The 135,697-nt window shown below is 35.0% G+C and overlaps 6 protein-coding genes and 1 non-coding gene across 7 annotated transcripts; 2 read left to right on the top strand and 5 right to left on the bottom strand.

Annotated features, from left to right (window-relative positions):
* Window positions 1-5,562: 5,562 nt before the first annotated feature.
* On the top strand, window positions 5,563-6,428 carry LOC133301132 (protein JAZ13). Its single transcript, XM_061500742.1, has 3 exons — window positions 5,563-5,638; window positions 5,737-5,818; window positions 6,210-6,428. Exons 1-3 carry the CDS (start codon window positions 5,568-5,570, stop codon window positions 6,426-6,428), a joined length of 372 nt encoding a protein of 123 aa, XP_061356726.1. The 5' UTR covers window positions 5,563-5,567.
* A 7,660-nt stretch (window positions 6,429-14,088) lies between these two features.
* Window positions 14,089-48,472, top strand: LOC133301128 (uncharacterized). The gene is made up of 18 exons (XM_061500738.1): window positions 14,089-14,222; window positions 15,237-15,309; window positions 16,004-16,047; window positions 20,328-20,370; window positions 20,451-20,756; window positions 20,878-20,994; window positions 24,992-25,069; window positions 26,366-26,410; window positions 39,747-39,826; window positions 39,928-39,992; window positions 40,076-40,142; window positions 40,260-40,373; window positions 46,107-46,180; window positions 47,171-47,268; window positions 47,407-47,466; window positions 47,545-47,613; window positions 47,696-47,749; window positions 48,204-48,472. The coding sequence occupies exons 1-18, from the start codon at window positions 14,128-14,130 to the stop codon at window positions 48,270-48,272; spliced, it is 1,551 nt and encodes a 516-aa protein (XP_061356722.1). The 5' UTR covers window positions 14,089-14,127; the 3' UTR covers window positions 48,273-48,472.
* A 10,177-nt stretch (window positions 48,473-58,649) lies between these two features.
* Window positions 58,650-60,533, bottom strand: LOC133301131 (probable protein phosphatase 2C 55). The gene is made up of 2 exons (XM_061500740.1): window positions 60,368-60,533; window positions 58,650-58,906 (listed from the first exon to the last, which is right to left on the bottom strand). Exons 1-2 carry the CDS (start codon window positions 60,531-60,533, stop codon window positions 58,650-58,652), a joined length of 423 nt encoding a protein of 140 aa, XP_061356724.1.
* A 5,254-nt stretch (window positions 60,534-65,787) lies between these two features.
* Window positions 65,788-67,884, bottom strand: LOC133301135 (F-box/kelch-repeat protein At3g23880-like). The gene is made up of 2 exons (XM_061500746.1): window positions 66,669-67,884; window positions 65,788-66,225 (listed from the first exon to the last, which is right to left on the bottom strand). Exon 1 carries the CDS (start codon window positions 67,860-67,862, stop codon window positions 66,699-66,701), a length of 1,164 nt encoding a protein of 387 aa, XP_061356730.1. The 5' UTR covers window positions 67,863-67,884; the 3' UTR covers window positions 65,788-66,225; window positions 66,669-66,698.
* Window positions 67,885-75,079: 7,195 nt separating this feature from the next.
* Window positions 75,080-92,096, bottom strand: LOC133301130 (heat shock 70 kDa protein 17). The gene is made up of 14 exons (XM_061500739.1): window positions 91,219-92,096; window positions 85,417-85,649; window positions 81,769-81,928; window positions 80,788-81,033; window positions 80,539-80,675; window positions 80,068-80,407; window positions 79,763-79,924; window positions 79,123-79,197; window positions 78,945-79,045; window positions 78,778-78,847; window positions 77,002-77,058; window positions 76,839-76,900; window positions 75,766-75,838; window positions 75,080-75,657 (listed from the first exon to the last, which is right to left on the bottom strand). Exons 1-14 carry the CDS (start codon window positions 91,990-91,992, stop codon window positions 75,457-75,459), a joined length of 2,691 nt encoding a protein of 896 aa, XP_061356723.1. The 5' UTR covers window positions 91,993-92,096; the 3' UTR covers window positions 75,080-75,456.
* Window positions 92,097-97,575: 5,479 nt separating this feature from the next.
* LOC133301134 (OVARIAN TUMOR DOMAIN-containing deubiquitinating enzyme 11) lies at window positions 97,576-104,266 on the bottom strand. Its single transcript, XM_061500745.1, has 10 exons — window positions 104,030-104,266; window positions 103,543-103,737; window positions 101,555-101,628; window positions 101,071-101,125; window positions 100,862-100,936; window positions 100,222-100,295; window positions 100,066-100,114; window positions 98,849-98,933; window positions 97,997-98,053; window positions 97,576-97,873 (listed from the first exon to the last, which is right to left on the bottom strand). Exons 2-10 carry the CDS (start codon window positions 103,708-103,710, stop codon window positions 97,830-97,832), a joined length of 681 nt encoding a protein of 226 aa, XP_061356729.1. The 5' UTR covers window positions 103,711-103,737; window positions 104,030-104,266; the 3' UTR covers window positions 97,576-97,829.
* A 25,812-nt stretch (window positions 104,267-130,078) lies between these two features.
* Window positions 130,079-130,150, bottom strand: TRNAC-GCA (transfer RNA cysteine (anticodon GCA)). The gene has a single exon. It is a non-coding gene; the product is annotated as a tRNA-Cys (tRNA).
* Between the last annotated feature and the right edge of the window lie 5,547 nt (window positions 130,151-135,697).

Here is a 135,697-nt window from a genome sequence, read left to right as displayed (position 1 = left end):
AATCCCTTATAAAAGTAGACAATCAGCAATTGCTCCGAAATCTGGTGATGTGGACAGCTTGCACAAAGTATTTTAAACCGCTCCCAGTATTCATGCAAGTTTTCCTCATTTGCTTGTTTTATGCCACTTATCTCCTTTCTGATTGAAGTGGCTCTTGAGGACGGGAAAAACTTCTCCAAAAACAATCTGGCCATGTCATTCTAAGTCTCGATAGATGAAGGCTGAAGGTAGTACAACCAATACTTAGCTCCTCCATCGAGGAAAAAGGAAAGGCTCTCAGTTTGACCTGTTCCTCATCAACTCCTTGTGGTTTCATTGTGTTGCAGACTACATGAAACTCTTTGATTTAAGTTTAAAACTAGTATCAAGATAACGAATGCAAAAGGACTGATAGTTAACATCAGGTGCTGTCAATTGCCTTAAGCTTCTATTATCCATGTTTTTTTTATTGCGACCAAAACTTCCTAAATTATAAAAAAAATAAAAATAAAGAGTTAGGAAAAAAATAAAAATAAAATAAAATAAAATAAAAATAAAAATAAAAATAAAAAAATAAAAGGAAAGAAAGAGCAAAAAGAACCAAAATAAAAATAACAATAAATATAAAATAAAAATGAAAAAAATGAAAAAAAATAAAAAAAAATTAAGAATAAAAGGAAACTAAATCTAACAAAATCTAATCTATCTAATCAAAATCTAACAAAATATAATATAATCTAACAATATCTAAGAAAATCTTAAAAGAATCAAAAGATTAGGAATGATTGAAAATAAAATCTAGTCTAATCTAATCAAAATACTAACAAAATCTAATCTACTGTTAATATTCACTAATTAGAATAAAAATATATATATAGAAACAAAAACAGAAAAAGAAAAATCAAAATGAAAATTGAAGAATTTTTTATTTTTTTTTAGAAACAGAAACGAAAATTAAAGAAGAAGAAGATGATCAAGAATCAGCAAACGATTTAGACCGATGCAATTTCCCCGGCAACGGCGCCAAATTTGACACGAGCTGTCGAACTCGCGCAAATTAAAAATTATTTTTTAATTAGGCTTCAGAAAATTTGCAGTAGAGTGGAAACCCTAAGTCGTCTCTCAAGGAAATTGTTTGGGTAAAAATCGTTTATCAAAACAGAAATTAAAGGGGGGGTTTTTGAATTTTGGTTGAATAATTAAAAAGGCAGAATACGAAATTGGATTTAAAATTCGTAATTAAAAATAACCAACATAAGGTTTGTGTTCCATGGACGTCTTTCCTCGGATAAGAAGATATCAGAATTGTGATTGATTTGTCAATCGAATCAGAATCTTTATTTCCAATTGACAACCCTTCTAAGCGATCGCTTAGCATTTGATCAAAGACGATGCTTCTACTCATACAATCGCAGAGTATCAGCCCGCTTGATTTAAGGTCATAGGGTTAATCAACCTAATCATCAAATCTGATAATTAATCCCTTTCCATAATCGTAATCGCGAACCTCAGATTGAATATCCACGATCGCATGATATCAATCTGAGTTTGGAAGAGAAACGAAACTGATTTAAAATAAACGCAGACCCTCAAGACTAATCCATGGAATCTGTTACCCTTAGGTTGATTAAAAGGTTCTTAGCCTCACATAGCTAAGGTAAACATGATTAAAATAAAAAGAAGAAGAAGAAAAAAATGAAGAACGCGAAGAACGCTTCAGAGAAAATACTTTGATCCTCAATTTCGAAAACTACAAAATGCCTAAAAGTTTCCTACTTTGCCGTCATATACCCCTACCCAAATCGGGTTAAGGTTCAGTTCTGATCGGCCCATCTGTCTAAAATACGAAATAAAATAAATAAAATAAAATAAAACTTGGCTTTGGACCACTGATGTAATTGGGTTTTAATTTAAATTACAAGTCTAAAACTTCAGCAAAACATGTCCGACTTGGCGTAAGATTTCGACCATCTTCCCGTTCGAATTGGGCTTCAGTAGCTGAAATAGAGATTGTAGACCTATCTGTTAGCTGCAAAACTCAACAAGAAAGGAGTCAATCGGACATCTGTAGAGTGAGATATGGTCAAAATACAAAAGTAGTGTAAATCTGAAAAATTATGACGAAAATCAATTAAACCCAATTAAAATCTAGAATTGTGATTTGACCCAAAAGACATTTATTTAATTCAAATAAATCATAAAAATATCAACCAAGAGTAATAAATAAGTGTAACAAAATATGAGTTATCAGTAGACTGATTCGGCGGCGGTTGGGGTTGAGTGTTGCTAGATGTCGCACGAGTGTTTGTCATCGTGGAATGGGAATCTTAATTTATCGTTCCCATAGACGGCGCCAATGTAAGGTCCTAGAAGGCCTTATTGCTATACCGTATGGTATGCGCTCAGAGATACCCTAGAGATAGGTATCTAGATTGGCTTATAGCCAACACTCCAATCACTGCGCACAAGCAATAGGCTTATAGCCAAGACGTGGGGTTGTGTGTTGGCAGCAATAGTAAAGTATGTCAAAAAATGTGTACCTGGGGTCTTCAACCTCTTATTTATATGGGTTACCTATGGTTTGTTTAGATCTCCCAGTTGTAGTAGAATTCAACTTCTTTTCTGTTGGGATATGGGCTCTATCCTGAGCAGCCTTACTGTTTTATATTATTAGGATAATTGGGTAATTATCCTTTAATAGATTCTTGGGTAGGTAGTTAGGATATGGTATTTATCCATAACATTACAAAAAAAAAAAACAGAATAATATTTCTGCCGTTACTGTAGATAAGTTATATGCATTTACTCCCAAAACGACGTCGTTTTAAAATTGAAAATTAAATAATTATAATTATAAAGACTATAATAACCTGAAATAAATTAAAATTACAAAAATGTCATGATTTTCGCTCCAAAACGACGTCGTGTTAGGCTTACTGCAAATAACTTATCTTCAGTAACTGCAAAAAAAGCGAACCCAAAAAAATAAAATAACATAGATCAAGCACAACCCACTTTCTTCAACATGATGGAATAATAAGTCTTGAATTTAGAATTTTGTTATATGATTTTTGGGCTATGATTGAGGAAAGACCCAAGTAGGTATATATGGTAAAGTTGGGGAATCATTGGATCGGTTTGGATGTGATCGATTTTCACCAACAATTTCAAAAACCAATCCAATCCAATAAAATTTTGCGGATTTTTTTTCGATTTTTGGTTTTTTTGATTTTTGATTTTTTGGTTCGATCACCGCTGTTTGAATTAGTTTGGATTGGTTGATGAACATCCCTAGTGTCATGTCCCGAAATAATTCATTGGGTTTGGTTCAATTTCTGTGTAAAAATAAATGCCGCTGACACTGAGGGAAAGTGCATTTTTCGTATTAAATTTCTCTTGGATTGTTTTTAACCGATTGAGAATTTCAGTCAGTGCACATTAATATTGAAATATTCGAAAAACTGCACTCGAATAAAAGTTGTTATTGCATTCATTTATATATTCTAAATGATAATTTAATTTAAAAATTGGACAATGAAAACTTCATTGAATTTATCTCTTTTGCAACTATCTTGTTCTAAAATATTATTACCGGAAATTCTCATCATTATTAAAAGAAAAGGCAAAACAAAGCTTACGTAATAGCGGTGACAATTTTCAACACTATCTATTAACACAACATAAAAAATTCATGTTTGGATGAACCCATTTTCAAATTCATATCATATTCGTATTGGTAAAAATTGATACTTGTGTTGTGTTGTGTTGCATGTCAATCCACAAATACTAAATAGACATATATTAATTTTCTTATAGATTATTCATTACATGATATTGGTGAAAGCAACATTTAACATACAAGTTATTTGTAATTTTATGGTGTCATGTCAACCCGCATAACAAGTTATACACTTTGAGATTTGCAGGTTATTTGTGTTTTATGATGTCATGTCAACCCGCATCACAAATGATACACTTTGAAATTTACAAATTATTCATATCATGTCATGTCATCCCATAAAATAATCAGATAATTTTGTGCTAAATATATTAATATTCATATAAAATTTGTGTCATATCGTATCAACCTAAATTGCCAACCCTATTTCCTAGTAAGAAACAATAGATTTAAAAAACATAGCCTATATGAAACGTCATATTCAAAGGCGGATCTAGGTTGAAGAGAAGGGGGACAAGTGTCCACCCTTAAAATATGATGCAAAAATACAAAAATACCCTTATCTTAAAATTTAAGTTTTCCCAATTTAATTTTGGGGTAGGATATTATAACAACCAATTAAGGTTACTACCAATATTACTACCAATCAATTCTATCGTTAGATCGATTATGTTGATCTAACAGTTATATTTATTTTCATCTTTGTATGGTTATGATTCTCCATATTTAATACTTTATATTTATTTTCACCTTTGTATGGTTATGTAAATATGGGGATCATAACCATACAAAGATAGAAATAAATATAACCGTTAGATCAACATATTCGATATAACGGTGAAATTAATTGGTAGTAACCCTAATTGGTTGTTACGATATCTTACCCCTTTAATTCTCCTTATTCTCTTTTATTTTCCCGTGAGTTTTTTTTCTCTTCCATCTTCATTGTCCAAACCTAACACCAGAGAGCTCTATTCGACACCCATCGTTTGCATCTACATACTGATTCAGCTCCTCTCACACCTCAATCTCTGTTATTGGAAGTTGAAACATTTGTTTCTTCCTCCATTATCGGTCTAGTTGAGTCGCAATCCGTCTAGATATATATCTAAACCAGTCCCAGCCGTCTAGTTGAGTCGCAACCTGTCTAGATATATATCTAAACCAGTCCCAGCCAGCCGACAGCTACTCGCAAATCATGTTTCAGACCAGACCTTATTGAGTGCCCACCCTTCATTAATTTCCTGGATCCGCCACTGGTCATATTTGTCTCGAGTGGTTGGAAATTTTAACACCGGGTTTCACTCTTGGATTTCTTGGTTCCAATCGTACATAAACACATAAAACACTTCTAGTGAAATTATACAAAAGAGAGAAGAAAAATTGGTGTCCTCTAATCATCTGAATTCCATCACGTGAAAGAAGAGGAAACACAACAAAGACATAATCATTAAATGTGGTTACACAAACAAAGCAAAATTTCCATTTTGGGTAATTTCCACTTCATAAGGACAAGCAAAGGTAGCTGCCAACAAATAGAAGCCACGTGAAAATACACATTTGAGTTACTGTGGCATTCATTGATTTTCCATACGCAGGTACGTAACTAATGAGAGCTACAACCTACAGAAAAGTTTTGGGCATGTGTAACTCATTTCACACATGCCCGTTCATTCATGTTTCTTTTATTTATTTATTTTATTTTTTTTTGTTCCTAGCCCCTTTTTTTTTTCTTTCTCCCAACACCTATATATAAGACCCTTGAATCTATGTCTAGTGCATTAATCAACTTCCTGTCTTTTTTTTCTCTGTGTCCTCCTTGCTCGATTCGATTTATTTTTATTTTTTTTTGTCCATTACACATTGAGTGAAAAGGGTGGCATTGATCGAGTTAAAAATTGTCATTATTATGAAGCGAAACTGTTATTTGGTTCTTCGTTTTCATCCCTCATCTGGTTACTCACCACGCCATAATTCAAAGTAAGCAAATTTGGATTTTTTTTTTTTAATATTATTTGTCTTGTTATGATTTCGGTTATTTTCTCTGGAAACAAACGGAATTTTTCTTGCATTTGTAGGAATGAGCTATTGAGCATAAACAAGCAAGTTGTTGCCGTTCTTCACAATAAACGCCACATGTTTGACATTACAGAACTGCAGGTAACATGCATAGTAGTAAATTCTATCTTTGACAATTTCTTCTTCATTTTTTTGTAATAAAACTTTGACAATTTCTAAATCGGGATTTGATAATATATATTTCTTTATCCAAAAAAATAAAATGTATAATTATATATTTCTTCCTTATTTGTTGCATGGAATAGTAGTGTGTGGCAAAGAACTTCTGGACCAATGTTTAATTACATGCTTGACAACAATAATACTTGTAAGATTAGTGTATAAAAGTACCCTTAATCATAGTAATTTTTCTCTAATAATGGTACTTCTATTCAGAATAAAACATATAAATTTAATATATATTTTTTCAAAATAAAATGAAAAATTCTGAAAGAAAAGGGAATAAAGTCAATATGGTTGAAATTATATGCAGGCTAGAGTGATCATATGGTTGGCAAGTCAAGAAATGGAAGAAAAAGATGCTAGCATGGGACCAGCTCCAACACCATCGCTTTTATTACAACCTAAAGCACTATTAGTGCATGCACCGAATGGCATTTCCATAAAGAGATCCCTTCGGAATTTCCTTCAGAGGAGAAAGAAGAGGTCTCAAAGTCACATCGCCATTGCAACTCATAGTAGCACAAATTAGTCAAAATATGAATCAGATTATATATACCCTTCGCGGGACCAACGAAAGTCTATATATGTATGAGTATTTTGTCTTAATACACATTTTTCTATGGCCTAGTGACAAGGTACATTTTTATAAATGAAGGACTAGTCGTCTAGTCCACTACAACACCTTCTAGCTAGTCACATTGCCATATTGCAACTTACGCTAGCACAAATTAGTCAAAAATATGAATCAATTTACACCCTTTGCGGGACCAATGACAATTTATATATGAGTATTTTTTTTATTTTATTTTTGGGTAAGTTATGTGTATTTTCTCTTAATACACATTTTTCTATGGCCTAGTTGGTAAGTCATATTCTTATAAATGAAGGACTCTTGCAGTTCATTATAACACCTTCTTACCTAAGCAATTAGTTCAGATTTGCATTCATTAGCAAAATGTGGACCGGTCACATTTAATACGACATTAATGAAAAGGGGAAAATTGAACAAGTGGCATGAGTTAAGAGCTAAGGCATGTGGGTGATTGACAATTTGTGGTCAAAAATGCACGACACGCGAAAGAAGTAATAAGAAAACGTGAAATTCACAAGACTCTATTTGTATTCACTACCTTCTATAAATAGATATATTTCGTTCATTTTGAAATCAGATAGAAAAAAGAAAAGAGGCAAGAAAGATGAAAGCGTTAGAGAAATTAAATGAATAAATATCCCAAGAATTGTGGGTGTGGAAAATGCGTTGAGGAAATTGTGTATAATCTTTAGTATTCTTTCCCACTATTTCACTCACCACAGCCATTTGACAAGTAGCTAGGGCTAGTGATGTTTTGAAAATTTGATACTTTTAATGGGAATGCAAAAGAGAGTATACCGCTTTGGGAGAAAACACCCTTTACATTATGGGTTGGTCTCGTAAGGCAAATAACATCACTATTATCCATGAGATGTGCGGTGATAATATCAAAATTGTCGTGGGCTTAACTTGATGGAATGACTTTAATGTAATGCGGTTTTACTGCACAAATTATCAATCAGAATTTGATAAAACATGAATGCGATTATTAAAGTATATGTGCAATTTATAATTGAAAAAGTTCATAAGAATGAAACTTCAAGAATATTATATAGCTCGGATAGCTTGAAGAACTATATATTGAGTCTAAACTACGAGTTACGAGCTATGGAAGCAAGGGAAAATGTCATTGGTAACTCTTTCTTGTTTATTATGGGTGAGAAGTGTGATGTTTGAAACCTTTTTGTAACGTTACCAGGACCTCTTAATTATAGACGGGAACATAACCATGTTAGGTAATAGAGTATCATACAACTAAAACGGAGATAAGAGAACAAGAATTTCATAATAATGTTAACCATACCAATTTATCATGTAAGTGCAAGTGAAAGTCTTGGTGCAATTAAAATGATGACTAATTAAATAACCACTAAATTTAACGTTATACCTTTTAATCATTTTCCTATACATCAACGATGTACTTAATTTTATTTTAATTTCACTGGTCATGAGATTAACAAATACGCCAATTGAAGTGACACTCAAGATTTACATGGAAAAATTAATTGGGAAAAAACCACAAACAAGATCAAAGAAGATTTTCACTATGTGAAAAAAATTACAACTTCTCTAAGTATAATGAGAAAACAATATCACTTTCTCTTATATTAGACGAATATGCATCACTCAAAATAAGACTTAAGAGACACTTAATTTCTGTCTCTAAATTGTGGGATTTGGGATGCTTGTAATAGTGAGCAATGGTTTCAATTTATATGAAGAGGAATTACTCAATTCTATGTGCAATCCATTTTTTTGCATAGCAACTAGTGCTATTTGCACAATTGCTTTCCAAAGCTCACTAGAAGTTGCGTTACTTTCACTTACATCAATCTCTCATTGAATGTCACTTTTGGGGACCTATCAAATTATTTCTTTTCTTGCCAATTCCATACTGCTTATGTTTCTAATAGACCATAGGAGGATCAATACTATATAAGTTTATCATCATTTATTGGTTTTATGATAACACTTGCTAGGTTTTATTTGGTATGAATCTTCTACATATCCACACTCCCTTCCTCTACTAATTCTCTGACAAAGTGAAACTAAACTCCTATATGCTTTGTCCTTAAATGGAAGGCTGGATTCCTTGCAATGTGCAAGGCACTCTAACTGTCACAATACACAGTCATTTTTTGTTGTTTGTGCCCAAGTTCTTCCATTAGTTTATAAATCCAAATTGCTTCTGTGCATGCTTAGTAACTGCCACATATTCAACTTTTGTAGTATATAAAGCTACGACGGTCTGTAATTTGGATAACCAGCTTACAGGTCCTCCTGCAAGTGTAAACATATAACTCGTATTAGATTTTCTTTTATCGATATCACCTACAAAGTTTGAATAACATATCCTCTGACAATAAAGTATAATCCTCCATAACATAATACAACATATAAGGTTCCTTTTATGTATCTTAGGATCCTCTTAACAACATTCCAATGCTCTTTACTAGGATTTGTCATGAAATGATTAACCATACCAACAACTTGAGCAATATTTAGTCTCATACAAATCATTTTATATAGCAGGCTTCCCACAGCTGATGCATACGGTACCTGAGACATTTTCATCACCTCTGCTTCATTGCTAGGATACAGAATTGATGATAATTTGTAATTGATAAGAAGTGGGGTATAAATTGGCTTACAATCTTGCATGTTAAAGTGCCACAAGATTTTCTTCAAATAATTCTTTCGTGAAAGCCAAATCTTCCTATCTTTTATGTCTCAATAAATTTGCATCCCTAAAATCTTGTTTACAACCCCAAGTCCTTTATATCTAACTCCCTAACTAGTTGTGCCTTCAATTCTTGGATATGATCTTTGTTGGGGCCTACCACCAATAACTTATCCATATAAAATAGAAGAATAATGTAAACATTATCACCAAACCTCTTATGATATGTACAATGGTATGAACTGAGTCTATTGTATCTGAGACAAACTATGAAGGAATCAAATCTCTTGTACCAACATTTTGGCGCTTGCTTTAGATCGTACAAAGTTTTGGTCAACCTACCAAATGATGGTAGATCAGTTGGCGCATGGGAGCTGAGCAGGTGGGGGGTGAGAGTATGTGTTCAATCTTCCCCAGTACCATCTTTGGGAGGGGTTTAAAGCCTTAATCCTGGATCCGCCCCATAATTGCCCCCTGTGGAGGATACCTGTGGTTTATCCAAAAAAAAAAAGTTTTGGTTAACCTGCAATCATTTTTTCTTTTCCTTTTTCTTCAAAACCTTCTAGTTGGAGTATATATATCTCTTCTTCAATTTCTCAATGAAGAAAAATATTTTTTACATCTAATTGCACAAGATGTAAACTGTATATAGCACACATAGCGAGAACGACTCTAACAGTGGTAAATATTTAAATTTGGAGAGAATATCTCTTTGAAATCAATACCTTCCTTTTGAGCATATCCTTTAACCACCAGCCTTGTAGAATCTTATAGACTCATTTGTTAACAATGGCTTTTTGATCTTTTAGAAGAGCAACAAGCTCCCATGTCTTATTTCTATATAAGGATTCCATTTCTTTTTACATTGCTTCCATCCACAAAGAAGCATCTAGATTACTTATGGCTTCGTGAAAAGTTGATGGTTATCCTTTTTTTGAAAGAAGATAGTATGCATCATGACTTGACATAACAAAGTCTAAGTCTAATTATGGTACTCTTGTTTGGCATATTGATCGTCGAACTTCATATCATCAACCTTATTTAGTTCTTGTTCTTCGTTCTCTAGTTTAGCTTCACATGAATGATCTTCTCCATTATTTTCATCTACCTCAATAGTAGTAATTTCCTTAGAAGTGATTTCATTTTTTTGTTCTCTTTGCAGTTCATTTTCTACAAATAAAATATCTCTGTTGACTACAACCTTGTGGGCAGTGGGATCCCACAGGTGATATCCCTTAACACCGTCAGCATAGCCCAATAATTTACATTTCCTAGATTTCGGATCTAGCTTGGTTTTTTCTTAGGCTTTGCACATCATATATGTAGGACATTCAAACACATGTACGAAGAATAATTTGGTAATTTACCATGCCACATCTCCATTAGAATATTTAACCCAATTGTTGTTGATGCAACCGATTTATCATGTAACAAGTGGTCTTGACTTCTTCTGCCTAGAAAAACTTGGCTAAACATGCAGTTCTCAATATAGCTCTTGTTCTTTCAAGAAGAGTTTTTTTCATCCACTCCGCTATATTATTTTCTTTAAGGGTATGCGTAGTTGTGAATAGCCTTTTAATACCCCTTTCTTGCAAAATGAAAAAATTCACCATCTGTATATTCTCAAGATGAAAAGGAAAGAGATTTAAGATCTCAAGACCTAAAGCTATAACTTTTGTGTAATATGTTTTTGGCTAAAATTGCTAGAATCACTTGGAACTTCCATTCTCTTTCTCTCCTATGTATGTTCGGCCATGGTGATAAGAAAAGAAGGAGAAAGTGGTGTGGGACTCTAAGGAAAGAAAGGTGATCTGTTTATGTAGAGAAATATCTCTAAGTTACTTAACTTTACAACTTTCCAACTTTACACACAAGTTTAATTCCTATTGGTTTCTTTTTCTACACACTCACCTTGTCATCATCTTATACAACATTCTAGAATTCTTCCAAGTCACTTAGCTACCTCACATGAAAGAAAAAACAAAGCTTGCTTACTTGGACAATCAATAGCTTTTGAATATTCAAACTTAGCATTTATTGGTCCATTTGTTCAAGACTAGTCAAACTTAATTCTAATTGGTTGGCCTTCACTTAACCTTGACCTTCTTGAATATAAATCATTCAAGGTTACAAATAACTCACTCATGCATAAAAAATTATGCAAAGAATTCACAAAGTTAAGTTATGTTACTAACTTGACAACTTTGTATCCATCTTTGACTTAAATCAATTTCCATTGGTTTACAATTTTCCTTACCTTGACTCAATTTTAGAAATTAATCTAAACATTGTTTGATCATAATAAGATCACTTTTAACCTATGAAATTAATTCACATTGTTTGACTCAATTTCCTTACTTTCTTTCTCTATCTCCGACTTTTTTTTTGGGGGGGGGGGTGGGGGTTTACTTGTATTTTGATTTTCGTGGCCAGACTTGTTCAATTTTTTGTGAGAACTAAGAGTTTTTTTTTTGGAGGGGGGGACAACTCGAGATGTGGGTTGAGGGTATCGTTTTGTACCATTCAAAATAGTTTTTTGGCCTAAAATGATGATATTTAAACACTTAAATCAGGGGTTTCATGAGGTTTTAGATTAACGAGCTATTACTAGAGGATATTGCCTTTGGTTGGTCTGCATTCTAATGTGATTGGATAATATGTAGGAATTGAAGCAAGAGGATTCTTGTTTGGTCCCTCAATTGCGTTGTGCATTGGTGCAAAGTTTGTTCCTTTACGTTCATATAGAAATTGCTTCTTAACCATAATAAGTTGAAACTTTAAAGTACCAAACTCTAGACAAAACAACAAAATTGATCCCATTCTGTGGAATGGGACAACCCTCATTGAGCGAAAATACCTTCTCCTATTAATGTGTTGTTACATAGCCTAAAGTCAATTGGCTCCAATTTCATGTTTCCTACTTGTTTCTGATATGCATTTAAAACATTCTTAAAAAAAAATCGAGGGCAGCCTCCACACTAAATATGCAGACATGAATTAAATTTTCTAGGTCCGCCACTGCATGTGACATGAAGTCATATGTGATGATCTCAATCGTCTATAGACAAATAAATGGTTATGAAAAATGGATTAAGATAGAAAATGAAGAAAAAAATAATTGTTGATTTGTTTGTAAACAATAAATATCGTCTCACATGATCTTGTGTCATCTAAGATGATCCACTCATATGACAGGAGGAATGAAGTAGCTGCACATGAATGATGGCGCCAAGGGAGATCAAGAAGTACAAGAAAAGCACAAAGCTCCTCATCAAGAAGCTTCCGTTACAGAGCAAGACTGTCGAACGAACAACTTGAATGGATTACCTCTGTTATGGTTGACAACAAGTGCACTTTCAAACTTAACAACAACATAAAATAATCATATGGAGTGACAAGACTAATTTGAAAATAGTTTTATGTATTATTCGATTTAAACATTTATTTTTTATTCAGATTAAGTTCAAAATAAATATTAAATTATACCGAAAGAGATTAATTTAACTTATAAGTAAAGAGAGTTTCTTACAATTTCACCAAAAAAGAGAGAGTTTCTTACAATGTTCTAAAAACTGGATCGACCCGGCCGGGTCGACTAGGAAATCGGTGAACCAATCATATAATCGGTCCGATTTTCATGTTGGATCGGTCATGTCATGGAATCGGTGCAACTCAGTGCGACCCGACCAGGTTTTGTAAAAATCGGTGACCCGACCCAATTCATAAAAAAAACTTGTTTGTTTTCATTAATTGACGCCTTTCTTTTTTTCACTCTCACATACAAATGGTTTATTTTATTTTGAAATATTTGAGTGATCTATTGCTTATTGACTTACGTAGATTATGTACCTACAAGGCTACAACACCAATATTATCTTGGTTATGCAATATACAAAGAATTTTGATTTGATTTATAATTAAAAATATCGTCTACTGAACCTGAAACGTCAATATCACAAGTATTATATGTTTGATTATTTTTTGTTGCACAATGATGTGTAATTTATTGTTTTTCATATTAAAATTTGGAAATGATATCATTTTTTTTACAGTTATTTGAGGATACTTATAGTTTTTAAATGGGTTTAAAGTTTTTACAATAAATGGAGATAAATTATCTACATCACTCCCAAAACGATGTTATTTTGGATTGAAAGATTAAAAAATTATAATGAGAAATACTATTATAACCCTAAAATAAATTATAATAACAAAAGTATCTTGCTTTCTGCCCCAAAATGATGTCGTTGTAGGCTTAATATAGATAACTTATCTACATTGACTGCATAAAAAATGAACCATTTTTTAATATAAATTATAGATTTACATATATTTACCGGGTTATGCAATTGAATCAGTGACCCAATATCTCGACTGGGTCAATAACCAGCGCAAATTTAATAACATTGGTTTCTTACTTTGTAACCAATTTATATATTTGGAGAGTGATATTTTGACTCAAGAGTAAGACTTACACTATAGTTTAAAAAGTCATACTAATTAATTAATTATTAATTACACTATAAAGAATAATCGTTGATATCTGTCCATCAACGATCGAGATAGGGAGTAAGACTTAAAAGTCTTATTCTCGAGTCAAAACAATCCCCTTATATATTTATTTATTGGGACAGGATATTCTTACGCCAGTGTAAGAGTTAGAAATATTACACTCAATCTTGACCATTGATCCACTTGTATCCAAAGGCTCACATAACTAAAAAATTTGAGCCCTTAGATATAAGTGGGATGAGCGGACAAGATTTAGAGTGTAACTCACCGATGTAAAATGATCCTGACCCTTATTTATTTTACTATATTTTATCATACGGAACCGGATTGGTCCTTAATTTATTGGGTCAATTCCAACTAATCCGACCCGAACAAAACCGGGTATTTTTTATTAGGGGAGCTGGATGTTGCTTCTGGGTATTTCGAAGACTGGAAGAAGCAGAGATGGAAGAGGCAGAGGAGAAGCAACGTCGTCGTTTGAAGCTTGAAGAAGCCCTTGAAATCCAATCCCTTAGACGCATCATTAGTGCTTACCTCAAGTATCATTCTTATTCCCTCTTCAATTTTTATGCCGTTTAATAATATTATTCAACTTCTCTTTTTCTCTTCAATTTTGTTACTGAGCATTCAACAATTTATGAAGGTTTTATTTTAGCCATTAAGTTTTGTTTTTTCAATCAAGTATACTAAGATTCAAAAGCAACAAGAAAATGATCAAAAAGTTAGTAATTTTTTTTTTTAAAAGGAAATGGAAGAGTTATTTCACTTCACGATTTTGTTTTTATTCGATTTTTTGATTTTACTTTCGTGTTTTAAGAGAAAAGATTAGTTCACCCATAGTCAGTTTTTTATTTTTTATTTTTTTAATTCGATATATTTTTTCTTTTTGCAGAAAATAAATATTAGTCGATTGAAAGGATTTCACGGCGGAACAATCTGCCCAAGTGTATTTGACACTGACCACATAAAAATTTAGGGTTTAGGGTTTTAATTTACGTAACAACGTTGGTTTTTTTACTTTCTGAATTTTACAACAGAGGGCACGATATATCATTCTACACTTTTATATATTTCGGGTTTCTTCATGGAAATAATGCCTTTATTTTGCACTTTTTCTTTTAACTTTGTTTTATTTGGGTTTTAAAGCATAAGTGAGCTAAGCCACCAAAATAAGTGGGTTGTAGGACACGTTTCAACCCAAAATTTTAAAACATTGAGTTTGTGGATCCTTTTATTTATATGTGTTGCTTAGCTCAGTATTACCCAATGCAGAACTTTATCACTCACTTGATTTTGAACACCTTTTTACTGGAAAATGACAAATGCACATCCAGTCATTAGTATGTCTAGCCTCTAAAAAACTACTGAATTCTTTAGCTGTATTCTTAAATTGTGATGACCATTATATTTTGTTCATTTATGATATTCTAGTCTGATAATACTTGTCCTTTTTTTTTTCTTTCTAACATAATAATTAAAATTCTGTATGTCCCTATCATCTCTTTTGTTGGAAGTAACACTCTACCCTTTTCTTTCACTGACTTCTCATGCAGTTATCCTGATGCTGCAGTAGAGGATGTTAGAAGATATGAGAGATCTTTTAGGAAGCTTCCACCTGCCCATAAGGTGATTTTCTCTTCTGCTTGAGATTCCTGTTGGCAAAACATTGATGCTCAACTGAACAGTTTCTTGTGGATTTATTGTATGCTGTTTCCTATTTTTCGCCCCTATAAGACTTTTTATGAAACTGTGGCACAAATCCAAGGCCTTATAGAATAATGATATTTATTGGTATTACACTGTTATTTCTGACCCATTGCATCTTTCTAAGCTTGAGGAAGACATGTACTCTTTGTCCAATTCAGACTATAAGGTTTAATCTTGTTGAACTTTTATCTGTCACTTTTGATATGGATGCAAAAGAGAAACAATATGTCAAGCACTTTATGGATCTTATCTTGGCTGGGTTGCCACTTGGTCTTCATTCTATCCATATTGGAATATGGCTGGTTGTTGACACCCTGTGGTAAAGAGATGGGTTTAAACCTGCTTTTATACCATATGCAAATGTGGAGAATATGCTTGGAATTGTGTGACTGATTATCAGTCTGCAATTGCATAAATTTATTCTATATACAGGATTTATTAACTCCTAATTTAGCTCCTAAATTAGAGCTCTAATTGACTGTAAGTGTCTGACCGACTAATAAATGTAGTTTCTAACAATTTTTTTTTTTTGTTGCCATCTTATAATTTCTTCTAGCAATTTCTGTTCATTCTTTTGTTCCCTTCTTTACTGCACCTTTTCTTGTGTTTGTAGGCTTTGTTATCCCACTATCCTCTAAAGTTTCAAAGATTACGCTGGTACATTTTAGTTTATCTTTTTCTTTGCTTTATAATCTCTCTTTCTCTCTCTATTCTTGTAAAGGATAAAAAAAAATGCTGAGATGTTCTGAAGTTGATGCTAATGGAACTTTATTTAAGGAACATGAGATGATTTGAACTTGTTGCTGCCTAAGCCTAACTGCTTTCATTGATTAATTTTTATCCCACATAGGAAAAGAACTTCGGGGGATTTAATAATATTTGCTTTTTAAAGGACAAGCTTATGCCAAAGCATGTTTTGAAATTTTAGAAAAATAAAGTTCATACATACACACCCCAATATAAGAAATGTGGATTATTATGTAAATGTCTAGTTCATTGTATTATGTAAATATAGTAATTAGGCAAATTATGTCTTTATATTTATTAAATTCATTATATAAATGTTGAGGCTGTCGTATAGTCGAAACAAACAGTTTTCAGCATAGGCATATCTTGTCTCTATCTCTCTCTTTCTTTCTCTGTCCCTAACCAGGCATGCCCAATCTACCAATTCTGTTTCTGTTCACTCTCCCCCTTCCACACCTTCATCTCCTTCCTCACCTCCATCTATTCCTTCTGTTGACTCCTCAAGGTCTCATCCTGTGCCACTTAACATCAATCCAATGCAAACAAGGTCTAAATCAGGTATCCATAAGTTTAGACTACTACCAATTCTTCTTTTGGCCCATCTAGAACCATATTCAGTTAAACAGGCCTTGGCTGACCCACAATGGTTGTTAGCTTTAAAAGATGAATGAGGCTTTAGTAAACAATTCCACATGGACTGTGGTGCCACTACCTCATCATCAGCAAGCCATTGGCTGCGAGTGGGTATTTTGGGTGAAAGAAAATCCTAATGGGTCTATCAACAAATACAAGACATGGCCAGTGGATATATGGTTTCACCAAAAGCCAGGTTTTGATTTTACAGAAACATTTTCTCCTATAGTGAATCAGTCACTGTTATGACAGTCCTTATTTTGGCACTCACTCACAAGTGGCCTGGACAACAACTTGATGTTAATAATGTATTTCTTAATGGGTTATTGGATGTGGAAGTCTGCATGCAGCAGCCCCCAGATTTTGAGGTGAATGACTAGTCTCTAGTCGGTGAACTTAACAAAACAAGTCCCTAGAGCTTGGTTTGATGGCCTTGCTAATACTCTAATCAGTTTCGATTTCAATTCTTGTAAGTCTGTTTCCTCTCTGTTTATACTCACTGGTTCTCATCTTGTATTCTATGTCCTAGTGTATGTGGATGACTTTAATGTCATTGGAAGCACCTTCCAACTTTTTTCACAGCTCATTACCAAGTTGAATTCAGTTTTTGGACTTAAAACAGCTTGGAAATCTAGATCCTTTCTTGGAAATAAAGATCAAGCATCTTCCCAGTGGTTTTCTGTTGCTGGCTCAGAGAAAATACATAAGGAATTTATTGGCTATAGCCCATATGGCTGATGCTAAAGGCATCTTCACTGCTATGGTTGGTGGCTGTAAACTGACCAAGTTTGGGGTCGATTATGTTCCTGATCCTTCTCTATGCTGATCTATTGTTGAGGCACTACAATATGCCACCATAGCTAATCCTGAAATTAGCTGTCGTGTCGACAAAGTCTGTCAATTCCTCTCTCAGCCACTTGAAGAGCTCTAGAAGGTTGTTAAACTAATAGTGATCTCAAAGGTACCTTACACCATTGTCTTTTGCTACAGGCAGCAAATCTTCACCAGCCACTGTTCCTTCAAGCCTAATGTGATACTGATTAGGCTTCACATCCTATGAGTAGCCATCAAGCTGTGGATCATGCATTTATCTTGGACCTAACTTTATATCTTGGTGGTCAAAGAAATAGTCACTAGTTGCTAGGTCCATTACTGAAGCAGAGTGCAGGAGTCTAGTAAATACAACAGCTTAAATCTTATGGATTCAGACTACGCACACAACTAAAGGTTACAGTTTCCACTCCTCGTATATACTGTGACAATCTCAATACAGTTTCCCTGTCACATAATCCAGTGCTTCATTCTAGAACAAAGCATATGGAATTGGACCTCTTTTTTGTCAGATAGAAGGCGATAATGAAAGTCTCAAGGTTCTCCACATCCCATCACAAGATTAGTATGTAGGGATTCTAAATAAACCTCTATCTACCAGCAGATTTGGTGAACTACGATACAAACTCATAGCTTATGATCAATTTTCATTGATCCATACACCGAGTTTGAGGAGGGGAGATTATGATAGTAGTTACTGTTCTATTGTTAAAGTAGTATTCTGATAGTGTGCCAGTGCAGCTAATGATAGCTGTCAGTCGTTAGAGAAGTAGTTCTTATGATATATTGTAGAATATTCTAGAGCATTAGAATTAGTTTTATTAGCTACTAGCCGTTAAACCCCTTGATTATTGTGTTCTATTTATTGCTCTTTATTTTAGAACTCTTGAGCTACCTGTTGTAATCTTGTATATAAGGAACCCTTTGGGTTTCAATCAATATATGAATGAATACTCAGATTTCACATTTCATTATATGTACTGGTCTCTGCAGAACACAAAATACCAGAGCAAGTCTCTTCCTCACACTTTCTTATGTTTTCTATCAATTTCTCTCTCAGTGCTTGAATACTAGCATATATTAATTACATTTGTTATACAAATATCAAGTACTTGGTGTGTAGTCAAAACATATGGCTTTCAGCATATTATTCTGTTCTCTCTCTTTGAACAGTATATATCATAATTATGATATTATAATCTTTGAATGATTTTTCCTTGGACTCTATGTAGTTGTGAAATATAGTTGTGAAAATATGGCATTTTTTCTTCTAGAAGAAGAGAATCAGAATACTGAGCTAAACAAAGATGTTCCAAGTTCTAACCTTTTAATGAGGGTTGATTGACCATTTTACCCCTCTTTTAAAATTAATTTACCATCTTGTCTATTTTTCTCAAACTATATACCAAATACCAATTTGTTCCTGTTTGACCAAAAATTATTCAAAGAACGAGAATAAATATAAAATAATTAATAATTTTTTTTAAGTTTAAAGAAAAAAATTGAAAAAACACCATAAAAAACAAGGTATAGAATGACAATAAATATATTGGAGAACCAAAATCCTCACCTTAAAATTTGATGTCGTAGATTTTTTTTTTTTTCTTTTCAAAACTCTGTAAAATGAGTTTAGAACATGACATAAAAGAACCTCAGTCCTTCCACACTAAACCTCTAAAAAATTCCAAAATCATACCGGAAACGATTGAAACCATAATCTAGCATAAAACTGCCCAAAATTGCAATACATTGAATTAAAATAAAACAATGTCCGAATATAAAGATGACATCATTTCTGCATTTGCATTCATAAATGATAAAGGAGTCAACTCAAAATAAAATACACAGGATTTGTGCGGAATTCTTAACAATATGGAATAGCAATAGCCTACTAAATACTAGAACAACACTTCAAAGTCTGAATTGATGTCCTGATCTAACAAGCATTTGAATTATTGCTGTCCGAATTTCTCATACATGACAAGATTTATGGGTAAGTCATTTACTCATTGAGTAAATGACTTATTTACTTGAGTAAGTGTGGTCAAACTGTTGTCAACTAGGAGCAGATTGATATATAGCTTGAGAAGAGGGGCAAATTGATATATAGTTTGAACAGAAGAGTAGAGTGATAATTTTTTATTAAAATGAAAGATGGTCAATCAGCCTTTAGTGAGGCATATTTTAGCCTTGGTAGATACGTTGTGTACGCTTTCTCAGAAGTGCTTATTTCTTTCAAATAGGCATTGCTTAATTAGGATTCTTTTACCATGATAATCTTTGATTTCCTCTGTTTTTCTTTATTTGTAAACATGCAAGGTGTCTTAAAAACAATTACAAGTTTAAATACCTTTTGAATAAAATGAGCTAAATTGGAACAAAAAAATGTACATTTTCAGAGGATAAATAGAATTTTAACAAGCACAATTTAAAGTCAAGGGAGAAAATTAGAGAAATTTTTTTATTTTTTGTGTGGTGTCTTACCCTTCTTATTCCTGTGTTCCTAGTGATTTTTTTTTTCATAACATGTTTATAGTGATTTTGTATGCCAGATAATGATTACGGACTTGCAATGATTGTGGATGGACGTCATAGCATGTTCTAGCAGTTAACAATTAATAGCCATATTTTATTTAGTGTTGGAGAGATGGAGTTTGATTTGATATTTAACTCAAAAGTCTCGAATTTCAGAATATTGTGGTTTGTTGTGGTTTCCAATGGTGCAGGTGTATCTCGATGAATTCTCATTTCATATTCGGCATGCTTCAGGTTAGAACCAACTATATACGGGGCTAATTCCTTTTATGTGTTATGGTCATATTTGATATTGGTATAATAAACTTTTGTAGGCATTCGAACCTCCACTTGATATGAGCCAGGACATAGATTTAAGTGAAGATCCACATCCTGAATATGCCCAAAAAAATCGTTTTGTCTCTCAAGGGATTAATGCTTGTTCATGTGAGTCGGCCCCAGTGAGAATAACATGTTTTGTATCTGATCAACACGGTTGTGTGGAAGGTAGCAATGATACATGCAGATCACCAGTACTGGTGCCTCCCAATGAGGTTTCTGAAGCATTCATGACTCAACATGGTTGTGTGGAAGGTAGCAATGATACATGCAGATCACCAGTACTGGTGCATCCCAATGAGGTTTCTGAAGCATTCATGACTCCATGATCCTTTTTTGAACTAGTAGATAAGAATTGCGATGTTTCCTTGGTTCTATCATTGTTTTTTTCATTTAGAAATTTGACTCTGTAGATAACAACAGGAGGTGGATATTGAGAGTCACCATCAGTCAAATACTGGAAGCCATCCTCCAAGCTTGATACATACTAAAGAGACTAGTGAATATGGTGGAAGTGCTATCGCTGTTTCCAATGGCAATGTAATTCCTTCTAATCTGTTTTAATATTGTAAATTTTTCAGTTTTTAGAATTGCTGTCTGAGTGGGTCGTATGTTGGGTCAGTTCCTCGTGGTAAATTGATTTTAATGATATGTCTTGTTGAAAAAAAATTCTTGATACATTTCAGAGTAATTGGATAAAGCTAAAACTTCACTTTACTGTTGGTGTTATCTTCCTGCACTTTGGCACCAAGGCACATTTATTTTTCAAATATAATTTTGGTTATCTGCGTTAAAGCATGTCGTTATATATTGGCACTTTTTCACTTTGGTGCTTCTATTCCCCCCCCCCCTCCCCTATGGGCCTATGGGCTGAAAGGTTAGTTAGTTGTTAGGAAAGTTTCTAGAATATTTTGAGTTAGGATAAAAGGAGTGTGTGTGTAGAGGGATAGGCATGTATTGAGTATTGGTTTAGTGGGGAATTTGGGGATCTCTAGGGAACTTTTGGAGCCTAGGTATGTTGGCTTTGATGGGTAGTTGAGGTGTTTTGGGTTTATTTTTTTGCATGTCTTGTAAGGAGCTTGTCTCCATTTATGTTTTCATCAATTTATAGTAAATAAAATAGGGTTCCGTCAATTTGGTATCAAAGCAGTACAATCTTGGGAGTGCTCTTTGATCCAGATCTATAAACAAAAACACACAATAAAACAAAAAAAAAAACATGGAGGAATCAGTGATTTAGAGCTTATGGAAGATTTGAAAAAAATTGTGAAGGTTTTCGATGAGGCAATAGAGAAGATGGAGAGACAAAGGCTTGAATACAAGAAGACGAAGTCCGAGAGTTTTAAAAAAATTGAAGAAAAACAAAGCAGAAGTAGTAAAGGAGAAAGAAGAAGTGGATGGAGATGAAGTTGCAGAAAGGAAAGAAAAAAAATGCAGAAGATAAAGAAGAAAAAGAAAGGGAAACAGAAGAAAACAATAAGCAGCACTATTCCAATGGCACTGTTGTGGCGGGAAAGATGGAGAAGGTTAGGTAGAAAACAAGGCGCAGAAGAAAACGAAGTTTGTTAAGGTGACGATGCAGAAGCGAAAAAAGATAAAGATGCAGAAGCGAAAGAGGAAGAAGATGCAGAAGAAATCGCACAAGAAGCAAAAGAATAAAAAAACAAAAGAAGATGAAGAAGAATTCTTCATAAAGACAAAACAAAAGCATGTGCCAAAGCGAGAGTTGCTAATGGCTGAGCAGGGAATGACGAAGACCCAACCAGATTCGTTCATGGTGGAAGCTGGAGTCACGATGCTGCTGAAACCAACAAATGAGGAAGATGATGAGGAAGAAACAGTTTTTCCTTTGTCACCCATGGAGGTTTCCGGCACCGTTCTCTGTCAGGTCACCTACGTCTCCGCTGGGACCCATACCCGTTCTTGTGGCTCGGTTCTGCAACAAGTCTGGGCGAGGCCTAGAGTGAGAATGGTGATGGATTCTGGTTTCTTTGGCGAGGGGCATTTGCGGTACTATCAGGAGACGAAAAAGGGATCTGATGTTATAACCACTAATAAAAAGTTGAAATTGCTGAAGAGCTTGTCAAATGGCTTGGCCTTGTTCCCTGAATTAGGGTTGCTGAAAAAAGTCATGGGCTAAGAAAAAACCAAGTCACATGGGAAATTGGACCAATTAAAAATGATACACATGTGTGTAACTTGGTCTATATGCTTTAAGCTGTGAGACCCAGGTGGAGGCTTCTCTCACACTCGATCCTCACCTCTTTCTTCACCTCGAGGACGTGGACGATTTTTGAGGGGGAGTATTGATGGGCTGAAAGGGATGAAAGGTTAGTTAGTTGTTAGGAAAGTTTGTAGAATATTTTGAGAGTTAGGATAAAAGGAGTGTATTTGTATAGATGGATAGGCATGTATTGAGTATTGGTTTAGTGGGGAGTTTGGGGATCTCTAGGGAACTCTTGGAGCCTAGGTATGTTGTCTTTGAGGGGGGGATTGAGGTCTTGTGGATTTTTTTTCTGCATTTAGTCTTGTAAGGAGCTTGTCTCCATTTATGTTTTCATCAATGAATAAAATTGGGTTCCATCACCCCCCCAACCTGGTTCTCTCTCTCTCTCATCTCCATCTTCTGATTCACCCAGAACTGCCTCGCCCATCGGAGCTTGCCTTGCTATGCTAGTCACATTTCCAGAAGGTCCTTAACTCTTTTCAATTGAGCTTTTAGGGGGCGTTTGGTCGAGGAGAAATTTTTTGAATACTAGGGAAATGTAATTGATAGGAAAATGGTTGGAAAGTGAGTTTGGTAGGAAAAAATTTTATCGGGCAAATTAGGTAAGATTTATAAAGTCTATGTTTGGTTTGAGGTAGAATATAGATAGAAAAATAAGTGACAATTACAAAAATGTCCCTGTTTTTAAAAATTTTGGGAAAATAAAAAAATTGTAAATTAGAGAGAAACGTGAAAAAGAAAAAGAAAAATGGATCCAGTGAGGGTAGGAATGGCGGAGTTCTTGCTAACTGATTGAAATTTCAGTAAGTAAAAGTACGAAGTTGAGCAATTCATTTTTTGAAGATATCAATATGTACATGCCATCTTTACAATTGGAGCATGGGCAGGTGCATCACATGGTGGAGTTCTTGCTAGCCTTGCAGCCTGTGGTGTGATGATGAACATTGTTTCCATAGCCTTTGATCTGATGCAGGATTTTAAGAGTGGCTACCTTACCTTGGCTTCACCACGTTCCATGTTTGTGAACCAAATATTTGGCACAATAATGAGCTGTGTGATTTCTCCTTCAACCCACACAAGGAAAATAAGCTTCTGCACTCAAACAAAGACAAGAGGGTATTTTGGTCTGCTTTATTTTGTCATTTTCCAATTTACCCAGCTATCCACAGAAAACCACCACCAACTTCAGATTCTAAACAGTGACAATGGCTGGCTTTCTACTACCAAATGGGGAATGCTATGCAAATAGCATAGATGGGGAACTTCAATGAATCTTTCTACCAAACAATGACTTTCTGGATTGCCAAGTTCATTTGGATGGGGAAATTTTCAGATCTCTTCAACCAAACACCACCTTACAGCACCCTTCGGGACTCTTGGATTTCCCTTTCTGCCTCTGATTCTCTTCTCCAGCACTTGAACCCTTTATCAAAGCCTCCATTCTTGATCAAACCTTGAATAGCTCCTGGGATCTTGGGAGTTCTGATGCCCATTAATAGAACTGGATCAGAATATAGAAAGAAGACAGAATGTTTATTAACAAAAACCTCAATCTCTGGGTTACTTGAAAAGAGAACTGAAATATTATTGCTTTCTCAAGAGAACATGTACAAAAAGGGGTAAAAAAAAGGCTAATAAAGGAAATAAATAATTGCAAATATTCTCAATATGTATAGCAGGATCTGTATCAATGGGATACAAGACCAAAGTTGAGGAATTGAAGATACAAAGATATTGAAGAATAACAAATGAACCAACCCTCCTATACCAGGTATTCGAGAGATCTAAACCGTCTCCTAAATTCCTTTCTCAATCAATAATTGTCCCATCTAACACCTCATCTTCCTTTTTATTTCTTATTACACATGTGACTCCTAATCGTCTACTAAACAGACTTTGGTCGTAGTCCCCATCTCTCCTTCTATTTACACAGGTCTGCTAACATAGACCTTGTCATTGGCAGTGTTTTATGGAATGTTTATTGTTGTTGTTGTTTGTTATCTAAGGAGATGGAGGATAAGAATGCTTTCTTTACATCTTGATTCACCCTTCTTGTATGGCAATTTCTGGGCAAAAATTAATTTATACTTTAGGCAAAAAATAATTTATTCACTTCAGTTTGATTATTATTATACTCCTAACAACCAAATGCTTTAGCAAAATTGTCAATATATGTATTAAGTTCAAACTTTGCATCAATTTTTAGAAGATTTGTAGTTTGTCTTTTTCTAATAGTATTTATCTTTTGTAGATACCAATGAATGTGTTTTTCATGCTTTTTTCAGTACTCTTTTTCCTTCTTTATTTCAGGTCACGGTCACCTCACCACGGCAACAATGGTTGGATCCATCTCTTCAGTTGAATGTTCCTTTAGTTGATGTAGATAAGGTATATTTATGTTCCCAGCATCCGTTCTTTTTAGTTGTTACTTGTTCCAATGCAGGATAGTGGAAGGGTTTGGATGCTAATGGGTACAGGTTTCCTTGGATGAATCAGTGGTACAAACTAGGGGCTGACCATAATTGTCAGTAGCAGTTAGCGGTTAGCGGTCGGTAGCGGCCGACCCCGAAAATGGTATAGCGGTCGGTAGTGGGTAGCGGTATTGCCGCTATGGTGAAGTATTAATTCCACATATATTATACTAACAGGCTAATAGTACACAAATATAAGTGCTCAATCATAAGAAGTCACACAAAATCAAACACATAATTCCACAATCAATGTCAAATACAAGGAACATAAAGGAAGGATCTAAAATTAAACACAAATGAACAATGAAATTGTCAAATAGTTCAATGCAAGAAGTGAACTAATGAAGAAAATCAACATCATGTCCAGATTATCCATCAAATTCCAACAAATCTTCTCCCTTACTTGAACTACTTGTAGAACAGTGTAGCAAGTAGTGGTATTGCCGCTACACTACGCCGCTACCTTCCGCTACCGGCCAGCGTCGTGGTTGTAGCGGCCAGCCGCCACTACGGTAACGGTTTAGTGCTGCTACCGGCCGCTACTGACAACCTAGGGGCTGACAGCACCTGTGAATATATATGGTTTGGGGTTTGATGGGTTTTGATCATATTCAAGGGAGAATGAACAAGAATTTTGATTGGACAAATCCTTGATTTTCCTGAAATGAATCCTGATCTTGGCAGTTGATAAAGTTATAGAAATAGGGCAGATGGTGAGAAAGAAAGGAAACATGGACTTGAGGCCTAGGCTTTGATTGCATCATAGTAGGAGAGTAGCTTGCAGCAATAATGCATAAATCTGATCTTCTATCAAGAGAAAGTATTGTTGCCTTTTAAATTGACCTCTTATTACTTTTTTTACAAGAATTAAGAATAGAATGCAAATCCTACGATGATCAAGACTCTCTGCTACCAGTAAAATAAACCCATTAGGAAAACTTGGACTTTAAAATAAAGCGCATTAACACCTAATTAACATAAATTGAAGCTCACTTACAATCTAAAACCAGAAACGACTAAAGATCTGTCTATTTATGGAGCAACAGTTGTAAATATATCTTTTGCATCTGCAGATCAAAGTATAGTATGATTATTGCCAATTTCCTTATGGATGTTTTGTAGTTTTTAATTTCCTTATTATCAGGTTCTGGTGAAGTGATGATCTTTTACGGTTTTGCTACTTATGTATATTTTATTACGGCTTTTGCCTCAGGTGCGATGCATAATAAGGAACATAGTTAGGGATTGGGCAGCAGAGGTACTGCATGTTTACTTCTTTCTTCTTCTTCTTCTTCTTCTTCTTCTTTTTACTTTTTTTTTTTTTTTTTAAATACTAATTATGGCTATTGTTAGAATAATATCTTAGGTATTTATGTTAGGATATCATGGATATATTGTAGAATTAGTTAGAAACCAAATTATGATTATGTATATTTCAGATTGAATCATTGCACGTAATATTAACATTGATATAGAGATGTGTGGATGGTTAATGTTAAAATATATTAAAAATATCTCAAAATATCTTCATTATATCTTAGAATAGTTCAGAATATCTTAAATGATCTCGTAGGAAGTTTCCTTATTTTTTTTATATTTTATGATTTATTTTCTTATTTAACTAGGTAGAGTCTAATATTAATATAAATATGGATTATTGCTTTCAAGATTATATCACATCATAACACATCAAATCAATACTGATTGCCTATTATTTAGTCTTTATTTTCTTTTTTCCTCCTTCAATACTTAAATCCCTATAATTTCAACATGGTATCAGAGTGGTACCATCCTCCTTGACATGTCCCATCGCTATTTTATTGTTGAGTTTTCTAAAATTTGAAACTCTATTGTAATGATGTCATTTTCTTCTCGTCTTTCTCAACAAGCCCATTGCTCAACGGAAAATATTTCCAAACCTACTATGCCCACTGCACAACGGTCCTTTTCTCCTCCCTACGCCTTAATACTGGCAAGCCAATCCTGCCGAGCCTCCACTAGATCCCATCATAAAAAAAAGTCTCATGTGCCTCAACGTGCACATTCTCTTTTCGACGTGTGTAAGGCATCACGACCTTCCCAACCTCTTACATCTCATCAGCCGTCCCACCCCTTGGAGCCTCAATTTTAATTTTAATTTTTTTGGTATCTAAGTTTTCTTGTGGTTTGAAGCTTTCAAATATTATTTTTTATGAACTTGGAGAAGTTTGTTGTGTGTAATTGTTTGCTAGAACATTTCCGTTGATAATCATTCCAACAAAGTCTCTTCTTCCTTAGCCATTCAATGTTTCAACCAACTTTTGAGGCTCATGATCATTCCAGCCATCTTGCTTAGGTGCCTTTCCAACAATGCTTTCCTCTCTGACAAATCCAGCATCCGCCTTTCTAGCCATGTTTTGTGTAGTCCAAATTATATTATTTGGTTATTTTTAATTTTTAATGCAGTTATTTGTAGCAAGCTTAAAGCTGATTGAACTTTAGCTTGAGGGGTGAGTGTTATAATATTTGAAAAATATCTCATAATATCTTGATTGTTTCTTAAAATAGTTTAATGTATCTTAATGATCTCTTAAGAATAACTTCCTTATTCTTTATATTTTATGATTTATTCTTATTTACTTAGGATTGAGAGTCTAATATTAGTACAAAATGGCATAGTAGTTAAAAGCGGCGCTACCCGCAACGTCTGCGGGTTGCGGTGGTCGACCGCGAGAAATAGCTCCGCACCGCACCGGAAAGGGATCGCGTCTTTAGCGGCAGTAATAGCGGAGGAAATCGCGTCTGTTTCGGCAAAATCGCGGCTAAAATGGAGCTTTCTCTCTCTTCTGCGTTTTTAAATGGAGGTCTCTCTCTCTCTCTTCTGCGTTACAAAGAAGACGGAGACGAGAAGAAACGCATGTGACTTGTCCAAATTGTTTTGAATCTGATATCTATTATAATATTATTTTCCAAGACTTTTACTTTATAAAATGGAGAGCTTTATCTCTCTTCTGAGTTCTGAGTCACATGTAGGAACTGAAAAGTTAATTTGTTTTTTATGAGTAGATATAGTCAAAAGCTGAACCTTTTTGACCGACATATTTTTTATCCTATCAGCTTCTCTACCTTTTTGACCACATATAGCTTCTCTACCTTTTTGACCACGTATTTTTGTATCCCATCATATATATATATATATATATATATATTTATATATTATCTACCTTTTTGACCGACATACTTTAGTATCCTATCATATATATATATATATTATATATATATATATATATCCTATCAGATATTACAACTACAATCATCTTTCCTCTAGCTTTTTGACTGATATTTTTCTTTTTGTATCCTATATATATATATATATATATATATATATCTTCTCAGATATTACAACTACAATCATATTTTTTTGTATCCAATATATATATACTCAGATATTACAACTAATCTTCTCAGATATTTCCGCTATTTCCGCAATCGCAACCCGCTATAACGTTTTTCAGGGTTGGCCGCAACGGGCCGCAATCCGCTTTTAACTAGGCAAATAGAGATTAATGCTTTATATCACATTATAACACATCAACTTAATACTAATTTCATATTTTTGGTCTTTATTTTTGTTGAGATATATAAAACCATTAATGTAGCCTTACCCAACAGCTTAAGCTTTTGGGTTGAATTGGTTCTTTACATGGTACTAGAGCTCTTTTGTTCTGGGGACCCTCGCTTCCGCTTAAAACCTTGTTTTCGCTTTAAAACCTAAGCCCACTGCTTAGGAGTCCTCTTTTCTTTGCCGTGCGTCCTTCCGGCAAGCCATCAAGGGCTGTAAGCCTATTCTGAGTTGCAAAGAACCAATTTAACCCAAAAGCTTAAGCTATTGGGAAATGTTACATTAATGGGTTTATATATCTCAACACGCCCCCTCACATGAGAGCCCATTGGGCTTGAAGGGTGGACAATGCACAGGTCCACCTATCTATGTGAAAGAAATTCCACTAGAAAGAAAGTGGGGGACGAGGCTCTGATACCATGTAAAGAACCAAAGCTATTGGGAAATGTTACATTATGGTTTTATAATATCTCAACATGAGTAATTCCCGAATGCGTCAGCACCTTCGACAGCCACCGGAACCACCGTCCGCCACTGTTTAGGCCGCCGGAGAAGTTTTCCGGCAAGTTTTCAGCCCAGACCACACGTGATCAAGACCGTCTCCTGCCGGTGACCAAGTCTGTGGAAGTCCGACCACCATCGCAGCCGTCACGCGCCGCCCTTCTCCTCTGCGCGTGGTGCTCACCAGCCACCTTCTGTAGGCGCGTGTGCATTGTTCTGGCATCTTTTTCCGGTCGGTCTTGGACAGAGAAGCTCGCCTCCTCCTCCTCTTTCCAGATCTGTGGTTGGTTCTCTGTGGGTCTGACTTTTTGTGCGCACCTCTTCTTGATCGGTGATCAGGTTCGTTCCTATTTACTCGGCTTATACCTTTGTGATTTAATATAATGGCAGCAACTTCTCCTGTTCATTCGGAGGTCAGTTGTCCCTCTCCTCCTGTCAAAAGTTCTCCCAATATCATTTCCACCAATGTTGGGCCCATTACCTCTTCAAAGTTGCAGGGTTCTGTTAATTACAAGAACTGGGCCACCTCTGTTCGAGTTTGGTTCTTTGGACAGGGACATGGGAACCATTTCACGACTAAATCTACTGATGTTCCTAAGGAGGAAAATTCTGATTGGGAAAAGATTGACAACCAGCTTCTGAGTATCCTTTGGCAGTCTATTGATCTAGTCGTCTTGGACATCTTCTATTCTTTTCAAACTTGCACTGAGGTGTGGGAGGAAGCAAAACACCTCTACACTAATGATGTTTAGCAGCTCTATTTCATCATGTCTCAGTTTATGGAACTGAGCAAAACATTTGACATTCAGATGGAGACATATGTTAGCCAAAGTCGATCTTTGATGCAGGCATATTTGGATGTGTTGCCTTACCCTACTGATGCTTCTGCATATTGGAAACAGGTGGAACGTCTCTTTATGGTTGCCACACTTTCTGGTCTCCCCGAAGAATATGATAATGTCCGGGATACTATCTTGACTAGTGGAGATCCTAATCTATCAATGACGTATCAACATCTTCTGAATCTTAATAAGAAATCTGCTCTTGCATCATTAGCTGTTGTTGATTCCACTGCTCTAGTTTCCCGTACTGACTTTCGCGGGAACATTGGAGGTGGACGTGGTCGTGGTAGAGGCCAGGGAGGACGTGGTCAGCGACCTCGTTGTCATTATTGTTAGCAACTTGGTCATTATGAGGAACGTTGCTACACAAAGTATCCTCATCTGCGACCTTCTCATGCTGCTAATATAGCTCAATCGGATACTGCTTCAAATGGTATAGTCTCTCCTCTGAAGACTATGCAGCACTCCAGACCCTTCTCAGAAAGGCCTCTGCTTCAGAAACTGGTAATCCCGTTGCTTGTGTTTCTCATTCTGCATCACTTGGTCCTTGGATATTTGACTCAGGTGCTACTGATCACCTCTGTGGTAATAAGGAACTCTTTTCATCCCTTACATATTCTGATAATTTACCCTCTTTTACTCTTGCTGATGGCACTAAGGCCCCTGTTCATGGGATTGGACAAACCTGTCCAACCTCCTCATTGACCTTGACATCTGTCTATTACATTCCTAACATCCCTTATAATTTAATATCTGTTAGTAAATTGATCAACTCTCTTAACTGTATTGTCACCTTCTCAAACCATTCTGTTTCTGTGCAGGACTCGGGTACGGGGAAGACGATTGGAGTGGTCCGTGAGTCACGGGGTCTGTTCTACTTAGTTGTGTCGAGTCTTTCCGTTGCTTGTTCTCTCACAGAATCTCCACAACTCATCCACAGTCGCCTCGGGCATCCTAGTCTTTCAAAATTACAGAAGATGGTTCCTCTTTTATCCGGTCTTCAGACTATTGTCAGTCATGTCAGCAAGGAAAGCACATACGCTCCTCCTTTGCTAATTGAGTCAATAAACGAGTTGATGCTCCTTTTTCAATTATTCATTCAGATATTTGGGGTCCTAGTCGTAGTGTGTCTGTTTTAGATTTTTGGTATTTTGTTACCTTTATTGATGATTTTTCACGTTGTACTTGGATTTATTTAATGAAAAACCGTTTTGAGTTATTTTCTATTTATCAAAAATTTTCTGCTGAAATTCATACTCCATTTGGTGCTTCTATTCTTGTTTTACGTAGTGATAATGCTAAGGAATATGTTTCTGTGGACTTTTCTAATTTCTTAGCCACACAAGGTACTTTACACCAAACTACTTGTCCTCACACTCCACAACAAAATGGAGTAGCTGAACGTAAGAATAGACATCTCATTGAGACTGCACGGACACTTCTTATTCACATGCATGTTCCTCTTCACTCCTGGGCTGATGCAGTTCTTGCCTCTTGTTTTCTCATCAACTGTATGCCTTCATCTGTGCTTAATAATGACATTCCTTATAACTTATTGCTTCCAGATGTTCCTCTCTATCCTATATCCCCATATGTCTTTGGTTGTACCTGTTTTGTTCATGATCTCACCCCTGGTAAGGACAAGTTAACATCCAAAGCCTTTAAATATATTTTTCTTGGTTATTCTCGTCTTCAAAAGGGTTATTGTTGTTATTCTCCCGATCTTAAGTGTTACTTATTATTCGCCGATGTCACTTTTCTTGATCAACAACCCTTTAATTCTATCCCATTTCAGTTGTCACAGGTTGATCATTTTCTTCCTGTCCCTTTTCTTGACTCGTCTTTGCCAGCTATAGGTGCTTCTATTCCAGATGAGCCACCTATTTCTTCTATACCTGAGGACCGTCCACTTCTCACCTATCAGCGTCGCAAAACTGTGCCTCCTGTCGACTCGACTCTTACTGACTCATCGCCAACTGCTGTTGATTCTTCCCCTCCGGCTCCTTCACCAGAGGCTCTTCCCATTGCTCAAAGAAAAGGTACACGTACTATTCGTAACCCTTATCCTCTTTATACTTTTTTGAGCTATAAGCGTCTTTCTTTACCTCATTACACCTTTGTTTCTTGTTTTTCTTCTATTTCTATTCCTAAAACCACAGGTGAAGCACTTTCCCATCTATGGTGGCGCCAAGCGATGCTTGATGAGATGACTGCCCTTCATTCCAATGGCACATGGGACCTCGTTTCTGCTCCTCCAGAGAAGTCTATAGTTGGTTGTCGCTGGGTTTTTTACTGTGAAAGTTGGACCTGATGGCCATGTTGATCGACTCAAGGCACGCCTAGTTGCAAAGGGTTTTTACTCAAATCTTCGGCCTTGATTATAGCGATACATTCTCTCCGGTCGCTAAGATGGCGTCAGTTCGCCTATTTCTTGCTCTTGCTGCTGTTCGTCACTGGCCACTCCTTCAACTTGACATCAAAAATGCCTTTCTTCATGGTGATTTACAAGAAGTTTATATGGAGCAACCACCTGGTTTTGTTGCTCAGGGGGAGTCTGGGAAGGTGTGTCGTCTTCGCAAATCCTTATATGGTCGCAGTCTCCTCGGGCATGGTTCAGTTGCTTCAGTTCTGCTGTTCAGGCGTTTGGCTTAATTCGCTGTAAAGTTGACCATTTTGTATTTTATAGGATCACATCTCCAGATAAGTGCATCTATTTGTTAGTCTATGTTGATGACATCATCCTCACCGGGAGTGATCAAGCTGGAATCCGTCAGTTAAAACAGTATTTATTCAGTCAATTTCAAATAAAGGACCTCAGGAAGCTGCATTACTTCTTGGGAATCGAGGTAGCACAATCTAGACAGGGCATTTCTATCTGTCAAAGGAAGAATGCCTTGGATATCCTAGAAGAGACTGGTATGTTGGGGTGTAAATCAATTGATACACCCATGGATCCCAATGTCAAGTTATTGCCTGGACAGTGGGAGCCGTTATATGATCCTGGTCATTATCGGAGGCTAATTGGGAAGCTCAATTATCTTACGGTAACTAAGCTAGACATTTCTTTCGCTGTTAGTACGGCTAGTCAGTTCCTTGATTCCCCATGTGATTCTCATTGGGATGCTGCTGTGAGGATCCTCCGATACATCTGTTAGAATATTAGATATGATATGATTAGATTTGATTAGATATGATTGGATTCTGTCTTATCCGTAAATAGTCTGACTGTATTCTGACTATATTAGGATTAGGTTTGGATTAGGTTTGGGCCTTACACTTAAGCCCATTAGGGTCTCTATATATTGTAACTCCTTGACACAGATCAATACACAACGTATTCTTTTACATTAATCTTGGTATCAGAGCTTTTTCGTTCTAGGAACCCTCGCTTCCGCTCAGAAACCTTGTTTTTTGCTTTAAAAACCTAAGCCCACTGCTTAGGAGTCATCTTTCTTGCCGTGCGTCCTTCCGGCAAGCCTTCTAGGGCTGTAAACAGCCTCTGAGTGATTTTTTCAAACGCGTCAGCACCTCCGACGGCCACCGGAACCACCGCCCGCCGTCAGAATCACTGTTCAGGCAACCAGAGACTTTTTCCGGCGACTTTTCCGACCAAACTTCACGCGATCAGGACCCTTTCTTCCCGGCGACCAGGTCTGTGGTGGTCCGGTCAGCAACGCATCTCCCACGCGCCGTCACGCGCCACCTGTCTTCACTGCGCGTGGGCTTCACGCGCCACCTTCTGCCGGCGCGTGAGCACTATTCCGGCGACTTTTTCCGGCCGGTCTTGGACAGAGAAGCTCGCCTTCTCCTCCCCTTTCTGGATCTGTGATTGTTTCTCTGTGGGTCTGACCTTAGACGCGTGGTTCTTCTTGATTGGATATCGTTTGCCTTCGTTTACGGCTTTTATATTTTATCTTTAAATGGCAGCAGCATCTCCTGATCTCTCGGAGGTTAACTCTCCTTCTATTGTTGCAAATATAGCTCAGTCAGACAAAGCATCATTTGGTTCAGGTCCGGACTGTGCTGCACTCCAAACCCCTCTCAGGAAGGCTTCTCCTCAGTCTCAGCCTTATACTGGTAATCCCGTTGCTTGTGTTTCTCATTCTACATCACTTGGCACTTGGATATTTGATTCCGGTGCTACCGATCATCTCTGTGGTAATAAGGAACTCTTTACATCTCTTACTTATTCTAATCATTTACCGTATTTTACCCTTGCGGATGGAACCAAAGCCCCAGTTTGTGGGATTGGACAAGCTCGTCCGACCTCTACCTTGGCCCTGACATCTGTCTATTACATTCCTGGCATCCCTTATAACTTAATTTCTATTAGTAAGTTGATCCACTCCCTCACTTGCACCATTACTTTCTCTAACCATTCTGTTTCTGTGCAGGGTCCGGGTACGGGGAAAATGATTGGAGTGGGTCGTGAGTCACGGGGGCTTTATTATCTGGATGTGCCTCGTCCTTCAGTAGCATGCTCTCTCACAGAATCTCCACAACTTATCCACAGTCGCCTTGGTCATCCAAGTCTTTCAAAGTTGCAGAAAATGGTTCCTTTTTTGTCCGGTCTTCAGTCTTTAGATTGTGTGTCATGTCAACAAGGGAAGCATACACGCTCCTCTTTTGCCAGTCGAGTCAATAAACGAGCTGATGCCCCTTTCTCTCTTGTTCATTCAGATATCTGGGGTCCAAGTCGTACCTTGTCTGTCTTAGGTTTTCGGTATTTCGTTACCTTTATTGATGATTTTTCCCGTTGCACTTGGACCTATTTAATGAAAAATCGTTCTGAGTTATTTTCCATTTATAAAAAGTTTTCTACTGAGATCCATACTCAATTTGGTGTTTCTATTCGTATTCTACGTAGTGATAATGCTAAGGAATATGTTTCTATTGATTTTTCTAAATTCTTGGCCACACAAGGTACTTTACATCAAACTACTTGTCCTCACACTCCACAACAAAATGGGGTGGCTGAACGTAAAAACAGACATCTCATTGAAACTGCCCGTACCCTTCTTATTCATATGCAGGTTCCTCTTCACTTCTGGGAAGATGTTGTACTCATCTCTTGTTTTCTCATCAATCGCATGCCTTCATCTGTGCTCCACAATGACATTCCTCATAATCTATTGCTTCCAGATGTTCCTCTTTATCCTCTAACTCCACATGTCTTTGGTTGTACTTGTTTTGTTCATGATCTCGCTCCTGGTAAGGATAAGTTAACATCCAAAGCCTTTCAGTGTATCTTTCTTGGTTATTCTCGTCTTCAAAAGGGTTATCGTTGTTATTCTCCCGACCTTAAGCGTTACTTAGTTTCCGCTGATGTCACTTTTCTTGATCAACAACCCTTTAATTCTATCCCATCTCAGATGTCACAGGTTGATCATGTACTTCCTGTCCCTTTTCTTGACTTGTCTTTGCCAGCTGCAGGTGCTTCTATTCCAGATGAGCAACCTATTGCTTCTATACCTGAGGACCGTCCACTTCTCACCTATCAGCGTCGCAAAACTGTGCCTCCTGTCGACTCGACTCTTGCTGACTCATCGCCCACTGCTGTTGCTTCTTCCCCTCCGGATCCTTCACCAGAGGCTCTTCCCATTGCTCAAAGAAAAGGTACACGTACTACTCGTAACCCTTATCCTCTTTATACCTTTTTGAGTTATGACCGTCTTTCTTCACCTCATTTCACCTTTGTTTCTAGTCTTTCTTCTATTTCTATTCCTAAGACCACAGGTGAAGCACTTTCTCATCCAGGGTGGCGCCAAGCAATGCTTGATGAGATGACTGCACTTCATTCCAATGGCACTTGGGACCTTGTTTCTGCTCCTCCAGAGAAGTCTATAGTTGGTTGTCGCTGGGTTTTTACTGTGAAAGTTGGACCTGATGGCCATATTGATCGTCTCAAGGCACGTTTAGTTGCCAAGGGTTTTACTCAAATCTTTGGCCTTGATTATAGCGATACATTTTCTCCGGTCGCTAAGATGGCGTCAGTCCGCCTCTTTCTTGCCCTTGCTGCTGTTCGTCACTGGCCACTCCTTCAACTTGACATCAAAAATGCCTTTCTTCATGGTGATTTACAAGAAGAAGTTTACATGGAGCAACCACCTGGTTTTGTTGCTCAGGGGGAGTCTGGAAAGGTGTGTCGTCTTCGGAAATCCTTATATGGTCTCAAGCAGTCTCCTCGAGCATGGTTCAGTCGTTTCAGTTCTGTTGTTCAGGCGTTTGGCTTAATCCGCAGTAAAGTTGATCATTCTGTGTTTTATAGGATTACATCTCCTGATAAGTGTATCTATTTGTTAGTCTATGTTGACGACATCATTCTCACCGGAAGTGATCAAGACGGAATTCGTCAGTTAAAACAACATTTGTTTAGTACATTTCAAACAAAGGACCTTGGGAAGCTGCGTTACTTCTTGGGAATTGAGGTGGCGCAATCAAGACAGGGCATTTCTATCTGTCAAAGGAAATATGCCTTGGATATCCTAGAAGAAACTGGTATGTTGGGGAGTAAACTTGTTGATACACCTATGGATCCTAATGTCAAGTTATTACCCGGACATGGGGAGCCGTTATCTGATCCTGGACGTTATCGGAGGCTAATTGGGAAGCTCAATTATCTTACTGTGACTAGGCCAGATATTTCTTTCGCTGTCAATACGGCCAGTCAGTTCCTTGATTCCCCTTGTGATTCACATTGGGATGCTGCTGTGAGGATCCTCCGATACATCAAAGGAGCACCAGGAAAAGGTTTGTTGTATTCGGATCAGGGAAATACAGAAATTTGTGGTTACTCAGATGCCGATTGGGCAGGATCACCCTCGGACAGACGCTCTACTTCTGGTTATTGTGTCTTCTTCGGAGGAAACTTAATCTCATGGAAAAGCAAGAAACAACCTGTTGTTTCCCGATCTAGTGCAGAAGCTGAGTATCGTGCAATGGCAAATACTACCTGTGAGTTGATCTGGTTAAAGCAGTTGATTCAGGAGCTTCATCTTTGTGAACAGAAACAACCCATGACACTCATCTGTGATAATCAAGCTGCGCTACATATATCCTCTAATCCTGTTTTTCATTAGAGGACCAAACATATAGAGATTGATTGTCACTTCATTCGGGAAAAGATTCAGTCAGGAGAAATCAAGACAGCTTTTGTCAACTCGTCTAATCAACTAGCAGATGTTTTCACTAAAGCTCTTAGAGGTCCTCGGGTTGAATACATTTGTAACAAGCTTGGTGCTCATAATATATACGCACCAGCTTGAGGGGGAGTGTTAGAATATTAGATATGATATGATTAGATTTGATTAGATATGATTGGATTCTGTCTTATCCGTAAATAGTCTGACTGTATTCTGACTGTATTAGGATTAGGTTTGGATTAGGTTTGGGCCTTACACTTAAGCCCATTAGGGTCTCTATATATTGTAACTCCTTGACACAGATCAATACACAACGTATTCTTTTACATTTATCCAAAGGAGCACCGGGAAAAGGTTTGTTGTATTCAGATCAGGGAAATACAAAAATTTGTGGTTATTCAGATGCTGATTGGGCAGGATCACCCTCAGTCAGACACTCTACTTCTGGCTATTGTGTCTTCTTTGGAGGAAACTTAATTTCTTGGAAGAGCAAGAAACAACCTGTTGTTGCTCGGTCTAGTGCAGAAGCTGAGTATCGTGCAATGACAATTACTACATGTGAGTTAATCTGGTTAAAACAGTTGATTCAGGAGCTTCGTCTTTGTGAACAGAAACAACCCATGACACTCATTTGTGATAATCAAGCTGCGCTACATATATCCTCTAATCCTGTATTTCATGAGAGAACCAAACATATAGAGATTGATTGTCACTTCATTTGAGAAAGGATTCAGTCAGGAGAAATCAAGACAGCTTTTGTCAACTCTAATGATCAACTAGCGGATGTCTTCACTAAAGCTCTTAGAGGTCCTCGGGTTGAATTCATTTGTAGCAAGCTTGGTGCTCACAATATATAGGCGGAGTGTTAGATTAGATATGATTAGATTACTTCCTATTTGTAAATATTCCTTTTGATTAGTTCAGGGCTTTTCCCCTTCATTTCCCCCACTTCTTCTTGTCCCTTTCTTTTTTACTTTTATTTATTTTTATATACATATATTGTTATTTTATTTTATCTTATTTTATATTTTTATTTTATTTGTTTATTTTTATTTATTTATTTATTTATTTTTATTTTTAATTTTTTTTTTTATTTTTTTTTTATTTTTTTTTTATTTTTTTTATTTTATTTTATTATTATTATTATTATTTTTTTTTTTTTATTTATTTTTTTTTTTATTTTTTAACTTTTTTTCAACCATTTTGTATCTTTCATGTGGGTTCATCTACCACCGACCCCAATTGATTTGGGATAAAGGTGTTGTTGATGTTGATTAGTTCAGGGCTTCTCACTTAAGCTCATTAGGGTCTTTATATATTGTAACTCTTTGTATCAGATTAATACACAACATATTATTTTCTAGTGGTATTAGAGCCTCGTGTCCCCGGTTCGATCCTCACCGCCCTCCACTTTTTTTCTAGTGGAATTTCTTTCTTCGCACAGGTAGGTGAGCCTGTGCATTGTCCACCCTTCAAGCCCAATGGGCTCTCGTGTAAGGGGGCGTGTTGAGATATATAAAACCATTAATGTAGCTTCACCCAACAACTTAAGCTTTTGGATTGAATTGGTTCTTTACAATTTTCTCTTTTATTCCTTCTCTACCTTGATCCTGATAATTTCAATGGTTACTAACACCCAAAATTCATCCTATAATGGTTACTTTTTTATCTTCAAATTGGCATTAGAGCGGATTTCAACTCGTCTCTCCCAACAAACGTTACACCCACTACGCTTAGAGGCAAATATCCCAAATCTGTTGTGCTCATTGCCCAACTGTCCTCGTTGTAGAATAGGGAATTTTTAATTGCTCGAGGATATCCTAAACACCACCTTCTATTTTTGCATGATTGACAATCTCTAATAATAGGAAACTAGATGCTCTTCGTCAGCAAATTGTGTTCTTTTTGGAGGAAACTTGATCTCGTGAAAAAACAAGAAGCAAATTGTAGTTGGCAGATCAAATGCATAGATTGATTATCGAGCAATGGAACTATGGAACTGCTATTTTTGAGCTCATTCAGTTAAAACAGTTGCTCAAATTATTGAATGTTTGTGAACCACAACCAATGAAACTCGTGTGACAATCAATCCACACTTCATATATCTTCAAATCTTGTCTTTCATGAAAATACTAAGCATATTAAGATTGATTATCACTTTGTTTAGGAGAAACTTTATTCTAGGGAAATTGCAACAGCATTTGTGAACTCCAATGATCAATTAATAGATATTTCATTGAGGCTCTTAGAGCTCCTTGAGTCAACTATATATGTGACAAACTTGACACATGATATATACATATTAGCTTGAGGGGGAGTGCTAGAATATCTACGGTAGTATATTATGTATATGTTGTAAAATAAGTGAGGAACCAAATTAAGATTATGTATATCCGGGATAGAATAATTGTAATTAGTGTTAACATTAATATGAACTTCAAATGTTATCATATGAAAAACTTGATTTGCTACTCACGTTTTTTTTTTTCTGCAATTGCATCTTATTAGGGTAAAAAAGAACGTGATCAGTGCTACAAGCCTATACTTGAAGAGCTTGATATCCTGTTCCCTAATCGCAGTAAAGAGAGGTAGACCTTACTAGTATTGATTCCAGCAGAAAGTTCTCATTTGGGTTGAAGATTGTTTGCACAATTTGTTTTGCACTAAAAGTAAAAAATTTCTCAAACAGTCCACCTGCCTGTTTAGTTCCGGGTGCTGGACTTGGTCGGCTGGCTTTGGAGATTTCATGTTTAGGTATGTTTGCATTACCAGGCATTACATAGGAGTAATGCATAGATATACTTTTATTATAGCTAATACATCATATTATGGTGCAGGATTTATCAGTCAGGGAAATGAATTTTCATACTACATGATGATATGCTCAAGTTTTATTCTTAACCAGTAAGAATAAGGGTTGTCTCTTTCATGTTGATATTGTTAATGTGACAAATAATTACTTGTTAATCTTAATCTTTTCTCTTTTTGTGCTTAATCAATTGACTTGATGGATCATTTAAGTTCCCAAACTGCTGGTGAGTGGACGATATATCCTTGGATTCACAGCAATTGCAATTCACTGTCAGATAGTGACCAACTTCGTCCTGTTTCAGTCCCAGATATTCATCCAGCCAGGTACATACATCGGTTCTTTTAATAAAAGAAAATTTATTGGAAGGAAAGAAGGGATACATAAAGGGAATGATAATGAGTTCCTCCTTAGGAAAGTCAACGAAGAAATAAAACAGCACTGAACGATTAATGTAAAAAAGCTTCTTCTCCCTTTGCAAGTCTCCCAAAGAGACTCCACGAAACTTTTGTCTTTTGAGCACCTTACCGAGGCCAAGAAAACCACCTTTCTCAATCACGCTCAAAGGGAAGATATCTTTCTTTAGAAACTTGAGCATTCCTTTCTATTTAAAGACACCAAATGACAGCAATATTAGCCAGATTATATTTAGGGTTTAGGCAGATTATTTTAAGGATTTGAGTTTATTCTTTTAGGCCCATTAGTTTTTCTAAATATTTCACCTTTCAAGTTGGTACTAAGGATTAGATATTGATGACTTGCGGCCAGCCTACTTCTAAATCTCTAATTTGGCTTCATGATAAGCGTCTAGGGCACCCTTTATTTAGTCTATTTAAGTCTATGTTTCCTTCTTTATTTATGTTTCATTTTGTTGAGTCTTTTCATTATGATGTTTGTGAGTTTGCAAAATATTATTGTGTACCTTTTCCTTATAGTGCAATAAAAAGTATTGAACGTCTTGCTATTATTTATTCTGATATTTGGGGTCCTTTTAAGGTTCCTAATATTTTTTGTGTTAAGTGGTTTGTTTTTTTTATTGATGATTATACTCGGGTAACTGAGATGTTTTTTATAAAAGACAAGGCAGGGGTATCGTACTGTTCATCTAATCTTATCATATGATTGAGACACAATTTGGAAAAAATATCAAACATTTCAGATCGGACAATGGTATAGAGTTTGTCAACCAACGCTTCTCTCAATTTATTAAAGAGAAAGGAATGGTTTATGAACTTACTTATGCGGACACCTCCAACAGAATGGAGTTACTGAGCGAAAGAATCGCCGTTTACTTGAAGTCACCAGAGTATTACTCTTTCAGACATTTGTACCCAACTCTTATTGGGAGAAGCCGTGCTAACTGCAGCCTATCTAATCAACAGCTTACCCTTTTGAGTTCTTGACCATGTAAGTCCTATTCATTCCATTTCTTGACCATGTAAGTCTTATTCATTCCATGATCTTTTTCTTTCCTTCTGCTCCAGTTATGCAGAAGTCTTCAGTCTAGTTTTTTGGTATATTGCCTTCGTCCATATTCATAAATATCGGATTAGATTGGACTCTGAATCCCTTAAATGTATCTTCCTTGGCTATGCTCCCAACAAATAGGGGTACAAATGCTATCATTTTCCAAGTCGTAAGTTTTTTTTATCTCCGTGGATGTCACTTTCCATGAATCTGAATCATTTTTCCCTCATCCTCATCTTGAGGGAAGAACAATTCAGAAGCTTCGTTCATTTATTCCTTTGAGTCTGAGCCTCCCTTATCATTACCCATACCTCATGAGTCAGTCCCTGTTTCCCAGGACGCTCTAGAATCTAATAACAAGCAAGAAGACTTAGTTGATGAGGCAAATAGTTCATTGGTACTTCAAATGAGATGTCCCTTATCAATCGAAAGAAGTTATGGAAGGGTGGGACACCCAAACTACCATATCAAAGGTAGAAGCAGCCCATACTGCCCCACCAGCATACTGTAACTTAATAAAAGGGCTAAACAACTTCATATATACAAGTAATCGAATGAGAAGAAAATTTACAAAACTAAAAGAACTAAACAACCTCATACTGTAACTTAAGCCACTAAAACAGTGATATCATCTTTTTTTTCCTCCCACATGATTACGTCATTTCCTCTGAGAAGCATCTTGAAAAGGGGTTCGATAATCTTTGAACATGGAAAAGAATAGAGCAACATCTTCTATATGCTCAGTCAAATCATTGATTTCCAATATTCCTTCTGTCCACCTCAGAATTTCTTCAATACCATCAACATACAAATTATCAAAAAGGCCATCACTTCCTAACACTAGAATATCCCCTACCTCTACTGAAGTCTGATACTCAATTGGAGAGTCAGGGCGATCACTAATCTCACTATTTTCTATAATATCCCTAACCTGTTTAATTAGAAAATTGCATGTGATTAAGTAATTAATCATGCATTATTGGGTTGAATTAGGTAAAATATCTAATTAAATGAATTAAGGTTACTTTTGAGGTAAAAAGTGCAGTCAGTGAAAATTATGGGGTGAAAATGTGAGTAGGAAAAATTACCCGGAATGTAAAAGTAAAGTTAAAAATATGACTAGAAAAATATTCTATTCACTAGGTAAAGTTTGGTAGTGAATGAAGGTGAGTAGATATATAAGCTTTTACCCAGCTGAAATAACTAACATATGCTAAGTAGCAAAACACAAACCAAATCTCATTCTTCCTTCTTCTTCCTCGTGGGTGCAGCGCTTGAGAGAGAGAGAAAGACATTTGAAGACCAAACCCTAACTTTCCCAATCCTTAACCAAATCAACCTGTTTCAAAGCCAAAACCACTTAGAATCTTCCCCTCATTGTGAATCCTACATTGGTTTTGAGTGGGAATCCTTGTGGGTAGAGATATCTCCTTCCAAAGATTTCGAAAATTTGAGAGGAATTGGAGTTTTGGGGGTGTTTTAAGAGCAAGGGAGCTTGGGGTTCACTTCTATGAGTATTCTATGAATATAGGTGGTAAGTTTTCCTCACTCAAACATGATTTTCATATGTTTTCATGGATGCTAGGTTTTGAGGTGAATAGTGCCACGAGGTGAATAGAACCAATTCAAGAACCGAACTGATTTTTGGAAACTAGTTCAAGAACCGAACCGTTTTATTTATTTATTTCTTTAATTTTTATGTATTTATTTTTTTTCTTTTCAAAATAGGTTCGACCCGAATCGGTTTCAAACCGAACCTAATCGGTTTCAAACCGAATCGTTTAAACCAATTCGGTTCAGTTCTTCAAAAATTCAATTCAATTCGACTCATGCACACTCCTAGTTCCCAAGCTTGATATTATAAATACTGTCAACTTACCCATTTCTCTATGAAAAAGGAAAAGACCTTGTACTCAATACATTATTTTTCATTATGTCTCTTCTAAGAACCTTTTTGCATAGTATAGAAGCTTTATTTCAAGACTTGATTCCTTTTCAATTCCAACATCAGTGCATGAAGCATTAAAAGATGAAAATTGGGTTCAAGCCATACGAGAGAATTTATTGTGGTCCGGGACCACCATTTTTTAGGTGGTCCCTTAGTGTAAATGGAAGGGTAAAATTGGAAAAGAAAAAAAATAACAGGGGTAAAATGGGAAAGAAAAAATTAGTGTTGTGAGAGGGAGCACCAAATCATTAGGTGGCCCTGAAGCATATAAAATATTTCCCAAGCCATACATGTTGAGCCGTGCCTTGGAGAAAAATAAAATATAGGAAATTGTTGACAGGCCAAATGGGAAGAAAGCAATGGGGTATAAATGAGTTTATACATTGAAATATAATTCTGACGTTACTCTTGAGAGTTATAAAGCTAAGGGTTACAAACAGGCCTATGACATTAATTACGAGGAAAAATTTGCTGTGATAGCCAAAATGAACATTGTGAAAGCTCTATTGCCCCTTGCTGCTCACTATAATTGGGGCTTGAATGAATTTGATGTGAAGAATGCATTCCTCAATGGCAAGCCAGGAGAGGACGTTTATATAGAGATCTCACCAGGATTTGATTCCAGAGATGGAGAAAACAAAGTTTGCAAGTTGAAGAAAGCCTTATATGAAGCAATCTTCACATGTTTGGTTTGGACATTATTATCACAGGGGATGATATTGTTGAAAAACGTGTTCTGCAAGAGAAATTAACTAGTGAATTTGAAGCCAAAGATCTTGGGAAGTTTAGATATTTCCTTGGGATTGAGATAGCCCATTCACGTGAAGGTATCTTTATCTATAAGAGAAAGTATATCCTTGATTTTCATAAAGAAGCGGGAAACTTTAAGTGTAAATCTTCTAGTACCCCAATTGAGCAAAATCACAAATCAGGGAAAGAAGATAAGAGTCCTTCAGTTAACAAAGGACAATACCAACGACGGGTAGGAAGATTGATATATTTTGCTCATATTAGACCTGATCTAGCTAATGCGGTTAATATTGTCAGTTAGTTCATGCATAACCCAAGGAGAAACACATGCACGCAATAGATATAATTCTCCAGTACCTTAAGGCCACTCCAGGCAGAGGACTACTATTCCGGAGAGCAAATCTATCCTTGGAAGTATGTATTGATGTCAATTATGCTGGGTTCGTCATGGAACATCGGTCAACCTCCATCTATTGTATGTTCCTATATTAAAACCTAGTAACATGGAGAAGTAAAAAACAGTATGTGGTTGTCAGATCAAGTGCTAAGACGTAATTTCAAGCCATGGCCCAAGACATTTGTGAATTGCAAAAGATTATTCTAGAGGATTTAGGCCAATTAGTTTTTCCATAAATATTTGTAACCCTGTACATGATTTCTCAAGTTAATAATATATCAATTTTCATCTTTTGAAGTTATACTGATGTTGATTATGCTAGGTTCGTGATGGATCGACAGTAAATTATTCCCTTTATTAGTCAGATTATGTTTAGGATTTAGGCGGATTATTTTAGGATTTGAGTTTATTCTTTTAGGCCCATTAGTGTTCTGGCCGATCCAATTGGCTAGCCCAATAACACTGGCCCAATACCAGAGGGCCTATACTACCTCTGCTGCACCACACCCAATAACATCAGTGCTGCCATACCAGCACCCCTTTGGCGGACTTCCCAACGTAAGACATCAAAATGTCTTACTTGGGATATCCTCCCCTCCCATTTGTCTGCATAGACTCCAAAATGTCCCCCTTTTTATGCCTTCCTCTTCACAGCAGCCGCTGTAGTGCTGACAGTGGCTGCAAAGCGCCTTGCCCAAGCAAGGCATACTGCTATGGCTCTTCCCCCATAATAGTTGACTTGGCTCATTTCCCCGCTGGGATAGAGCCCAACCCTAACTATAAATACTCCCTCATTCTCCACCATGCACACACACAATATCACTACTTGTATGAGTTGTTACTCTGTCAACTTGAAAAGCTATTGTAGCCATTCATCACCACCCCCTATTGTTACACACTACACCTGGGATCTCATAGCATAGTCTTGGTCCATACTATTGCTATCTAGGACCCCCCTTAGAACGATTCTCACACCCTTTTGGGGTTACATACGTGGCTCTTCGCCACACTAACAGTTCAATTAGTTTTTCTATAAATATTATAACCATCTACATGTTTTCTCAAGTGAATAATATTCCAGTTTTTCACCTTTCATGTAATACTGTTACATTCTCCTCTGCGATTATATTCTTCCCGTCGTATGAAATTTCTTATGCTTAAAATATATCCTTCTACATATTGATTAACTTGGACAGATACAAACTTCGCTTTAGTCCGACTAGCTACCCCAGTTAAACATTTTTTGCTAGTGAGGAATTGGAAATGAGTCAAATGACTACGCTATAATAATGTTCAATAGTTGCTGTTGGTTAAGTTATTTGATTATCTTGTTCCTTTATTAGGCTCAAAAGCAATACCTATTCCAATAATGTGTTCCCATACTCAGATACAAAAAATGGAGACATGAGCATCTTGTAAAAATATAAATATCAGTGTATTTTTTTGTATGATATATCTTGTAATAATAACATTGTTGGTTACAATGTACTGGAGCAGTGCAGGAATTACTGAAGGCTTTTCCATGTGTGGAGGTGACTTTGTTGAAGTCTACAGTGATACAAGCCAAGTAGGTAGGAGAAATTATCTACAACTATATTTGTTTCTGATTTGTGATATTATAGCAGTGGCTTTTACAGTAAACTTGAAGTAAGTGTTCTGGTTCTAATACCTTACGTGTTAGCTTTATGCTTTGTTGATTCTTCATGTTAAATTAAGCAAAACAGGGCCGTTGCAACATTTGAATTAAGGACACTTGCTTTGCAACCATAATTAGAAAAATGAGCTTCTATAGATGCTTGAGCTTGTAGATTCAATGAGTTGATGACTCCTAATAAAAAAAAAAATCTACTTTTAACCTATAGTAGTACTTTTGTAATATATAATTGGATGGTTGCCACTTTTTAATGTATACATCTTGAGTTAACCTCTACTGCATCATGTATTTGCAGAATATGGATTAAATTTTCATGTTGCTTTTATGTAATTCTAATATATTGTCCTAGGAAAATAAAATAAAACTATTTATAGCTGCCTTTAAAATTTCCATATGGAACTTGTTGGTAATATAAATATTATCTCGATTTGTTAACATCTAGATTCATTTATAGGCTAAGGGTATCTAGTATCTTTGTAATCATTGTTTTTTATCTATATAATTTAGTTTCTTCTGTGTAGTCCAACACACTTATTTCACTAAATATCTCTCGTTTCCTCTTTCTTTAAAATCTTAATTAACAATTTTTTATTTTTTATTTTTGGATTTTGCTAAAATGGTTCAAATTTGAACCCTGTCAGCTAGGGTTTGAACAGAGGCTGATAGCTACATAGTTCCGTGGTCAATTGTTAGACATTAAGTTTTTAAATACAACAGAGGGAACATGGCACATGGATCACCCCTCTGTTGTATGGATATACTAGCAAAATGTTATTTTATCTTGCATGAATTGAACTTGACATTCTAATTCCAACTCTACACATCTATATCTAATTATCTATAATAAATGCGATATTACACCCCATCCCTATTTTAATTTCTAATGGAGCTTAGAATGGCCATGCAGGTGCATGGGATGTCGTTGTGACTTGTTTCTTTATCGATACTGCTCACAATATTGTTGAGTATATTGAAATAATTTCACAAATTTTGAAAGATGGGGGAGTAAGTTCCTGAATCCGAAATTCCAAATAGATATCGTGTTTCTCTCTTCTTTCTTACGCTTCAATGTTTACTCTTTGCTTGTTGACAGTCTCATTTCAATATTTTCCTTCATACTTGGTGACATTGACACCATGACAGGTTTGGATAAATTTTGGCCCTCTACTTTATCACTTTGCAGATATGTATGGACAAGGAGACGTAAGACACTCTTCTTTACACATAAATATTTTGTCACATGCTTGGTGTGTTTTATCTCACACTAAAATTTGTCTATAGGAAATGTCCATCGAATTGAGTTTGGAAGATGTTAAAAAGATTGCATTGCATTATGGATTTGAATTTGAGGTAATCTCATCTGACTTGGATTATGCCCCTTCTATTTATGCAATGACTAATCATATTTACATTATCTTGTCATGGAGTTCAGAAAGAAAGGACCATTGAGACAACCTACACCACAAATCCTAGATCAATGATGCAAGTAAGCTTCTAACTGCACACAAGTGTTCCTCCACCTCCACCCTGCTCCTTTTTCTTTTCTTTCCTTATGCATCTACAGTCTAGCTAATCCTGTTAAATCCCTAGCATACATGTGTTATTTGTTTTTATTTGGTTGTTTCAATTTTGAAATTCCAAACTGCTTTGTCAAAATATGGCTATTTATATTGGTTATTCTGCATACTAATGTGTGTATATATATTTGGGTCTTATAAAAATTGATAAAACCAATGAAGTTTCATTCAGTAGTTACATATTAATGATGCTCAATTAGGGTCAACAACATGTTCCATTTGGGTGATGCTCAATTAGGACCAACAAAATTTGATTGTGTGGACATTCTTGCAATCCATTGGAATCATAGAAAATCATTAACACTGAATCTAATGAAAGCATTTGTTTGAATTTGCTAAACTCGTTATGATCCCTCTTTGCAGAATCGTTACTTTGCTGCATTTTGGACAATGAGAAAAAAGTCTGCAGCAGTGCCGCAGCAAGTGCCCTGAGAATGGGGGATACGATTATTGTGATATAAATTATAAACTATTTCCTTTTTACTTGTCAGGCTTTGTATTTTTATTTTCTGGAGTGTAGAATATTCTTGTATTAATTAAATCATGACAATTGGTTATCATTGAAAAGTTGAATTTGATGCATTTGGTTAAATTATGCAACATTGTGAATATTTCTTACAATGAGATGCATGTCAAATAATGTATGCATTCTTAGATACATGTCCCTTTCCTTGCAATGGCACAAGCAGGAGTTTAATTATCTAACAGATGCCCTTGTAATTGTTATTTTATGTATTTTTTTTTGTATTTTTTTGTTTTGAAAGCAAAACTAGGGTTTTCTTTTCCTAAATTCGTTTGATAAGCGTGGAAGCTTCCAGTAAATATCACAATTATAATAAGGCTTATATTTGCTAGAACATATAAAACAAGATTATTTTAACAATCTGTTCGATTTGTTTTAATTTTTTTTTAATACTATCACCTAATCCGAATAAACCCATCAATAAACAATTTGATAAAAGAAGTTTCTCAACCTACTTTGATTCAATTTGATTAAATTTAATTAGTTTAGTTTTTTATTTTTACTTAAAATCAATTCAAATCAAGATTAATCATATTTCAAATGTTTTTATATCTTTCTTTTTTCTGATATAATACGCGCTAAGGTTTGAACTAGGGGTGAAATTGGGCTGGGCCGACTTATAGGGGCCTACGGCTCGGTTTACGTCAGGCCATACCTGATCTAGTATATTTTGTAAAATAGACAAGGTTTGGGTATTAAAAATGCTTGTTTAATAAAAAGGCCGTAGGTAAAGAAAGTCTGGCCTATAAGCCTACAGTATAATAGCTTTAGCCTAATTAATTAGTAAATTAAATGCGATTAGATAATTAAGCATGTATTATTGAGTAAAATTAAGTATAGGACCTAATTAAGTGAATTGGGGTCAATTTTGAGGTAAAAAGTGTACTCAGTGAAAATTAAGGGATATAAATGGGTGTAGGCAAAAGCACTCAAAATATAAAAATGAAAGTGGAAATATTCTTAGAAAAATATTCTCGACCTTTGGGTAAAGTTTGGTGGTGAATGGAGTTGAATAGATAGATGAGTTAATACCCACTTGACTCCACTTAACTTATGTTAAGTGACTAGCAACCAAAAAGAAACCCATTTCCCTTCCCAAACCCGTCGAGTTCCAGAGAAAAGAGAAAGGAAGAGAGAATAGAGAGGGAAAGACTCCATTGATGACCCAATAACCTAGCTTCCTCATTTGGTGTCCAAATCAACTAATTCGAAAACCTAAACCACTTCAAATCTTCCTCCCATCCTTAATCCAAGCTTGGTTTCTTGTGGGAAGCATTGTGGAGTGGGATTCTCCTTGCTTTTGGGGCGAAAATTTGGGGTTTTGAGGAGATTGAAAGTGATTCTTTCCATGGGAGCTTAGGAGGTCAAAATCCCTTGGTTGTACACCCAATTTTGGTAAGATTCTTCTCCTTGAACTCTATTTTCATGAATTTAGGTTTTGATGAATAGTGTTTTAGGGTTTTATGATAATGTGAGTAGATTGGCTATGTTCTAAGAAGAATGAGGCTTAGTGTATGTTGTGAAAAATGCTTAAGTTTGGACTTTCTTGCATTAGAAATCAATAGTGTGGTTTGGTTGAATATTGATGGTGTCCATATTATGTCTAGGATTAAGGCATTTGGACCAACCTTGAGTGACCAACCATTGGAGCAAGCTATGGAGCTTGATTAGCTCATTGGAATAGGTAAGCTCATGCTAATTGATAGTGTAGAGTTGTTGTGGTATTGATGGATATACAAATATTCATTTGATGGCGTGATTGATGTTGTGACACCTTGGTGTAGGTGTGTACTTTACAAGTTATAGTTTGAAATCAAAGTTGACTGGTTGTAGAACTTGTTGGTGGAGAACAAAGGTTGAACTGAAGCTTTGAGGTAAGCCTTCGGACCTTGGGTGTAAATCCCTTTACTGTTCCACCAAGCCCTGAATGGGTAGTGGTTGTTGATAGTGTATGTAAATACAATAAAATAGTTTAATGCTTGTTTATACGTATGTGTATGTTTTTGGTGTGGCATAGGATGGTGTTTCCCTATGTTGGTATGTTGCATGACGATGCGTAATTCATACTTGGTAGTTTAGCTGGCCAATAGGACTATTTGCATCTGAGTATCCTTAGGACAGCTTGAGAGCTCGAGGGATTTCTCCTGGAGATGTTTGTTACACACTGCATGGATATGTATTTATTGCATTATTATTGTTACTGCTATTACACTGATATTGAACTATGGGGTGGAGAGATGCTCCAAGGACCCCTGGTTTACTTTGGTATATTCGTATATCTCACCCCGTGTTGTGGGGACCCCTTTCAGGAAAGGATGCTGCAAGAGCCTCTGGTGGCAAGTGGCCATATATGAATTAGTAGATGCATGAAGATGTTGCATTCTTTTGGGTTATACATGACATGTAGTAGTACCATGTATATGAATTACATTTGAAAGCTAATTGCTATATGTATGTCATGTTTTATTTGGATGGACTTAGCCTATGCTCATCTCCTTTGGTATCTCTTTTGTTGATGGGAGCCAAGGAGTTGATCATAGTGTTTTGTAGCTAAGTCCCATGATTTGTAATTAGGACATGTTGCAATGATGTAATGTTGTAATTATTGGATATGTATATTTATGATGAAAGGGTATGCATGCTTCTCTTAGTGTATGAGTGCCTAGAAAGAACTAGGAATCATTTATTGAAATGATTATATGTTGTCAATTAGGTGAAAGAAGATCTTTAGGTTGAAAATCCATGTAAAAATAAAGATATCATGTCTTGTTGTCAAATTTTCATATCCTATATGATAGATTGGGATCCTTGGGTCTTAATGGAAGTTGTAGATATTTTTCTTAGCTTTCCAACGAGACCAAAATTGAGTCAATCAGACAAGTAACAACTCTAGTTAGAGGTAAAATACTAAGGCTTGGTGTAATCTTCAGAACCTTGGCGCACTTGGCGCCGTGGTTGGTGCAAACCGCGCCAAGACACAGTGGGAAAACACCAGCTAGCGCACTTGGCTCAAACCTTGGCGCACATCACGCCATTTTGCTCGAAAGCTTCTGTTTCTTGGCGCAAATCGCGCCATAGTTATGGAAAGCTTCTGTTTCCTGGCGCAAATCGCGCCGAGACCTGTAGGTTCAACACTCGTTTTGTAGAAAATTCATAACTTGGGCTACGGTGCTCCGATTTGAGTGCGGTTTGAACTTACGCGTAGATAACGAAGAGATCTATAACATAGTATGAGATGAGAACTATAAAGTAAGTATAGAAATTCCAATTTAATAAAAAGTGAAGAGAGTCTAGTATTGAACTCGAACAAAATAATGATATGATGTTAAGTTTAGTTTGGATTATTCCGCAAAGTATAAGGTTATGGTCACGCAATTGGTTATTTCAAGTTCGGCGTTGTTAAAAAGGAAAAACAAGTAAGTTTTAAAAAGGAAAACAAAAACCAAAAAAATTATCCGAGTTTTTAATTGAACCAATGTGATTGTAACTGCGCTTAATATCATAAAGCAATGTTAACAAACCGTTTCTAGAACGGGGTGTTACATACAGGCCGGCTTATATTATACTATTTATTTTAAATAAAATAAAATAGAATAAGTATGCCTTAAAGAAAAAATAAAAGATATAAATTTAATCAATTGTAATTATTTATAACTTAATTATATTCGATTATATTTTAATAGAAATCTAACTTTATTTCTCATGTAGGAAGAACTAACATCTTAGCATGTTAGATTGTATATATGAATATATTAAAAAGTTTTTAGGAGAGGTTATACTTATTACAAGCATCATGATGTGTTTGTTGGATTCATGTGACTATTTTAATTTACATAGTATGGATTCGTTTGTTGGGTCTGATGAAATATATGTTATTTAGTTTGAGCATTTTGCTTTTGAAAGTGACTTAAATGCAGATTGTATGAGTTTTGTTGTGATTCATGATTCTGTTTGGACGTTGAAATTATGATTTTCGATTTAGCAACAGAATTTGAGTATTTTGTAAAGTTGATTCATGATTCTATTTGAAAGTTAAAAATTAACAGGCTAACGGGCAAGGCCAGACCATTTTTTTTTTTTTTTTATATAAATGGGTCAAGCCAGTCTAACTGTTAGACTCGTACTAGGCTTGGGCCAGGTCAAATTGAAAATTTTTGGCGTAGGCTTGGCCTTTTCGGGGCAAAGCTTGGCCCAATCTAGCCATCTTTCACCCCTAGTTTGAACCTATAAATTCATACAGATTATCCAAATCCCTTATTATTAGACTAATCCTAGTAACTTTGTTTTTAACTCATTTTGATAATTTGTATTGGGAGGAAAAAATTAAAGAAAAGAACGAGATCCTTGCACATGATTTACTAAAAATGTTAAAACTTAATTTGATGTTAGGTTTGTTTTCCTTTATATTTTTTGGAGTTCTTTAATCATATAATTCATGATGATATATTTAAGTAATCTTAACAAAAACTATAAATATAAATAATTTAATTTTTATCCATATTTTTTTATATAAATTTAATATTATTTTTCGTGTTTCGAATTCAGAATATAACGAAGAACATTGTTGTAAATAATCATTTATTACCTTTATTTTTCAATTGCAAGAAACATCTAGTTTAGAACTTTTCTAAAACCACAACCGTCATATTCAAAAAAGGTGGCTTAAGTGTAACTGAGTTTAGTCAATAAGAGATCTATGTAATATTAGGAGTTCAAGCGCACAAAAAATTTGTGGCATATTATAATTTAAATAGCCATGTCAAAGATAAAATTCAAGGAGTGATAGTTGAATGGATGCATAATCTAAATTCAATATTCCATCTAATTTCATTTCAGGTGACTCTTCGGCCCATTACACCAAATGATGTACTATATAACGTTGCATCCTTGCTACAAAAGTATGTTAAACCCAAAGCCCTAGCAAGCCCATAAATGCACTCCCATTCCTATTTATCTTGTATCAATAAATCCATGTATAAAAAACAAGTTTGCAAATTGTGAAAGTTTATAGCTATGGATTATGGATCTATATGATTCTATCTCATGGTCATAGATTATGCAGGTAAATATAATGTTGACGAAGGAATAAAAAATGTTAGCTAGTTCTGCTGAAGCTTTAATTTATTAATCCGTTGCACCATCTTTGCCATAGGCAATAAATGTAACTTTTAGGGATATTGTGAAACTATGATAGAAACCTTATCAAACTAGATTAGTACGTTGAAAAACTTAAACCGACGATATGTTAGATTTATTCATATCACGACTTGATTAGTTTCAACTCTTTCATCCTATTTCTTTTACTAACTCCTATGTGATTAAGATCAACAATATCTCCACAACTCCAAGTCAAAATGAGTAACATCGCATTAGCATACAAAATTTAGGAATTTATTTTTTTATTTTTTAGAAAAAGGCACCTAAAATAAGGAGGGTCTCTACCTGAAAACTATGTAAAAGGGGTAAAAAACAAACAAACGGAAAATATAACAAGGGAAAAAATTTCTTTATCACAACCCCAAACAACGTTATTTTGGTATTTAGAATAAAAAATACAAAAATTGAATACAGTGATTTAGGAAATTGCCATGATTTCTGTGTTGGAAATCTAGCTGCATTGTGTAGTGATTTACGGACAGACTATGACAAAGGTAGAGTTTTACGGAGAGACTAGATATTACTATTCACAAGCCATGATCCACCAATCAAGTTTGGATGGAGATTCATTCTTTTGTCTTTTTAATGCAAATTCTGGTTTGTTTGTGTTGGGTTTAATATGCTATTTTCACTTAAGCCCAATAACTTTAGTGAGAGTGAGCCCAAAGTCTAATTTTAACCAATAAAGCTTAGGGCTAGTTTTGGATTGGGCAGAGTATATAAACTCTCTTTCTTCCTAGTGCCGCCTAGGGTTACAGACATCAGAAACATAAAGAGGCAGACATTCATCATCTGAACGGTTGCCCACACGACTCCCTGATCCCCTTGAGTCATAGCCTGGAAGATCAACCGTAGAGCGGATTTTGCTACCGTTCGTGGTGCGTTGCTGCAGATCGTGAGGCTTGAGAAGGTGAACTGAACGTGAGGAATCATCACGCTCGCTTCTTCACCCCAGGTAATCAAAGCGGTGTTCTTCACTCCTCATCGCATCAGTACGATGCGTTTTTCTGATGATATATCTTCAATTGGTATCAGAGCCGGATTGTGATGGGAATTTAGATCAGCTTTGATTTATTTTTTTTATATTTTTTTATGTGATTTATGAAAATATGGCACCTTTATTCTGTATCTGTTATTTATATTCATGTTGATTCTTTATAGTTCTTTTCCATAAAAGTTTAAATTTTAATCGGTAAAAATGTTTTAATCTATGGTTAGGGTCTCTCGTGTATTTCTCGATTTGTAACAAGGAGGCATCCTATATGATTAGGTTTCCTCCTTGCTGTTTTTATTTATTTTCAGAATTTCTATGTATTTTTCCAATATTTTGTAAAAGTTCAAGATCGAGAAACCACGAGGAAGATGCGCAGCCAGCACTGTCAGATACTTTTCGAGGACTTCCCCTGGAGTTTCGGCCTGAGTTGACTTCGGGTGACGGCGCGGCAGACCTGACGGCTAGGGTTCCTCTTTTGCGTCCTAGGGTTTTTTGCCAAAGGATTGGGTCTTTGGGCTTTTAGGCCCATGGAAACTCTAAAGGGGCTTAAGACAGATACTATGGGCTAGGCGAAAGTTGAATTCCAAAGTTGTAATATTTTATTTTTACTTTTATTTTTTTAAATTAGGAAGGCCGTGGATTAAAGTAATTAGGATTTATTATTTAATGCTTTTATTGATTGGTATGAATTATATGTGCAATTAACATGATATTTGCGATAACATGTCATATAGGATAGGAAGGTTCCATATTGTTGCATGATCACATGACATACGTGCATATTTACTATTATGTCGTTACCGACTAGTATGATAGTTTATGCGCGTTGTTTTTTATTTTAAATATTCCGGTAAAATAAAATTATGATTATCATGATTTTAGAAACAAAATCTAGATTAATGGTTATGTTGATTTCGAAAATTCATTTAATTATTATGATTTTGGTAAAATCTAGAATAATCAAATTGATTATTTTTGGAGTTTAAAATCAAGACAAATGAGTAAGAAAATTTCCTAAGAGAATTCTTTTATTTTGCGAGTAATTTGTGGGTCTACTAAAATGGTCATGTGTTAAACACACGCTGCATACCATAATCATGTATCATGATTGTGTGAAGCACATGCTGCCTATCATGACCGAATTTTAGGACCTTAATGATTTCAAAATTCAGATAAGCTAAGTGATCCACGTTCATCGGCGTTCTTACTTACATAGTTTTTGAAATCAAACAAAAGATACTCTCAATTAAATAATTCTTGGAAATTGGAAAATAATGCTTATGTTGAATAGAAGGAGATTTAAATTAAGAAATTAATTTAACCTTCAAGCGCAATATAGGACCATTAATAAAATAATCATGTGAAGTCTCATCGAATAAGCATGATTGGATTTTATTAGATTGGACCTAAATAATTATGGGAGGAGATTTAAATTAAGAAATTAATTTAACCTCCAGGAGCATTGTGGGCCTATCAATAAAATAATCATGTGAGGCCCCAACGGATAAGCATGATTGGATTTTATTGGGTCTTAATAATTTCAAAATTTTAATAAAATATTGTATGGCCCATCGTCGATAATACTAAGTTATTAAAGATAATTTTGAAATTAAACAATGAATTCGACAGGGCTTATGAAAATTCTCAAATAAAAATGTTGAATGGGTGAAGGTTTTAAAAATTAAATAATTAATTTCAAAACCTGCGGTCTCCATTTGTGGGTTTATTAGTGAAATGGTTATCGCTAAAGCCCCACCAGATAAGGATAATCAGATTTCACTAGATTAAATCTTAATAATTTCAAAATTTTAGTAAAGTATTGTACGGCCATCGTCGGCAATGCTTAGACACTAAGGATAATTTTGAAATTAAACAATGGTTAATTACATTCAACTTTGGTAAAATTGCTAACCCTCCCATCGAGGCTCTGGCAATGGCACTGAAGGCCCAAATAACAATTTTGGTTTTTACAAGTGACTTGCCCATCGTAAGCCTTGTAAAGATAAATTGAAGGATTGTTAACAATAAACAAGAGTAGTCATGAGAATCTACTTGTACTTCGTTTGTTTATTGCATTATTTGTTTGTAATTGTGTGCTTTGTATGTTTTTTTTTTTTTTTTTTTCAGAAAATGACTTCCTTCAATCCTATAGCCATGATTTTGAGACAAAAACCTCTAGATGGAACTAAATTTGAAGAATGGAATATAATTTTTTATATTGTCCTAAAAACATGAAAGCTAAAATTTGTCATGACAGTACAAGGGCCATAACAACCTGCAGAGGATGCGTCTAAGGATGCAATATTCAGATTGGAAAAGGACAAATATGGTAGTTCACTATTATGTTATTGTCGATCTTTCCAAACACTTGCATAAGCAATTGTACATGGTTAAGAGTGGAGTAAAGATGCTTCGGACTCTTAATGACATGTTTGCTGTGTCTAGCAACTCTGCTAGACAGAATGCAGTCAACGCAGTTTGTTTGTTTGTGTTGGGTTTAATATACTCTTTTCACTTAAGCCCAATAGCTTTAGTGAGAGTGAACCCAAAGTCCAATTTTAACCCATGAAGCTTACGGTTAGTTTTGGATTGGGCAGAGTATATAAACTCTTTTTCTTCCTAGTGCCACCTAGGGTTACAGACATCAGAAACACAAAGAGGCAGACGTTCATCATCTGAACGGTTGCCCACACGACTCCCTGATCCCCTTGAGTCATAGCCTGAAAGATCAACCATAGAGCGAATTTTGCTACCGTTCATGGTGCGTTGCTGCAGATCGTGAGGCTTGAGAAGGTGAACTGAACGTGAGGAATCGTCACGCTCGCTTCGTCACCCCAGGTAATCAAAGCGGTGTTCTTCACTCCTCATCGCATCAGTACGATGCGCTTTTCTAATGATATACCTTCAGTTTGAACAAAAAGGTTAACAGATTTGTGATTCCAAAATTGAATTTACACTTGATATATAGTAGTCTTAATTAAAGGCAATTTATGTTTTACTATAACTGTGTAACTCAATTTCAATTGTAAAGTTTAGGCCTTTGAACTATTCTTTGTAGAGTTCCTTTTTTTTTTGTAAGTTTGTATAGTTCCTTTTGATAGGTACGAGCTATTCTGGTGATTGGTTTGTCTTTAGTCATAGATATTAGGAATTCAAAGGAGATTTGTTGAAAGCCGAGTGTGAGAAAAAGGTTCTTTTTTTATCATTTTCTTTAAAGAAAACAGTAAAGGAGCATAGAAAATAGCAGAGTGATTTGGTTTCTTCTTGTGCTTAATTGAGGCAAGCTTCCGGGCTTTAAATTCTATCTTTGCTTGTTTTCTCTTCATTGCTTGCATGAATTGTTACTAATAGTGTTCTGTTGGTATTAGTTGAGTATTTAAACATTCATATTGTAATTGTATTATAGAGAAAATTATTTTTTGGGAGGCTTGTAAAGGAACCACTTAGACCAGATATTTTAACTCCTCATAAGTTGCAATAGATGTACAAATCATATGTATATAGCAATTAATACCATTAATTAACTCTTGTCAATCTAAGCAAACACAACATCCATTCTTGAGATGACATCCTATTCTTATTTCCTAAAGCAACTTCTAGAACACAACATAATGGTTGGCATTAGTTTTGCATTTTCTTTTTACTATTTGGTGATATTAAGGATCAGTGATTGCCCAAGAGTTGTAACTTAAGTGGCACCAAGTCTTTTTTAGGACTACTTGTTCCCACTTCCAGGCTACTTTATTTTCATTTTAGCCCACACTACCCCTCCCCACGCCAGATCTTAGAACTTCTTTATAACAAAAAAAGAGAGTAATTGCCTCCATTCTCTTTTAGTCTGAATCATTCAATAAAAACCGCATCAGATGGAAATATGTATAGATGTAAAACACAATCTCGTTACCAATTGTAACACCAGATGTGAAAATCTATATTAATCGCAGGCATGAAAAGCACAATTTAGCTACCAATGAGAAGGAAGTATATACATCAATCAAAGGACTAAACAACTTCATATATACAAGTAATCGAATGAGAAGGAAATTTACAAAACTCAAAGAACTAAACAACCTCATACAGTAATTTGAGCCACTAAAACAGTGATATCTTCTTTTTTTCCTCCCAGGTGATTACGTCATTCCCTCTGAGAAGCATCTTGAAAAGGAGTTCGACAATCTTTGGACATGGAAAACAATAGAGCAACATCTGATATATGCTTAGTCAAATCATTGATTTCCAATACTCCTTCTGTCCACCTTAGAATTTCTTCAATACCATCAGCATACAAATTATCAAAAAGGCCATCACTTCCTAACACTAGAATATCCCCTGCCTCTATCGAAGTTTGATACTCAATTGGAGAGTCAGGGCGATCACTAATCTCACTATTTTCTATAATATCCCTAACCCGTTTAATTAGAAAATTGCATGTGAGTAAGTAATTAATCATGCATTATTGGGTTGAATTAGGTAAAATATCTAATTAAATGAATTAAGGTCACTTTTGAGGTAAAAAATGCAGTTAGTGAAAATTATGGGGTAAAAATGTGTGTAGGAAAAATTACCCGAAATGTAAAAGTAAAGTTAAAAATGTGACTGGCAAAATATTCTAATTCATTAGGTAAAGTTTGGTAGTGAGTGGAGGTGAGTTGATATATAAACTTTTACCCAATTGAAATAACTAATATATGCTAAATAGCAAAACACAAACCAAATCTCATTCTTCCTCGTGGGTGCAGCGCTTGAGAGAGAGAAGAGACATTTGAAGACCAAACCCTAACTTTTCCAATCTTTAACCAAATCAACCCTCATTGTGAATCCTACCTTGGTTTTGAGTGGGAAGCCTTGTGGGTAGAGATATCTCCTTCCAAAGATTTCAAAAATTTGAGAGGAATTGGTATTTTGGGGGTGTTTCAAATATGCGCTTACTCCAAAGAAAAAGGGGAAGTCCCCTGTTGGAGAGCGTTGTAACGCGCTAATGAGCGTTCAAACGCGCAAAAATTGCAAAGAATACCTGTAGTGGGCATTAAAATGCGCTATAGGGCGTTACAACGCGCTAGTGTTAATTCCTTTGAGTCCCGAGCCTTTTAACACGCTATTGAACGTTGAAACGTGCTACCAGAATGAAAAATGAGTTCGATGAGCGCGTCGTAATGCTCTGGAGAGCGTTAACACGCTGTACCCGAAATCAACACAAACATGGTTTAATAAAAACTGCATAAGTTGAGCTACAGTGCTCCAAATTAAGTGAGGTTTGGACCTATGTGAAGCTAACACATAGGGCTATAACCCTATAAAATATTAGAACTATTGGTTGAGTATATCAATACCATTTTACGATTGAAGTTGATGCTGCAACTCTGAAAGTTCGATTTCATCAGCTATCTTGCGAGTTGAATAACTCTGGCTATCCTTAACTCAATGATTAATGTTATACCTTTCTAGAAAGCCCTGGAGGTCTAGTTTCACATACTCAAGTATTAGAGTTAATATTTATGTTGATGTTGATGTATGAAAACCCTATAAATATGTTTGTTAAAGAACTTTATGATATTAAGGTTAGGGTTTAGGGTTTAAGAATCTGGTTATTCCGCAACGTCACACAGTTATACTTATCTCATTGGTTATTTTAAATACGATATTGCTTAAAAGGGAAAGGTTTTAAAAAGAAAAATTTTATCCGTGTTTTAATTGAACTAATGTGATTGTAATTGCGCTTAATATCATAAAGTAATGATAATAAACTGATTCTAGAATGGGGTGTTACATTCCCCAACCGAAACAGTGTGTTGAAAGAGTGCTATTGAATGGGTGATTGAAAGAAAAGGCAATTATTTCTAAACAGTATTAAACCACTATCACCCACATTAACTCCATCTGACACCCCTTCCTTCAGAGTAACAATAGATGCAGCAGACGACCCTTTTGCTTTGGTATTCAAGAAAGCATCATTCAACACTTTTCTTGGATCAACAAAGCCCTTTGATTGAAGCTGAATAGCATTCATAGCCTCTGTCATGAGCTTTCTGGCATATTCACCAGCATTGATTCCTTTCTTGGCCCATCCACCCATCAACCACACCCATGGTTTGTTGTTCCTCACAAATGAAGAATGCATCATCTCCCATTGGTTTCTCTGGGTTATCCTTTGGATAGTAGAATTTTCCAGCAACCATCTTCATCACATTCAACCATTTCTTTGGCTTTTCTCCAACACCAATGTATTTATCACGAAGACGCTTCTTGATAATCATCGTTGAAAGTTTCAAATTTCAAAGAAAAGAAAAGAAAAGATGGTGCATAGACAGAAAGAAAGAAAGAAATGACAGGGAATTAGGTTGTGTGTGGGTTGGGTTTGATAAAAGAGATATGTAGTTTGTGTTATAACAAGTGTGTTTGATTCAAACAGCCCTAACTGACTCAACGGCTATAACCTTCTCGCTTTTTTTTATATGTTACATGACAAATGAATAATGTTATGTTAAGAAAAAGACAAGATAAATTTATTGAATAATGTGTCCTCTCACTTTTTTAATATTATATAATTTGTCTTTTTCGTAACATAATAACTATTCATTTGTCATGTAACATGACAAATGCATTTACCTTATTATTAATATGTTATGTTTACATTTTCTTTCTATTTATAATTGAGTTTATGTTTAAATCAAAATCTTTTAAGAGTTCTTTTTTTTAGTAGCTATGGGAATTGAATTCCTAGTACTTATTTTAAAAATACATTTTGTAATGAAAAAAATTGTAAAATACTGATATTGTAAAAATAAATGCTCACTCTCTAAACGTACATCCCTAGTACTTATTTTGACTTTGTTTAGACTACATGACCCAATGAATTTTTCTCTCACCAATTATGATGTCCAACCAAAATCTGCTAATCATTAATTTTAATGTGATTAAATAGTTTGAGAGATAACATGAAGCATCCTGTGATAGCTACTTATTTCATGAGAAATTTGATAAAAGAGAAACCAAGATATCCTAATTAGCCACCGTCTTTTCTCTACATGTTATTGTCCGTATGTTTGTTTACAGTGAAAAGCAATGGGTGAAAATGTCAGAGTGAGTGGGGTAAAGGATGTGCAAGCAATGTGGGACTCCTATAGGATATTTGAATTAGTTATCTTTTGGACAACAAAAAATGCAATTGGCTAGACCTTTTATTGTAATAGTAACTATGCGCTTTGTGTATTCTTGAGGGATTCCCTAAGGTATAGGTGTTAGGTTTTAATTTGAGATTTCTTCCACGAATGAATATTAAATTCCCTAATAGCGTAAATCAAAATTATATATATAGGAAAAGACCCATTTAAAAACTTTTTTTTACAAATTACACTAAGTATGACCGGTCATACATTCTTGATTGAAGTATGACTGGTCATACTTAGTCTAATTTGTAAGAGTTTATAAACAAAAAGTTGATACATATAACATTCATATATATATATATATATATATATAGAGGGAGGGCAGGGTATTCTTACACCGTGTAAGAGTTAGAAGTCTTACACTCAATCTTGACCATTGATCCACTTGTATCCAATGGCTCACATTATTAAAATATTTGAGCCCTTAAATATAAGTGAGATCAACGGACAAGATTAGAAGTGTAACTTACGCTGGTGAAAAATAATCTTGAAGAAGAAGCTTGAACTATGAAATTTTCTTAAAAAATCAGTATTTACTCCATACACCTAATTTATCATTTACTCTAAATCCATTTATGATGAAGGCATCATAACTTTTATTGTTTTATTAATTATATCTATGCTTCAGCACATTTTTTTGTTGTTGCTTATGTTACTTCTTCCTAAGTATAATAAATGTGGAAGGAAAAAAAGTGATTTTTTCATATAAGTTTATGTAAAGACTTACGATGATACTAGCATAGATTTTTATTGACAAAGATTTGATTTATATATCATTGTAATATTTTTGTCATTATGTTGACGATTAGCCATCGTTAATTCGTCGTAGTATCTATTCTAGTCCTTATAACTGTATCCGTTGCTGCAAGCTTTCACCACAGCCATGTATGCCTCCTATCCTAAGTCCTTCTTCTTCTTCTTTAAAAATATTCCAATCGGTTCATCGCTTCGCAACTAGTCTGATTCGGGGCAGGTCCCGGTATTAATGCTTTAAACCCTTCCCAAAAATGACATTGGGAGTAGATTGTCAAAAAGGGGGCCACAGCCCTAGGGCTAGCCTATTCAGCCCTATCAAAGTCCCATTAATTTTTCAGCCCTCTTTGTGGTAGGGTCATCTTAGCCTTAACCCATAAGGCCTGGAAATTTTACTTTCCTATTATAATGTGTATTTTATTATAATACCCTTTATTTATTATTTTAAACCCTAAAATAATATTTTGGAATTCTAGAAAATAATTCTATCTCAAGAAATGTATTTTTTCTATATAATATAATAATAACAATATAAGAATTAAAAGGCTAAAATGTTGAATAACATGTACTAACTTAGAAACATACTTCAATTAACTTACCTAAAACACCACCAAATCTATTTTGAGACAAAATTTGTGTTTCAAATATTGTACGCATGGATGAAGTCAATGTACAAACAGAAGCTTAATATTTGTTTGTGGCAAGCCAAACTTTGTAGCTGACTACCCCTTCATGTTCATCATAAGGCAGGGAAAAGAGACTTTCCTATTATACATGGGAGCAGAGTCTCCCCTCTCTTCGATTCTTGATGTTAATGAAGTTATTAATGATGATTAATATATTGTAATAATATTTTGTTGCTTTCTGAACTATACTTATATTTTTAATATCAATGGCATTGTACATGATCGGGTAATTATAAAGTCATGGATTTTAAAAGTTAGATTCTATAGCTTGAAGAATTTAGTGACAGCTCAAGATTTAACATTACAAGTTTCAACCCATAATTTCCTCACACATGCCCACATAACATTAATTTTCTTTTGTAGTCTATCATTTTATTTTATTTTTTAGTAAGCTCAGTCTTTTATTTATAAGATTTTTTTTCCCTGCAAAAAGGGTTCAAAAACCAAACCTAAAAAAATATGAACCATATTTTGTAACAGTTGAAGTTGGTGAAGGTTATAAAATTTGAATACGATTAGAAGTTTTATAAAGTATGCTTTCATGCTATTAGAATGATAAAAATTGATAGGAAGCAGTGTAACTTAGTCATTTCATACCAAGCAAGTCATGTGATTTGTACCTAGAACTTCTCATCCTATTATTTTCATCTACTCAAATAAACATAATAAGCATTTATGCATGCAAGACAATACCAATTAAAAAAGAAGTAAGGCTTAAGTAACAGACGAACAACACATTGAGCATGTAAAGATGAAAACTAAGCATGTAAAGACCACAAGCCGAAATATCAGATCAGATGATAAGACCTAAGGCTAGACTAACAGAGAAAATTATAAGTAAAACAACATGCCAGAATTATCATTCAGATGCACCGAAACAGGGCATTCAATAATAAAACCACTTTCCCCAAACAAAAGCATCAGAGAGTACAACCATCAATAGTTGAGAAGTACATCACGGAAAATATAAACCCAAATAGTCCATGCTGTTGCCCATATATGGCATCAACAACTGACCACTCCACTGTTCCATATGCAATAAAAAATTACATATGTTCTGCTGAAGCTTTAATTTATTCACCCGTTACACCATTCTTACCATAGGCAATCAAAGTATCTTAAGGGATATCATGAAACTATGACAGAAACCTTATCAAACTAGATCGGTATGATGGACAATTTGAACCATTACCGTGCAAGATCAAGTCATCTCACAACTTCATTTGTTTCAAACCTTTCACCTCATCTGTTCTATCAGTTCCTAGATGATTAAGATCAGTAATCTGTCCACAACTTCAAGTCAAAACAAGCAACAACACATTAACTCACAAAAATCGGAATTTTTTTTGTCATTTTGAAGAAAAGGCACCTAAATTACAGTAAAACACGGAGGGTCTGAACCTGAAAACCAGATAAAAGAGGGTAAGAAAAACAAACAGCAACCATAATAACAAGCCATTAAACCAAAACAAATCAATAAAAAATAATTCAAGTAAAGTTACAAACCAACTTAAACCCGAGCTAGATGCAACTTGTAATTTGTTCAAAATGTATCTTGACTTTTCGAAAATGTATCCATAGTAAATATAATTCTACACTGCTAAATACTGAAAAACCCATTGGACAAGATTTACGTCTAACCATCCTTGTCACTTGGGAAATGAAAGTGGACTTATTGATTGACACCTGAAATTGCTCTGTCATTGCCACTGCATCTGAAAGTGCTGGAGCAGCTCTCTTTGGTCGGAATATAATTAAATAGAAAATATTTGATAATATATACATTATAGGCTAGTACAAAATGGGTAAGAATGACCAAAATGGGTAAGATGCGGTGTAAATGACCAAGCAAGTGTGAAGTGACTTTTAACAGTTTCATCCTTTTATTTTTCATCTACTCAAACAAACATAAGAAGCATTAACACATGCACGATAAAAACAATTAATAATAAAACAACATATTAAGCATGTAAACACCAAAACCGAACTATCATATCAGACCAGCAGAATTAAGGCTAGAGTAATAGAAATTGTAAATTAAAAAACATGCTAAAATTATCATTCATAGGCACAGAAACAGGGCATTCAATAACAAAGCATTTTCCCCAAACAAAAAATGTTTTTAACCATATATGGCAACAACAACTGACCACTCCACTATCCCGTATGCAATAATACAGTGTATGACGCTATATCTTTCAAAAAACAGAGCACTTATGTTTGATGCACTTGGCATCACTCACTCAAATCAAACAGCACAAATAAATGTTGGCACAATAGCAGAGCAGGTGAGCTCCTACGGAGACCAAAAAAATCCTAATTTCCTATCACAATAATCCCAGCAAAGCACAGCACAGACAAGTTCAGAATTCAGACTTCTGCAACCTAAACGAATGCACCTTAGGCTTCACCAGAAAATCAACCCAATCTTCACTATACACACTATTGAAGTACAATAACTAATCAATAATACAGTGGACATGATTTTCCACTCAAATAAAAGAAAACAGAACAAAAAAGCACATTTCGGCATGTTTTAAGCAAAAGTTGAATGAACCCTGAAGTAGCTATATCAGAACACGCAAAACAATTCGGGAAGGATATAACAATCATCACTTTGCAAGCAACATAAACAAACCCACCTAATTGATGACAGAAATAAACCCAGTCCAAAAAGCTCCATATCAGCATACTCTTAATTTATCAATAATCCAAAGGCTAAAAATTAAAATAAAAAATAAAGTAACAGATAAATCATTACAAGCCATTAAAGAAAAATAAATCAGTCAAAAGAAATTTCAAGTTACAAACCAACTTAATCCTGAGCTAGACTCAACTTGTAATTTATTCAAAATGTATCTTGACATTTTGAAAAAATGTATCTATAGTAAATATAACTCTGCACTGCTAAATACTGAAAACCCCATTGGACTAGATTCATGTCTAACAATCCTTGTCACTCGGAATGAAAGTGGACTTATTGATTGACACCTGAAATAGCTTTATGTCATTGCCACTGCATATGAAAGTGCTGGAGCAGCTCTATTTGGTCCTTCGGAATTATATCTCACCAATCTTGAACAACAACCAAATACGTTGAGGCATTCTGCAAGCACATCCAAATTACATAATCCAAAATTAAAATCATCAATAACATCAGAAATTTATACCCCCCCTAATTCTTTGTCCAACCAAACAGAACTAACTGCACCATATGCATGAAGGTGTAAATGATGCAAATAATATCACTTGAGTGTGACGACATTGTAGAATCTCACTGGAAATCCTAATTTTTTTTACATCAAACATCAGTTGTTTTTTCTTATGAATTTTTCCACTCAAATTGCCTTGTCTTTGATTATTCTTGCAATTTCATGAATATTTTTTATTTTATTCTATTGAAAACGAAAATAATATTAGCTAGGAAGGAGAGAGTACAAAATAGGTTAAGGTATCAATTTTAATGTATCATTCATATAACTTTTTAATTTACATAATGCAAGATGAAAAATAATAAAATGGTAAAAAAGATTGGTGAACATTACATACCCTAAAATTCTTCTTGTTTATTACTGTTGGTCATGTTTCCCCAAAGTCACTAGGGAATGATTGTAGACTCTCCGTATAAATAGCACACCGTAGTGGACGTTCTTTGTGTAACCACTGCATAATTCTGGAGATCTCAAGCAACTCTCCTTTGTCATCAAGTTTCAATAATTTTCCTCTATCATCTGATCCAACGATTCCAGCACGTATGCTAAAGCATATGTGGTAATACGAGCCGCAAGGAATGTGCTCAATGTAGCAATTAATATTAGATGAAACAATGGACTTGGTCCAAGATAACTGCACTTTGTACTCTTTCATCACCCAGCAAACACCACGTGAGCAAGCCAGACCGAGACATCCTTCTATTACCATGAAATGCCAAATTTCATATTTCCGGGGAAAATCAGGTGGCAAAAGAATCTCTGATAAACTCCTTTTTATCAAATCAAAAGCAATAATCACATCCTTTGTAAAATCACCTTTAGAGAAAACAACCCAATGAAGAGCCTCGTTCAAGAGGAACCCAGATCTGACTGTGACTCTTGTCCCATTATCGAAATATGGAAAATTAATACCCTTAACTTTGTTCCATGAATTGGTTTTCAAGGAGAAAAACTCCATGTGAGTTTTAAACTTTGTGGAAGATTCCATAGCAATAACTACCAAGTAGTCATCAGTTGATGGGTCATACCCAAAACCATATAAAAATTTGTGACCAGGGGAGCATGATATTGTTTTTCGGGCACCTGTTGATGGATTCCATAAAATGAGATCATCATCCTCCTTACGATACTTTAAAAGTATAATCCCTCGGCAAGAACCCAATATTTCAAGATAATTTGAACTAACCGAAGGAATTAACGATGACTGTGGACGAGGGAGGTATACTCGAGCAGAATCATCGTGAAGTGGTGCATCTATTCCTATGGATTCTAAAGGACCATCAGGATATGTCTTAACAAGAAGAAGTCGGTGGGTGGGTGCAGCGGCCATGTCATAATGTGATTTTGCAAATTGGGGATTGGAAATGAGAGCGAGCCATGACTTACACACACATTTGAAACGCAAAAGAGATCTCACCGGCAACCTTTGCAGAATTTCTTCGATCAACTCGTCAGGGAGTGTGTGAGTGCGAGTGAATGAATCAGATCTCAACGGCAGCTTCATCTTCTTCGTTTTCTTCAATGTCTCCATCTTAATTCTTCAATGTCTCAACAGAAGAAGAGGAGAGAAAGAGAACACAATCAGAATGAATAATTATAAGATTTGGCTTTTTAAAAAGACAATGAGGGTTAGGCGGTGTTAATGGGCCGGGGTTCACTGTTAAAAGGTTAAATCTGTGTTTACATGTTATCAAATATAATTATCAGCATGTGATCTATCTTATTTATAAAAAATAAAAATTTAATTTAGTTTGTTAGTCTGTTTAAAAAAATAAGACAACTAAAATTTATTCAAATAAATATATGATCAAAAACACTAATAACTTCACAAAGGTTCATAAATTTAATGTATATTCAAAAAACATAATATAGAACAAAAACATTCAAAAAAAATTATTTAACCAATAAAATAAGGTGAAATGGGTTGAGGAGAAAGAGAGAGTTGTTATGAATAGTATACAAAATATAAAATAAAATAAAAAATTAGTATACTAGGCCAGCCTAAAAGGCTTTGACGCCGAACTTTTGAATTAGAACCTGAGGCCTTTTTATTAAACGAGCTTTTATACAAGTTCAAGTCTGGTTCTAACAATCAATTTTAGACATGTAAACCAAAGCCTTCATGAGCCGAGCCTAAAGCCCCTAGTTTGTTTAGCACCCCTAATTAGGGGGTTTAATATCGGAGAAATTCGATTGTTTCCACGAATCAAAAAGTTATTTCTCAATAATATTATCAAAAACTTATTTAATTGGCCAAATATTTTCGTAAATATTTTCTTAGTTATGTGTTTTTAGTTGATTTCCGAGAATATGTATTGATTTTATAAAATTTAACATTCGATGAATTTTTAAGAAAAATATTCTAATTTATCACAAAAAAAAATTAATATACTTATTTATGTCTTATAAATTATATAAGAAAATTTCCATCATGATGAGAATCTAAAAACACAACCCACTAGTGATATTATTTTATGAGATTTTTATTCACAATTTTAACTATTAGGAATCTTATTTTTTTCAAAAAGATTTTAATCCTTATACCAAATATTGGGTAACTAAGATTTCTAATATGAATTTCCTGTAAATCTAAAATTTATTTCTTTACCAAATAACTGCATGGAATCACTCAAATCTCAAATCTCAAGGGTGTAGTGGATTAAGATTTTTAAAGGATTTTGTGAGAAAAAATCTTATATATTTAAAAAGACTATTTAGAATTGGAGAGATTTTAAAGACTTTTTTAAAAGACTTTTCTTACCATCAAGATTTCATAAAGATTGGATTTTAAAGGAAGTTAATAGAATTTATAAGATTTGAAAGGACAATATAGATTTATAAGATTTTAAAAAATTATATGAATTTTTAACAAACATTCAAAATTACAAGAGTCAATAGATAAAAAGGGAAGGTTATACTTACAACCTATTTTTATTTACAATCTTTTACAACAATATTTTAACCGTTGATTTCCATCAATCAACGGTTACCAAATTCAAAATACAGTGAGCCAAATTTAAATTTTAAATTAGTTAGTTTTCAGTAAGCCAAATTTAAAGTTTATGTTCGAGACACATTTAAACTATAAATATTAAAAAATACGATTTCAAGGGTGTTATGACTCAAACAATAACTAACTAATTTAAATTTTAAATTTGAAATGGTTTGAGTCAAATTTATATGAAATATTTTAGTTCAGAAATATTAATTGAAAAAAATGTAGAGAAGGAAAAGGGTGTGGAATATCTAAAAAAGAAGAAGCTGAAGTGTTGAATTAAATGTTAGTAAAAATTCAAATTTTAAATTGTAAAAATAAGGACCAAATGTTTTAATCAAATTTATTACTTTTATACATTTAAATCGTAGGTTGGGTTCTTTCGAGTAATTAAAAAGAAAAAAATTGGAAAAATGTAAATTTTTGAATTACACTGAATCAAGGTTAATATAAATCCAGACTAAATTTTAAAAATAAGAACCAAAAGTTTGAATCAAATTGAAACTTTTTTAGATTTTAATTGTAGGTTGGGATGTTTTGATTAGTACGAAATTTGTTTTTTGTTTTTTGGAAAACAAAAGTAAATTCTTGAATTCCACCGAATCAGGTTAATAAAAATTCAGATTTTGATGCCATAGATAAACAGATTAGGATTTAATTGCAAAAAACAGCATTGACGAATATATCAATAAACATCACATAACATTTTGATTTTGTTGAACTCAACATAGCAAAACATCACAAAATGATTAGAATATTAATAAATGTCAGTTAAAAAACGATTTCAACATTTAAAAATATAACTCCAACAAAAAAACGTCAATTCAACATTTTGTTGTAATAAACATCCTGTCTCCAAGACACAAAATACCACTCTTCAGTCATAGTAGCCCAATCTACGGGGTATTCTCATCTGCTTCTGCATCAAATCTATTTAAAAAAAAAAGAAAGAAAAAATTTAATTATCAGCATTTTCACTATGTGTAAGCAAATGACATGGTTTGCACATGATATTACGAAAAGCAAAAGAATAAATATGCCACATGATTCAATTATAAATATAAATTAGAAAATACGTAACTCTTTTTCAAGCTTAATTTTTTTGGCTGTCCGCACAACTGAAAAATTAAATTCTCCAACAATGGAATCATGAGAATTGATCACCGGTGTCAACATCGTCAGAGAGATATCACCAACGTCAGCACTATCACAAGTCTGACTCTCAACATCCTATTTATTATTTCGTAAAAAAAAAAAAAGGTACGTCAAGTATCGACTTTTCATAACATCAATCTAAATTCAAATAATGGGATACCGCAACCTTTTCTGGTTCTGACGATACAATTTCATTTTCGCGTGCTTTATCGAAATTTGCTTCATCCTGTGATATACAACAACCAACAACAGCCAACAAAATGAATAAGAATAATGGATACCCGACAGAAATAGAGAAGCAACATACATTTGGATCGATAAGAGACTTAATGGATGCTGAGATTATGTCTTCGCTGATACAAATTTTAGAAACTTGATATTTGGGCTCACTGTATGAGTTGAAATCCTTTTGCTTCACATTTAGCTTGAACAACATCAACATCTCATTCAGAAATTTAACTCTACTGGAAATTGATCCAAATCCGCACCCTACAGAAAAAAAAAAAAAAAAGGATGATCAATTAACAACTACAGCGCAAACAGAGTGCACTCTACGTCAAAATATACATTTTTCACTATTTCATAGCAATGATAATACAAACCCTCTTGAAATGCAGCTCATGCAATTCACCAGAACTCATTCCCAACAAAGACACACAGTCGCGATCAAACAGAAGAAATGATGCAGAATCTGTGTTATCCACAACTCTTACCTGAACACTAAATCTATCGTTTTGCAAAATTGTATATCAGAAAAAAAAAATATTAAGCATACAAATTAAAGACAAATTAAAAACCAAGAACAATATATTACCTCGGATAATAATCCTCCCAATGTTTTTGGCAGTTCTTACCGTACCACTTCTCAAAATCCTCACAAACGAAAAATGGACATTTTTTGCAAGACATGTACCACCAGTTGTGTTTTCTCTCAATAGATTTTATAGTCACATACGTGATGCACGTCGTAACTTTAAATATAGCCATCGCAGGTAAACAGGAAACATCATTCATACAGACTTGATATAATTCTAGAAAAGCTAAAAAACAGAAATTCGATATTTACCTCACCCACAAAGCTTCACATCACTGATAGACTTTTTTTCAGTCTCCTTCAGAAAATCATTTTTGTAAGAATAGGAGGACTGAGTAGACAACTGAGTCATCCTCAGACTACTTTCCACACCATCAGCCGAAAGACTATAAAGAAAAAATTCATAACACCATAAATGATCAACCGAATAAATTGTCAAATGAGTTCAAGAATAACAAACACACCATTTTTTGAACTCAACGATCTCTGGAATCTTCGAATCCATGACAATCCTCGTTGTATATTTTGTATTTTTTAACCCAACCTTACCTATCGAGTTGAGTATATCAAATAAAAACCGAAAAGCCAAAAATAAAATAACGTGAATAAAAACAAAATACAGAAGCATCATACTGATAACGTCTCGTTTGGAAAAAACATACCCCTAAAACATTTTATCCTACCCAGCTGGACTATCATGACGTTATGAGGAGTGTCGCTGTTTGCCAAAAAAGATTGCACCTCATCCACATAATGCTCCCACAAAGTGCACTCCAGCTTGTTACCCCTACATATGAGTTGCAGCAAGAAAAATGGTAATACACAAAAAATATAAGCTAACAGAGCTTGGCAAAATTATTTTATTTAAATCTACAATTTTAAATACTTCAGGTTGTCAAGCTCAAACACAACCATTTTTGTCTTCCTACCAGACACCGCACGATCACAAACTTCCCCAATTCCTGATATTAAACCAATGACGTCTAAAAAAAAAAAAGGCAGCAAAGAGTCCGTAAAAAAAATGCAAAAATTAAAAAATGAAAAACAGTTAGGAAATATAGATTACCCACTAAATAAGGAGAGTCAGATGTTTCTTTCTCAATGATGTCATAATCAACAAAATCAAATTCACTCGCAGAAATATTAGAATCAACAATTGATTTAAGATCAGTCCTCAAGTTGAAAGACAAAAGATATTGATGCTTGGTCGGCCTGAACACATCGCTATTGAATCCAACTCAAATTTTTTTTATAAAATAGCACTCTCCTTCATGGATTTTCTTCCGCACCGGCAAAGAACCTTTGACGGTGGCGTGGATCCTACCACCCTACAAAAGAACGCAGCCAACTCACATCAATAACGTTAATTAAAATGATTAGAACAAAGATGGAAGATTTAAAAAACGCAAAGATAGAAGATTTAAAAAACGCAGACAACTACCTATTCATCCAATAAAACCATTTCAGCATTGTCGTCAAAATCTCTGCGTTGAAAGTTAGGAACTTTCCAAGCACGAACCACCTTCACCTTAATCCTCCAGTCCTCTTTAGCAGGATTGACATCCTTCAGAAAATCATATTTTGAAAACATAATTTTGGTAAGACGAAAAAAGAGAGAAGGAAGAAGCTATTTCGTTGAGGAAGCAACGCGCAAACAACTGATATTTGGCAGCAGCAAAAAAAGAAAAAAATTAGAAGCAACAAAATCGTCTCGCGTTCGCATAGAATACAGAGACGCAGATAAAATAAAGTGATTACACATATACGCTAATAACGTGTTGTGAAATTAATAAGAACTAAAAGAAGATTATAGAGATAAGAGAAATAGGGGAACGAATTCTTGTTCTATATTATAGTAGTTTTTTTTGGTAGATGAGGAGGGCAAAAGCCCAGAACAAAAAAAATAACATTACTTTTTTTTTGGTAGATGAGGAGGGCAAAAGCCCAGAACAAACAAAATAAAAAAATAAAAAACATTAAGACATAGCCTTAGCTACCAACTCTAGATACAGACACAATACTCCTCCTGATATCTACTTCCAGAAGGTCCTTCATCTCCTCGGGGGGATCTTTAAGCTCAATTATATTACCCTGTTGAGGGTATTGCAAACCCTTTTTAACAAGCCAATCTGCCGGTTGGTTAGCTTCCCTTCTGATGTGTTTGATAGAGATGTCTGGGTGCTCATTGAGGAGCTTCCTAATCTTCCAGGTTAGTTGAGAGTAGTTATCGTTGGACATCGCAACAAAGGTAACTGCTTCCGTTGAGTCTGTTTCAATTATCACATTCTTCAGATTTAGACTTCTCACAAGTCTAATTCCTTGGAAGATAGCTCATAACTCTGCTTCAATGATATTGCATTGACCCACAAAGTAGGCAAATCCACCCATCCATTTTCCTGAAATATCACGAGCAAGCCCACCACAAGCACCAAGGGAGTTATGTCTGCTCACTGCACCATCCACATTAATTTTAAAGTTCCCCACCTCAGGATTGGTCCATTCCCTCTTCTGATTAACTAATGGATTATTATTGCTTATATCTAAGTTCCGATCCATCGCACACCTGATATTAGCAATGTATCCTACAGATACATTTGTGGGGCATATCAGGGTGTATAAACTCGCTATTGTGCACATCTGCATTTCTCCATTTCCACAAGTACCAGCAAGATACATAGAAAATGTCTTTCCACTCAAAACCCCAATCAACTTTCCAACTTCCACTAATGTTGGCTTTAATCCACTCTTCGTTAGGTATAGACGGGAAACTTAAGGGGATTCTGCCTTTGAACCAAATATTCCAAAGTTTCCTAGCATGTATGCAGTCTCTAAGGACATGGATGATTGTCTTAAGCTCACCAGGGCAAGCCAAACAATCATGAGGTCAACTACCCCATTTGGACGTCCTATTACAAACTGGAATTCTATTTAGGATAGCCAGCTACGTGAATATTAAGATTCTCTTGAGGCCCTTTCCAATTCCACAGAGAGGACCAGATTGCTGAACTTTGATGTGTGTCACCGCTTATACACGATGCTTACATGATGCCTTATACGTGCTTTATTTATAGGCTCAAAAAACATGAAAGACATAATAACTATAATTATTTCTTTAAGAGTCATAATATCTTCAATGGTCATAACGTCTTTTAACGGTCATAATAGTTATATAACGGATTGGACAGCCAACACACTTGGGAACATATTTTCTCTTTACAAATCTTAGTGTACTCAATAACAAATTTAGAATACCTTTATTATTATTATTTTTTCCTGGTGTTTAGAAGATGAAATGAAATTTAGAACACTCAGAATTTCATTCAAAATCTACATTTTATTTTTAAATTCAAAATTAAATAATATGAATTCAAAAATATCGAGCTAAATTTTTTATACTCGTTCACATTAAAATAGATAAAACGAACAGATTATAATCCAGCGCATAATAATTTCTCAATAAAGAGTACTTTTAAACATAAAATAAAAAAGCATAATTTAAACATCTCTTAAAAAAAGTGTATAATTTACTCATTTTTTAACCGAGAAAAAGTGAACCAAAAGAACAAATCAATGTACTATACCATAGAACTAATCAATAATCCCTATTTTTTAAAACAAAAATTAAATCTACTAAATTTTTTCATTAATACATTATTTGTATTTCACAGGTGCTAATAAAGTTTTTAATAAAATCATGCAAATGTGGCATTATTAGGAAACTTAATTTAAAATAAAAAGGATAAATCACGTCTGCTGCTTATTAAAAAAAATAAAAAATTCGTCTAGAATTATACGGGAGCTCACTTGAGCAAAATTTCTATAAGGTGTTGATTTGAGCAAATTTCTTAGTCTTACAGAGTTTTTTTTTTTTTTCCTGGCACATTATGTGGTTCAGCAAATATAATACTTCATATAGCAGTAAATTACAACTTACCCCCCTTAAATAGCAAAGGGAAATTAATTATCAACTATAGTACTAACCATCTAACCTCAAAATTTCAGCATCATCCAGTAAATAAATATTCCCTCAACTCTATCTCTCTCTTACTCGCCGAAAACTGACACTACCTCCTTTTTATCTATGCATTATCAATCTACTCCTCTAATTATAAATCTTGCAGGTTGATGATTAAAACTGGACCTACATGCATTCCCAGATGATCATAACTCATCGTGAAGTTGCTCATCAACCGTTTCATCCCTTGGACCTTCAGAATTGTCAGCGGAATGATCACTTGAAGAGGAATCATCAGATGATGTCGAATTGGAATTATCCGTGTTCTGTTCACTGCTCTCAGTTTCGTTCTTTATAGGCTTCTGAATCTTAGGCTTGGGCTTTTGAATTCTATTAATACTGGCAACCTGTAAATGTACATAAAAAACCTCAACAATAGAGCCACTGCTTTCATGGACCAGTAAAATCTCATGCCAATACACTTTCTTGATCTAGAAAAGTAGAAGAGACGGTACCTTATTTTGCAGATCTAACACCTTTAAATAAACTTCTTCAGATGTAAATGCTGGCTTACTGAATCCAGATGTACTTCAAAACAATAAAGAATAAGAAATTAATAACCAATTACATTAAAACTATTACGTGCACACTGCAATTTCCTCAATGACCAAACACAAATCCGTAGTCAGGAATATGGGAAAACGAATGCTTTACAAATCTAGACTAGTCCATTTTTCATAAATATTCCGAAGCATATACAAAAAAGTACAATATAGTCTCAAAGAAAGCAAAATAAATTACTAATCTCTAGGAAATAGTCTAAAACTTTGAAGCTATTAATGAATGATTCAATTGACCCATTGCTCAACATGAAATCATTTACATAGTCCTTACAGAGAGCACGGGGATAAAGGCTCACCCTCGAATGAACAATCTGAGGAAAACTTTTACCTAGAAAATAAGTATAAAACAGACAAGGAAACCTTGCACAGAACAGTCCCTAATGCGTAAAACAAGAGGAACCTAGGCTACCTCATAATATGCTGCATTACATGCACGTACAGTAGCCAGAAGAGACTTTTATATGACAAAAAACCTTAAAATCTAACATATACTTTTTCATTATACAGCCTATTTTCATTTATCATATTTTGTGCTATATATAAATTGACCCAAATCATAGTCCATTTAGTCTTTCTTCCTTAGAAGGGTAATAGAAGACGAAAGGAAACCACTTCCAAAAATAACTTCTTTCACTTAGATCAATATCATTAAGGTAGAAATTAATCATGCAAAATTATTTTTAAACAAAGAAAAATACACCAGATTATAATTAAAAATGTATTTGTTGCACCAGTTGCAGCAAAGCACGTATAAAGTATCATAGATTAGAAATAAAGATGCATAACTCAGTATTAGAATTCTAAGAGGACCTCAACAAAAATAATAAATGTTTATACAAGCTTCCACTCGTTAAGATGCTTCTTTTCACTCTTGCAAAGTCCACGCATAATATTCAAATGACCAATGTAAAAAATAAAAAACAAATAACTACAAGAACAACTAAATTACCATGACAGGAACTTACTTCTTTTGCTCAACCTCTTTCTCATCCAGCCAATTCTTTAACTTTTCGGCATCATTTATAACCTTGCAAGTTAGCAACCCAAAAAGAACAAAATGAATTTTCCTAATGTAACCCATCAATTTTAATGGATTCAAGATTATTCAAATCAAGTTAAATCAAATACCTCATCTACTCGTTCTTTTGGAAGCCAAGACTTGTTTGCTTTCCACTCTTGTATAATCTACAGATGTCAGCAAAAGATACATATATAAATGCTTCAAGTTACTTTACAAAATAGCTAGCTGAGTTTGAAAAGAAAATTTTGCAAATCAAAGTATACTCTTCAGATATCTCCCAGAGTATAGCCAATCAATTTGCATTGTACATACATTTGGTTTGCTTAACTTCAACATAATGCGCTTTTCTACAAAAAATCACTGCATATCATATTGATTATATGATTTTATGAAGTGTATTTTTTTGTGTATGATTTTATAGGAACAGGCACATGAGTGCTGACATGATGAAAACTGGATAAACAACAGAATGGATGTAGCCAGTTATATCAAATTAATTATAAATTCTCCGTCCAATAACGTGATAAGAACCTTGAGATGCACCACCCCAAAAGCTAGCTCAAACAGTAGAAGTACCCAAGGCCTTACAAATCCCACATTAGTTGCCCATACAACCAATGTGGAACTCCAAGTCCCATACCTTGCAAATGGGTACTAACATAACGGCATAGGATTACCAATCTCTGAATTCTTTCAAATGACAGATGCCGAATTAACACCAAAGAGATAATGCAGACACAATCTTCTCATTCTATCATATTACAATTCCTATCGGGTCAGCATACAAACTGACTGCACATCATATGTTCATAAGATTCTCTCTAATATTCATCTAAAAGTATGTGCCTTTATAGGATTTGCTACTAGAAAATAAAAAATAAAAAAACGTGTTAGAATATCAAAGAGTATCTTAAAATATCTTTATAATATCTTTAGAATACCTTAGAAGATATTTAGAATATATTGCAGAATCAATTTGTTATCTAATTGAGGAAGCAATCTTAAGAGTTGTTTCCTGATTTCATTATGTTTCCTTATTTAATTAGGTTAACAATCTTACTGTATTAGCAAGCTTCGGCTTGTATTAGTAATACTAGTACTTAACCTGGTCATTAGTAGAGCATTAGGTTAGTGTTTGGGATCACATCATAACACACCATATAAATCTAATAGAGCATTATTTTGATATTCATCTTCTCTCCTTTCCTTCTTCCTTATCTAAAACCCCAATAATTTTAATAGAATGACATACACACTGGGGAAAAATAGGTATGATATATATAAGAAGTCAGAGCAGGTTGGGCCATGAACAGGGTGGACAAAGTGAAGCTAGGGTTCCTGAGACTTGGGAGGAAAAAAAGAGCAAGGTGTGGAGAGAGACAGTAAAAACATCTACCAAACCTTATCCTACTATTCGAGCTGGCTACCTAAGTACATATAACAATCCACACTATTGGGCTCTATCACAAACTAAATATCAGTAAAACCATTTCGAACAATGTCTACATAGAGATAGGGGAAAAAGTAAATAAAAAGGATGATACAACGGAAAAAAAGGTGGTTGGAGAGGAATATGCTGATGGTGCTATGCACATTGGCACGTAAGAAATCCTCCTTCACAATGACAAGAGAAAAGAAATAGAAACAGCAACTGCAACAAAAACAACAACAAACTACCCCTGAATCAAACAAGTTCATAGAGAACACAATAGCAACAACTACAACAACCAAGACTTATCCCACTATTTGTAACCTAGCTACATGGATCAATTGAAGATAATTGGACTCTATAAAAAAAAAAAAAAAATCAGTTTCAAAAAGAACACAAACAAAGAAAATAAAAGGTGGCAAAGCACATTACATCAGAAGGTTGTTCATGGTACCTGTTTCAGCTCATCGATGTATTTGTGGGCATATTCAACTGCTGCTGGTCGAGCTGTAAGCTCTTTTAACCTGAAACAGATGTTAACCCATTTAGAAAAACTTTACCACACTACAAAGGCATACATAGTAAAATTAATAGAGCTATACTATAACTGAAAATATAGACCTAAAGAAAATTGGATCTCCAACAGTTTTTAACTGATCCAGACGCTCTTGAAACTCTGTAGCATTGGCATCTTCACCATCTGTATACAACCAATCTTGTACCTGACAGAATGCAACAAGCTTGAGTCAAAATTCATATCAAAACATTTCTTTTCGTCGCCCAAGGAAAAGGTTGAAACCTGATCAAGCTTCTCAACGAAGGACTGGCGTTCCTCACTGGTAGAAACTTTTTCAAATTCCTCCAGAGTTTCAATCTGATAAAACATGGGAAGCATTAAGAACAAGTTGAAAAATAAATAGTTAAATTAGTCCATTTTTAACATTCTGAAAAAAAAATACCAATAGGCTTGAAGTTTGTGCAGTATGTAAATCAATATAATATGACTAGGAGCATCATTCCCAAATCCCACCCTCTCCTCCAAGAGAAATACACGGCAAGCAACAAAAAGTACTCCAAGTAGATGCAGATGATGATGAATGAAAGGAAAAGATTAAAAATGAAGATCAATGGATTGGGCATTCATAAGTTAATTTGGCTAGAGACTAGGTTACTTTGGGTTTTAAAAAATGTTTCTCCTCATTATTTCATTTCTTAATTCTCTTTTGATGGATTTTTTCTTAAAAATAATAATCAAGACCAGGAGTTCATGTCCTTCAGTATAAACTTAAACAAAGTCAACTAATTAAAGGCCAACCTTTAAATGAATCTCTGAAAGAAAATTGGAAATCTTAAAGGATAAAGCATTACCCATCATATAAGAGATGAAATGAAGGCCTTCAAGATAAAAGAAAACCATAAGCATATTGCTTTCTACCAACCTTTTCTTTAGTAGTATATATATATCCTTCTAAATTATTTTTTAACTCGGCAGTTCTTTTTCTTTCTGCATCTTTTTTGTCTAGTGCTTGTAATTTTCTTTTAGCTTCATCAAGAATGTCTTTAGATAGAGACATCCCAGGTCCCGTTATCTTCTCAACAATCTGCCACCAGTAAAAAGCAAAAAAGAAAAAAGGAAGACGCAAGAAGAAAAGAGTATATTAGAAGATCAAGTTTCAACTTTTCGCGTGAAAATCACTAGCCAGTTTAAATGACTACAAAGTAAGGGTAATCAGTTAGCTTTCACCTTTAATGGCACCCTAAAGGTCCTCTTTTTCAGTTTTCTCTCTGTAGCAGGTTCTGCAGCAGCTTGCTCCTCTGCACTAATATTGGACGTCTTACTAATCCCACCACTATCAGTTTGCACACTTTCATTGCTTTCCTCGGAACTATTCCTAGCACCAGATTCATCTGATGTGTTTGATGAAATAGTTGAATTCTCTACGGTCAAATTCTTCCTAGGAACTTCCACCCACTCTGTAATTTCAATAACAGCATCTGCCCGATCCAAGGAAAGAATTCCACTTCTACTAAGAGAGAAATGTATGTTTGCCTTGATGGGGGATGACAGATTTCGAGATGAGTATCTAGAAGAACATTGCAGAAACAAAAATAGGGAGCATCAGTGTTTCTAAAGATTTTGCATGAAAAACAATTCCTTAGGGAGCCTAAATCAGCAATTGCGTCAATAAAAGGTCAGGAAGTTTCTTATCCTTACTTCTCATTTGCATCGGTCAAACCAGATATTTGGTATTGAGCAATTTCTGGAGAGGTAACACCAGTTGGCAAATGATGTTCACTTTCATAAGCTAGTGAAACTTCAAAATCTTTATTATGATTAATAGATCTGAACATCTGTCAAGTAAACAATACTACAATTGATAAGAAAAATTGGAGAATAAAATTGATCAATTCACTCTTTTTATAATATGCAGTCACATTAAGCATGAACCATCAACTGATTTACCTTACTCGGGAGTTTCTTCATTCGTGGTACAAGTAACTGCTTAGAGCTTTCATCTTTCAAAAGATCAGGACCGTTCAACTCAACCACAAAACCATATAAGGAACCATCAATCATTCCTAGTTTGCGGTTCAATTTGATTCCATCACTTAAATTCGCAGCGTGCAGAGCTGCACCAAGAACAATTGCTTCATCAGCATCAAGGTGCCTATCAAGTTCTTTTCTCCCAAGGAACTCTTGAAGCTTAGCCTGTGAAAATATGAAGCAGAATAACAATAAGTAAGTTTACATTAATGCTGAACTGCTGAGTAAAGTCCTTCATCTGTAAAACTAGAGAGCAAACACTGTAGTAAACAATACACAGGTAAAAAGAGAAAGTGTTGCAATTTCATTTGACAATAAATAGATAATGATATATGGAAAACAAATGTTGACTGTAGAGACAATACTATAAAGAATGGAGCTCAACATTGTACAAATATCTGCAGTTCTATTCTGATACAATCAACTTAACAGAATGCAATTATATGGAATAACCTCTCTGTATATTAATACTTCTCAGTAATCAATGGAACTTAAAAGCAGAAAAAACATCACATGGTTCTCCATAGTACTGCTATGGATCAGTGTTTACAGGAATGAAATAACAAAAGCAAGTAAAAGAGCCTTTGAGATGCTCTGAAATCTCCTAAGGAATTAACCATACAATGACCCCTTGGTAAGTATCCTTCTTTTCCCTGCCTTCCTAATAATACTCACTCACTGTAACTAACTTGCAACGCGTATACCTTCATTCTCTTCTAACAAACTCGTTGACTCAGCACTAACCAACTGATTGGGTTTTTGCCAACGTTTCCTGCCCTTATCCCTCACATAAACTTTGTTCAATTGGGCTTTACGTAATTGGGACCTATCATACTCCCACCCCTCCCTATGAGCACTTTGCCAAAAGAATGGTCATAAAAGGAAAAAGATTATTCAAACCTGTAATTTTGGCACTCTGGTAGCACCTCCAATCAATTCCACTGCATATATTTGTTCCATTGACAGGCCTGAATGCTCAAGTACCTCTTTCACAGGTATAAGAGACTTTTCCCAAATATCTTCACAGAGCTCTTCAAATTTCTCACGGGTTATTGTGCTCCTGTAAGAAAATAAGACTTATTCAGGACCATTGAGCATTAGCTGTAGTTAAAATATATCATAATTTGATAATCAAATAAAAATTTATTTTCCTTGTCATTGTTTGCATTTTTATTTGCAGGTTACTGTGCATCCATTTCACTTGACAAGCTTGATCATATAAGGGAATTTCATTCTTCCAATGTATTTCTATTAGATAAGTAGTAGCTTACTTTCTGTGATGTAGTAGCAATTAGCAGTCTACTGATTTATTGTACACATGCATGTATCAGATCTTTTCTTCCTTTCTGTTATAGCTTAGTTAGCTTTCTGTTTGTTTGTTAGATCTGACTCATCTGCTGAGTCAGCATCCTCACACTCTATATAATGATAGAGTGTAGCTTTGTGTGAGTTCAGTTTTTCATAATACAGATTCAGATCCAAAATATCTTCTCTCTCTCTCTCTCTCTCTTCTTGCATATATGGCTTCTCTCAAGAACTCGAATAATTTCTCAGACTTTCCCTTTTCAGATTTGCTAATCATTTGAAAACAGCAACTTCCTTTAGATTGATCTTTAACAATAGATTTAAGAAGATACTAATCTAACTATTAAATAATACGCAGCATTGTCTTTAAGGGTATATGCAACTCCCTCAACCAAGCTGAACATAAATATTGCCAAATTTTAAGCATTGTTTTTTATGAAATTGTTTTTTAATAATTAAGAAAGACCAGCCCATACTTTTTAGTCATGACTAGTAAAGAAACTCCACACTCAATCTTTTACAAGTGAGTGGCATCTCCTTGATATCAGTGGAACCTGAGCCAGGACCAGGTTTGATTTAAATGTAAATTCACGTCTGTGGTTATAGTTTTTATTATTTTCTCAGTAAGGGAATAGAATTTCCTACAAAGAAAACAAAAAAAAAAGTATCCTTTACACACTATCATTAAACTTTATGCAACTTACTTCTGCCAAAACCCATACAACTAATCAAAGAAATAGCCCCAAGCTCTGATTAGTGACAACACAACCAAGACGGATCAGACAAACCATAAAACCTACTTCAAATATAGCACAGAGGTAGAAAATGCAAAAGCAAATGTGCATGTGATTCTATGAAAGAATAATAAATCACACAAATATCACAAGACACAGCTTTGCTTCGTCTGACAAATTGCAACATATTATTAGTATTGATCCTATTGTGTACCACTATGCAAATGAAAATTGAAACCCTGCAAGGGAGCTTGTAGACTAGCAAAGAATCTTTTCAAGGAGGGATTTCTCTCTATCAAGAGAATAGGTGAAAATGGGACTTGAAAACAAACAATAATTCAAATTTACCATCCTCATTAGAAGAAAAATGGATAGGATCAATCAAAAGAAGGCCACATACGATTCAGAAGTTTTGATAATCGCGCTTCCTTAAAAAATGAAAGTTCCAAGGTAAGTTCAAACCTTGAGTATGGTAAAAAACTTAAATAGTTAGGACTGATGGAGAGAAAAATGATGATGGACACAAGAAAAAGCCTCTGCAAAGGGAAATATCACCCATCTAGAGAAGCTCCCAAAAATCAAAGACACAAAACATTATCCACTGTTCCATAGAATTAGTAGTACAAAAGATAAGAGATAAGAGACACAAACTTTTAACTTTTGTTCTTAAGGAGCATCTAGGGATTTTTGCATTATGAGGAGAGAGAGAGACAGAGAGAGAGAGAGAGACCAGCGTTAGGTGCAGTTGTTGCTGTTCTTATCTACTCATTCAGAGAGAGTACATAAGAGTCGTTTGGGCATATCTATCTCCAAACATGACATCTTCATGTTCCTAAGGAACAAGAGAAGATCATGACAATTCACCCTAAATGCCATTCTTTTCCAGCCAGAATCATGACAATTCAAGAAATTCTTGTGGATACATAGAGCACACCTTAGTTGGGAACCAATAGCAACAAGCAATTAAATCAAATGCCATCACTAAACATAAGTTCTTTGGGAGGATTTAAAAGTCTAAGACATCTCAGAGCCGTATACTTCTATATGGTGTTTAGTGCAGGTCAATGGATCTTATTGCTTCACCTTTCAGCCGTCACATATTTTTGGGGACAGATTTGTGTTTTGGGCTTCAATGTCAGTCATACATATCCTTGTTTATTTGGCCGGATGTCTACTTTTGGCTGTTTAAGGACAGCTTATCCTCCCTCAAAGTATTGCTTTTCTTTCTAATAAAGTCTTATTCTAACAAATGAAAATAAAAAAAAAAAATTACATTTAAATGAGTTTTTGAACTCCTGACTGAAGTTTTTTAGTTCATTGCATTCATAACATGATTATTCTGTTTTGTTAGAAATAATGTGGCATTTCCATTACGAAATTGAATTATACCTTCAATTGTTGAATGTCACTTATTAAAGCCCTTAAATAGTGTCGTACTTCATTAATTCAAGTCCTTCAGCATCCGTACGTAAGAACAACCTTAAGATGTCATCAATATTCAATACTTTCCTTAAATAGCAATCCCCCTAGTCTACCATCTTTATAAGATATATAAACTACAGTACGACAGTAATGCAAAATCAGAGATAATATATAAATTGTATAAATTAAAGTCATTACAACACGTAGAAACAAAAAAGGGAAGTGCCAAATATTGGATAGAGTGTGGTAATAAAAATTAAAACCGTATAGAAATCACTGGTAAAGTCACGGATTCGAATTCAGGAAATAACCTTTTTGCAAATATGCAAAGCTGGGCCTGTATGTAAGGATTGTCATCATCCCACCCTCGATAGTTGGGGTTTAATGGGAAGTGGTTAAATATTTATTCTAGACTAATAATAATATTTTTATTTTATAGAAGTAGAAGGTAGTCTATAATACAAAAAATGGTAAGCTGTCATCATTCCTCATATATGGATTGCCAAGACTAACCAAACTTTGAAGATGCAACATCACAAAATAAGGCCCCTATGCTTGTTTAAAGCAAACTAACATTATGAATAATATAACAGGCATTTATAGGTGCAATATTTTTGAGTGATTTTTCCTACTTTTTGTTGAGCAGCTGGTAAAAGATATTATTCTGGGTATTCCAAATATCACTTTGAAAAGACAAAACCGAACCCCCAGGAACAAAATAAATGCTAGAAAAATATAGGATATGTTAAATGTGGAGAATAGTTTTCAAATGAAAATAAGTTCCAACAAATATTCTCAATTAAATTTGTTTATCCAAAACAGCTCTTTTAGATTAAATGTTTTTCATATCAGTCTTCATAACAATGTGGTATAAAGCTTGGTTGTTGGCTTTCTTGCTGTTCTTGTTCATAATAGTGTATTAATAAGCAAAATAGTATATTACAGTAAACTATACAATAAGGTCGCACTATGAACTACAAAGTAAGAACTACCAACTTTTATATAGAACTATAGAGGTTAATAAACATAAATTCATTGAAATCAGGAATACTGACGCAGCAGATGAGTATGTTTGAAATTCACATACCTGAAGTCCACATCACCATGAAGCGATTCAACTGAAATGGGAGCTGCTGTGTTTGCACTGAGAATTTCTTTTGTTCGTTTAACTTGTTTCTTCAGTTTAGCCATAGCTTTGGGAAATCTCCTCACATCTATTCCATCACCAACTTGTGCATTGAACTCATTAGCAAAATACTCCACCAATCGCAATTCCATATTCTGACCACCTAACTCTGGGTTCCAACGTACGTCCTTAACCTACATGGATAATGAGCTAAGTGAGCAAGTTAAGAGGACTAAGATATGCAAAAATAAAAATGATAAAAGAACTATGTAAAGAAGGAACTTAATTGAGTTTAACATTAGCAGATACTACCATTAATAATTTGAAAGTAAAGGTTGTATTCAATTCGCTCATTTCATTACAAAAAAAAGAAAGAAAAATAAAGGTGGCAAATCCCGATGCACAAGGCTTCCCGACTTGAGAAAATGGGATGAGAGTCAATTGTATGCAGCCATACCCTTGTACTTTTGCAAAAAGTGTATTTCCCGTACTCGAACCCATGACCTTCCCATCCCAAATAGCAACCTTATCGCTGCTCCAAAGTTCACCCTCTATTACAGAGGAAGAAAGCCGTGATTTTTCCGTCACAAAGGAGCAACTTTACCACTACTTTAGCCCTCCCTCCTTTCACTTATTTCACTAAAAATATTGAAAATCAAGCATTTTATGTTTCAGGTTTTCTTGCCATTGTTAAATATTATTGTGAGGAAGCTTGGCAGATTTGGAGTAAGCTGTTTGGAGATTGCTGGACGGTGGATACACTTGAAAGAAAAGGGTATTTGAAATATTATTGAATTGTGTATTAATCTGACACAAAGAGGTCTCTATTTATAGAGACTAAAAAACCTAATTCTTGACCTAATGGGCTTGGCCCAATACAACAAATACTAATAATAATAAAAGACCTAATATTTACAACACTCCCCCTCAAGCTGAGGAATAGATATTTATCATTTCCAGCTTGCTAGTAAGTTCTTGAAATTTGTCTGAAGGAAGTCCCTTTGTCAATAGATCAGCTAATTGACGCCTAGTGGGAATGTATGGAGTGGTAATCAACCCGCTATCAAGTTTCTCTTGGATGAAATGGCGGTCGACCTCAATATGTTTAGTCCGATCATGTTGAACTGGATTAGGAGCTATACAAATAGCGGACTTATTATCACATAGCAGCTTCATAGGTCCCTCACATTTTATTTTGAGATCACAAGTACAATTTTCAGCCACAGTAACTCACAAATGCCTTGAGCCATAGCTCGAAATTCAGCTTTTGCACTTGATCTGGCAACCACATCTTGTTTCTTACTTCTCCATGTCACCAAGTTACCGCAAAGAAACATGCAATAACCAGTGGTAGAACGACGGTCAGTCACGGATCCAGCATAATCAGCATCAGTGTAGACTTCTAAAGAGAGATTACCATCACGTCGGAATAACAATCCTTTACCAGGAGTAGCTTTAAGATACTGAAGAATTCTCTCTACTGCCTGCATGTGTTTCTCCTTTGGATCGTGCATAAACTAACTGACAACACTAACAGCATAAGCTAGGTCTGGCCTAGTATGAGCCAGATATATCAATTTTCCAACTAGCCGTTGATATTGTCCTTTATCAACTGGAGGACTCTCCTCTTCAAAGCCTATCTTGTGATTCTGCTCAATAGGAGTATTAGAGGGTTTACACCCGAGCTTCCTTGCTTCTTTGAGAAGATCCAAAACATATTTCCTCTGACTGATAAAAATTCCTTTGCTTGAATGAGCTACTTCTATCCCTAGGAAATATCTCAATTTCCCAAGGTCTTTGACTTCGAACTCAGAGGCAAGTCGTGTCTGCAGAATCTGTCTCTCCACAAAATCATCACCTGTGATAATAATATCATCAACATATACAAGGAGCACAGTAAGCTTCCCATTTTGGGAGTACTTGAAGAAAAGAGTGTGATCTCCTTGACACTGTCTATATCCTAAGGTCATCATAACCTTAGTAAACCTTCCAAACCAAGCACGAGGTGACTGTTTCAATCCATACAAGGCCTTTTTTAATCGACAAACTTTATTTTCCCCCTTCACAGAATCAAAACCAGGCGGGATTTCCACGTAGACTTCTTCTTCTAACTCACCATTGAGGAAAGCATTTTTCACATCAAATTGATTTATATCCCAATTGTAATGGGCAGCAAGGGACAACAAGATTCTCACTGTATTCATCTTTGCAACTGAAGCAAAGGTTTCTTCATAATCAATGCCATAGGTTTGAGTGTAACCTTTGGCGACTAATCGAGCCTTGTATCTCTCAAGAGTGCCATCAGAATTATATTTCAGGGCATAAACTCATCTGCACCCTACTGCTTTATTTCCGTTGGGTCTATCAATAACCTCCCATGTTTTATTTTTCTCCAACGCATTCATCTCCTCTTGCATGGCTTGAGCCCAATTCCCATCTTTCAAAGCTTCATGTACTGATTTTGGGATTGAAGTAGAATCTAGTGCTAAAACAAAGCTTTTGTGCTGCACAGAAAGATTAGCAGAGGAAACAAAATGGGAGATAGGGTATTGAATACAAGAGGGACAGGAAGAACAAGTTTTCTTGGAACAAGATCTTTTTCCTTTTCTTAAAGCAATAGGTAAATCATCAGAAGCAGTAGTAATGGGTAAGTCATCAGAAGTATTAACATCATGATCAGAAATATGAGATTCAGGACTTACCAGTGGTTCAGACGATTGAGGTTGCTGTTGAGGCAATGTGGGTTGTTCAGACGATTCACGTGTTACAATCTTCCGTATCTCTGGTGTACTTGATGTATCAGTCATAGGAGGATCAGTCACAGGAGGATCAGACATAGACACATTAGGAACAGGAACAAGAGGAAGAGACACTGACACAGGTGAAGGAGTAGACACTGAAGATTCAAAGAAGGAAGGTGATGAGTCTTCTGGTGAATTATTCTCCCCCTGAAGATGAGGACCTTGGAAAAAGGACTCAGATTCCTGAAATGTAACATCCATAGAAACAAAAAATTTCCGACTTCCAGGATGATAGCACTTGTAGCCCTTCTTATCAGGAGCATATCCAAGGAAGACACATTTAAGAGCCCTAGGATCTAACTTACTGCGATGCTGTTTATGAATATGAACAAAGACAACACACCCAAACACTCGAGGAGGAAGACTTTGCAAAGTTGGAACAGAAGGAAAAAAAGAAGTCATGGAGTGAATAGAACTTACATGATCGAGAACCCGAGTGGGTAGACGATTGATCAAGAACGCTGCAGTAAGAATGGCATCTCCCCAATAGCATTTGGGTACATATGTTTGAAACAGTAAGGCACGAGCAACTTCAAGAAGGTGACGATTTTTCCTTTCAGCAACCCCATTTTGTTGAGGGGTGTCTACACAAGTAAGTTCATGAATCATACCTTGATTTTGTATAAATTGGGAAAAAGAGTGATTGACATATTCAGTACCATTATCTGTCCTTAGTCTTTTGATTTTTTTATAAAATTGAGTCTCAATCATTTTATAAAATTGAAAGAACAGTTGTGGTACCTCAGACTTTTCACGCATTAAGTAAACCCAAGTTACACGAGTGCAATCATCAATAAAAGAAACAAACCATTTATTTCCAGAAGAATGAGGGACCTTAGAAGGACCCCAAACATCAGAATGAATAAGATCAAAAGGTTCAACACTCTTAGTAATACTAGAAGGAAGAGACACACGATGATGCTTAGCAAATTCACAAACATCACAATGAAAAGACTCAACAGACTTAGACAAAAACAATGACGGAAATAAAGATTTGAGTAAACTAAATGGAGGATGACCCAAACGCTTATGATGCAGCCAAATTAAAGAATCAACAGTTGATTGACCATGAGACATGAAGGTGTGATCTGTTACTTTATTTGCGGGAGATTGTGACACCAGATAGTACAGCCCACCTTGCTCTTTAGCACTACCAATCGTCTTCCCCGTGGCGAGATCCTGAAAAACACAATGGGTAGGGAAGAAGGTTACAGTACAATTCAAATCTTTTGTAATTTTGTGAATAGAAAGAAGATTTGTGGAGAGTTTAGGAACATGAAGAACATCCTTAAGATGTAAGGACTGCTGTAAGTTTATGTGAGCCATCAGCTATGGATATTGTATGAGTTCCAATGGTAGGATGATAAGAAATAAAGGAGTCAGCACAACAAGTCATATGATCAGTAGCACCAGAATCAACAACCCAAGAATGTTTAAAATCATTACATGAAGAAATGAAAGAATGAGTTTTGGAGCTCATACCAGTCATAGCCAAAGCACTAGTATCAGATGGCTTACTCAGATAATCAAGAATGGTTTGGAGTCGTTCCAACTCATCTGGACGAAATGCAGATTGGGTCTCATTAGGTGCAGGGGTTATTTCAGAAGAAGTAAGATGCGCTTGACCACGCATCCTTGCCATCTTTTCTAAGACAGTTTGCTTTCCATAAAGGCGAAAGCATAAATCCTTGATATGACCTGTTCTTTTACAATAAGAACACCATCATCGATCATCTCTCTTAGGTCTAGAAGAGGTACCATCATAAAATTTTGAAAAAGAACTCCTTTGAGAAGAGGCCATACTGCACATAAAATGGTCAAAGAAAAGCTCCAAGAAGCCAAAAAATCACAAATAAATACCAAACGATGTCCGATCAAAGAGAGGAGCACAAATCCAGAAAGAGGATGAAGGGACGATCAAGATCGCGGTGGTCCGATCCGGAAAAATGGTCTCACGCGCCGCCACGCGCCGGTGAGACTGGCTGCGCGTGGGCTTCACTCGCGGTTGAAGGGGCGGCGCGTGCGGTGGCCGTCCGGTCTGAAATTTCTGGAGCAACGTCGTCCGGTGAGCGCGATTCTTTCTGGGTCTGTTTGGAGTTGAAAAACCACCGGGAAAGGGTCCAATCGTGATGAACAGATGCTGTCTTGTGATGAAGAATAATGGAGACGATGAACAGTAACAGAGATCCAGTATAACAGAGATCTTCTCGGTCCAATAAGTCCTCGGAAAAAATCCGGTGGCGGCTGATGGCAGCGAGAGACAAAAAGAATAAAAGGTTCTTGTTCTAAAGACAATAGGCGCGGAAGCAGAGCCCTCAGGATCGAGAGCTCTGATACCAACTTCAAAGAAAAGGGTATTTGAAATATTATTGAATTGTGTATTAATCTGATACAAAGAGGTCTCTGTTTATAGAGACTAAAAAACCTAATTCTTGACCTAATGGGCTTGGCTCAATACAACAAATACTAATAATAATAAAAGACCTAATATTTACAACAGATACTGCCAAATTTTGCTCAAGTACTATGTATTTAGCACGATTATAATTTCAGAATTTTTAGCCATAAAGTTCTTCCTCCTCGCCTTTTATGATGTATTTTCTCTTTTCTTCCTTTCCTCTGTTGTTTATTTTAGCCAGGATTCCTGGTCCCTCTATTTTGTACTTATTCCTTCCCTAACATATTCCTCTTTATATATATAAAAGTCTAGATTCAACGTTACAATTCGAAATTCAAATTAAAACTGCATAAATTAATATTTTTAACTTTCATTCAAATATTAGTGTATGCTTATTTGCTCATGGCCAGTTTTAATTACTAAATCAGGAAAGGACATAAAAACTGCAACTACTAATACCATATATATGAATACCAACCAATATCCTGTTCCAGTGTTGTAAACTATCAACAAGGCAATGTGAAACAAGATGAAACAAAACATATCATATCAAGTAACACTTACCTGAAACTGGTTCACTGACACTGTCTTTCCATACTCTTTACCTTTGTAGGCAGAGAAATACACAAGCGCAGCATAGGTACTGCTTGAACCCATGTCATAGAATATCACATGCCTTGACTCGTTTGAAAAGTCTTTGTCAATCCCATACTGCAACGCAGCACCAGAATGCTCATTTATCAATGAAAGAACATTAATCCCTGCCAACTGTGCTGCCTGCACCAATCCTCTTCGTTCAGCTTGCCCGAAATATGGCGGCACCGTTATCACTGCGTCTTTGATCGGAACCTTCGAATGGAACTCTGCTAAACTCACTGCGTGACTCAAAATCATAGCCACCAATTCCTCGGGCGAGTACTCGGCGCCGTTGTCATCCACAACAAAACTCGCCGCACCTCGCGAATCCTCCTTCACTTCGAAAGGCAAGTACATTGAATCCAAAAACCTCTTCGCAAAGTCGTAGGGTTTCCCTATCAATTCCCTCGCTTGTGAATACACTTTCTGAGGATACCGAGCAACCAGACCCGCGGCTTCTTCGCCGAGGAGCCGATCGCCGTCGTGGAACGACACCAGCGCCGGAGATTTCCGCTTCGACATCTCGTTGATCGCGACCGAAATCGGAATCTGACCGGGTTTTAGGTTCACCACCGCCACCTTGAGCGACTCGGACCCTAGATCTACGCTGAAGACCGCAGATTGCGAGGGAGAAAAGAGGAACACGAGAGACGACAGAATTATCGCCACCTTCGGGAGCAGCGACGCCATTCTTGATCGCATTGAAGTTCAAAACTTGAAAATTTGCTGTTTGGTCGCCGAGAAAATGATGGAAAATGTGTACGGGCACGCACAGGTGAGTGGTGACTGAGCGTGTTGATGTTCCGGCAAGTCGTGGTGGTTTTAATAGTAATATTAGTTCGAGTGTTTTCGTTTTTACTTTTTAGTAATGCTTTTGCGTGTGGAGTGACCGAGTGAGAGAGAGTTTAACCAGTGAGAAGACGACACGTGGCTGAAATGACACGTGGAGGAATATGAGATGGTGTGTGATGTTGTTCGTCGACTGTTCTGGAAAGTGGAAACTCATGCTGAAGGGGTCGGCTGACTAGCAAATTCTATGAATGACATTTTAAAAAAAAAAAAAAAAAAATCTATGAATGACCTGTTAGTATCAGAATACGGCTTTTCAATCAATATATACCACATTTAAAAAGAAAAAGGTGAATTATTCCTTCCTAAAGTATTTTTCAATTGAGAACAGTGCAAAATAATTTAATCTAATTGAATTGAATCGAATCGAATCAAATTGTATTATATTTTTTTAACCAATTTTTGTAAACCGAATTGATTTCATAAATAAGTCTGAATTTGAACCAAAAGATTTGGTTTGGAAAATTAGGAGAAACAAATTGATTTGTTTTAACTCAAACCGGTTCAGAATTTGTTTGAAACTAGTTCCAAACTGATTTGCATACTCAAATTGGCTTTGAACTGATTCAGTTGTAAATCGGTCGAATCAATTATGAAACATTCAAAAATATTTATAAAATGCAGATAAGTTATCTGCAAGTAAGTTCAATACGACATTGTTTTGAGGCGAAAATTATAATACTTTTATATAATTTTAATTTATTTCAGGATTATAATAGTCTTTATATTTATAATTTTTTAAGATTTCAATACCAAAACGATGTCGTTTTGGAAATAAATGCAGATAACTTATCTGCATTAACTGCAGAATCCCATTTATAAATTATAAATTGTTTTGAACCATGAATCCATTTAAACGGGTTCTGAACTAATTAGGAGAAAAAAATAGTTCAAACAAAATAAAAATATTCAAAATTATGTGATTATATTGTTTTGGAATTGAGAAAATTAATAAAGGATATTTTAATACATTTTTTTGTTATATAAATTTTGTCAAAACACCTTTCATTAATTTTTTAAACTCTCAAATGACATAATTTGTAAATTGCTAGAGATAATTTATCTCCTATAATGGAAAAACGATAAACCCCTTGTAAATACATTAAAAACCTTTCCAACACATAAATTAAAGGACTAGTGCATTACCAAAAAAAAAACAAAAAAATAGACTAGTGCAGACTACAATCGTGATTGTCTTGTTTGTATTATAATTTGCAAACTTACCCGATGTATTGAATTAGAATTTTAAAATATTTTTTAAGATAAAAAGTTTTATAGATTTTCAAAGATTATTCAAAATTAGAGGTACTTTAAAAAAATTAAAAAAAAATTTGCGATTAAGATTTTATAAAATTGGATTTGTAAGAATTTTAATATAATTTATAAGATTTGTAAGGACAATATGAATTTATAAGATATTAAAAAATCATATAAATTTTTAACAAATATTTAAAATTATGAGAGTCGATAAATCTAAATAACAAAGAAATACAATGATATTAATAAAAAAAGTAACACCTAATATAATTTTCTCAATCAATAAAATTCATGATAAAATTTCATTTGAAATTTTTTGCAATTGATTTTATAAACATTGGGGGATTTTGTTATACGTGATAAGAGTTTTCTAATCATATATCATATATATGTTTTCATTGAGTATTTCAAGAAAATTTTGAATCTGAATTTCTCGATTTTATCACATGAAAGTTTAGAAAATTTCTCAAATTATTTTTAATTGATGCATTGAAACTTTAAATTGCTTTGAGATTTTTGAAAAATAAGTTTTTAGTAATCTATTGACATAAAAATTGTTTGAAATCGTTTTATATAGCGAAGAAATTTCATTCATGAATGTATTGTTATGAAACATAAGGTTCATATTATGAAAGATTTAATCTCTCTTTAAATCGATCTTATTTAATTGGAGTAAAATGAAAATTGATTTGGAGATTTTTGTTCTCATGTAGTTTTTCTATTGTTTTATGTTGTTTTTAATACAAAAAATCACATATTTTTGTGTCAAGAAAAATTGCAACTAATAGCTTGAAAAATCATTTTTTAAACTTTCAAACACGCTCAAAAATCATTTTTGAGATGGATTAGATTAAAATTTTGTTGGGTTCAGTGTTGTAAAAGTCGGGTCGACCCGGGATCCGATGAACCGGTCATCAAACCGATTCAGGTCAAGCATTGAACCGTTCATGCATTGATCCGGTCAAAACCCGGGCAAACTCGGACAAAACCGGCCAAACCCGGTGACCTGGTCTAGTCATGCATTTAAAAAAAAAAAACAAAACAAAACAAAATTGTTTTATCTTGTAAGAAAAAAATGTAGAACTCATTTTAAAAACTTTTTGTTATTTTATTTGCTAGTATACTCTTCTACAATGACATCAAATTTCAGCTTCCAATACTGAAGTAATTTGCTGAATAATAAATTAAGAGAATGTGACATGTGTCATTTTAATGTAGTTGAATTGAGAAATATGAGTTCAATGTTTATGGAGATTATGAGTTGCAATTTAAATTGACATAGTAATAGCGTGCATTATTATTTATTTATGCTTCATGTTTTTGAGCATATTTAGTGAATTTTTTTAATTCATTTTAGATATGGAGAGTATAATTTAATTTACATATTCATATTTATATATATTTTTATATATTTATATATATTCAGATCAACCAGTCTAATCGGTGACCCACCGGTCAAACCAGTAACCCAGCGACCCAGTACCCCTACCGGGTCGATGCCCGGGTTGAGTTTAATAACACTGGTTTTTAGCATATTTTATGATGAAAATTGCTCAAAAATCTATTATTTTTGAGCTTTGACGAAACTCCCATTGTGAAACCCAGTTTTGAGCGGTTCGACCCGCCAAAGAAAGAAATTTTAAGAAATCCTAGAGGTTAGAGTGAGATTGTGAGAGATGCATCCTATTTATATTTCTCACTAAAAAGTCTCACGAAATTCACACCAATAGAAAATTCATTAAAATCGTCAAATTTTTGAATACCACAAGATTATTTTTCCTTTGTTTAAAATCCTAATTGAATACCAACGAATTTTGGATAGACTCTAAGGGGGTGTATTGGATTAAGATTTTAAAAAACTTTTTTAAGATAAAAAATCTTATAGATTTTAAAAGACTGTTTAGATTCGGAGGGACTCTAAAGACTTTTTTTACAATCAAGATTTCATAAGATTGGATTTTAAAGGATTTTAATAAAAGTTATAAGATTTAACAGGACAATTTGGATTTAAAAGATTTTAAAAAACTATATGAATTTTTAACAAACATTCAAAATTACAAGAGTCAATAAAAAAATAACAAAGCAATGCAATGAAATTAATAAAAAAAGTAAAACCTAATATAATTTTCTTAATCAGTAAAACATAATATAATTTTTAACAAACATTCAAAATTCCTAAGAAGTTGTTCACATATCTAAAGTTATACTAGTCCTCCATGCATTAACACTACAATAGAGAAATCTCAAGAAATCCTAGGGGTTAGGGTGAGATTGTGAGAGAAACATCCTATTATATATATATAACTTTTTTTGTTTATAAACTCTTACAACCAAATCTTAATCGTTGATTTCCGATACTCAATAAATTATAACAGTCTAATTGTCAAAAATCAACGATTAACATTTAATTGTAAGAGTTTGTAAGTAAAATTTTTTGTAAATATAGTCTTTCCTTTTTTCATATTGTAGAAGATAATACACATAAAAATATATGGAACGCATGTTTTAAACCCTTTAAATATAGATAAAAACTGGTAAAATAAGTTAGTGGACTTTTGATATAATCCCAAGCGATTGAAGGGAAAAAGATCAAAATAGTGCGAGTAATGTGTCTAAACTTCTAAGTGGGTGTTTGGTTGAGGAAAAAATGTCTGAATACTAGGGAAATATGATTACTAGGGATATGGTGGGAAAGTAAGTTTGGTAGGGAAATGTAAAAAAAAATTATTTGGTTGGAAAAAATTTACCGAAAAAATTAGATAAAATTTATAAGTTTATATTGGTTGAAGGTAAAATATTGATGGGAAAATGAATTACAATTACCAAAACAACCCTTATAAATATTTTGAATGTGAATTGTTGCTTTATGTTACAAGGGTACCATCGTTAGCAAGTTGTTGCTTTTTGTGGCATTTAGCCGGATAAGTTGAAAAACCACATCCGAAGTGGTAAAGTGGGGGGAGTCTTTTTGTTGCAATTTTACATGCAAATATGGATGGATGGGGAAATTACTTTTGTAGGAAAATATTATAATCAGTTGAACCAAACATGGTATAACTAGATCCCCAAACTCAAATGCTTATCTATCTCTTAAGATATCTCCAACCAAACACTACCTAAGAGAAATTTGATATTAACCACATTAATTTATAAAAACTAATACGCTCAACATTTATAATTAATGGCAAATTTTTTCGTTCTATCCCAAAATTTATAATGGATGCCTGGACTTTTGCATTAGGAGGAACTAGCAAAATTTCTAATTGACGAATTTGGAATGCAAGAAAAATCACACTTTAGAAGAGAAGACGTTACTGAGTGTGGGTCTTACAAAGTTACTCAATACGGGTCTTCCAAACTGCGTATTAGATACAAGACAAGCGTGCAAAAACAACATAAAAATGATGGGCTTGCAACTTCTTGCATGAGAAATTTAATCTTTCGTATTGAGAGAGAAATGAGTGAAACCTATCTTAAAAAAAAAAATAGAAAATAAAAAAGTTGCTGATACGAACATCAAAATGAGAGTAATAGGAGAAGAAACTTCTCATACAACATGAAATTTTTGTTTTCCCGAAATTGATATCATATGCCATTTGTTAGGGCTCTCAATATGCACTGATCCAAACCATTATAAAAGAATCATATTTTTTTGAACCGATTTAAGAACTAAACCATTTTCTTCATACCAGTTCATGAACCAAATTCTTTTTTCAAAACCAGTTTGATTCTCAAAGCGAATCACATTACCAATTCGTTCGGTTCAGTTCCAGCTAAAAATCAAACCATACCCACTTCTAACAATGTGAAAAAATCAAATGAACTAAATATCACATTTTTCTGAACTAATTCAAGAACAAAATCATTTTCTTCAAACCGATTTAAGAACCGAAATACTTTTTAAAACCAATTCAGTTTTTTCGAACCAAACCACATTTCCGTTTCGGTTCAGTATAGAAAACATAGCAACCGAACTGAACCATATATACCCTTAGTGGTTGTCTTCCATACACTGTCTATATAAGTATGAAAAGAAAAAAAAAAGTACTTACTCAAACAACACCCATTGCAAAAGTTTAAAACATGGGGAAATTGATTATAGTTCCTCTTTGGTTAGGTCAACCCCCCACCCAAGAAAAACAAAAAGAAAAGAGAAACAAATTTTACATTCTACTTGGCAGAAAACCAGAGCTGTACAATGAGAGTTTAGATAAATTCACTGGGAGTTTAGCTAAACATAAATTATGTTATCTATATCTGTACAAGGATGCTAATTGCTTAATATTGTGCATAAACTGTTGTTTGCTCCTGAAGGGGACAGGGACTAGTGACTGACTTGAGCTCATAATGTAAAACGACAATAAGTTGGTAAAAGAAACTTTTTACCCATTATAAAGTCAGTTCTTCGTATGATTTCATAATCTGCAATCTGCCTAGAAGAGCCAATACTTTTTTCTCGGTACTCTAGAAGGAACATCTGTAAATTCATTGAATGAATAAAAGATAAGCTTATTTTTTATAGCACTATATATTGAAGCAATAAAAAGAAGATAGAGGTCGCAAGAAGAAAAATTCATTTGAAAGTTATCAGGTACATCACCTCCGCTTGAGTACAATGAGTTATAGTGCACTTCACTCCAAAAGCTTAGCCATAGCTCTACAATTCAAAAGAGAATCATAATCACATAATAACTCAAAAAGAAATATAAAGCTGGAGAAGTTAGCAATACACTGAAAGCTAAGGATGAAACTTTTTTATTGTGTTTTGACTTATATGACAATCATTAAGGAACCAATTCATCGAATAGCTAAGCTATTTGAAAGTACAAGAATGATTTTAATTTAAGATCTCTAAAAGCCTTTTGAGATAAACGCCAATATTAATTTAATCATTATGAGAATAATAGAAATGGTGAGGACTGCCTTACCACTTTATCAAATTGGCTTTGGTAAAATGTAACTTGAACTAATAGGAGAATGTTGAAGAATGGTTTTAATTTAGATCTTACAATAATAATTCAAAGTTACAGCACCATTATTTAATGGAATCATTCACATTAATTTTTTTATTTTCCTTTTCAATTTTGCTGTTGACCCTTTTGTCAAGATGGAAAATTCGTTGCCGACCATTTTCACTAATTGCGAAACCTCTCCTTCACAGGCAACATAATCATTAACAACCTTAAGGCTCCCAATATAGCAGCTAAAAACGACTGCAGTGTGCACTTTTATAGTAGTCAACCTCAATGGAATTCATTGCGCACTACTAACTAACAGAATAATTTACTAAGAGAATTTTCATTCTGTCTCCAGGGAGAAAGAAAATGTTATATTAGTCAACAGACTCTTAAACATTGACATTAAAATATAGACAACGGAAGTGCCAAAGGAGAATTTCAAATAAGGACAAACAAAACAAACTGTTAAACAAAGCAACATTAATAATACTTGCCTCTAGTGGGACTTTTGTCAGTTGGAAGGATCTCAATATAGCAAGTGTCTCTGAAAGAGGTGACTAAACAAATTTTGGCGTCAAACTGAAGAAAAAGAGTAGTCAGAAATCAACATTAACAATAAACAGAGAGGAAATCTAAGCATGGAAACGTTAAATAAATAAATATAGAAATTAAAGATAGCAGAATAGAAAGTAAACACAAAATGAGCACCCTAAAAAAAATTAATCAGAGAAAAAGTGGAAAATTACAAGCAGCAAGGAAGATAAGATATTGTTACTATCCATGAGGAGAACCCAACCCAATGGACAAGCATTATTGAGTGGGGGAGCATGATGGTTTAAGTACCACATTGAGCTTTCTAATTTACTCCTCAAGCATGCAACATGACAGTGCCACCCCTTTAAGAATTAACACCCAAGGCGACTTCACACTATCAACAATGACCTAGTGGTAGTCCTTTCTCTTTCGGTGGCTTCACTCATCTAACAGTATTTGGTAGAATAACCCTGTGAGGATACTACACCTTAATCCAGCCTATAAATAGTCCTCTCCATTGCTCAACTCTCAATGAAAGCTTATGAGGAGAACCTAAACCAAAAGACTAGCCTTATTGGGAGGGAGAGCCTCATGGCTTAAATACCACACTGAGCTTCCTCGTGTACTCAAGCAATCTCCTCAACCTTGGTTTGGATGATATAGCTTTGTTGTCTTACAGTTTGGTATGACTCAGGATCACATAAGCAATCCATACTATAGAACTGTGTCCAAAATAGGATCACAGATTTTCTATAAGCATCCATTGAGAACACACAAACATTTATATTAAATGACATCCAACACAAAATTCATACTAACTGATGTCAAGACTGTTCTTACATTACTTATTTTTTCTAATTAAATGTATATATACAAAGATGAAAGAGAAAAGAACTACACCATCCTCAGGTCATTTGGATTATTTTTTATTTTTTTATTATAATAAGAAAACAGGGAAAATCCTTTAATACAAATGCCCTAATATTTCCCACTTTAAACAATGAATGGCGAATAGGCTGATAGCATATATGTAAGTATATAATGGTTCAGTGTCCTCTTATTTGCACAACATAGTCCTTAGAGTGACAACAAATAAGTAAAAAGGAAGAAAAAAAAAAGGATGAAAATTGTAAAAATTTTAGATAAAGCAGAGATTTATAGAATTTATATGACATACGCGGTCTGCAGCTGCTTGTAGAGTAACATGATCTCCCCACTCCCCTGATCTATTGGCAGACAACATGCAAATATTGAATTAGTGTTTACTCTCAGCACTACATGCTCTCTAATTTTGTAGAAATCAAAGCAAAATTGATCAGCAGTGATATCTAACTTTTTCATCTTCTTCAGGTAGCTTTTGTACTTCATTGGTACATGACCTTCGTATAACTTTTTGTGATGCTTTAGCTGGGAAAAACCAAAGAAGCCAACAAAGAAAAGATAAATATGAATATAAATATTAGTTAAGAAACAGGCTTTAACTTCTTTCACTCAGAAAACAGAATTCAGAATACTATTACAACAATGTCCAATGGCCAATACACACAAATAACATGAACATCAATATCAATATCAACACCACCTTTACCCCAAACTAGTTGGGGTTTGCAGTCCATGAACCTAAATAACAAGCAAGAAAAGATTGAGGAAAAAGAAGAGAAAGACAAATAAATAATAATAATAATAACAAATTAGTAAATACTAAAATAAAAATAAGAGAGAAAAATAAACAAGAGAATAAATAAATAAGAGGGAAAATAAGCAGGAGGAAAAAAGGTAAATTAGGGAGGAAGATAAACACATATTTCCCATAAATAAATATAGGGAACAAGGACTAAATAAATAAATAAATAAATATACACAAAAAACATGAAGTAAAGTAAAGAAAAGGGCGAGGATCATACAATTTCAATGAAATATTTCAAAATAGCCAAAGAAGTAAATGCACTAGAAGGGCTCTATAGCAATCACACCTGCTTGATAACCTGCCTCCTTACATGCTTGTGGTAATCAGGATTGCGGAACAACTGATCTGCTAAAGCTCGAAACTGTCCAGTAAGATTTCACATATATTAGACAGACTATATCAAAGGAAAAGGAATATATAACAAAAATATCAAATAACAGGGAAAATGTAAGCTGGCATATAAGGGTTTTTTTTTCTCAACAAAAAGGGAAAAACCTGGCAATTCCCATCACCCTCCATCTGTAGTTCTGCCAAACCATATGTAGCTAACCTGTAGAAAATTGCGGAGCATAATTATTAAGTAAAACAAAATACCTCATGCATAAAAAGCAAATAAATATTTTGGTTCACATCAACTATGATCCCTCCCATGCTTCTAAACTGTCATGACTGACATAATTACAACTTTCTATAGCACAAAATTCTCAGTCAAGTTATAACTTGATTTTACATTAGGCTTCCAATTTTAAAAAATGTGAACAGAAATGAAAGAACCTCATGGAAATTCAAAACAAAAGAGGTATGCTAAAAATCTCAAAAATTATTATTTGTCACCCTCCTTTTCATTTCAATATGTGAAGTCTACAAACAGGGTAATATTAAATTTTATTCAAAAGGCAGACAAAAATGTAAAAATAAAACAGTTAATTGGTGTAGTAATAAAACAAAAATAACTGTCTATCAAGCTAGTGTATGCAACCTTTCGGACAGCCTCTCATGGTCTAGTGTTGCATCATTGACATCAGGAATCTCTCCATTAATACGGGGAGTGTGCTGCGAACATATTAAATTAGTATTCTCATCCCAATGCAGTTAACAATATACAAATAGCAGGGAAAACAGAACAAAGGATTGGTTAGAGTAGTTAGCAATGAAAATTTGTATAGGTAGAGTGATTACATGAAAATTTTGAAACTTGAAAGCCTGAGAGGTATAATTAATGCATTTATAGTACAAGTATTTTAGGACATTAGCTGGGAACACCCAAATGAAAATTGATATATAAAGCTTTGGCGACTGTGATGGGTTTTTTAAGTTTAAAGTTTCAGTACGTTTTCTATTGAATAAAAGAGCTCCCTAATTCTTCATTACAAAACAATAGGTTTTGAGATGCCTAAGCAATTAGGAGAAGTCCAGTATTTAAACTGTATATGTGGGACTCCCTTCAACGCAGTTCTCATAATAAAGGACATCGTTTCAATTTCATTTTTGAGTTTGGTCATGGGTTAGAACAATTAAGTTGCAGCATTCTATCTTTAACCATTATTCTAATGTATGCTTCTGACACGAATCTTGGGAGAACCTCATCCCAAAAGCTAGCTCCTGAGGTAGGAAAGCCAAAGCCATATAAACCCCATACCAAAACCTTATGTTTCTAATGTAGGACTCAAAGTCCCATACCTTAAAGTAGGATAGTAACGGCTTCATAAATATTTTCCACAGAAAAACCAACCATTGCATACCCTGAAGTTAAATTTTAGTTAGGCAAACTGGCAAACCCTGCTTAGAAAAAAAAAATTCTGGAGAAGTTGAACAAATTAGAAGTTTCAAAAATTTGAAATTTTCCTTGGATGAGGGGATGCAGTGATTCGAAATGGAGTTGGAGAATGACAATAGCAGTACTTTAGTAGGTGCAAGGGGAAAGGAAAATAAGGGGTTATAAAACTTATAATTATGTAAGAGTTGCTTGTTCTTGATGATGAAGACTTTAAAGGAATTATTGTTAAGGGTTTTGTTAATGTGTACCCTTAGGGCACATGTTATGGATTAAAAATAGCATCTATTACTCATCCTAATTACTTAAAGAAAAAACTAATTACTGCTTTTTGTATTTTCAATATATTAAATAATTGCGCTTTTCATTTGATAGTTTCTATTTTTGATTCCTTGATATGTGCCCTTAGGGCTTATTTGTTAATACTTCATCATTCGTTTTATGGGTTTCGGAAGAATGGAAGAAGGGAATCATTTCATCTACAATTGTAGCAATTTAATGCATCTTGAACCATTTCCTCACTACTGGGCAGCATTGGAATTGTCTTTTCAACTTTTTAAGGAGCTCATTCTTTGGTGATTTTAGGAGGGTTCCTCAGAAGGGATCAAGAGAGAAGTGAACCTTTTTATCTTTCCATTTTCTTCTTCCACGCTAACTTCAAGAAAGGTTTCTAATTCTCCATCTTGTACTTGCACTATATCTTCTAATATAACATATTCTTAACAACAGAATAGGAACAAGGGTTTTAGAAGGTTGACTAGTACACTAAACAAAAATAGTTGAAAGGTGAAGTTACAGATCCAAAATACAAGGGCTTCACCTTATTTACTTATTCTACAAAAGTACAGTTAGGAGCATCTCCAATTCCAGGAGTGAAGATTGAGTTTAGTATTCCTTCAAGTAGTTTCTAAAGTGGTATTCAGTTCATGGCATGTTTTGCAACCGATGAGTAACTCTCGCATGTTAAGGGTCACAAAGTTAGTTTGTTTCTAGCATTTGCTTATAGACCAAACCCCAACCAGAACACAATTCATGTCTCCTTCCTAGCATGGTTCATGTTAACATTTGGTTTGTGTTGTTAAAGCATCTATTATCTTCTAAATTTGATAAGGCTTTGTTTATTAGTTTTTTTTTTTTTTTTTTAATTTATATTTTCATGATTAAGAAAACAAACATGAAAGCATGATTCATACCGGAATTGAATCCAAATGGGAAAGTCGTTTCCCAAGCATGTTGTTTGAATTGTGATTTTCCTCTTCTGCTAATATGTTTGCAATAGTTTGATCATCCTCTGTATCCTGAATGCTGCTGTTCAAACTTGAACTAGAGCTCCCACTTGCATTTCTCATGATCTCATTCATTTTTTCACAACCCAACTAATAAGTAACCTAGAAATCAAGAAAAATAAAATAAAATAAAAATTGAATAATAAATAAATGGTTTATAATATAATTCACTGCACGCACACAAGAAAAAAAGAAAGAGAATAAATTAATTTTGATAAAGAACCCAAGTATTCAGATGTTCATCTAATTATGTAACAATTTCTTCACGAAGTTAAGCCCAAATCAGCCCAAAATCTCAATTATTGAAAATAAATAAAATAAGAGTAAAATTGAAAGTTGAAGAAAAACACAAAAAAATTCCTGTGGAGCCAAGCCAAAGCAAATCAAAGCATACCTATGGATACAGAAAACTTGAGTTGCTTTGAAATAATCACGTGCTTCTCAGATAAGATAAGCTCTATGGTTAAACAATTACTTTGGTTCCTTAGAATATAATGGTAGATACCAAACCAAACCGAGAAAAGTAATAATTAATGGGAGAGGAATCGAAGTTCGAACTTAGAAGAGAAGAAATGTTGAATAGAAGAAGTAAAGAAAAGTAGGCGTAGGAGGGAAACGGTTCGTTTTGGGAAAGTTTCAGAGTGTTGGAAAAGAAAAGCCAACACGGTTGCGTTATTATTATGATATGCTCTAGCCATCGGGTCTATTTGACCAGTGTTGCGTCATGTTTTGTCAACAGAAACAAGGCATACAAATTTAGAGAACAAATACAGTGAATTGTTTTTTTATCAGTGACATGATGTAAGTGTTGTTTACAACTCTTATATCAAAAGAGAGAGAAAGTGAAATGATGAAAGATAAAAAAAAATGTGGACTCCAACCGCTTTAATGTGTGTGTAGGAAGTGAAGTTATATTATGTTAAATGATAAACATAAAACCCTTTTTTTTATACATCGCGAAGTTGAACGTATAAAATAGGGTTTGTTTTTTCTGATGTTACTTTAGATAATTTTATATAATATTTATCAAAATGACTTCGTTTTGAGACGAAAATCATAGTATTTTTATAATTTTAATTTATTTCAGAATTATAATAGTTTTTATCACTCTAATTTTTTAATTTTTCAATCTCAAAACGACGTCGTTTCGATGAACATTAGATAAAGTTATCTAAAGTAACATCGGAAACTTTTTTTCTTATAATATATTATATAACTATCCACATCCTTCGTCACAATATATTATATAACTATCCACACCCAAAATTATTACGTCAATCATAGTGGCTTAAATATAATGAATTATCCACATTTCGACGTGAGTTCAAACCTTTAATTAATGTGAGAATTTTATTGATAACTGATATGTAATTTTTTTCCAAATTTTTTTAAAAAAATTGAAAAATCATCTTAATGACATACCGATGTCTTACCACCTCACTTAAAAAACAGAGACGACAATTCGGACTTGCCTTGATCAATTATTTAAAAAAACATTTTAATTATAAACTTATTTCTAGATACTTAAATATCACAAAAGGAGCATCTATATCTTCATTTTTATAATAAGTATATTGAACAAGTGTCAAGTGTAATATAAAATTATGATGCGAGAACTTATTTGTTTGTTAAAATGAAGACTATTGTGAATGAAAAATGAGAATGGGAAAAACGTGAATAAGAAAACAAAATGTAACCAGTTCATTCTCAATTTCTAGAATCTCTATCATCACCACTTCAAAAGAAAATGATATCCTAAGAATAAAATCGTTTTGAACTTTTCTTCAACAACTTAATATATTTCACAAATTAACTGGAAGAAAGAAACACGTTCGCTTTTGAAAACACTTACATAAATTATTACTTTGTATCTATTTTAGTTATTCTGCAAAAAGAAAAATAAAAGTATCTTTTAGCTACAAAGTCAAGGATGAGTTTATAAAACTCGATGAAAAAGAACGTATACTTTAAATTTGGGCCGAAAATGCTATAGACGCATTGGATAAAAAACATAACTTTTGTATGGAATGGGCTTAGAGTGCAGCCGAACTTAGCCTCCAAAGGATAACCCAACTCAATAGAGATCCTCACCTGAGCAATACCTCATTGCAATGTTAATCCAGCAGAGGAAATCAATCCTAGCCAAAAACCGGAAAAAGAGTTCATATGATTACTCAGTTTCTGATTTTTCCTTGAGGTAGTGTTTGGTTGGGGAGATGTTAAAATTTTGGTGGGTAAGTGCATGTGGAAATCTGACTCAACCACGTTTGGTTGAAGCTTTTTGGAAAATTTCCCTAGCAAACAGGTTTCCCCAGCAATGCAAGAAGAAGTGCAAAAATTGGATATTGACACTGTTGAAGAATCCATTTCAACAGGTGGTATTGGTTGAGCGTATCGGATAAGTGAAAATGGTTGAAAATGGCATGACAAATATACCCCCTCTTTCTTAACCACACGTTGAAAATGGCACGTCAGCACTGAACTGGTTTGGTTCATCAGAAATGTTAAAGAACCCAAAGGCAAAATCACCATTGGAGGAAACCCAACAGTTATTGTCAACCACAAAAAGTTTGGAACCCAAAGGTATTAGAGCTGTCCCAACAGGAATGTTCAACTTGAATGGATCAAATCTCACGACCCAAATCGAAATTTTCTTCCTTTTTTATTTAGTTGAAACTTTTCATAGAACCAAACAACTTAGTTGAAAAGGGACTGGATTTAAAAGAGAAGAGAGTGAGTTGAACAGTGAGGAATGAACAACACAATTGTTAAGTGGATGATTGGTTGGGAAAGGACGTGAAGTTGAAGAGTATGAGTAACTAAAAGGTTTGGGTGGAAGTGAGTGAAAATGGGGTTGCTTTGAGGATGCTGCAAGTAGCAATTCAAAGAAGAAAGCGAGTGAAAATGTCTAATTTTATAAAAAGGGTAATTTCGTCTTTTGCATTTTTTTTCCCATCACAATTTTATTTTCAACCAAACACACATCAGGATTTTTAACCCAATTTTCTTAGTAATATTTTGCGCTACCAAACAACTTTTTTTAAACTTTCCTACCAAACTAACTTTCCAACGTCTTTCCTAGTAAAGACAAAATTACCCACTTTAAAAAAATTTCTCCTCAACCAAACACTACCTGATTAGCTAAGTGGATCGACTAAGCAGCAATTTTCATTTCTACGTTCAAGCAACACACTAAACAATAACGTGAAGTTTGTCAAAATTACCAATCAGCTTTTGAGGAACAATCAGAGCATGAGGACATGGTTCTTTGACAGCAAAACCAAGCACAAAAGGCTTAATGAATCTATTTTAACATGCTGAGATAGTTCACACAGCATGCTTTAGGTACCAAAAAAAAATATATGGACTTTGTCATAAGTTTCAATCTACCATAACTTCTAAATTAATAAACATTACAACCCATCATTAAAGTTAAAACCCAAACGCTTCTAAATAATAAACATTACAACCCTTCATAAAAGTTAAAACTCAAACGCACGCGCTTTTACTATATACTCACATGCTTGAGTTTGTGTTGTAATAGAATATCATATAATTAAAATAGAGTTAAGAGAAAATAAGAACCTATAGAGGACTTTTTGACCCTTTTGCTCCTAATTAAATAATTAATTACCAATTTGCCCCTCCCCAGAACTTTCCACCATCATGCCCTCATTTAGTCGATTAAGTTGCACTTTTAATCGACTAAATGGGCTAAACTCAGAAATCATGAATCGCGAATTTTAGTCGACTAAAAACTCACCTTAATCGACTACATTGTTTGCACTTTTAGTCGACTAAGCACATTATTTAGTCGACTAAATGTCGCAGATCAGGTTTTTTAAAAACCCCCCATTTCGCAAAGGGGGTTATTTTCAAACCCTAATCGACTAAATCGCTCAATTCCGTCCCCTCTCTCCAACCAAGTCTGAATCTCAACCCTTGAAGGTGCGATTGAAGCTTCCTTGGTTCACACTTGCGAAATCGACATTTAGGTAACGTATTCTGACTTGCATTTGGTTTTAAGTTTAGTTTTTTTTTGTTTTCTCCATGCATTTGATTTCTGTTTGCGGTTTTGTGGATTTAGGTTAGGGGTAGGGTGCTAAGTTTGTTGTGAGAGTGAGGGTTAGGGTTGATGTGGTGCCTTAGGCTTAGGGTTAGGGTTATGGTAGTGGTAGTGGTAGGGTTAGGGTTTATGTTGCTGTTTTATTTGGGTTGTAGTGTTAGGGCAAGGAATGGGTTTTTGTGATGTGTTAGGGTTAGGGTTAGGGTTAGGGTTTCTGTTTTAGGGTTAGGGTTTTTGTTTTCTGTTTTATTTTAAGATTAGGTTTTGTTTTTTATATTGAATTTTAAATTTTTTGATATTGTTATTGTTCATTGATTTTTGTTTCCACTTGCATTGTAGGTACAGTTGTTCCATGGCTAGCCGTAGAAGATCGTCTAGCACTGGAAATGAGAGGCGACAGAAGCTACGACAAGACCGTCTGTCTTCGTCAAGGCCACAAGAGGAAGACCCCGCTGCTGTCGACCTCCCATTTGGATACTTGTTCGAGAATGACCCGGTGGTTCATGAATCTTTTGTCCGTGACTTTGTTAACCGACCGATTTGTGGGGCCAAATCACTTGATACAACCTTTTTTGAATAAGAAGGTTTTAACATTGTGAGGTGGTTGGAGGAATCACATCTTAGGACCTTGGCTGAACTGTCGTGTTCATATTCTGAGCTGCATGTACGGGCCTTCTACCATAACCTCAGTTACCATCAGGGTGAGCTGAGGTCTAGGGTCTGCGGGGTGGAGATCATCATGACGGCTCCGGTATGGTTGGAGTTACTGGGGTATGACTTTGATTCTGCGCAGACTGTGGAATATGACGCAGACAGCGGGACCATACTTCCAGGATATACACGCGGTGATGCCGTGCAGGAGCAGAGAAGAGCCCGTGGGCAACACATTGCCTATACGGTGGGGTTGCTTACTGTGGAGTCCCGCATACTACACTATGTCATCACCCACATTCTGTTTCCGCGAGCGTTCAATCATTCCAGGGTGTTGGAGCATGACATTCCCATCATGTGGGCTATACGACATGGTACTTCGGTGAACTGGAGGCACTACATCTGTTGGATGATGTATAAGGCCAAACACAAGGGTGCACTTCCATTTGCTTGTCTTGTTCAGAGGATATTGGAGCATTTTGATGTTCCCATGGGTAATGTGACCTTGAAGAAGACCACAGGGTATAATCATAAGTTTGGAAAATGTCTACTGGAGCAGTGCAAGATGACAAAGAACCCCCAAACAGGAGTGTGGCAGTTCACAGGTGCGGCTGATGTTAAGGTTCCTGATGTTGCTCCAGTTGTAGACATGGTTGAGCCCGAGGTGGAGGATGATGATGACGATGATGATGAGGGTGACCAGCAGGAGATAGCTGAGCCCGAGGGTGGGTTTTCAATACGTGATGTCATGAAGGGCATAAACGCCACGCTGAAGAAAATAGGAAAAATGGCGCTGAAACACAAAAAATGGAGGAAGAGTCACGTGCAGAAGGGAAATGAAAGATTTAGACATATACAGGGACGGTTCAAGGGTGTTGAAGATAGGCTTGCTCGTCTAGAGCTTGGACGAGGACAACAGATTGAGGATGTTGCAGGGCAGGGGGCTGATGTGTCAGATGAGGATGAAGAGGAGACGGCGTCCGAGGAGGATGAGGATTAGATTTAGGGTTTATGTTTCTATTTTACGTTTGTAGTGTATGTTGTTATGTAATTGACTTCGGTCTTCCTATTTGACATTTGTAGTTTATGTGATATTATGGTTATGAAATGAACTATTTGATGTTCCCATCATGTTGTGAACCGTTTACGTAATTATTGTTGTTTTCTTGTTTACCAAATGAAGGAACAAATATCTTTTACCTTCTTGTTTTCATTTTGTGTCTAATCACAGTCCAACGGGTCTAAAATGTCCAATGAAATTCAGAACAGATGCTCATAACAGAGTTAAATGAAGAACACAAGTTTCGGATACCCTAACCCAAGATTTATGCAATACATGTACATTCGTGGTTTATACCCTGTACAATACTATTTTGTACCTGAAAGTGTGTTCCCCAAGTCATTATATGCGTGTACATTGATATTCGATCGGTTCCGTGCCAAAAAAATGCGTGCAAAACAGAATGGGGTGTCAAAACCAGTTATTTAGTCGAGCAACCTGTACTGGTTTAGTCGACTAAACTTTGTAATCGACTAAACCAGTACAGGTTGCTCGACTAAATAACTGTTTTTCACACCCCATTCTGGTTTGCACGCATTTTTTTGGCACGGGACCGATCGAATATCAATGTACACGCATATAATGACTCGGGGAACACACTTTCAGGTACAAAATAGTATTGAACAGGATTCGTATGCGATTGGGTACGTATTACCCCAAACCGTTTGTTTACGCTCCCCGAAACTTGGTGATTTAATTTTTTGGTAATATTAGTATTAGTTATGAGTTTCAATCTATGAATATGGACCAATGTTAGATAATGGACTTAGAAATGAAATGTCAAATTACATAATGAGTTATACAGTAACACAAAGTAACATCAAAATTCATAACAGAATTACATGAACTCTTACAAAAGACCTTAAATACATGCACAACATTGGTTTAGGTAGGATTAATCCTCATAGGACATGTACGTTTATTGTGACCAATTTGCTTGCAGGTGCTGCATCCCTAAACTTAGTGTTGAAGTTGCTTCCAATGTGACGAAGACAGAACACGTGATACGCAAATGGAGGCTTCCAACCGGCATGATCCTTCACAACCCTGATGATGCTGGGGTGACGATCGGATATTAGACATATACCATGCCTACGTGTGACATGGAAACGCATCTGGCTAAGAAACCACAACCAATCATCCAATCTCTCACCCGGTGGAACAATGGCAAACGCAATAGGCAGAATGAATCCATCACCATCCTGTGACGTAGCAATCAAGAGGGTACCTTTGTATTTCCTGTACAGTGTGTGCCATCAATTTGGATTATGGGTTTACAATATTTGAATGCCTCAATGCACTGGTGAAAAGTCCAAAATACCCTGCGAAAGACAGCCTTATCGGTGTAGACACGTCGTTCGTCACAACACTGATCCGTATCAATCTTGAACACAGAACCAGGATTTATCTGTGTCATGTAGGTCAGCCAACCAGGTAAGATGGCATATGATTTTTCCCAGTCCCCAAACAACTTCACAATTGCCTTCATTTTAGCCTTCCAAGCCTTCCTATAAGATATGTTGTATCCATACAAACTTGGTACCCTCTCCTGAATAAGAACTGGTTTCGTGGATGGATCTTCTTTTAACATACCTATACAAAATTCGAAGTCAACACAATCAATAAATATACCGAAAAAATTAAACCATAAACAAAAATTCTGTAATACATACTTATAATGGCTGCACAGATTACATCAGAATCCAGCTGTCTATGGTCCCGAGTAAGGCCTTGGTTTAGGCAAGTGTGTTTTTTACCCCACTTACTAACAACCCAACTATTTCCATTCTTGGGCAACATAGCCCGCACGTACCAGGGACAACCATCATTATGGTGTCGACACTTCATCACAAATCTATGGTCATCACTTTTTGCCACCACAGCAGTACGATGAGACTTCATACAATATAATTTGACTGCATGTTGCATTTCAGATTTAGTTCGAAACTCCTGGTACAAATATAATGGATCCCCTAAATGCCAGCCACCGTGGATGTCATCGTCGCCATACAGTATCTCCGTCTCATCATTAGGGTGAGCCCAATTAATGAACGAATAGTGTGGGCTGTCGTTCCAAAATGGCTCAATCTCAGAACCTACGTCCAAATTTAAACTTATCCGTCAGTACGAAAGAAAACACAAATATATATATATATATATATATGCAAAATTAAAACTTTAATTTACAATCTTACCACTGCTAACAGGGTCAACACGGAGAGGTGGCATAACCTGGGAACTCAAGTTTCCTGAACTAGTATCAGCGTCAAAATTCCCCTCTACGTCCGTATCTGAGGTGTCACCCAACGGAATAACACTCTCGGGTTCACCATCGTCTTCACTGTCGATATCCTCGTCATGCTCATCCTCATCCTCGTCTATTTCCCTCAGTGGTATCTGACTTAAGACAGGTGCAGGTGCAGATAAACCGACCACTCTGTCTTCTTGACTTTGACTTCTTCCATGCACAGGTGCAGATGAAGATTGACCACAGTTTATTTCAACATATATCTCAATAAAGTTTTGAAATTTTCGGTCCACAATTGCATCTATGACACAGTCCACATCTTCATCGTCACATATATCATTACCAATGTAGAATATAGCATCCTTACCAACTATAGACTCTACCCTGGCGATCATCCGTTGAACGCCATGGCTGCCGTGTAGCCCCAATTTTTGGTGAATCCTCCCCTTCAGCTCATTGTACGTAGTACCCCGTTTGATTTTCAACATTTTCGTTTTTCCTTCAAATTGAACACCGTTGGGGCCTTCATAATGCTTTCCATCATAGTAAATCATGGTAACATACATGTTTGGACTTGAGCTCATCTTTCACACGAATTTTGGGGGTAGGAATCGGATTTTAGGGTTTTGGGTTCGGATTTGGGGGAAAAAATTGAGAAATAAAGGACAATGACAATGATTTCACAATTACTATGCCTTAGAGGTGGTGTGATGAAATGAAAGGGTGATTGGAAGGTTCACAACTGGTAAAAAAGAGAAAGAGACCAAAGGAGGAGTTTTACATTCGAATATAATGAAAATGAGACCAAGAGAAGTCTGGATATAGGGTTTTCCGCGACATTTAGTCGACTAAATAATGTGCTTAGCCGACTAAAAGTGCAAACAATGTAGTCGATTAAGGTGAGCTTTTAGTCGACTAAAATTCGCGATTCATGATTTCTGAGTTTAGCCCATTTAGTCGATTAAAAGTGCAACTTAATCGACTAAATGAGGGCAGGATGGTGGATAGTTCTGGGGGAGGGGCAAATTGGTTATTAATTATTTAATTAGGGGAAAAAGGATCAAAAAGCCACCTATAGAGTATTAACCCTTTTCTTTTCTTTTTTGGGTACAATAAAGGGGCCCAATATTTGTACTAAAAAAAAAGGGCCCAATAAAGCAAAAGAAAAACAGCACAAAAAAGAAAAACAAATCAATCAGGAGCCTTATTACTACTACTGGAAGCACCCTTTTGATAAAAGATGATAAGGCGAAGCAGATCAGCAGCCGGAGAAGGGCAGCAATGAGAACCCTAAGGGCAGGAGAGAGCTTTCTTAGCTAACCAATTAGCACAACTGTTACCATCACGCTTCACATGAAAAAACTCAATATTTCAATCTTTGTCCATCCAAGCTCGAATCCTAACTACAAGGGGTAGTTCTCGAGCGTCTTTACCAATATTGGTAAGCAAGTTAATAGCAAGAGCAGAGTCACTCTCAATAATAATCTTTTTGGTATTCAGCTTCCAAGCAAACTCACGGCCTCTGAAGATAGCCCATAATTCAGCTTGGAGAGGAGAACTAAAGCCAAAAATGACTGGAAACCACTAATCCAAACACCATCAGAATCTCGACAGATCCCCCCACAAGTAGCTTTTCCCTCATTGACAGTTCCATCCACATTAATCTTGAGCCAATCAAGAGGAAGCCGAACGCAAAAAGAGCAGGAAGAGATACATGTACTGCTGGCCAAAGAATATCTAATGGAATCTTTTCCTTCACACGATTTAAATCAACAAGGAAATTCGCATTCACTTGGCTGCTATCACTTGATCGTTGGAAATTGTCCTCATGAATTTTTTTGTTGCTTCAAAGCCACAAGAACCAGCAGGTAACAAAGAATAAATTCCTCCAATCAGCCAACCTATCATCAAAATAATTAAGGTTTCTTTTAACCAGGAACTCAGATCCTGCTCAGAGAAGAAAAATGGGGGTAGGGGTTGAAAAGAGTTTTCCAAACCCCGCAGCTCGAGGGTAATCTCTTAATGCATGAAAGATTGTTTGCACCTTGTCCACACTTAAATGGAATTTGTCAGCACCATTACCCCACACAGCAAACCTGTTTTTAGTTAGAGCGCAATCGTGTGACATTTTCCAAATCTGAAATTTAATTTTTTGAGGACCCTTCCAATTCCAAATTTTGCTCCAAGGGAAAATAAGAGAAAGATCATTAAACTCCATAATTCTGGAATAAGCATGTTTGACCAAAGAAGATGAGGGGTTTTTATCCAACCAAGAGAGGCGGTCCCTACCAGCTACAACCGTAGGAGGAGGGATGGTAGTGATTCTTTTCATCACTGATTGGTCACAAAATTTTCCAAAACTTTTTTGAAATTGCAACAATGGTGCCACCATAAGAGCATTTGACAACATACGTTTATTTGACTTTTTGACCTGTTTACCCTTTTTAAAATAAAAATTAACAGGTCCATATTTGACTGTTGACTGGATGATGTATCCATGTAATTGATTACATGAGCTCAAGTTTACTATACAACTTCGGAAGACCATAACTTTTGGCTCGAGAGTCTGAATCAAATGATTTTTTTATTCAACATAACTTTTTGAGATCTACGTACTGAAAAATTTTCAGAGGATTATTTGTTAGTGTAGGAAAGTAAATATTTAAATAATATCATTCACAAAAAATAAAAATTTACCAAACAGGACATGAAGAAGCATTTTTGACCAAATTCCCTCCGAAAATTTGCCAATGCGTAGCTCTCGAAAAGTTACGTGGGATTAAAAAAAACACTTAATTGGAACACTCGAGTCAAAAGTTATGCTTTTCCGAAGTTTTAATATAAAATATCCCGAATTCAAAAAAAAATTGGAAAATTTTGTGACCAAATCCTTTTCAATGAGATGTCATTGCGTATATCTTGAAAAGTTACAGGGAATCAAAAAACAATTACCTAATTTGGACATCCGAGTCAAAAGTTATGGCTTTATGAAATTTTACAGTCAAATTGTTGACTTTTTTGTGCCAAATGTCAACACTAGGTCGCGCCCAAACAAGGCATATTAAGGTGTTGGGTCGCGCCTAATTTGGGAGCAACTAGCCATGCCTAGAAAAGGCGTGTTCATGCAGTGGTGGCGCCTTATTTAGGCGTGAATGGTCATGCCCATTTTTGGCGTGACTAAGTGCAATAGATCCATAAATTGGTTCTAAACTGTTATCTATTTGTAATAAGTTATTAAAATAGTAATGTTTTAATTTTTTTTGTCATACTTCTCTATATAAACTCCACCTCATTTATACACCGACTTGAATGTCAGAGTCGTTGCACGTGCACATCGCCTTTTACTCCCTTGAACCATGATAGTTATTGCTGCTCACATGCATCTCAAGAATGGTCCTAGACAATCTAATGCCCAAGCAAACCTTCCCATGTTACACCACTAGAAAGCTATGAGGGCCCAAATAATAATTCAAATTAGCTTCCTATGATCGCAAATTCTCATAAGCTCAATAATATATTGTATCCTGCTCTACATTGCTCCAAACCATCTTGCCCATTGATAAACTCGTAGTTTATCATATTTTAAAAGGCTAAAATCACTCTTAAATCTAGTCTAAAGCATGAAAAGTGAGGTTGTTTGGCTAAAAAGCATTAACCTTTTTCTTCGGACTTTTGTGCATAATCTTTGCTTATTTTGTAGGTAAAATTGAGTTGAATTGAAGCAAAAATTGATCTATAAGGACATGGAGTGAGCAAAAGAGGACCAATAGATGTATTAAGTGTACTTGGAAGGCGAAAACGAGCAAAGACAAGCAAAATCATTATGGTCCAGTGCGTTATAGCGCATTCCAGCTTACTAAAATGCAAAAATTAAGGAGTTTGGTTCTGTTGGAGCACGCTATAGTACCATTCAAGCGGGCTATTACCTGTTTCTGCTACTACCTGAGTGCGTTATAGCGTAATGTTGCCCATTTTTGCTTCATTCCTACGGGTTCCAAAGGCACCATAGCGAACTACCCACGTAATATGACGCGCTTTTTACACCCTGTAGCGCCTATTTACAACCCAGTTAAGGTCCATTACGTTATTTTCATCCAAAACAAGGTTTCCTTTATCTATTTAAGCTATTCTTCAAACGATTTATCGAGTTCTTGACATATATTGACATCGGAGGCACCTTGGACATCAGGGAAGCGTGTTTGCTCGAATTTTCATGCTTTTGAGAGTTAGAGACAAGATCATGCTGGAATGTAAAGATTTATTGCATCATCACATCAATAGAGTTTGGAGAAGCTTTTACATCTTCTTGTGCTCTCATTTTTACCATGTCTGGCTAGTTTTCTTTGTAAATTATGGTTAGATGGAATCCAATTGAATCTTTATGTTTCTGAGTTAATCTTCATGCAATCTTTCTTTTTATATATTAAATGATTTTATCTTTTCTTCATGTTTTCTATGAGTTCTTGATCTAATAGATTGATTTAGGATTTGTGCTTGGCAATAGAGATGTTGGTACGTGAATCAGGTTTGGTAAATTCATCATTAATTTGTATGAATCAAGGGATATACATACTAATTGTGCAATCTTGTGATTCTTGAATTTGATGCTTATTTTCTTTGAAGAATAACCAGGGAACTATGATTCTTTAAATAGAGTAAAGAATTAAGATATCAAGAAATTAAGTCTTAATTAATTTCGGGGAATCATTTGGCGATATAAAAAATATGTTTAATTAATATTTTTAATTCAAAACTTAAAGGGAGATTGGGCGAATTGAATCTCTAATTGCATTTTCTTGATTGTTAAGAATTTTTATTACTATTTTCTTGCTTTGCTTTCAAATAAGTTTTTATTCAACTCTCTTGATCGAATTGTCCAATTTAAGCGAAATAGTGAATTAGTGCTTGAAATCTAATCCTCGTGAGAACAATACTCTTACTATTCATTTTATTACTTGTACGATCAGTGCAGTTGTCGAGTCCTAACACCCGTTAGTATGAGTCGGAAGACATTCCCATTTTAAATTTTTTTATCCCAACACATAGTTAACTAATTCAAAACGTAGGGTAATATTTAAGCATAAGAAAAGATGGTTTGACATGTAGATCAAAATGTTTGGAGGGAAAAAGAAGAAGGAGAAAATATACACCAAAATGAAGATTTGTTCCTAAACTGCTAGACAAATCCACCCTTACATATAAAATAAAATTGAAGACCTTTTTTCTAATAGTGGAGATACTTTTAAATTTATTTTTTCGATCTAACATTCACCTATATCAATCTCCATTTCTTGACATGAAAATCGGCGATACATAGACAGACCCATATATATTCTACTAAGAGCTGAAATAAATGCTACGCGACAAAAATGGAGGATGGGATTTGGTTGCAGAAATGGACGGTCTGAATCATAAAGGACACGCGTTTCAATTCAAAACAAGAGTCACCATAACTCGTAATCATCACCATTTTGTTCAGAACATAAGCCAAGGGATATTTAATTGGCAATTTAAATTCATGTTTGGGTTCTATTATAATATTTGATGAGAAATATTACTCTCATTTTACTTGAGATAATTATTTTATGTTTTCTCACTACAGAAATTGCACCCTTTTTTTTATTGTTTTTTAATGATAGACCTCACTTGAATTCTGTTTGTAGCATAAGAGAACTAGTCTCATGTAACATGAGAATAATATTTTCCATATTTGATCATCCACTCGGTGTGCCGTCCTATGTTTTTTCCTTTACCTTCTAAGTAACATCGTTTCCTCTGCTAAACCTTGATATCTTCGCTTTCATATATTTATATATTTAGGTATAATTTTCATCCTCCAATTTCAACCTATCTTCACTTTCTTCGAGGCGTAACATACCCTTCTTTTTCTCAGTTTCAATTGTTTGGTTAGTGCTCTCTTGAGGGAAGAGTACCATTATTCGAAGATGAGTTCAGTTCAGCCTACAGGTATAGTTCACGTGTCCATGCTCCAGACTCAACATGTCATGTTTAACAACAACTAGCTCTTCCGAGTTTATTCATATTTAGCTGAAATTAACAAAGATTTTTCTTCTAGGATTACTTTTTACTTTAGCACAAACAGGGCAGTATTGGTTAAAAAAAAATGATAATATAATTCTGGCTAATCTTATAACAATCAATGAACCGGTGTTTTTATTTTAATTTTTTTAATCAACCTATGCAAGATTGAGATTTAGGTCTTCTGTTTGCATAGCTAAATGGCTGCTAGCGATTTGAGTTTCTTAAAAGGAATGGGAAATTTATGAATTTGAAATATTTATTGTTCTTGATGCACCTTATAAATTTAAGAGAAAGTTTGGCGGGGTTGGCAAAATATGAAGAGAATTGAAGTGTCTATGGTATTGAGATTTTCAATTTCTTATTTCTAGTAAATTGAAGTACCTGGCCTAAAAGATGTAGAATTTTTTATCTTGTGTATGGCCTTGGTGTATAACTCAGATAGCTATCTACTACATAGCATTCCATAATTAGAAGAATTTCGGGGCATCAGGGTCAATTATATTGAGACCCCAATTCCTTTTGCTATTTGAAAATTTTTAATCCCATTGTGCAAATTATTATATTAATATGATGCTTCAAATTCTTTAAATATAGCATATCCTCCACCTTCAACTGCACCTGCTCCTTATGCTGCTTCCCCACCAGCTGGTTATCCCACCAAAGAGACTCCACAATACCCTCAAAATCTTTCATTGGAAACTAAGTCCAAAGGTGAAGGGTTCTGGAAGGGATGGTAATGAATTACTCCTCTTACTCTATGACATGTAATTGATCTTTCTCTCACTTGGTACAATCTAATCATTTCTTTGTCATTCCTTTCATGCAGTTGTGCTGCATTGTGTTGCTGCTGTGTCTTGGATGCATGCTGTTTCTAAAAGATTGTATATATATAGAATCTTCTTATTTCTATTTTGTTTTTATTATAGCTTGAATAAATTAAGGACCCTTTGACTACATCCTTGATTACCTAGGTTTTAGTTGGAGGATTCCTTCTTGTTTTCTTTCTGCTAAATTGAATTTTATGTATTTAAATTTGTTCAATGTACTACGTTTTTATCTTTATCTTTTAAGAAAGTTGCCAAATTATGCGTATAGTCCTAATTAATGGACAAAAAATTGTATAATCCGATACATTATTTTTCATGGGGCATTTCCTGCACAGGCTTTGTTATTGTTATGCGAATTAGGCAAGATTTTGTCATGGCAGACGCTTCTCAGACAAAGCACTTTCTCATTATATATCACTTGTGGTCGCATGAGGAGTGTAAACACCCAATTTTATCTTAAATATTAAAAATATAAAAGAACAAATAAAAATAATAAATTGTGAACTCCTTTTTTTTAAATATTATTATTATTTCTCTTTTATAAAAGAAAGAAAAAACAAAAAAAGAGAGAGAAAAAAACAAAGGAAAGAAAAGGTCCGTTGGCAAAATAAACCCAACCCAAATCCAAATCTACTTAATCTAAAGGGGCGTTAACCCAACTCAGCATCTTTGCTTTTGTTAAAATAAAAAACATAGCCTTTCATTCTTTCATTCTTTTCATCCTTTCCAAGTCACGTTTTACTAATAAATCTTTGATATTACTGTTCTGTCAAAGATTATTCCACTAATAAAAATATTATATGTCAGTTAAAATTTTATTTTTTTTGTCAAATTTTTTCTCTTTCTTCTAATGTGTAATGTTCTATATTACATGTCAGTTAAAATTTTATTTTTTTTGTCAAATTTTTTCTCTTTCTTCTGATGTGTAATGTTATCATTGATGAAATGCACTGAATCTTGGTGCAATATTACTACTAAAGATTTATTCACGTTTTACAACAGTGGTCTCATCCTTTCCAAGCGGCAAATGCCTCACACTTCTCCAAGCACACGCAGGTGCTTTCATTCACTAAGGAGCCGCACTGCAAACTTGCCATCTTCAGTCACCGCCTCAACACAACAACTTGGCCATTTGAACCAAACCCTTATATGAAGAAACCTCAAGATCTCTCCCTATAAATTCCAAGGAGGTTCCCAATAAAAAAATAAAGAAAAGGAGAGGGAGATTTTCTCAGATACAGGGATCTATTTTCTGAAAGAATAAAGATGAAAGAATAATGATGAGAGGAAAGAAAGTAAAAAAGAAAGAACCCATCTCTTACTGTTCTTGTTTATGAGGTTCATTAAGTCTTCTGCTTTTATGTTTATCTGCTACTTGTCTTCATATAATTTATTTGCTTCTATTTCATTATATTCATGCTATTTTTCTTTCGGGAGAATGTTTGTCATTTTAAATGACATAAAATTATGTCATTTTAAGGAAGATACCAGAAAATTTGAATTTTAAATTAAAAAAAGCTATTCACTTTCTCTCTTCCATAATTTCTGTTTTTCTGTGTCTATCTCTAGAAACGAAAAATTTTGGCACCAATATTTCCAACAAAAATTCCTCTCATGGGGCAAGACTTGATGCTGGCAAAGATAAGGGGAAAAAAGCCTTCTACCCGAACCGTAATAGAGGACCAAATGTGCTGAGCATTACTACTAATAAGGAGAATTTAGCCAACTCTCCTTCAAGTTCAGGCATGAAGGATTCGAATGCAAAAACCCCTATTGCAGGCAACAAGGGAAACAACACTTTGGAGCTAGATGCCACTCCCAGTAAAGGTGTGATGAGCTTTTCAGCAGTAGCCTCTACTCCAACCAAAAAAGGATCTCGATCAGGAAAATCCCCTGTGAAGATACTAACTAAGAAATCCTCCACCTGCCCATCCCTGTCGAAGAGCAAGGATAAAACCTTGCAAGCTCATGCTGATCCAATTCCAGGAGATAGCAAAGACACACAAGAACCTACCCAGAATCAGATTCTTAATTTTTCAGAATCTAAGGAAGCTGAAGTTCACCTTGTTAGTGATAGTGTTGCTGGTAACACCATTGCTACAAAAGATATAGTTGATCCTAACAGCAATCTTCCAATAGGAGATACTATGATCTGTGACCCCCTCACGCTTGATCCTGATCCTCCTGACTCTATAATGAAGGAGGTCCCAAGAATTACGGAGGTTCAGACGCGTATGGATGTTGATGTCTCCTCTCCCATAGGCCTGCTCGAATCCATCAACATTTTATCAGGTCAAAGTTTGACAGAAGAGAGTAATGAAGTTCTGAAACTGGGTGAGGAACTGAATGACCAAAGTGGCAAGAACTTCTCAATCTTGCAAAACCCCAACAATTCTCAATGAATGTACTAACTTGGAACTGTAGGGGTGCTGCAAAAAAACCCTTTAAAAGTACCTTTAACCGATTTCGCAAGAAGTACAAGGTTGGTGTGACTGCTATCTTAGAGCCTAGAGTTAGTGGTAGCAAGGCTAAGGAAATTATCCGAAAACTGGGGTATTCTAGCTTTCTGATTTCTGAAGCTAATGGTTTTGCTGGAGGTATTTGGGTCTTGTGGGACTCAAATGTTATAAATATTACCCTTTTAGCAAAGCATGAGCAGTTTATCCACTGTTGGGTGGAAATGCCTGATAAGAAGCCTTTTTGCTGGACGGCTGTGTATGCTAATCCTCATGAGAACAAACGTTCCCTTCTATGGGAGGAGCTGAAACACATAGGGAGGTCAATGAATGACCCTTGGCTTATCTCTGGTGATTTTAATGAGATCTCATCAGCTGCTGAGAAGAGAGGGGGTGGTCCGGTGGATGTTAACCGTTGTAATCGCTTTGCTAATGTTCTCAGTGGTTGTGGGGTTGTGGATCTTGGAGGTGGTGGTAACAGTTTCACATGGAAAGGGGCTAAATTCCTTCACTTAGACCGTATCTATAAAAGGCTTGATAGAGCTGTTGTCAATGACTTGTGGAAAGCTACCTTTGGGGATTCAGACACTATTACCCTTCCCAGACTCTTCTCTGATCATTGTCCCATTCTGGTTAGGCTGGAACATGAGGACAAGTGCTGGAGAGATAGGCCTTTCAGATTCCTAGCTACTTGGCAAAAAGATCCTAGATTCGGCTCTTTCATTAAGGATAACTGGAAATCATCCTCTTGCCTAATTGATAGCCTGGATTCTTTAATTCCCCTTCTAAAAGAATGGAACAAGAGTGTATTTGGTTTTACTCATCATAGGAAGAACAGAGTGATAGCCCGGATTGAAGGTATTCAGAAGCATCTTAGCAATCAAAGTGGTTCTCATTTGGAAGTTCTGGAGCTCAAGTTGAAGAATGAATTAGAAGAGATCCTGAATCAGGAGGAACAAATTTGGTACCAGAAATCTAGGGGTGAGTGGATTAGAGATGGTGACAGAAACACTAGATTCTATCATACCCAGACTCTAATAAGAAGAAACAGGAACAAAATTGTCAAACTCAAGAATGATACTGGTCACTGGATTAATGATGAGGAGGAGTTGATTGCTTTGGCTAGAAATTTCTTTGTAAATCTCTTTAAGGAAAATTTAAGAGACAGAGTTTGGTTTCAGACAAATAACTCTTGGCCGGAGTTGTTGGAAAATCAAGCTGAATTACTATCCTTAAATATTTCGCCTGATGAGGTGAAGCGGGCCTTTTTCCAAATGCCCCCTTTAAAAGCTCCAGGACCGGATGGCTATCCTGCTGTTTTCTTTCATAAAAATTGGGAGCTTCTAAAAACCCAAATTTCCAATAGCATGGAATTTTATCTGCATAACCCAGCTTGTATCAAAGAAATCAACCACACTCTCATTGCTCTAATTCCAAAAGTGGACAGACCGTGTTTGATGAAACAGTTTAGACCAATTGCTCTTTGTAATTCAGTCTACAAGGGTCTTAGTAAAATTCTGGCCAACAAACTGAAGCCTCTCCTTGGGAACCTGATCTCTCCTAATCAGGTTAGCTTTGTACCCAAGAGACACATACAAGATAACATCATCATTGCTCAGGAGTTGGTGCACTCAATGCACAGAATGAAGGGTAGGAAATGTTTTTTTTCAATTAAGATTGATCTAGAAAAAGCATACAGCAAGCTCAGCTGGGAGTTTATTAGGATGGTTCTTTGTGACCTGAACTTTCCTGAAGATTTAGTTGAAGCAATTATGGGTTGTGTTACTAGTCCATACCTAGAAGTCCTTTGGAATGGTGCCAGGACCCCAGGTTTTCACTCTCAGAGAGGAATTAGACAAGGGGACCCTATTTCTCCATACATCTTTGTTCTCTGTTTGGAGAAGCTTACTCACCTCATCATGGATGAAGTTGAGAAGAAAAATTGGCAGCCAATTAAATCCGGTAGGACTGGTCCTTCTATTTCCCACCTTAGGTTTGCTGATGATATTATTCTTTTTGCAGAAGCTTCTCTAAATCAGTTAAATTCTATCCTTGACTGCCTAGAGAAATTCTCAAAAATGTCTGGTCAATGTGTGAGCATTGACAAATCTTGTATTTACTTCTCCAAGAGTACTCCTGAGGCTTTGGCAGAAGAGATAACTTCTATCAGTGGTTTCAAAAAGGTCAACAATCTTGGGCGTTATTTGGGCTCACTCATGAGACATGGAAGATTAAAAAGGGACCACTATGCAGATGTCATAGCCAGAGTTCAGAATAGACTGCATGGGTGGAAATCCAAATGTCTGTCCCTTGCTGGAAGAATCACTCTAGCCCAAAGTGTCATCTCAGCTTCCCTAGCTTACATATGCAGAATAATATGCTTCCTGCCCATGTGTGTCAGGACATAGAAAAACTCCAACGTAATTTCATTTGGGGGGATTCAGACTCTAATCGTAAAGCCCACTATGTTGCGTGGTATCAGTTGTGTCTCCCTAAACAAAATGGAGGCCTCGGTATTATCAACCTTAGGGTTCAAAATGAAGCTTTTTTGCAAAAAATAGCTTGGCATCTGACTGTTAACCAGAATAGTCTCTGGGGTCGAGTTCTTATTGGCAAGTATGGAAGGAACACTGACTTGTGTCACAGTTTTGTTGCTAAAAGTAGTGATTCCTCTTTTTGGAAAAACATTTGCAAAGCTCGGACAAAGATGACTCAATTCTTAGAATGGGAGATTGGTAATGGTAGCTCAACTTTCTTTTGGACTGACATCTGGGGAGGTTGGGAAAATAGCCTACTCAACCTAGCTACCATCAAACCTTCCCTTTCTGATCTGGACCTCAAAGTGAGGGATATTGTGGAGCCAATTACTGAAGACTGGAATTGGAATTATGTCTCTACTTATCTTGATGATGCAATCTTGTCTAGACTGGAAAAAATTGCCCCCCTGTGGAGAGTAGTGATGCAGATTGCCTTATTTGGAGGAATTGTAGTCTTGGCAAGTCAATTGTTAAAAATGCTTACTGCCACCTTACTGAGAATTTTGCCAATGGTGATAAATTTTGGACCTCATTCTGGCAGTGGAAAGGTCTTTACAGAATTGTGGTTTTTCTCTGGATGGCTTATCTAAATAAGCTTCCTGTTAGAGATATTACTTGTCATTGGAGTGAGGGAGAACAATTTTGCCCTTCCTGCCATTGCTTCCCCGAAACCATCATGCACACACTTAGGGACTGCTGTTTTGCAAGGAAAGTTTGGCAAAAATGGTATGCTGGAGCTATTCCTCTCAATTTCTTCTCCTTGAATGGTGAGGCTTGGTTCAAGTTTAATATCCTGAACCCCATCTCTAGTCCTTTTTGGAGCTCTTGGAAAGATGCTGGTTCTTGTGGAAGTGGAGGAACTCTAATATCCATGATGAGAAATCGGTAATTCCCCAAGATCCCAATTACCATATCCTGTTGTATCTGATGAACATGAAGAAATGCAGGAACTAATCTCCTTTCATCAGTACCTGTCATCAGCCTGATCCCCCTTCTTTGTCAGGGCAGGAGCCTCATCACTTTGGTCATAGTTTGTTTGTAGATGGAGCATTTAATTCAAACAGCAAGAAAGGGGCATGTGGAGGTCTGATTGTGTCGTCAACAGGTGAATGGATGGGGGGCTTTGCTATTAATATGGAAGCTGGTACAGCCTTAGAAGCAGAATTGTGGGGCCTACTCCATGGAATTAATCTTGCCTTAAAGTTGAAATGCAGCGACCTATGGGTAGGTTGTGACTCAAAGGAAGCGCTCCAATGCTTAGAGACAGACTCCCCTCACTGTGGATACTACTCTCTCCTCAACCGTATCAAAAATGCTGGCTCCTCCTTAGAAAGATTTCACCCAATCTTCATCCCTAGAGAGCTTAATGCAAGTGCAGATGGTTTAGCCAAGTTTGGCTTTTCCCTGAAAACTGAAGAGCAGATGTTCTTCTCTTGTCCTCCTCCTTTTATTTCTTCTGTTTGGAATGTTTCAAGAACCAAGTTACTGATGGAGCATGCTGTTATTGACATGCACCATCTCTATCTGTAGTTTGTTTTTGCTTTGGGTTTTGCCCTCCCTTTTATCAAAAAATAAAATAAAATAACATAATTTATATCATTTAAAATGACAAACAGAGAACCTTCTTCTTTTGTTATTAAATTTATCCATTAGGTAAGCTTAAAAAGTTTTCCTTTCATTCGCTCTACTTTCTTGATATTTTGCATGTTTGCACTGATGCTTTTAGGTGTTTGCTTACATTGAATAAAATAATGATAAACACAAAATGGGTTGCATTTCGCTGCACTTGTCTTTATATATTTGAATTGTAATCCCCATGTTAACAGAAGTTGGTATAGCTGATAAAGATAGTACGAAAGGTTCAACCAATTAATCTGCATATGAAATCATGATGCTATCTTGACTTGTGGATCTATTTCATATTTTTTTTTATTAAAAGTAGACGGACTCAACTTCATTTTCTATTGGGCATGGAATATCGTTACCCATTTGATTCAATGATAGATCATGTTGTTCCCTATTAAGGGCTAGATCGAAAAGTTTAAAACCTTTTTTACTTCTTGTTAAAAAACTTAGACCTACATGATTACTTGATGCTAAAATTAGATATTGGACGATTAGAAGAAACCCAAGTGTATAAACTCTCTTGAGGTTAGAAAGATAAAGTAACTAATAGTTATAAATTAATATAGAAAGTGGGGAGTTAAAAATTAAAATTAAAACATTTTAGTTAGCTTAATATTTCGCCTATTATTAATTGCTTCATTATTATTTTATGTAATTTACTCTTTGCATATAAAATGTGATTAAATATTTTTAAAGTTATATATAAGACAAAAATTGTATTTTTTTTCTCTTAACTATAAAAGAGCTAATTTAGCTGTGACAGCTTGTTAACTCTTATACCTTTATTTTGGATCATTTCGGTTGAGAGTCCGATGATTTGAAATTTTAAATCTAGTGAAATTAATTGTTCAAAAAAAATAATAATTCCTCTTTTATATACATACAAAAATCATAACACAATAAAAGATTAACTGAGTTGAGATAGCTTGTTAATCCTACATCTTGCTTGGATCATTTGGGTTGGGGAAACCTGATAATCCGAGAACTTTGAATATAATCAAATGATTTTTTCAAAAATCAAAATAAATGAACACACAAATATTTTCTTTAAGAACGACGTAGCTTTGAATTCCTCACTGTACTGGAGGATACGTCGAAACGGAACTCTTTTCGTCAAGCTAAAATAAAATTTAATTTATTTTCTGTAATAAAAGGTTAGCTAAGTTGAGACAACTTGTTAATCCAACAATTATCATTTCAGATTATTTTAGTTGTGACAACTTGGTGATCTGAAACTTCTAAATTTAAATCAAAATAATTAGTACACAAACAAAAAAGAACGACGTGGCTTTGAATTCCTCAGGTGCCTGAGAATACGTCGGAGCGAAACTCTTTTCGTCAAGCTAAAATAAAATTTTAATATTTTAGTCTTCATTCTTCTTAAATAATCATATTTATTGTAAGGGATAAAACAAATATTTTTAAAAGCTATTCGCACAATTAATTTAAGGTAATCATTTTTAAACGGATGTGTCTGGGGTGCAGTGTGATTAAGTTTCCACCCTTCCTTGCGCATAATTAGACTCCCGAACCTTTGATCTAAAATTTTAAAAGACCAGTTTGCAATAAGAAGTTTTTCAATTTTTTCAAAGTAAATAAAATTGGTGACGACTCCATTTGTTTTAATTTTTTAATTTCGGGTCGTTAGAAGGAACTTAGCCAATATTCTCTTATACGGCTGTAAGTGTACAAGTATGAAAATTATCCTCCATTTTTTTAAGTCAAGCATATACTCAAATAAAAGAATACAACTCAACAAATAAGCACATTAAAGCATACAAAATGTAGAGTATAAAATTTTACAACATGAATTAAATAGAGTACGTACCATGCAAAATCTAAATTATGGTATACAATTTTTCAAAATATCAACTAGAAAAATAAATAAAATATGTAACAAATATTTCAAAATTTTACATATAAGAGGAATTCACGTAGTGAAAAATATCAGAATTCTTTGGGAGAGTAAATCGCAGTGAAAGAAACAGATAAAACTATTTTATCATTGTGCAAAAGGATTTTCAATGACAAGGTCTTACAAAATGTGGTCACATTAATCTAGCCCAAGAATTAGTTCCCTGTAAGTGAGTTATATTACAAATTAAATTTAGTAGCATTATAACTGTATTTAATGATTTGGAAGCATAGCTCTTCCTCTATAACTCTCACTATCTCTTATGTTAGCTACCCATGGAGCAAGCAGAAATTTTGGACTATATGCAAAAGTTATATGAGTGCATAGGGATCTATAACAAAACCTATGATCATATATGGGATCTATCCATCTATATGTCAGCTACCTATGATCATAACGGGACAACAACTAAACTGATACATTTTTCGAAATAAATGACCCAAATGCCACATTTTGAAAAAAAATAGTCAAAATACTGCGTTTTAAGATTCATTATCAATCTTAGCGGATCCAATTTGCCACGTGTTATCTGGATAAAAATCCATTGTCAAAAATAGTGAGTCCATAACCCACTATTTCTAATAGTAGGTCCTTGTACAGATGACACATGGCAAAATAGTACCCTCAACTGCATAAAAAGGCATCGTCTGTTTGCCACGTGTCAGACAAATAGTGACTCACTATATAAAAAGCAGGTCTCTAGACTCACTATTTTTTATAATAGATTCATGTCCAGGCGACACATGACAAACCGAATCCGCTAGGACTAACAACCGATCATAAAACATGACATTTGAGTAATTTATTTCAGAAAAATGTAACAATTGGATCTTTTTCCCTATCATAACCTATTATCACAAGACAAGCAAAAATAGCACATTAAAGAAACAAAATAATAATAATATAGAAGTAGTATTTAATTGGACAAACAAAAGGGCCTATGATCATAACGGGCCTATAAGTGCATAGGGATCTATAACAAAACCTATGATCATATATGGGATCTATCCATCTATATGTCAGCTACCTATGATCGTAACAGGGACAACAACTAAACTGATACATTTTTCGAAATAAATGACCCAAATGCCACATTTTGAAAAAAAAAAATAGTCAAAATATTGCGTTTTAAGATCCATTATCAATCTTAGCGGATCCAATTTGTCACGTGTTACTTGGATAAAAATCCATTGTCAGAAATAGTGAGTCCATAACCCATTATTTATAATAGTAGGTCCTTGTACAGACGACACATGGCAAAATAGTACCCTCAACTACATAAAAAGGCATCGTCTGTTTGCCACATGTCAGGCAAGCAGTGACTCACTATAAAAAATTAGGTCTCTAGACTTCACTATTTTTTACAATAGATTCATGTCCAGGCAACACATGACAAACCGAATCCGCTAGGACTAACAACGGGTCATAAAACGTGGAATTTGAGTAATTTATTTCAGAAAAATGTAACAATTAGATCTTTTTCCCTATCATAACCTATTATCATAAGACAAGCAAAAATAGCACATTAAAGAAACAAAATAATAATAATATAGAAGTAGTATCTGATTGGACAAACAAAAGGGCCTAATCGGATTCGAACCGATGACCTTTTGATTTGCAGTCAACTGCCCTACCATTGATATAGGCCCGTTGCTTTTGTTTGTTATTATTTCATATATAAGGTTTACTACATGAAATGCAATTTCTCCCTAGAAACTCTTTCGTAACAGCTGTGGCCTATCGGTTTGAAATTTACCAACCGCAAATCTGAGAATGAATTTTATCCCCCCAAACAGCAACAAAAATGACGAAAAATAAAATCAATAGGTACAAAGGAAAAAGAAAATGTAAAGTTGGCTACACAAAGTGAATAGGACCAAATTATGCTGCTGCTTTCCGAGCAAGTCCAGTCATTGCCAATTTCTTGCTTACCCTCCACGAGTCTTGTAAATTGTCCGTAAGAAGGTTACTCCACTTGGCCCATGCTATAATATAATTAACTAATAGCAGTATAGATTCATTGCAACGAAAAAGTCCGTTACGTGCTCCCTAATCCCATAAATCAATGTTTTCTAATGTACGGATCCATATAGCTTTTAAGTTCATCCATATCCAAACTTAAATACCAAACAACCAACCAATTATGTTTTGTCCATTCTTTTGGCCTTTGGTTGAGATTTTAGATTCCAAACCGCACCTTGAGTGATGAATCTGTGACCATGCGGTCTTTGAATTCACACAACTTAGTATGGCCGTGTTTTGACCAATGTTATAAAATTCCAGCCAGTCAATGACACCGCCGGGGTACCGAATTAATGGATAACTTATTCAACCGCTTAAACTGAATAAATATATATAAATTCATATTTTACACTAAAAATTAAAAAAAGTTATAAAATAAACTTTCATAAAAAATAATGAAATAAATTATATTTACTATTATCTTTTATTATTATCTCTTGGTACCAATTTTGTTATCGTTAGATTGAATTTAAATCAACGACTCTCATTTGATATTATTTTGCAATCACTGATTTGATTTTGATTCACTGATAACAAAATTGGTAATAAGAGGTAGTAAGAAAAAATGATGGTAAATATAACCTTTAGAAAAAATAATAATATTAAATAAAAATAACTTAACCCCGAAAAACTAGATGGGAAAAAACAGAAAATAAAAGAAGCCCAATCTATCGTCACCCCTGTCCCTATTTAGCAGGTACAAAACAATAATATTACAGGTTAGGCGTAGGAAATGGTTTTGTCGTGTATCGGAGGAAGAAAAGCAAAAAGCGAAGGAATATTGAATCGCTAAGGAAGTTAATGAGTTTCCTGTCAGACATAATAATGTCATCTTCAACTGATAATTAATACTAAACCTTTAATATAGCTAGAAACAAAGGTGAGTTGTAGGAAAAAGTTGTTATGTATTTGTGGAAGAAAAACAAAAATGGCACTTTAAGAAAACAAGAAACAAAATAAAATATGAGAGTAGTATTCAACGGACCAACCAAAAGGGCCTAATCGGATTCGAACCGATGACCTTTTGATTTGCAGTCAACTGCCCTACCATTGGGCTATAGGCCCGTTGCTTTATCTTTGCAATTATTTCATATAAGTCTATCACGTGAAATACGGCCTATAGTCTTGAAATTCCCAAAAACAAAAAACACCAACATAACGACGAAAAATGAAACCAATAGGTACAAAGGAAAAAAAACAATGTGTAAAATTGACTACACAAAGTGAATAGGACCAAAGAATGCTACTTGTTTTAGACTAACTCCAGTCATTGATGCCTACCTTCCACGACTTAAAGGGTACTACACATGGCACAGGTTACAATGTAAATAACTCATAGTACTGTTCATTGAAACGAAAAAGTCAGCTACGCGCTCTCTCTCCTTTTGTGCTCGGTTTAAACCGAGTTCTTTGTGGTTAAAAGACAAGCTCCAAACCAACAAGCTAATCGTGAAACCAGCTACGCGCTTTCTAATCCCGTATATCAAATCATCAATGTTTTCTTATGTACGGAACCATATAGCTTTTAAGTTCATCCATATCCAAAATTAAATACCAACAAACACCCAATGATGTTTTGACTATTCTTCTGGGCCTTTGGTTGAGATTTTGGATTACCAAACGACACCTTGATTGATGAATATTTGACAAGTATAGCCCATTCTTATTGTCTCACCCCACAACTCATCATCACAATTCTCTTTAAATACAATTGAATTCACAACTTGAATTGTTTGTGTAATGGGTTTAGGTCCGATTCCCAAAGAGGGATGTAGTATGTTGATATAGCAGTGATCTAGTGAGGCAGAGGTATGAACCTAAGTTCCACATAAAAGTCATTATGAGAGGGTCTCAAGGTTGAGAATCCGGGCGGAAGTGTTAAGGGCAATATTCTGGCATGATAACAGCAAGGAGAGTGAGTGTACCAAGGTGCCTCTTCAATGGAGAAACAGAATATTTATAGGTGGGAGAAGATTCCTGTAATAGAATCAAGAAAAGAAAGAGTCTTAACCATTTCTGCCCTACTGAGCCCCAGTAGATGTGAGGCAAGCAACCTCACCTGATGCTGGAGGTACTTGTGTAGAGAAGTGAGATTAGGTGTGATGAGGGAACATTCGTCTCACTATAAGGGTTCAGGGTCCTAAACCCTCTAATGGGCCTTAGTGGCCAGCCTAATGCACTAGGCTAGTGTGTGTGGCCAGTCTAGAACAAAACCCAACATGAGAAACTTTATTTTGTCCCCCAAAATATCCAGCAAAACAAAATTAAGCACGCAAACGTATTTGAACTGCCAATTGCAACCAAGGTAGTCAAAATCAAGATCCTACCTAGGATACAAAATTAACCTTTAAACTACTACTAACACTACCACTAGCCAAACTTGAAGAGATATTCGATGCAGCAAAACAGATTAACAGAGAATATCAAAGTAGCACCAGACCAGAGAAGTAGAAAGGAGAAGAAAAGTACAATATGTCAATCTCTTTTTTATTTCAATACAGTTGAGAGTTGAGAGAGTAACGGAAGCCGCATTTACCATTACTACATCAAGTTAGCACTCAGCTGGTTTATTAGAAGAAATAATTGCTGTCCCCAATTGATATCAATTAATATGCTGAATCTCACCTTCATGTAGTGTAAAGTCTAGAATTTGAGTGTACAGCAAAAACGTTGAAAGTTTAAAGGTTTCACAGAAGAGTGCTGTGACTTTGGATTTTGAGATGGAAAGGTAAATGATGAGATTGCAGGTGAAGTTCTAAAGTTGAAGTTAAAGAAATACCATGACCAACATCTAAACACTAGTAAGAATAATTTAGCAGCAATATCATTAGGCTATTGGTTTAAAAGGAGATAATGACAACCATATGAAACGTGAGAGTTGAGACATTAGACTATTGGGGGTATAAGTGCAAGCAAGTGTAAGGAAGAAGGGAAACTCATACCTGCTTGCAGGTTGTCTACAACTATTATGGGTTAAAAATGTAAAATAAAGAAGTCTTTCATTTCAACCACTTCTACTTCAACTTCCAAGAAAAAACATGTTCAACCATCTCTCTCACTGTCCCACATCCAAAAGAAGTGATAATTAGTTCAAAAAAAAGTGATAACAGTTAAGTTGAAGAGTTTTGATAAATCCCAAAGCTCATCAATTGATGGGGCAAGGCAGGACAAGACAAGATATTTTAGTTCCACTCTCATGAGTGATGTGTGTATCAACTTCAACTTCAATATTAACATAACCTTTATCCCAAACTAGCTAGGATCAAGCAATCCATTAACCCATATAAAAGCAAAAATAGATTTAAGGAAAAACAAACAATAAATATAAAGAAATAATATATATAAAAATTAAAATGAATAGGTAAACGAAACAAATTACCGTGAGTACTACAATGTCTTCCTTCCTTGTACTCCTCAACAATGTGCGAGACAGCAAGCTTATGCTTTGTGTAGAGCTAATAAGAATGTCCAAATCAATAATACAGAAGCATGCCATGGAAAACAAAGATTATAAAATACGAATATAACAGACAATAGACGCATATTCAAGACAAATTTATCCTCGAGCACAACTATATTAAGGACAATTCTACAATTACTGATTGTGCCAGTAATAGATCAAGCAACCCAAAATACTACTTGACACTTATTTCTCAGAAAAAAAACAAAACACCACCAAGGTCACATTTTAAGCTGCACACTTATGCTGCTCACTATTACATCAAGATATATCTTCTCCATAAGTTAACTATGAAGGTTTTGAATCCAAACAAATAAAATGAAATAAAGAAAATAAAAACATATGAAAGGTTAAATTGGATATTATGATAGGTTTCCTGTGACAACAACCAACAAGAAAGAAAGAATAAATCAAAGAGATGCAACTTATGGTACCTTTTTTCACACTTGAGCCGATTATTGTTGAAATCAATTACTTAAGACGCGCCTCTTAGTTTGGCACCTTGTACAATAAAATTGAAAGTAAAAACCTCGCAGCGAAAACAGAAGATTTGCGCATGCATCAAGTGTATGACCAAAGACTTTTATCAGAATGCGTCCAAAATAACCATAACCCCAAATTTTACGTGTGTGTATAAGCAGACAACGGAAAATAGTCCTCTCTCTTTTCTAACATCACTTCGTGAGAGATCTAAATCGTTCATTCACAAATCAACCGTCACAAAAAATGGCTGAGTCTGAGATCTTTGAAGTGATGTTAAAAATGAGAGGATCCATTCTCACGAAAAGGAATCAAGCATTTTACAACATTCAAAGCCTAGAATTGCAAAACTGCATTCATTTGGAGACAAAACAACTGTAGCCTCTCTCAATCTCACTGCTTCTCATCTTTCAAATCCCTCACCAATGACTATACATTTAGCTTGGGCCTTGGAGAAGGTAACGGGAAATTTATTTTAAAAGTTTTTTTTTTTTTTTTTTTTTTTTTTTTGTCACTAAAAGAATTCTTAAATGTAAGACTATTTTTTCTCACTTTTTTTTTTTTTGAAAAAGCTTTATCATTTTAAAATAAATAATTTTATGTTATTTGGTATATATTTATTAGTTTTTTACATTATTTTTTTCCACTATATATTCTCTTTTTCTCTCATCCTAATTTTATTTTTGTATGGGAGAGAAAATATAAAAAGCCAAAAATATAGGAAAAAATATTTTTGTTTTTGTTGCAAAAAAAATTCTCTATCACACTCACAAAAATGTAAATAAGTCCTATTATAAAGAGAACAAAGAGAAAAGATTAGTATAACCCATTTACTTTTATGTGAGTGTAGTGGAAAAAAAATTTCTGCAGACAAAACAGAAACATTAAACCCATAAATATATACCAAATCAATCAATCAAATTTTGTCAAAACAAGCTTTGATAACAAGAAATTTCAGTTTCTAATTTTCTTTGACAATGTTAGAATAATATCTTAATGGTGCAACTTTGCAAGGTGCTATGAACTTAAAAGTCTACTTGCACCATGCTTTTATACGACTACATCTCGATATAAAGTACACTGTTCACACCAAAAATGTATGGGTATTGTCGGCGCGCGGATCACCTAGAAGAGACCTCTACATGATTGCACTTGCGTAAACGCACGAGTCCAAGAATAAAGGAAAATATTGAGTCCCAAGTTATCGTCCCAAGGAGAAAGTATCACTATGTTGAATTTCTAAACTGTATAAAGTCTAAACAAATTGCAAGTATAAAAGAAGGGTTTGGTGTTTGTCCTTTAAAATGACATAAGTTATGTCATTTTAGGAGAGAGATAGACACAGAAAAACGAAAATCATGAGAGAGAGAAAGTTGATGGTTTTTTTATTTTAAAATTCAAATTTTCTGTGTCTGTATCTCTCTTAAAATGACATAACTTTCTGTCATTTAAAATGACAAACATTTTTCCCATAAAAGAATGGATACGAAAAGAATATAAACTATCGAAAGTTACTGGTATATATTGTTGGCACGCGGATCACCTAGAAGAGACCTCTAGATGATTGCACTTGTGTAAACGCACGCGTCCAAGAATAAAGGAAAATATTGAGTCCCAGGTTATCATCCCAAGGAGAAAGTATCGCTATGTTGAATTTCTGAACTGTATGAAGTCTAAACAAATTGCAAGTATAAAAAAATGGATACGAAAAGAATATAAACTATCGAAAGTTACTCGTAACTTGCTCTCACAGCGGTGTTCTTACTATGGCAGAAAGCTCAAAACCATTTCATTATTTTCTCGCATTGTTATGTATTTCAGTCAATCCTTTGGTAGGAGGAACGACAAATCATTGGAACCAAATATCAAGTGGAAATTGTATCGAGCAATAATCTAAATATTGCAAAAATGAAAATATGTTTCTTTTCAAGTTCTCTTCTTTTCGAAACTCGAGAATGTCAATAGAATACTGACAGGTAGAATAAACGAGAAAGATCAAAAACTAAAATAGAAATGGATTTATTGTTTCATTATTGATCAACTATAATCCTGGCTCAGAAACTCATTTAACAGAATTGTTCAGATCACTTTTCATTGCCAAAGCTGATTCCTCAAGCACTTGGGCTAAATGAATGGTATACGAAATCTCGCGTTCCCTTGCGATTTCGTTCCCAAATTGATTTGTACCGAACCTATGCAGGAACTTGGGTGGTTCTTTATGACTAAGGCAACCAGTAAATGTGCTTCTGCACCTTCCCCTCCCAACTGATGTTCTGCGGTCCAAAATCTCTTCCTTTCGAAAGTTTGTTTATCAGATTATCTTAATTTCCATTGAAATCAGAAACAAGTTACAATTACAACAACCAATAACTACAACAGTTCATCCATTCCAAAAAGAGAATTAGCTCATGTCAATAGAGATGGCCGAAAAGCAAGAAAGAGTTCTAGTAACGAGAACTTCCATTATAGATTACTAGAAATCAAGATGAAGATCAATTACAGAAAAGATCAAACTGAAATACTAAAACATCGTAATTCTATACTGTTGAGCATAAATTGATTGAAAAAGCAAAAAATGGAGAAGGGAAATTGGAGAAGACTATGGTACACGAGGAAGGGGAGAGGAGGGGAAAAGCTCTCTTCTAGACTCTTCCTCTTTGCTTTTTATAGCG

The sequence above is a fragment of the Gastrolobium bilobum genome, unplaced genomic scaffold, assembly GCF_033153095.1.
Source record: "Gastrolobium bilobum isolate Gb01-03AN ecotype WA unplaced genomic scaffold, APGP_CSIRO_Gbil_v1 utg27278, whole genome shotgun sequence".
NCBI lineage: Eukaryota > Viridiplantae > Streptophyta > Magnoliopsida > Fabales > Fabaceae > Gastrolobium > Gastrolobium bilobum.
Note: the sequence above shows the minus strand (reverse complement) of the source record. Positions and strands in the feature narration are given on the sequence as shown.

Excerpts from the sequence above, each read along its gene's own strand:
- LOC133301135 (XM_061500746.1), bottom strand. The coding sequence starts at position 67,862 with ATGGAGACATTGAAGAAAACGAAGAAGATGAAGCTGCCGTTGAGATCT.
- LOC133301128 (XM_061500738.1), top strand. The coding sequence starts at position 14,128 with ATGGAAGAGGCAGAGGAGAAGCAACGTCGTCGTTTGAAGCTTGAAGAA. Across the intron at positions 25,070-26,365 it reads CTTTAGTTGATGTAGATAAG|GTGCGATGCATAATAAGGAA; the intron begins GTATATTTATGT and ends CTTTTGCCTCAG. Across the intron at positions 47,269-47,406 it reads AAATTTTGAAAGATGGGGGA|GTTTGGATAAATTTTGGCCC; the intron begins GTAAGTTCCTGA and ends ACACCATGACAG.
- LOC133301132 (XM_061500742.1), top strand. The coding sequence starts at position 5,568 with ATGAAGCGAAACTGTTATTTGGTTCTTCGTTTTCATCCCTCATCTGGT. Across the intron at positions 5,639-5,736 it reads TCACCACGCCATAATTCAAA|GAATGAGCTATTGAGCATAA; the intron begins GTAAGCAAATTT and ends TTGCATTTGTAG. Across the intron at positions 5,819-6,209 it reads TTGACATTACAGAACTGCAG|GCTAGAGTGATCATATGGTT; the intron begins GTAACATGCATA and ends AATTATATGCAG.
- LOC133301131 (XM_061500740.1), bottom strand. The coding sequence starts at position 60,533 with ATGACAGAGGCTATGAATGCTATTCAGCTTCAATCAAAGGGCTTTGTT. Across the intron at positions 58,907-60,367 it reads AGTTAATGTGGGTGATAGTG|AAAATAGTGAGATTAGTGAT; the intron begins GTTTAATACTGT and ends GGGATATTATAG.
- LOC133301134 (XM_061500745.1), bottom strand. The coding sequence starts at position 103,710 with ATGAATGAGATCATGAGAAATGCAAGTGGGAGCTCTAGTTCAAGTTTG. Across the intron at positions 98,054-98,848 it reads TGACAAAAGTCCCACTAGAG|AGCTATGGCTAAGCTTTTGG; the intron begins GCAAGTATTATT and ends TTTGAATTGTAG. Across the intron at positions 97,874-97,996 it reads CTCATTGTACTCAAGCGGAG|ATGTTCCTTCTAGAGTACCG; the intron begins GTGATGTACCTG and ends ATGAATTTACAG.
- LOC133301130 (XM_061500739.1), bottom strand. The coding sequence starts at position 91,992 with ATGCGATCAAGAATGGCGTCGCTGCTCCCGAAGGTGGCGATAATTCTG. Across the intron at positions 79,046-79,122 it reads TCGTTGAGAAGCTTGATCAG|GTACAAGATTGGTTGTATAC; the intron begins GTTTCAACCTTT and ends GCATTCTGTCAG. Across the intron at positions 77,059-78,777 it reads ACATCGATGAGCTGAAACAG|ATTATACAAGAGTGGAAAGC; the intron begins GTACCATGAACA and ends TGACATCTGTAG.